The sequence below is a fragment of the Doryrhamphus excisus genome, linkage group LG5 (assembly GCF_037039965.1).
Source record: "Doryrhamphus excisus strain RoL-2023G ecotype Guam linkage group LG5, RoL_Dexc_Guam_v1.1, whole genome shotgun sequence".
NCBI lineage: Eukaryota > Metazoa > Chordata > Actinopteri > Syngnathiformes > Syngnathidae > Doryrhamphus > Doryrhamphus excisus.
The window spans coordinates 11,701,374-11,807,541 of NC_136361.1; the positions used below are offsets into that span (position 1 = coordinate 11,701,374).

Consider the following 106,168-nt stretch of genomic DNA (forward strand, 5'->3'; position numbering starts at 1 on the left):
CGGCGAGACGCGCAGGAAAGACAGCCTTGGTTGACACATAAAACAAACATGAGATACCTCCTGGGAGAGGAGAGGCTGGAAAATGTAGATAGACACTTTGGAGCGGGAGGAGGAGGAGGAGGAGGAGGAAGCTGAAGAGGAGGGGAGGGGACGAGCGAGGCCAGAGAATGCAGGGGGAGAGAGAGGGAAGCGCGAGCCAGAGAAACAGATCCTCGTGCAGACACAGAACACACACACACACACACACACACACGCCTGAGGAGTGTATGAGCCATGCTGGACACACACACACACAAACACATACACTGACCGGGAGTGAAGCAGAGGAGCGATGGAGGGCAGCATCTTCTTCGGTGAGTCTTTTCCTCTCATGTTTGATTTGTCAGGTGACACACACGTACATTAGAAGGTGTGCACGCGCGCGCGCGTGTGTAAGGCAGCATGTTGTCACACCTCCACGAATAAAAAGATGAGTGCTTCCTCGGCAAAAAGTAGCAAAGACAGAACAAGCGCGCGCCAAGTGTGTGATGTTCCGGTCCCACAGGTGACCCACTTGAGTTCGCTTTCATTGTGAGCCAAATTAAGATCCATACGATCCCGGTGCCACTTGATCCCAAGGAAGCTTCCGGACTCATTCATTGTTATGGAGGAGGCAGCCTCCTCGTCAAGAGCTCTTCTCGCGGATTACAAAACGGCATTGCATATGAGAACCCCTGGTTCAATTCCTCACGGGGTGACCTTCTTCATGAAAGTAATCCCAGGGATTAAAGGCATCTGGGGCGGATGGAAGAAAGGAGGGGAAAGGTCCGATGGATGGATGGTGTGGAACCTCTTAACAGAAATCCACGTGCTTGTTGTTTTTAAACATTCACATTTTTAAATTCACGACTTCGGACTGTACTATTAACCCTTTTAACGCTTTTGATTTTTTAAATTTTAAACCATACCCTCATTTAAAAATATATACAATATATTTTCACATGGGCGGCACAAGGGTCTAGTGGTTAGCATGCAGACCTCACATCTAGGAGACCAGGGTTCAATTCCACCCTCGGGCATCTCTGCATGCGTGGGTTTTCTCCGGGTACTCCGGTTTCCTCCCACATTCCAAAAACATGCTAGGTTAATTGGCGACTCCAAATTGTCCATAGGTATGAATGTGAGTGTGAATGGTTGTTTGTGTATATGTGCCCTGTGATTGGCTGGCGACAGTCCAGGGTGTACCCCGCCTCTCGCCCAAAAACAGCAGATAGGCTCCAGCACCCCCCGCGCACCCCCTGTGAGGAAAAAGCGGTAGAAAATGAATGAATGAATGAAAAATATATACAATATATTTTCATATTTTTATAGTGGAAATACAAAACGTAACACACAAGTATCAGGAAAGTTCATTCTTTCTCCACTAGGGGTCACATGAATGACTTTAAATTCTAAATTCATTCAGTTTCTCTAACATTATACTTCACTCCTTCCCCTAAATCCTCATGAGAACACATAGAGGTCATATATTACATCGATAAGCTGTCTATAAGTAGTACAGTAAGAGGCCATGTTTGAACAGAAAACAAGAGCTTCCCTCTGCACGGTCTACGCTCCTGCCAAATATGCGCTGTGCAAACAAATCCACCTTTTTTATGCGACAATACTCGTGTATTTTTTGTGTCATTTTACCAAGCAAAGCTAAAAATGAAGCTACATAACCCTTCTTGGAGATGATAGCAAGACAGTATAGATCAGTGTTTCCCAACCTTTATTGAGCCAAGGCACGTAGTTGTATAAACACAAGTTCATCATGTACCTGCTGCCTACATTATTTGTACTGTACTAACCTCACTAAGGTCGGGGTTATGCTGGAGCCTATCCCAGCTGCCTTCAAGTGAGGGTACACCCCGGACGGGTCAGCAGCCAACCATTCACACTCGTATTGGAAATTTTTACCATTAAGATTTTGAAACCATTTTTCTACAGGACAGACTGGCAATGGCAATAATCTGTTCCAGGGTCAAACTGTGGACGCTTCACTAAGTGTTAATGGTATAAAATGCTAAGTGGGGTCTGCTTGCTAGATATAATTTCAAACTCTGAAGTTCTGTGCTATTTTAGAGGTGGATTTTCAGAGACGTGTGACATTTAGTGAGTGTCCCTTTCAAGGTGACTTCTTTAAATGTGCTGGAAGATACAGCAACATTTGTTCTTTCATCTTATTTCATGTTGTGAATATAGAAAAGTGGTGCTCATGACTCCCGAGCTGAGCCTGCAGAGCCAGGAGGCAGCGTGGCTGCATTGTCTGTTGTTGCGAGCCTGCCCGGATCAATCTTTTTAACTTATCTGCATCATGCAGAGTGAAACAAGCGCACTTAAAATCTCCCTCAGCCTTTATGGCTCCTGAGTGCACCCGTTTGCTAACTTGACGGCTTCTCAATTATTCATGCAACAGTTTGTCCTGCAGTTTTAACTGGAACGTCAGCTTCCCGCTGCTTAAAAAAGAGAGGGAGTGGATCGTAAACATGTGGTGAGGATGTTCAAGAGGCCGTGCAATGGTCTTTCTGTCTCACACACACACACACACACGACAAACACACTCAAAGGGCCGGAGAAACTGCACTGGGTGTGCGCCTGGCTTTGCGGTATGCATAAAGCGTCTTTTCGGCTAACCTCAGATTACAGAGTGCATGAGGAGTGACTGTAGGAGGCCTGCTCGCAGGCGTTTATTAGCGATCCTCTCGCAGCGTCAGTATGCTAATCTGAGGACGCGGCCAAGCGCTCGTTGGCGGGACTGGAACACACGGTTTGTTGCCCGGAACACATCACCAGGGAGGTGATTCTGGAGCCACCTGAACTGGCTACCCTCAATTTGAACATTTAGTTTTTGCGTCAGACCTTGTGGAACAAATAAATAACCAAAACTGTGGTACTGCTGTATGTCCACGTTGAAAGATGCCATTAATCGTGTTTTTTTTTCGTTTTTGTTTTTTTTTGTAACAATGCACCCTTCATGCATCTTGCAAGGTACTTTGATGGGTTTGTACTTATTTAAGCAATGTGATGCCAAGTCAACTGTACAACTTCAAAACTGAGGATTATGTTTAAAATGTTTAATAATAAAATAAATCACAAGACGATGCACAAGCCTGGTTCTGCGAGGATGAGAAGAGACACTGGACAGAAAAACGTTTACATTTCACTAAGTCATAAAGCAATGCAGGTACATATTGAAATGTTTATTGTCCCACACATTGAAGCTAAACGATATTATTATCAACATAAGCCAATAATGTCACAATAATATATAATAATAATAATAACTCATAAAGCAGTATTTTATTTTCCATATTTAAATTTTCACATTTCACTTTGTAAAATTGTGGAATTTCCATTTATGATATGTACTTTCTCACAGGCAATTCGTCCTGTCTGTCAAACATTTGGAGCATTTCTTGAAATGCTGGCTTTTTAACTGTATTAAAAATCAGCATCTCATGAATGTGAGTGTGAATGGTTGTTTGTCTATATGTGCCCTGTGATTGGCTGGCGACCAGTCCAGGGTGTATCCCGCCTCTCGCCCGAAGACAGCTGGGATAGGCTCCAGCACCCCTGCGAACCCTCGTGGGGATAAGTGGTAGAAAATGAATTAAGGAATGAATGATTTGCATAGTGAGTACTGACTGTCAGAACGAAGGCTCTGCATCTCGATGTATACTAGCGGGGTCTTAAAAGTTTCCACCCTTTGAATGTAAGGTCTTTAGAATGTAAAAATAAATGAATGCAGCTCTCTAAAAATGTCGTAAAATGTATTAAATACGATTTCGTCAGTTTCATTTTTGAATTGTTTTGATTTTTGAGGATGCTATCACATAATGATAGAACAGTTGGAATGGATGGAGCACAAGCAGTTAGTGAGCTAGGCACGCACCGTGGTGTGTTTATATGCTTTGCAACTAATTTGCCTTCTTGCCTTTGTACTTTGCCTATTTTTTCCCTTGAATTGCATTCATTATGGTCTGAGGGTTGTGGACTTAACCAGGTTCTACTGTCCCAGGTTTCGTTCAGGTGAAACAAGCAGTGGTGCGATTGTTCTGCAAGTAGGGAAATTGTTCAGGTACTTCGTCCATCCATCCATTCCTATACCGCTATAGCCTTATTTGGCTCGTGGGGTATGCTGGAGCCTATCCCAGCTGGACTGGTTGTGTTCAGGTACTATATGTGAAAATGTTGTCCAATCTTGTGTACCATAGCAAAAATGCTAGTGTAAATGTTAAGTAGTGAACTAAAAGTATGAAGTCAGCTTTAAAGCATTGAGATGGTCGTGTATATAAAATAATAGTAAGCGAGCCCAGACAGAAACGCTCACTGCGCTGGGGCTGTAATTGTTGTCAGCAGTAGAACTATCAGCAGAACTGGGCTCATAATAACAATAATTGGATTCCTATTTGCTGAGGGAATAGCGGCCGTGCAGCTTGTGTCCACACAGGCTATTTGGACTCTCGGGCTGAGCTTGGACGCTCGGGCTAAGCTTCAGGTCTACGGAACTGAGGCCTACGGCACTAAAGAGACGAGAGCGCCGCCAGGTGATTCATTATTAATGGCCCTCGGCGTCCTCCAGACATCATTTTTACTCACTCTCGACACACCGCTGAGCCCAGATAAGTGAATGTTGAAGGGCAAGGTAGAGGACGGCCGCGGTCCAGAGACGTCCAATGAGATGCCGGTGCTGCTTTTGCTCTGCTTTTGCTCACACGGTGACATGTAGATGTTGGTGCCACTTGGTTAAATGCCAGCTCAAACACACAATAATAGAATAATATCAGCTGACGGGCCTCCTCTGTCGCGCTAATTTCATCAGTTTAACTTTATTTGAGGCCCTGAAACACAACATCTTTTCAAACTTGATGTAATGTTTTAATTTATTTTGAACATGCTTGGCCATCCACTCGGCCATCTCTTGGCATCTCTGTGTGGAAAAAAAAAATAGGGTCACACATTGACACCCCTTTCTTCTCTCCACTGTTGCCAACTTATCAGTGAGAAAAGTAGCTATTGGCTGTAATAGAAGTTGGTACATGATGTCATCGAGGAATTTGCATATGAATTTGTGAGATTCCACCCTCGGCCATCTCTGTGTGGAGTTTGCATGTTCTCCCTGTGCATGCGTGGGTTTTCTCCGGGTACTCCGGTTTCCTCCCACATTCCAAAAACATGCTAGGTTGGCGACTCCAAATTGTCCATAGGTATGAATTTGAGTGTGAATGGTTGTTTGTCTATATGTGCCCTGTGATTGGCTGGTGACCAGTCCAGGGTGTACCCCGCCTCTCGCCCGAAGACAGCTGGGATAGGCTCCAGCACCCCCTGTGACCCTCGTGAGGATAAGCGGTAGAAAATGAATGAATGAATGAATGACAATATATTGCAGTGTACTAATTTAATTTCTACTGCATTGCACTCATCTGCACTCTGTGTATTCTAACGACCTCGCCCCCTATCCATTGACACAAAGACTGTATGACTGACAAAATGGCTCACTCCATTCATGCCGTTGTTCTATGGAACAAACACGCCAAGGTGCTGAAATCAATACAAAGAGTGAACTCTCTTCTTGCCTGTTTGGTGGCAGGAGACAAGAAAAACAGACACATGCTCATGGCAATATATCAAAACCAGCAAAATGATTGAGTTCATTTTATTTATTCATTCATTCATTTTCTACCGCTTTTTCCTCACAAGGGTCGCGGGGGGTGCTGGAGTCTATCCCAGCTATCTTTGGGCGAGAGGCAGGGTACACCCTGGACTGGTGGCCAGCCAATCACAGGGCACATATAGACAAACAACCATTCACACTCACATTCATACCTATGGACAATTTGGAGTCACCAATTAACCTAGCATGTTTTTGGAATGTGGGAGGAAACCGGAGTACCCGGAGAAAACCCACGCATGCACGGGGAGAACATGCAAACTCCACACAGAGATGTCCGAGGGTGGAATTGAACCCTGGTCTCCTAGCTGTGAGGTCTGCGCGCTAACCACTAGACCGCCGTGCCGCCTATTTTAATTTATTGTGTGATAAATTAATTTGTTTGTTATATTTCCCGGCCTCGTGCTGCTATTTTTAGAATGTACCACGGGCCAATACATAAACAGCCATGAGCTGCTAATGGCCCCGAGGTTGCACTTTGGACACCCCCAATAGAGTACTTATTTTCCATATTTACTTTGACATACATAGATATCTCACTGCCTCTCAATGGATTGGTTTTATCCACTTCATGTAGTAGTATGAGGGGGCGGCCATCTGACAGACATATCCTGATATCCTGAGCCCAAATAAATATGAATGTTTTTTTCCCCCTGCCTCATTTTTGCCCCCTAGAGATTGAATGCCACCCTGGGCGATTGCCCATGTAGCCCATAACTACAATCTATTCTGAGTGCATAATAAATGTTATGTTTACTTGTTTTGGCATCCCGACGTTTGTGGACACGTTGCAGAAGTTCAGCTATGTGCTCGCTGTCTGTGGCCGGGGATAAAAATATGACGTTATAATTTACATGGCAAATATTTGACAAGCTCAGCAGCTTCATAAATGTCACATTTAGCACACAAGCAGGCTTTCTCTCCTGTTTCTATTTGTCACGTCCTTATTTGCCTGCCACATCTTTCAATGGCGTTTATAAGCCCCTGGAGGAGAAAGTAGACTTTTTATTTTCATTTTATTACAGTTTTGGGTCTCCTGAACCTCGCGGGCGTCATGCAAATTTCCTACTTGTCAACTCTTTTCTTCTGCCCACCTGAGTCCTCGGAGCCCAAAAGTAGAAGCTGCTGCCTCCGTGTGCACATGAACTCAAATATTTACACCTCCAGCGATGCAGAGTGTGCGTGTTTGTGACAGCGTCTTGTGGGGATGTTTTCCTCCTGTCCTACATCTCCTTGGTGTGAGCATCATTGGGGTGATCGGGGTTGAGATCAAATGTCAGGCTGGTTCCCCCCGAGTTTGGCATGTAATTAAACGCAGACATGGAGAATGTTCTTCCACCAATGATGAGATGATGACAATACGGTGAAACTGCACATTTCGGAGTTATTATTGAAGGCATCCTAAGGCACACCTGTGCAATGATCATTCTTGACATGCCACACCTGTATTAATCTGGCAGTTATTATGAGGGTTTTGTTAGGTTCCACTGCAGACCTGATTTGAGCCTGTTACCAAAAACAATGTGCACAGCCACAGAAAATGGCTGGTCATCCAATGCCATGAACGCCATCATTTTCCTGGTAGTGATCCATAGTCGTCCATAGCTATCTTGCAGCTTGAATAGTGCTCCCTCACTATATCGCTGCTTTACAAAAAATAATAAAGAAATGACTTTAGTCTATTATTAGTCAAAAATATTGAAAGACAATATTGAAAGACTGGTTACTGAGCCTGCAGAGCCGAGCCGCCATGCCATGGCTGAGGGAGTGAAAAAAGGTTTTCCTCCCATTCCGTGTGGAAGTGGTAAGTTCATGTCATCTTTATCCTTCTTCCCTACGCTGTTTGACACTAGATGTGTAACAATTCGCTTTAATAACGATTCGATTTGAATCAGGATTTATGGTTGCTGATACGATATTGTTTAGAATGATACGATCCAAAACGATTTAATTATTTTAAAATTGATTCAATAACTTTTTAGCAAAACATTAAACCAGTGTCACTGTGAAATAAATACCTGGATATTGCACAGTGCAGATGAAAGATGAAGTTTCCTCGTTTTTTTGTAAGGGAATCAGCTGTGTACATGAAGAAATGTGCTTTCTGCTGCACTGGCCCCCGAACTTCCAACTTAACATCAACGAGCATCCTGAAACCCTCAGTTACAGGTGATTGGCTCAGCATTCCGCTGAGGAATTCTGCTCCGGCTAGATTTAGCTGATTTAGCCTTAACTTGATTTGCTCGCTGTCCGTCTGTTAGTGGCTGATTTTCAGAACTTTGTGGCGGTAGATAAGATTAGTTGGTAAGATCGGTTTCATATATAAGGATCAGGTGATCGCTCATACCCCAAAACTAAGCAAATCTGACGTCGTTTTGCTCCATCAGCTATTCTGAACTTTCCTCTACTATTTCCTCCTGACCTAGTGTTTCTCAGGTCGCATCTTTCCAGGCTTGCTCAAGGATGCCATTTGACTGGTTAACACAGCTCTGTGACTAGAGACAGGATACGACAGGATACAGTATGTACCACAGTCATTCATAGTGGCTTCTTTTAAAACCTAACCTTGATCCTCATGTCTTATCTAACTCCAGACCAAAAGACATTTTTCTCCAAGATGCTAGAGGAAGCAGTTACCAAACAGTTACAGGATTTCCTACAAAACAATCAGCAATTTGAGGACTTTCAATCAAGATTTAGGATGCACTGTGGCCCAGAAACAGCAATCGTAAAAGTTACAAACGACCCCCTCATTGCCTTAGACGAAGGCCTGGTTTCAGTACTAGTTTTATTACATCTTACAGCGGCACTCGGCACGATCATCAGATTTTGATACAGAGATTAGAACTTGCCCTCGGCATTGAAGGAACCGTATTAAACTGGTTACTCGTCAGATGGCCTGCAGTTTGGATCCATAAAGAATCTACTCAAGTGAAGCTTCTCTGACCACCAGGCTGGATTATTGTAACTCCCTGTTAATAAGGTTGCCCAGAGATATCTTCCTGCACAAGTCTTAACCAGAACCAGAGAAACAGCTCATATTTTTTAAGAACTAGCCTCACTGCACTGGTTACCTGTCAAATTTGTGAAGAAATGATTTTCGGTCAGTGGCTCTTTTTTTACTGGCACTTGGCACATGCCAAAAATGTAATTGAGCAGGAAAACAAACAAAAAAAGAACAGCAAAAATGCAAAAATCTGCAGTAATTGTACAAAATAAAGTCAAAATATTAAAAGAAAGTTGTCACGTAACGTGAGGTAAAATAAAGCTGTTATAATGTTGTAATAAAAAAAAATAAAATATTTGGAGAAATAAACAAAATGAAGAATAATGTAATTATTGTAAAATGCGTCAATATACTATGGAAATACAGTCAAAATAATACAGAAATAATGACCTAAGAAATCTGACGAGAAGATCGTTGAAATATTAGGTAAATGAAAAAAAATCTACTGCAAAAATTGACATTTAGCTGTTATTATTTCTTGAAATACATGTTCCTTTGCATCCTGTCCTTTTTCAGTATGTGGCCGCTGGTGGAAAACGTTTTGACACCCCTGCACTGCACCAGTATATAGAGCTTCTAATGCCCTATCAACCCAGCAAAACACTGCACTCACAGAATTTACATTTACTTGCCACTCCTGTCATATTTAGAAGTAGCACAGGTAGAGCCTTCAGTTATCAGGCTCCTCTGTTAGGGAACTATCTCCCTGACACCCGTTTTTCACAGTTTATGTAAAGCATATACTGTAATTAGAACTGACCCCTTTCTCCTGATATGCTGATACTATTTGTGACTACATAGAACCTGGTAAAATATGGAATGTTTTTTTTTGCACTTTAGCTATATACTTCAGTTGCTGCACCTGAAATATTATGAGTGGCCAGTAAAAATCACCAGCAGGTGGTTGCCTACTGCCACAGTGGTTAATTATGTTGTTTGAGCTAGCGGTAATTAGGAGACCCCACAAGACACTTGCTTTGGTAGGCCACGCTTGGCAGTCGTATTTACTAATACAGGCGTCCCTAGCCACATTGTTGTTTGAACATCGCGCCCTCCCTCTATAAAAATTAATTCATAAATGCCTAAATTAATAATTTTCAAGCAAGATAAATGAGTGAAAATACATATGTAGGGCATTTAAAAGTCGCGATATGAAGTAATACATTATCTGTGACTTGTGATGTAGAGTTGATGGTTAGCAGTGTAGAGAGTGGCTGACAGCAGCTCCTCTGTGAATGTTCTCTGTTTATTAATAAAGCAGTGGAAGGTCATGGTGAGTCTCTCCTTAACCACAAACCCGCGGTAGTACAGTGGTACTCTACACCAGTGTCTTAGTGTCAGTAATGTTAAGATATAATAAGACAGTCATTATCCATCCATTTTTATCAGTATGATCTTGTATGGTCTAAACCTACATCGGGCAACTAAAGAAGGGGGTTGTCGCTGCTTTCGCGGATGCCCCCGAAGGGTACGTTCCCTTCATCCAATGCCATCCAGTGACACATCAGTGAAAGTTCATCTGCTTTTGTTCACTTCATCCCTGGCGTAAGTCCGCGCTCTTTCTGCTATCACAGTTGGGTTTGTCAATAAAGCAACAAAAGAGCCACACTGTGAAATGTGCGTCATCTTCCTCAAAGGGCAGCAGCGTGTTTACCACACTCTTACATCACCTAGCCAAGGCTCAGTAAGCGCTGGGGATCTGACAACTCCAAAATTAATTTATTTCCCATCTGTGCCTGATAAACAGCTTTAGCTTTAACGCTGTAGTGCTGTTGCGTTGTCCTGGGTTATGCTCCACGGTGCGCAAACATGCATTGAAGGCAGGAGACAGGACTGAAGGCAACGGTGGATGGAAGCATATGTTGCTCCACAGTCTCCTCTGAGCTTCCGGCAGGAATGTAGACTTCACAGATGTGCAAGTTACCCACCATGCAATGGGGCACTAATAGCCCTGACATCCCCCCTTCCTCATCACAGATGCGTTTCCATATTAACCTGCCGACAATCTGGACGCTCCTCTCCAGCCTCCACAGAGGACACCATGTCCATCGTTAAAAGAGTCATCATCCTGCAGCACTTTTGCATCAGACGTCTTCAGATCTGGCCCGGCCCCAGAGACGTCATTAGGGGTCTGTAGAAGGATCTTATCTGTTTTACTGGGAACGGTCGCGTCTCCACTTGTAACTGCACTGATAAACTGCCATCGGTCCGAATTGCACTGTCCTCAATGGACTCCTGGCAATGATTTCCTGTTCATTTTTTGCACACTCTTGTTTCTTGTTTCCATATGATTCGGTTTTTGACACAAACCTTGGCAAAATGTTGTCTGGGTTATTGTGTTGAACAATCCCTCGCTTATTGAGGTTAATTTAATTCAACACCCGGCCGTGATAAGTGATCTTTTGCAAAGTGGGATTCGAGCATAGAAAACGTCTTAACTACCTTCTAAATATGTTTATTTCACATTAGAGCCCTGTAGACATGAAATAACACCCCTTTAGTCACCTTTACATTCCTTACCCAATATAGTCGACATAATAAGAGAAAACATTTAAAACATAAATAAGACTCATGTGCTTATGTGTGTTGCTGTAAATGTGTTCCGGTGCTACAGGAGCTGAGTGCGGGACGGACAGGAAGTAGGGACTTCAGAGTTGAGTTTTATCCTGGCATAGGTTACGGAAACAACAGAGACTAGGGATTATTGTGCCTGTTGTGAGATCATTCAAACCTGAAAACCTAAAAATCTGCAATCCAGTCTGGTGCTTGTGTGTCTCATTTAATTTTACAGTAACATTACAAACAGCGAGTGTAGAATTCTACATATTATCACAATGTCATGTCATGGACAGCTGTTTGGTGATCCAAGCACAGTTCCACGCCGGATTCTCAAATATTCACCCAAATGCTGATTCAGTTAGCACTTGCTGTTAGGGGAGACAGTTGATCAGATGCTGCATTGATGGTAAACATGGCCGGACAGCTGGAATGTACCGTGTGTGTTGGGACACGTTGGGCATGTCACCGCTGTCCTGCAGTTCCTTGCAACGTTTTCTCTTGTCATTCCTCACATAGCAGAGTTATTCCCAAGGGAATTCTCGAGCATTTCATTCTAAGATTGAAAGCCCCCTAATTAGACGTGGTGTAATTAACCCCGCCAGTCATCGCTCTTTGTTTGTTTGTTGGCGAGCAGGATGACTCCCAAACAAATTCACTTTATAGAGAGATGGTGCATAGTAGTAGTAAGATGTACCAGAATTAAGTCCTAATTTTGTATTATACAGTATAATAAAATATGGCATAATTCACAGAAACCACTTCTCTAAGTCACTGGGGGTGCACGGTGAGGTGCCGAGGGGGTGTGAGAGGCAGGTCAATGCTGGCAAGTCAGATGCTGGTGCCAGCAAGTCACACAGTGGTTTGTGAAACCAGTGAAACCAGTGAAACCATGGTTAGTGTCATTCATTAACCCATTCCAGAAGGTCAGACAGACATTAACCAGAGGAATTTTTCCCAAGAAAAATAATAAATCCAATTCATAAGTACCGAGTTTCGGGTGTACTACAGTTTCTCAATAGTCTTTCAAATAACATAATGTAAAACATAAAACATTTATTTTCCCATGGGAGGTGAGTGTATGGCAGTAAATAATTGAGAATCGCTGACCTAAACGTAACAGTCTGGGGCTCTCTCTGGAGAACTGCCATATATATTTTTAATAATACCATACACTTGTGGTTGATGATTGCATAAACCCACCAAAATGTCATTTCAGTGTGTCCAGTATGTCACAAATGTTAGCTTATCATATTCAACGTCTCACAATGTTTATGTACATTCGTCCCACATAGTTTGAACATCGCTACCCATTGCGATTTTTCAAAAGTTAATTAATTAATAAATGAACGCTGGTGTCTGGGTGTTTGCTGGGATGGGCTCCAGCATACCCTCTCCACCCTAATGAGGACAAACGGCATAGAAAACAGATGGACGAATGGATCATCACCGTTTTATTAGAGCAGGTTTTATTAGTCCACAGATATTGAAAGACATGTCACGATTGGGCTTCACCCCTTTGTGACAGCTCTTAGTTTTCCTCTTTTCCTCAGTTCCTAGTTCATGCCCTTATTTTTTATTTACTTCCTGTGTTGCTCTGTTCTGTTTTCAGTTGCTTTCCATTATCTCCCGCATCTGTTTCCCATTTTCTGTGATGTCTACTTAGTTCAGGTGCGCGGTCCTTTTGTTGTTGGGTCATTGTCGTTTTTATGTTGGTTGCAATAAATACATTTTTACCTGCAATTGGGTCCTCATCTCTGGATCCTGGGGTCGCATCGCAAAGCTCTCAAGCCCGAACGTGACAAGACAAGTTATATGTAAAAATCTGGTCACTAGGATTGATGAGACAGTAGATTACATTACTTTTACACTGCATGTGTGTGGAGGTGGTACATTTTTGACTTCTTATGTTGTCCTTCTTTCCACTTTGTTTAAATCACACAGCTTGGAGACCCGGGTTCGATTCCCCACTTGCGCATCTCTGTGTGGAGTTTGCATGTTTACTCCGGTTTCCTCCCACATTCCAAAAACATGCTAGGTTAATTGGTGACTCCAAATTGTCCATAGGTATGAATGTGAGTGTGAATGGTTGTTTGTCTATATGTGCCCTGTGATTGGCTGGCGACCAGTCCAGCATGTACGCCGCCTCCCACCCGAAGACAGCTGAGACAGGCTCCAGTATGCCAGTGACCCTGATGAGAATTTGTGGTATAGAAAATGGATGGATGGATATATGTTTATTTGCAACTTTTTTCTAATTTGCCAGTATAAAATGCATGTACCGGTTAACATTTGCTGTTGAAAATAACCCAAAATATTGCTAGCCGTGAGTCTCGCTAATCTCAGGTGGCGCTGTTTTCTTCCACCTGGCTATAGCTTGGCTTCTGCATCGAATGCCTCACCTTTTGGTCATATGAATATACATTTTCTGTCCCTCATTTCCGCTGCATACCTTGCGGGCAAACTGCATGTACAGGTACACCCCCAGTATAAACAGTGCTCTTACTAAATTGTGCATGTGTGTGACATTTTACCCTTTAATTAGGTTAGTTGTAGTTGTGGAAAACCGTCATCACATATTTTACGCTGTGTCACGTCGTCCCAACCAAACGTGTCCCTGGCACAAGCGTGCGGCGTTGTTGCGGGCTGACGTCAACATTGGCACGCTGCACGCTCGCCACTGAAGGCTGAGCTCTTCTGGACGAGCCACCGCATGAGTCGCTGCATGCGGCCGCCTGGCAGCATATGGCGGCGCTGTCAGTTCCCTCTTCTCTCGCCTGTCGTCTTTACGACATCTTCTGTTATTTACTCCTTCCCCGGGCAGAGACACTGAAACGCCGCCGCCCTGGTTTTATTCCTTCTCTAATTCATTTGATGTCCTGTAGAGTCATGTTGGCAAAAAAAACTAAAATCCTCCCTCTGGTTTTCATTACAGCTCAAATGGCTCCTTTAATTCCTTAAAACTTCTGGAAGGCCTCAAAGGTTTTATCTGCTTTTTCTTCTTTAATACTGGCACCGTCCCCCCGCATGTCATGCTGTTTCCAATTAGTGATTTATAAAACATTCAGCTGGCATGACCCGCACTGTGAATGCGGTCTACCATCTGATAGGACACAGGTGGTCACTTCAGGCCATGTCCACATGAGTATATTTCAAATTGTATATTTTTCTATTCTATTTGGCCTTTGCTCCGCACGCAAGCTTGGCTTTACGTTGCTGAAAACTGACTTTTTGGAAAACCACAGCTAGGATAAAGACAAAACTGACTTTATTGACAGGAAAATGTGATTTTTATTGGCTTTCCTCGTTTGCATGATGTCACTATGTGCGCCTTTATCTTCTCACAGGACACACACTTATCTTCTTGCTTAATTTCGAAGCTTCAACCTTAAAATTCAGGTGGAACTCTGCGTCATTGCCTATCGTGTTTATCCCGTTTTCTGCATTCTCTTTTGTTTTTGTTGTTCGTTGGCAATTTCACTACTGTGTTTTTGTGCAATGACAATAAAGGGAGTCTATCTATCTATCTATCTATCTATCTATCTATCTATCTATCTATCTATCTATCTATCTATCTATCTATCTATCTATCTATCTATCTATCTATCTATCTATCTATCTATCTATCTATTTATCTATCTATCTATGTTGACAGGCAGAAATGACCTTACACTCAGGGGTTGTAGCGCCATCTGTTGCCTTGGCATGAGATATTGATGTGTTTTCATGGTGTGAAGAGCAATTTTATGAACCCTGCATTGGTTATATTCATTTTTTCAGTGCAACAATGACTCATACCCTGGTCATATTTGGAGCTGAACAGATTTCCTTGCTATTGAAAGAGGAAAGTATGAAATGACACATAAGCGTGGCAAAAAACGGCAGGACATTTTTGTGATACAATACAGATACAATATTTGAAATACAAAATCATTTATTTACTATAATATTCATTCATTCATTCATATTCTACCGCTTATCCTCCCGAGGGTTGCGTGCGTGCTGGAGCCAATCCCAGCTGTCTTGGGGCAAGAGGGGGGTACACCCTGGACAGGTTTTGGGATAAAACATACACAGAACACAGTTGCACTCAAGGTGTGTATTAATAACACGCAAGATGTGTGCCATATTGTAAGCTAACCGGAAAATACGCAAATTGATACAAAGCATTTGCATACATTTTTGTCATGAACCAATTAACCTAGCATGTCTTTTGGAATGTGGGAGCTCTATGCCTTGAAATGAGCAGAATGCTGCAAAAGATGACTTTTTACTTGTTATTTTTCACGATTACCTTATAACACAACATCGTCCAGTCTTTTCTCTTGTGTCTCTTTTATGCCACATTTGGCCTGAATAGTCATATTGTTGTGTTTAACAGTTCCTTGGTGGGAGGAGCTTCCTGTGGAGGTGGAAGTGACCTATCCGTGATACATACACTTGTGTTTCTTGGTGACTATTGGAATGTGTAAACATCAGCTCAGCGTGTTGATGGAGTGCTTGCTTTCTGATTAAAACTGGCCTGGAAAGCGGTTAATTGTTAATAAACGAGTCACATTCAAAGAATTGTGTTTGCAAGACCATGGGAGTGGGATTTATTCCGGAGGGGGGGGGGGGCTTATAGTCTGTGTTCGAGAAAACACACGGTGCCAAGTCCTTCATGTAGAACAGATGTTTGGAGCAGAACTTTGCATATGTAAGGAATAAACAAAACACACATATGTAATAAAAACACGTATTAGCAAGTCCACTGGAATTGAATAGGACTGTTGATTGGCTGCAAATGAAAGGAACAGAGTGTGAAAGGAACAGAGCAAAAAGTCCAACATAACAGTGAGCAAGACGGGTGGGCGGGGCTAATCGGACAACAGTGTACAATGTATTCACTAGGTCTGAGCTGAGTATAAAATAATGTTATATGCTGTGCATACACTTTGATGAAATGGATGAATATTATTTGGATGGATGAATGGTTGAATATTATAATGTTATTTACTGACCTCCATGAATATACTGTATATCAGTGGTTCCCAAAGTGGGGTACCCCTCAGGGTACGTCTATTGCCATAAGAGGTATGTGAATAAAAATGAAAAACAATTAGCGCCTAACACTCAAAATTATGAGTGTACCTGAATGCCCCAAAGTGCGAGGCGCACTGTCCATGCAGAATAAAAAATGTGAAAGGGATGTGGGGGGTATATTCATGGTTAGTGTACTACGTTGGGGTAAGAAATGTAACATCCTAACCAAAGCAGGCAGCCAAACCCTTCAGATTTTTACAAAGATGCATATTTTCCCCATTCGGGGGTTAAAAAAGTACTTTAGCATTGCGAAGGGAGCCACAACAAAATGACTGAAGAACCACACGCAGTTCTAGAGGGGTTGCTGACCCCTGCCCCTAAACCATGATGTTGAACAATCTTTACTCTTCATATGACAGTTGTTTTGAGGCTACCATGGGGCTACTCTTCAGAGAAGATGCAAAGAGGAGAACAAATTGCAAAGTCAAACAAATTACACCAAGGGTGCCCTAATTTATGCACCTGCTTACTTTTGTTTAAATAAATATTGCACAATTTCTGTAAATCCTATAAACCTCATTTCACTTCTCATCTATCACTGTTCGTCTGCTATATGATATATTTAACTGAAACTTCTGTGTAAAAATATATTATACAGCAGAAATGACCTACATTTTCATGACACCTGTCTTTGGTTTTGGGGAACTTAAAAATCCCAAACTTGTCTTTGGACTATCTATTACAGGGGTGGGCAAACTTTTTCAGCATGCGAGCTACTTTTAAAATGACCGAGTCAAAATGATCTACCCACTACAAAAATGCAAAACATCTATTTATTTTCAAATGTATTGAGGATTATTTGTACGTACAATGTATGTTGATGTACCTTACATAACCAAATGAGCCAATATTGCAAAACACACATAATTAACTAGTAACATTTTTTGTAATCACCTGAGTTTACTTTGATGACTTGCACTGAATTGAATCAGCCAGGGATGCATAGTCCGGACAGTAGCTGCTGATAGCCAGGTTAGCCAGGCAAACGCACTTCGAAAAAGACATTGTGAAAAAAAAAAGTCCACCTCCCATTCCGTATGGAAGTGATATGTTTTTGCCTTTTTACTTGGTCCAGCTACTTCACTCATTTTAGTGACCATAAACTTTAGCGAGGGCTTAAAATCTGATGCAATTCGCCGACTAGCTTAGCACTTTGCATCGTTGTTTACGCATGAGCGGTGACCTAAAGGTCAAAATTCAGTTGTCATCTGACTGGTTGTCCTGTATGTTAATCAAGTAACGGGGATGGATGATAGGCTGACATCGTAAGTTCTGCTGGACTTAGAGACGTTGTTTGATTTGATTGGTCACCCGAAGGGCAACACTCAGTTGTCATCTGAATGGCTGCCCTGTATATCAATCAAGTGACGGCATTGATGCTGGGATGATATTTTTTTAATGTCACGCCGCGATCGACCAGTACCACCTCCGCGATCGACCGGTAGATCGCGATCGACTTAATGAGCACCCCTGATCTATTAGAGTGTTTACAATGCAATGTTTCTGGATTCTGCTCACCATCATGGCGGCCAAACACGCCTGGTACTCGTTCATGGTACACTACGGAGGTGGATGCAGAGTTGACAGCCTATTAAATTCTAGTGTCCTTGCTTATTAGGACGTGTTTGCATGAAGGCATGAAGTCCAAAGTGTCACAACGGCAAAGAATAATAACGCTCACGGTGATCTTCATCATCACTGCAAGGTGAAGAAAGAGCTAAAAATAAAATCGTTATAATTAACGCTCAAGCGTAAAATTGGTCATCAGTGTGAAAGCATAAAATGAAATATTGAAGACATAAAGCTAATGGACGTGTTGGAATAAACGTATGCAAAGGCATATCTTTCTGCCACATCTCAGCTGCCTAATAAAATGACAGAGAGCCCCACAGTGTGACATAGTGTGGCGAGTCCTTCATAACCGTGTTGTGTTTGGCTTTGTCCCCCCACCCCTGTACCCGCACCCGCAGGTAACAACTGTCACAACGGCCTTGTGCCCGCCAACGCCCGGCCCGCCGTGCCGTCTGTTCACAGCGCACTTGGCATGAAGCATTTTCTTCCTTTTCCCTTGGACAACACCTCAGCAGCCGTCAGACTCTTCCCAGGATTCAACGCGGTGAGTCTCACTTTGTCACATCACGTTGTCCATGCCTTTTAGCAGACCAGTGTTAGCCAAACGTCAGCTACGCTCAGTGGTTGGTTGGAATGGGTCAAAGACAGCGCTTAACTCTCTTTGCGTAATGTTGGTGACAGATAGGGATCCTCTGATCGATAGGTCACCGATCAGTATCGGCTGATTTCTGTGGAAACGCCCATCACCTTTGGCCATTGCAGCCTGTCATGATCCCTTTGTGCAGATTAGTATTTTGCTCTTTACACAAACATCTATGCTATCTTGCTACCTTCACTATACATTGTCTTTGATGTTCATAAAATCTATAAAATCTTGTTGAAGACTAAATCCCCACTGATGTTTACCAATACTTGCACATTATTACATACTACAGTATTAATTGTCCCTGTACCCTAGAAAGCGCCCATGAATGATACGGGAAAAGGCCGAAATGATACTGTGTCAAAGCCCAGGGCAGTGATACTGATAAAATATAGAGTTTAACCATGTCCAGTATCAGCCCCCGTAGCTGTCCACTCTGGTATCGTGCCTGTGAAACAACCAATCAGAGAACAGCACACGAGTGCTTAGTGCCTAGTGCTTCTCCAGTCACCAAAAAACCCAAACTTGATTAATGGAACTTTAATTGTCAGACATTGATAAGATAAGACTGTTGATAAAATATTATTGTTGAAATATTTTTGCAATTGTTGTGTTTACACTGTTTAGATATAATACATGTAATAAACTGAACATTTTCTGGAAACAAAATGGTCTTTTGATTAAATAGTACGTGATAATAAGCTCATGATTAAATAGTATGTGATAATAAGATCATCACATGGTTTGTCTGGTATCAGGTAACCTATAATTATTGCATCCATATACTGTACAGTGCCATCATAGTGCTAAATTCAGCTTATTGGACTCCATGACAACACACTACCAATACACTATTGCGGCACCTTGGAGTCACCCATGTAACTCCCAGTTCACGGCGTCAATGTTCAGAGGCATGCAGCTTGACTCACTTTCACTTTATGTTTTTGTGTAGTTTTGATGTTGACACCGAGCAGATATATAAATATTCTATAAATATTGCAAATTTTATTTAAATATTTAAATTTTATTTTTTCAATTGTTGTGTTTACACTGTTTAGATATAATACATGTATTTAAACTGAACATTTTCTGGAAACAAAATGGTCTTTTGATTAAATAGTACGTGATAATAAGCTCATGATTAAATTAGTATGTGAGACCTTCGGTCTTGGGCTGATACTGACACTTGGGGGCATGATACCTGGCCTGATACCAGACAAACCATGTGATAATCTATAATTATGTAAGACTTGGGTAATTCATTTATTGACTGTACTTTCTGTCAGTCTGTTGGTAAGAGCATTTGGAAAACATAATTTGCTTTAAAATACTGAATAATCACCATGGTAACTACTCATGCCAACAGTGTTTGGCAGGCAAGCTTCTCCAACTGGACATGATTATTTTTTTATTATTTTATGTAATTTTGTTCCCACCGAGTGGAAGCAGGGAGTGTTTGCCATACTACAAAATGTAAGTCATGAACACAACCGTAAGAGCGCACTCGACCAAAGAATGTCAGCGCCGTCATGAGAGGAGAGAGCTGCGTGCAGGAAAGATGGGGGAATATTTCCTTTACAGAAAAAAAAATCATAAAACTCTCAAAAGAGAAAAAGACAAGTGATGAATTTCAGTGGCGATTTACACATTCTGGAGACACACGTGTATGTGTGTGTGTGGCTGGGCTGTACGTGTTGCTCTGAAAACGACTTTCATATTCTGCTGATTTATGTTCAGGCTGGAGGAGCACATTATTCCTCTTAGCAGCATTTGCCTGCCAAGCACGAGTCATCTCCTTGTTAATGCTCACACGTGTTCCCTCTTAGCTGCAAACTCTCCTCACCTGAGAAAGGCTCAGGAAGGAGCTGGGGAGCTGCTTTACCGCAAGGTAGGATTCCTTAATTTGAAATGGACTATTTTCATAGTTGGAGCATAGAAAACCTGTTTACGACGTTCTAAATACATATTTGAACATCATTAGAGCCCTCTACACATACAATAGAACCCCTATAGTCACCTTTACACTCCGATGACCAAATATACAGTACAGGCCAAAAGTTCTGAATCTGAACCCCATTGATGAGTCAAGAATTCCACACCTGTCAAGTGAAAACTGTTTCAGGTGACTACCTCATGAAGCTTATTGAGAGACCACCAAGTGTTTGCAGCGCTATCAAAATAGCAAAAAAGGGTGGCTACTAGAACTGCAGTGATTAAATGAATAGATGAATCAATGATTAATCGATTATACAATTAATCGACAACAATTTTGGTCATTGATTAATCGTTTAATTTCAAAATGTACTGTAAATATCCTAATTTCAGCCTCTTCAATGTGAATATTTTTCAATTTCCGCAGTCATCCATCCATGAAAGCGAACCTGTTATCTTTGTGTTTCAGACAGAACAAGATAGTCACACGTATCAGCTTTGACTTTGGAAAAGAGCAATCGACATTATTGCCTCTTCCTGATATCTTGCAAAGCAAACCACTGCAGGGATGTGTGGTAGAGCGTGCAAAAGAACATTCCCAAGCAAAATACGTGTATACACACAAAACCTAGTGGTAGAACAGTAAAACTACAAATAGCTATGGCTGTGCCTGTCCAGTAAATTATAGCCAATGCCAAACGCAAAGCCTCCCCCTCAAGTTTGTTTATTTGTTATTTCTTGTTTATTCATTGGTGATGCGCATGTAGCTGTCTGTGCCGACGACTCGTTGGTTTGCAGTTGAGTGTTTGAGATGTTTGTCAGTTGATTGTTTATACTTCTCTACTTCAATTTTCGGTGTCCTCTTTCTCACTCTCTTTGCTATGATTTTGGGGAAGGAAAAAGTCAATTCATGCACTTTTTTAATAACAGATTTATTGATGAATCGAAAAAATAATCCGGTTATTAAAATAATCATCAGTTGCAGCCCTTGTGTCAGCTTTGAGGAATCTAAAATATAAGACATATTTACAGTTATTTCACATAGTACAAAATTCCACATGGTTTTATTCGTAGTTTTTAGAATCTACAATCCATCCATCCATCCATTTTCCATACCGCTTATCGTCAAGATCAGTCGTGGGCATACTGGAGCCTATCCCAGCTGTCTTCGGGCGAGAGGCGGGGTACACCCTGGACTGGTCACCAGCCAATCACAGGGCACATATAGACAAACAACCATTCACACTCACATTCATACCTATGGACAATTTGGAGTGGTCAATTAACCTAGCATGTTTTTGGAATGTGGGAGGAAACCGGAGTACCTGGAGAAAACCCACGCATGCACGGGGAGAACATGCTAGCTTCCGGTTTCTGAACAGCACTTCCTGTCGTGTCTATTGTCTCATCAATGTAACACTGACACCTACTGACCAGTGTAGAATACTACATGTCATCGCATTCAGTGGGTCTTCTGAATGCCTTATTTGTATTTTACTTCATTTAGCCATTTTAATGCTTGAAAATGTTTCATTTGGGGCAAAAATTCGTCATATTCGTTAAATGTTTTGATGAAGGCCGTATTCAACCACAAAATAGCATGGCTTATTGATGAATATATTTTTGGAAAACTGCTATAAGAGTGGGCGGCATGACGATTTAGTGGTTAGCGCGCAGACCTCACAGCTAGGAGCCCAGGGTTCAATTCCACCCTCGGCCATCTCTGTGTGGAGTTTGCATGTTCTCCCTGTGCATGCGTGGGTTTTCTCCGGGTACTCCGGTTTCCTCCCACATTCCAAAAACATGCTAGGTTAATTGGTGACTCCAAATTGTCCATAGGTATGAATGTGATTGTGAATGGTTGTTTGTCTATATGTGCCCTGTGATTGGCTGGCCACCAGTCCCAGGTGTACCCCGCCTTTCGCCCGAAGACAGCTGGGATAGGCTCCAGCACCCCCCGCAACCCTCGTGAGGAAAAAGCGGTAGAAAATGAATGAATGAATACTATAAGAGTGAAGCCACAAAATTCTAAGAGCAAATTTGCGAGTTACGACTACATCTTTTTGGTCCAAGAAGGAGCAGGAAGAAGCAAAGTATATCTGATCCGACCTCTTCTCTATGTCTAAATTCATAACTCTTTAATTGTGCAATTCTGAAATGTGGATTTTTGAATCAGTGCACTCCCTCTAGTGTGCTCTTGATTGATTTCCATTTCCAAAGTCATTACGAGGAAATGTGAGGCAGGCTGCGCTTGGAATCAGCACTGTCATCAAAACCTTGTGATCGGCTCCAAAACAAAGAAGCAAAATGGATTTAAAAAAAAAATATACCTATATACAGTACATATATATTTTACATCTTGGTATCTTCCTTTTGAAATATGAGGATGGTTCAATTTCAAAGAAGGTTGGATGTGTTGAGCACAGCTGGAGAACGACGGAGGCGGTGGAAGGAAATGGAGATCAGCCCACAGGGAAGGAAGACGAGAGGTTCAGGAGTTCATCGCTAATTGTGTAACGATACCAAGAACCTTAGTGGCTGATAGGAACTCTCATACATCTTCTTCTTATGCTTAGCTTCCAATTACCTGCTATCGGTACTATGTGGCAGAACCTCATCTGCATACCCTTGCACGTGCTTTTTACAGTAGAACCTCCAGGTTAGAGATGGGTGAGGTTTTTGACTCATCTGCTATAATGGGTTTCTACCAGTCTGGTAGAAAATCTGCAGCAGCAACTTGCATATGTTGAAGGGCGCCAGCCTTCTGAAGAAGTACAGATGTATCTGCCCTATCCTGCATCTCTTGTATGTTGACACTTCAGTTTGTATATCATGCAGATGCATTCCCATGTGTTTGTAGGGATGAACTACCTACATATGGTCCCCTTTAATGGTGTGTCCCGTTTCTCCTGAAGTCCTGGTCTTGGTGGTGTTGAAGTGCAGGTGGTTTGAATCGCACCAGTTCATATAAAGTACTGGATTAATTTTATGTACTCATCCTCCTGTCCATTCAGAGGTCAGAGTTGTACTTAAAGCGGGACGTGTACAGAGTAAACAGAACAGGAGACAGCACAGTTCAGCTGGTATAGGGTATTTAAGGTGGCCAATTGCAAGCTGAGTGCCGTCCAGAAGGCCAAAAAAAGGTCTTTAAAGGCCTCACGTTCTTCTACGCTACAAAATTTCCCATTTGCAATTTGCACAAGAGCATCAAGCATGGGACATTGAACCTTAACAGTCCTGATGTTGCTGGCATGACATGGAACAATGCAGCTTCGGGTTGTGCAGGGGCGTCAAACAGCAACTGGATATCTGGAGATGATGCCTTCATGACTGAAGGCCCTCGTCTGTGTGATAATGACTGGCTTTTTCAACACGACGACACTGCAGTTCAACATACCCGCTTGACAAAGGACTCTTCCAGAGGAAGGAATAACTCTTTTGGAATTATCCAGCATGTTCCCCTCATCTAAATCCAACTTGGAACATTTGCAGATGGGTGACAATGGGAGGTTACAAAAAAGGACATCAGTTCCAGACAGTGTGAAGTCCAGTGTGAAGCTCCACCTGGAGCAACATTTCCATTTACCATGTGGAAACACTGTGGTATCAAGCATACCAAAGAAATTAACAAAAATGCGGTAGCTACTCATTACCGAGTCTTTTTTTCAACATTTTATTTCTTTTTCTGAAAAGCCCATTTCACGTTAATGCTTGTGTGCAATAAATTACTTTCTCAAAAATGTTTTTGTCTTGTTCCCATTTTGAAGCTCTACTTAGAACCTCCTTAAATTCTTGCAATTTTTTCAACTGGTCTTTAAAGTTTAATCAGGAATGTGTGCTTCTTCTTTTCCCACGTCTTTCTTTTAGTGGAAGTTTTTTTTTTTTTGCAACTAAGAGGCATATTTTCTCACAGAATTTGCCCCGGAAATGAAAAGGCAGTGTCGACACACATTAAACACTCCGCCAAGATGATAGCAGCAGTGTTATTATAAAGGATTTAAAGGAAGCGGAGCTTCCCTCTATGCCTGCGCTGGCTTTGCCGCACCTCCGAGACCCCCGCTGCAACAAAGGTGGGTTTATTTGAGGGCGTGATTGCACAGCGAGCAAAGCTCCGCATTGATAAGGATGCTTCTCAAACTTTATTGCAAGTCTGGATTTTAATCGTGTCTTTGCAAAAACAGAGCAAACAGAGAGAAGACTGGCTGTCATGGAGAGAAATAAGAAGACATTTTACTTGAACTTGCTTACATGCCTCACAGAAGCAAGAAACTTTGAAATCATCATTGCAAAAAGGATGCAGTCTTTCCTCCATGAAGTCACCACATGCATCTTATAGAGTCTTGTATCGGATAGTATTATTACGTGTTTTTAATAGAAAATGTACTGAAAATGCACCCTTTTTAAACATACTTCTTTATAGTCAAATCATATGGAGGTTATGTAAATGATGAGTTAGTACTAGAAATATGTGGAACATTCTGTCACTTGGCCAAAGGCACTGTGAGAGGAGAAATCTGATACTGGAACTGGAAATGTTTTGTCATATGTAGCATAACAAGGTTGTTTTTTTCTTTAGGGTGAGGTAGATGTCATGGGGTGTCGCCGGTCTTTGGTTCAGACTCATGGTTGAGCTGAGGGGAAAAAAAGACAGAGAAAAAGAAAGTGAGCCGTGAAGATCTGTCAGGATAAAGTTCCATCTTGCAATGGATGGAGTCATAGAGGAGAGCAGCTCGCATGGAATTGAACCTTTTGGAGTGTAATGAAAGAGAAACTTGAAAAGGGGGCAGCAGCTTTCTGGTTAACACACAAACTTTGTGTGTGTGAGAGTGTGTGTGCGTGCGGCTGAAGGCCTGAAAATAGGATCTGTCTCGCCCGCAGTCGACATTTGTCTTCGAGAAACAATACAAAGTCCATTTCCCCCTGCAGAGTAATCAGGAGTGTGATTTATTGATTGTGCATGCTGACGTGCACGCTGGGAAATTGCTTTGGAGTCCCACGTGCACATGCACGCACACACGAACAGACCTCCATCACAGTCCATTTGGGTGTGGACCCGCCATCACTAAGCGAGTGTTAGTGTTTGTGCTGAATAGTAGATCAGGAGCTTCTCACTCACTTCTGGCTGGTTTCTTATTATGTCATTTATTCAATGACAGTATTTTTAATTTCAACTTTGTTATTTGGGTGATATTTATTCTTAAGAAGAGGATTCAATTATTTGAAACCCCTTTTCATTGTCACTGGCAGAGAGGTATTGGTATTTTATTGATTTTATTTGATTTGATCATTGATGTGATTTGATTTGTCATATTTGTATCTTTACTGAAGACCCTTTTTAGGGCTGCACGGTAGGGAAGTGTTTAGGTTCAACTGCACCATCGGCCATCTCTGTGTAGAGTTTGCATGTTCTCCCAGTGCATGCTTGGGTTTTCTCCGGGTACTCCGGTTTCCTCCCACATTCCAAAAACATGCTAGGTTAATTGGCGACTCCAAATTGTCCATAGGTATGAATGTGAGTGTGAATGGTTGTTTGTCTATATGTGCCCTGTGATTGGCTGGCGACCAGTCCAAATTTGATTTTTTTGTAACAATGCAAACTTCATGCATATTGCAAGGTACTACTTTGATGGGTTTGTACTTATTTAAGCAATGTGATGCCAAATCAACTGTACAACTTCAAAACTGAGGATTGTGTTTAAAATGTTTAATAATAAAATAAATCAGAAGACGATGCACAAGCCTGGTTCTGCGAGAATGAAAAGAGACACTGGACAAAAAAACTTTTCAGTCATAAAACAATGCAGGTACATATTATTATCAACATAGGCCAATAATGTCACAATAATATATAATAATATTAATTTATAATAATATATTTCACTTTGTAAAATTGTGGAATTTCCATTTATGACATGTACTTTCTCACAGGCAATTCATACTGTCTGTCAAACATTTGGAGCATTTCTTGAAATGCTGGCTTTTTAACTGTATTAAAAATCAGCATCTCATGAATGTGAGTGTGAATGGTTGTTTGTCTATATGTGCCCTGTGATTGGCTGGCGACCAGTCCAGGGTGTATCCCGCCTCTCACCCAAAGACAGCTGGGATAGGCTCCAGCACTGCCCGTGACCCTCGTGAGGATAAGCGGTAGAAAATGGCCAAGAAGCAAAGAGGAAACAACATCCTTCTACTTTGCGATGACGTCTTTCATTAATTCAGTAGTTTTTTTTGGTGCCCCATGGTGGGTTATTTGCAGTAATACTGGATGTGTGGATGTTTTTTTCCGGCACCCAATTCCACTGAACGTTACAAAGGCAAAGAGATTAATTTGTTGTGCACAATGTTTGGCTCAGGCGATATACAAAACATTTTGGGGAAAATTTTAGTCAAAAACAGAATCATATGAAAAGTGGGACGTACGAAAACCGACGTTTCTCTGTATTCATGCTAGTTTCGGTTTTGGTTATGTTGACAACTGCTGATATTGATGCCAGTCAGCCAGTTTGACAGGCGTCAACATCCAGGGGGAGTCGGTTTTTATTATATGGTATTTTTCTCCTAGTGGCAGTGGCATATGTGAAAAATCATACACAGGAAGTATGGTATTATAAGTTTGAAATATGGTAATGTTGCTATCATGTTATTCTTCCATCTGGGCCTTGCAGCCCTCCCCGTCCTGATCACGTGGCGCTCATGTGACCATTTTGATGGTTTACAAGACTCACATGTTTTCACTGAATCATCACTGGAGCATTCCTGCCTGATTCCCTAATCCCATCCTTGGCTTTACCAGGGCAGAAAATAGATCCGTCATCCGCCTCCTCCTTTTGTTCTTGACATGAACAGAGGATGGCTCGAAGCAGGAAACGCTGATCAAATGAAAAGAACAAAGCGGTGACTCCACGCCGTTGTTTTCTTCCTCCGAAAACAACCGGTGGAGTCCCTTTCAGTGGCATCTCTCCAGGAAGCTGGCGAGCGCTCATGACAGCAGAGAGCGATCAAAGGTGACATGATGCAAGGGGGGGGGGGGGGGCACCGCCACGCTGCCAGCTGTCTTTGCACCTGTTAGCATCTTGCTGTGCGGCTTCTTAAACCCTCCACCGACCACTGGAGAGAGGCAGTCTTGATGCGCTCTCCCTTGATGATGCTTCCCATTCCTTCTTCCATAGCTCTGCACGGATGATGAAAAGAGGGTTTTTTTTTCCTGGGGGTACTTGGTGGTACTTTTACAGCCAGGTCTAACCCTCCATCACACTCTCTCACAGCTCATTTGGAGAGTTTTTGTCTCATTTATTTAATTTTGACTGAATTTTTGGAAGGCGGCACGGGAGTCTAGTGGTTAGCGCGCAGACCTCACAGCTAGGAGACCAGGGTTCAATTCCCACCCTCGGCCATCTCTGTGTGGAGTTTGCATGTTCTCCCCGTGCATGCGTGGGTTTTCTCCGGGTACTCCGGTTTCCTCCCACATTCCAAAAACATGCTAGGTTAATTGGTGACTCCAAATTGTCCATAGGTATGAATGTGAGTGTGAATGGTTGTTTGTCTATATGTCGCCAGCCTATGATTGGCTGGCGACCAGTCCAGGGTGTACCCCGCCTCTTGCCCGAAGACAGCTGGGATAGGCTCCAGCACCCCCCGCGACCCTCGTGAGGAAAAGCGGTAGAAAATGAATGAATGAATGAATTTTCGGAAAGCAAGTTTGATATCAAACAATCACCACAAACGCTCAGCTCATGTCAATCCATGTCGTAATTTTCCCATTGTCTAGTGTCGCCTGAGCGATGGTTGACTAGCGTCAGTCTTCGTCTACTTATTTATCGGTGGTGGAGATGGACAAAAGTATGTTGGCTTTAATGGTCCAAATGGTCATCCTCAAGATGACTCAAGACCGTGCTCTTCCCATACGTTCATTTTATATGCTGTTTATATTTATATGCCGTTCATCCCAGCTGTCTTCAGACGAGAGGTGGGGTACACCCTGGACTGGTCGCCAGCCAATCACAGGGCACATATAGACAAACAACCATTCACACTCACATTCATACCTATGGACAGTTTGGAGTCACCAATTAACCTAGCATGTTTTTGGAATGTGGGAGGAAACCGGAGTACCCGGAGAAAACCCACGCATGCACGGGGAGAACATGCAAACTCCTCACAGAGATGTCAAGGGTGGAATCAAACTCGGGTCTCCTAACTGTGTGGCCTGGGGTTGTGATCCAGGGTTTGAATCTGCTTTGGGGCATCTCTGTTGCCCCTTTTTCCACTGTTATTGGTTCACATTTTTGGAGCTGGTTCTTTTGTGCTTTGCTTTTCCATTGTCATGACTCCACAATCAGTTTGAATTTTATGGTCTTTTTTGGTTTAACTCAGGCTCAGGCAAATTACCTCCATTGTTATATTGTGATATCGCATTGCAATACAAACAATAAATAGGAAACAATGGATAACGCTATAAAAACATGGAGGAAACCCGTTGTCTCTTGTCCATTTGTAATTTGGACGGTGCCGATGCTATAATGCATCAAATGTTTACATAACAAACCTCAGCAATTAAAGAAAGATTACAGATACCACTAGAATGACTCAGGCAAGAGTGGCAGTGATGGTAGGAGAGTAATGCCTTAATGGCGGAGCTCGACAAAGTTTTATGCCACTGACATCGCCGTGTCAGTTTGCCTTGATGTGTATAATAACACAATGCTGTAGGCATTTTTGTCATGAACCGAAAAACACGCTAACCGAGGCTTATGCTAATTGAGGTTCCACTGTGAATGCATCTTGTCTTCTCATATACGTATTATCATATTAAACCATACCAAAGTATCAAATAATGAGGTTTGCACATTTGGAAGTGAGCCATGAAAGAAGTTCGGGATGGCTCAAAACGCTCGGTTTCAGAGGTCGTTGCAAAACTGTTCTTTTGTGATGTCACAGAGGAGCGGGGTTCCTTATACGATACGCTCTCTGCCCTCCCCAAAGCTCTGTTTTGGTGAACATAAACGTAAAGCCAGAAGCAGCATGCTCTCGCCGGGAAAGGTGCATTAATCTTGGACAGGCTGCACATCCACGGAGGTGGAGAGAACCACAGTGCTCACCGATGTCTGGTAGTCCTGCAAAAAAGGCGCAATGATGACATTTCCACTACTGATGTTGTGCCAAGATTGTCTGCAGTTAGTAAACACGACGCCCTCAGGTCCGGCTTCTGAGCCTACGGTGCAAATCTGGTGATTGTTTCTGAAGACTCTTAATACGAGTGGCTCCGTCTTGCTTGTGACATGAAAGAAAAACACAAGAATAGGTGACAGGTGAAGTTCATTTGTATATCTAAACATATTTATTTTGCTTATTTATTTTTTCCTTCAGCATCTTAAAAATGACGTGAGATGTTGTGGTTTGGGCGGCACGGCGGTTGAGTGGTTAGCGCGCAGACCTCACAGCTAGGAGACCAGGGTTCAATTCCACCCTCAGCCATCTCTGTGTGGAGTTTGCATGTTCTCCCCGTGCATGTGTGGGTTTTCTCCGGGTACTCCGGTTTCCTCCCACATTCCAAAAACATGCTAGGTTAATTGGCGACTCCAAATTGTCCATAGGTATGAATGTGAGTGTGAATGGTTGTTTGTCTATATGTGCCCTGTGATTGGCTGGCGACCAGCGGTAGAAAATGAATGAATGAATGAATGTTGTGGTTTGGTTTGTGTGTTTGGTAGGAGTGGGACTGAGGCATGAGGGGAGGAGTTCAGGTCATGAGTGTTGCACCAAGGTGTCAAGAGAGCAGGAATAATAAAAAAAAACCTTTAAGAGCCAATGGAAAGAAAACATACGTGCAAAATAGCGCCAATGTTTTCGTGGAGACCAAACAACAGGCACGAGGTTTCTTTAGCAAGAGAGGGATTGTTTGAACTCCAAAAGATTTACAACCTGTGAGGTTTCCAACCAACAACTTTAGGAATCTGTTGCCCAGGCGACTTGGAGATAAAGTCACAACTCTGCTGATAACTGTAATGGCTTCAAGCTGTCTGCTTGTATTTTATCAGCTTGAGGGAGGAGCAACACATTCTCTCTTTTAGTTAGTTCCACTTTTTTGGTTTTGTCTCTTTTCACTTGAAATGTTTCTATCGTACGTTGCTTTGTTCAACCTGCAAACCAGCACTTCACGCTCAATCTAAGTTTGTTAGGGTTGCTCATCCAGGCTATAAATATTCATCTCCAGCCCCTAAAGATGGCGTCTACATTCACCCGTGACCCAAACCACAAAAATACATCAGGAGTTGCCACAATGTGAACATTTAACCATGAAAGAGCACAAACTCCTGAGTGCAAACTATGTGAAGCATACATAATCAAATTTGTCTGGGCGTGTTACCAATTTCCCTTTGGGAAATGAATAAAGTCTTATTGCTCCACCTCACCTCAATCTTGTATGTGAAACAGTGGGAGCTCTCTCCACTGCACTTACTGTGGTCTGGACGCCATGCATGTGATTATTGGGAGTACAACATCTGTGCTCCTGCATTGTTTCACTGCTCTGCACCACCCAATCCCATTATCCGAAAAGCGAACCCATCCCAGAGGGAGAATTAAGCCCGAGGATAAAGTTGACCGAGGACATCCGAGTGACTGACGGGCTCTTGGACTGAGCTGTCATTTGGAGGCAGCCTGGGGGTCCCTTGGCTCCACTCGCTGTCGTTGTGCTTGTCCACTTCCTGGTCGACTATAAATCATTCATGCTACTCCGCTCTTAGAAAGAGATGCCCCGCAGTTGAAAGAAACGAGGCCGACGGTCAAATCTCAATGACGTGCAACAACTCGCCTCTGAAATGCAGCTGATTATGAAGCGGCATTGAGCTAATGCACAGGCACAGCGCGCTGGCACGTCAGATCCTGTCTTCATCAAAGCAAGTTTAGAAAGACAAAAAAGGCATCTAGGCATTGTTTTATTTTTATTACCTCAAGTTTTTTTACTCTACAATAATTGGCCAGCATTTGAGTCACTGTTTTTACTGAGATTGGGTGTAGTTGCCAGTCAAAATGTCACTCTCTATATATGGAACCTGCCCGTTCGAGAGCGCTAGCCATTGAGTTAGAAGGCTGGACTCAACTTGATGCAGGGCTCTACATTTAAAAACCAAAATGACTTGCCCATAGGGAATCCTTAAGGTGAGAACCACTTGCCCGAACTTGCCCCATGTAAAATGAAAAGACTGCCATAATGATATCATCTCATTTTTGTGGCATCACATGAGAATCTCAAATAAAGATGAAATGATTATCATTTCTTGTGGTTGTTTTCCTCCATAGATCATGACGTTGCATGGAAATCTGGATTGTCAAGAGACTTCTAGGCACTTTGCCTTGATAAATAAAAGTACATTCATGATTGAATAAATATTGTGCTTAAAAAAAATTGTGTAGATGTATGTTAACATGGCATGCCATACTACCTTACACATGGTAGTCGTAGTAAGCAGTGATATTTATAAGTTGTGCACCACAATGAAACATTATTGAATAGTCACATTTGTGTATTATTAAAGTGTTTTTAAATCCAGAAAAAAATGCTCAATGGTCAAACAATAATTTGTGAAGCAAAGGTGAGAAAAATACACAGAGAAATGGAAGCGCTAGATTTTGTAGCTTGTGCAAAATCAGCACTTGGTATTGGATCTAATGGGTGGTGTTTCATTGTGACCACTTCAAATTGTCACAGCAATGTGATTCACTCACCTGTGCCATCAATTGATTTGCTGCCGCTAATAAAATACTTGTTTAGGAGGCACTGGTTCATCACTTTTTGCTGTTTTCCTTCACAAGTTGTTGAAGAATTAGACCATGTTGGCAGGGACGCCATGATAGATGTTTTCCTAGTCAAACCATTGCTGATTGGTTGATCGCCAACAAGAACGGGTGTGGGTAAAACACGGACTGTGGACTACGGACCGCGGTCTAAATAAACGATTCTGATTGGTCCATTTCAAGATTTGCAAGGATTGGTTTGCAAATTACTACCAGAATTACGCAGTCCGTGTTTTACCAACACGGATGTCTAGCATGGCTCTTAATGTGTCAGAGTTTCCAACATACTGTACATGCTGTACCAGTAAATAAGTAAATATGATACATATTTATTTTTAGAACTTGTTTTGAACTTCCAATGTAGGCCATGTCCACAAAAATAATAAATATTTTCAAAACACACACCCCCCCCCAATTCAGTGTACCACACCAGCGGCATTCATGTGCTGTGCAATCAGTCTAGGAGTATTTAAAATGGTGGCATAGCTAGAAACTATGTGTGTGCACATCTATTTCAAGTGAAAGGTCTTCCGAGTTTGGTGTTTATGTGTCTGTGGTAGACAGCATGTTGTCATACTTTATCTAAAGTTCTTAATAGTTGTCTTGCACATTTGGTCCAGTCAGAAACCGAACAAAAGTGGTTGAATGCCTCTGTCATCTACAGCTATGTATTAGAAGTCATCTAATAATTCATCACTAATCTAATTAATTACTATATTCCAGCATTACGATCACCGATATTGAAATGTTATTATGAACTGGTACCAATATCAGCTATCTGGATGTGTCTACAGCCGCCATTGTTCACTACTGCTACACAGGAAGCTAAATAGCTAGTCAATAAGAGTTGTTGTTGCTCACTGTTAGGAAAACACTTCCTCCTTGTGTTTTGCTAAAGAAGTGAAATAAAAGCCAAATTTGTTTACATATTTGAGGATATTTTAAAAAAAAGTAACACAATAATTACTTCCCCTGATAACTAATTACATATGTGAAGGAGTTATTCCATTACTAATTCAATTGCTTTGTTGAAAGCGACAAACACTAAAACACAAACAGTAGAACCAAGGGGGGTTCTACTCTTTTATGGGGCATAAAACGCAGTAATTACTGCCACAAATTTTCCAGTTTTTCCAAATGTATCAATAAATCATCATTTTTTTTAATAATTAGTGTAAAAATATGCATATTAGTGTAAAAATGTGCATATTTCAGCAAATGTTATGTATATTTGTAGGTATATGTATATATAGTATGTATATTTTCCGGTTTTTCAAAATGTATCAATAAATCATCATTTTTTTAAATAATTAGTGTAAAAATATGCATATTTAAGCAAATGTTATGTATATTTGTATGTATATGTATATATATGTATATTTTCCGGTTTTTCAAAATGTATCAATAAATCATCATTTTTAAAAATAATTAGTGTAAAAATATGCATATTTAAGCAAATGTTATGTATATTTGTATGTATATGTATATGTATATTTATATATATTTATACTAAACTTAATTAAACTAAACTCACTTTAGAAACGATTGGAATCATTTCAATAGTTCAGATTTTACAGTAATATAAAAATAGCATTAGAAATTCTATTGCTGAGGTAGACCTATTAGGATTCTTGTTTTGTCTTTGTTGTGTTGTTAACAATCGATATTGTATCAACGTTAGACGTCTGCCTTTCCCTGGCAAGCGTCGCCTTTGAAAAAGCACAATACGCTCACCTTCATTGGACGTAGAAGCCAGGTAGCGTCTTTGAGGGACACAGTGCACGTTTCTTTGTTAACATTCATCATTTGCATGTGGCTCGTGCTTTGTTTCTCGTCCGAGGACATTGATTTTTGGAAATCCAATAGCCGTCCACACAGCTCTTCTCTCATTACTGTGCTAGCAGCCTTGTTTGAGATTCATGATGGAATATTATGGGAAGATAAATCGTTTAATCTTAGTTTTCATTGAACGCTGTCACGGCGAGACACCTCCTATTCCGCGCCCTCCCCCTCTCGAGCCGCATGGTGGCATGATGGATTAGAAATTAGCTTATAAGGGAATTTTTGCAAAAACACAATCGAACTCCATCCACTGGCATTTGGGTGGTCCAACAGATGAGGATTTATAAAGGAGATGACGTTGCCTTGTCTGACGTTGCACTTCTACACTCAGAGGCAAACACTTGAGTACACTCCGTGTCGAGGTACATTTTCTGAAAGCTGCGCTTGCACTTTTTCATCAGAGGTGGGAGGGCAGGAAGACCACGCGTAGTCGCTTTCATGTCCCGAGTGTACAAACCACATGTATTGACGACGTACACATACTAGTTCCTGCTTATGACTCTAGCTAAGAAATAAGAAGTGGTTTTTCAAGACCTGACTCAAATAAACCATTAGACTGATGGGGAGGAGCTCATTGGCCATGTAAAACAGTGAAAAAGCCAAGTGGCTAATTATAAAGTGAAAAACCAAGAGAGGATTAGCTAATTGGAAAAGTGAAATGGGCTAATTAGAAAGTGAAAAGCCAGGAGTTAATTGGATAATTAGAAAGTTAAAAGCTAAGAGCAGATTGGTTACCGTAAAACGGGGTTATAAAGGACGGCGGGGTAATAAGGGACAATTTTCGGGGTAATAAGGGGCAATTTTCGGGAAAATGTTTTAAATGTAATTCTGCATTTTAATGTTAAAGAGGAAGCTGCTTTGTGCTGTTTTTTTAAAGAAGCATATATTCTTGAACGAATCTTTCAAAAAACATTTTCCCGAAAATTGTCTCTTTTTACCCCGCCGTCCCTTACAACCCTGTTTTACAGTACTTGTGATGAATTAGAAAGTGAAATGCCAGGAGTCAAGTGGTTAGTGGAGAAAGTGAAAAGCCGGGAGCTAATTGGCTATTTAGAAATATGAAAAGCCAGGAGTCCATTGACAAACTAGAAAAGTAAAAAGCCAGGGGTTGATTGACCAATTAGAAAGTGAAAAGCCAGGAGCACATTGGCTATTTAGAAACGTGAAAAGCCAGGAGTCCATTGACAAACTAGAAAGTAAAAAGCCAGGGGTTGATCGACTAATTAGAAAGTGAAAAGCCAGGAGCACATTGGCTAATTAGAAAAGTGAAAAACGAGAATTTGCTAGTGGCTCGCTGTAGCGCTGAATTAATGTTCGCTCGGCATGTTGCCATGTTGCTATTATTCGGCACCACAGTGAGCCACCACGCGCCAATCACATAATCTGGCACGAACTGGCACCAACTGGTGCCAGCCCAGCAACTTGGCACGTGCCATTACATTCCAGTGGATTCCAATAGGCGGATTGTTTGCGACATTTGGTTCCACTTGGTGGACACTTGCATCAAGCAAACGGTGCGAAAAAGACTTTAAATATTTTGAAATTTTCTTGCCGCCAAATTAAATTTTTGCCGTTACAGGCCACCACAAGCCAGTTGGGAGGCAGTTTAAGCCACTGCACGCCACTAGGCACCTTATTGGCGACACTAGGCGCCACAGCAAATTGCATTGCTTCGAACTGGCACCAACTGGCACCGGCCTAACGGACTCTTAGCATAAGAGATGTTTTTCCTTTTTCTGAATGCTGGTCTTGTTAGTTTTTGCACCTTGTGTCCGTTGCGCATTCAATATTGATAAAAGCCACAGCATCCATAAGTAGGACAAAGCTATTTCAGGAACAGTCCGGAGGTGCTCTGGTATCTCACTTCTAATAAATTACACCTCTCAGCAGCACCCATAGGCCCCGTGGGGCCGCCCCATCACGTGCACGCCGCCCCGCGGTGAACTCTTCCTGGTAAACATGCTTGTGAGCGGGTCACACAGGCCAGGGTGATATACACACTGGAGAAAGAATCCAAATAAATCTTTAATCACAGCAATGACAGCCTGATGACTGCGTGACAGCCCAGAGCCAACAGAAGTCCACTGTGGCACTTTTGCGGCAGGACCAGGTGTGACTGGAGCTAGCGGTGCTGCACTTCTCTCTTTCATTTGGCTTGGAGAAGGAGATGACCGGCCAAGCGGCCAAATGGCCTGCAGTGGGGGGGTTCAATATATCATCCTGATGGAACATGCTGCTGGGAGAGGGTCAGTGGGGAAGAGCAGAAAGAACATTGGTACCTGCTGGAAAACAAGGATGCAGAATGGAATATAAGGACAGGAATTGAACAGGGCCTCACTTCAATTCAAACAATTCAGCATCTATTTTCACGACCTTCACTCATCATTTTATCATCACAAGTAGCTTTACTTTGACAAGACACACAACCTGCAACACTCCATCATTCAGCTCTATTGAAGCCACAGACACTTACTGCAGTCATAACGTCTCATCAGCGTTCTTATGTTTTGTTTTTTTTTTACTACTAAACCTTTCAGGATAGGTTTATTTGTTAGAGGTCACTGATGTTGGACCCGTTCTCGTTCTTGTGAAAGCAAGCTTTTTGCCCTTTCATACCTGCTGAGTCGTTGTCATGTTCATCATTGAGCTGTAATTATCCATCAGCAAATGGATCCTTTTCATTTTGTCTGTGTCATACCTGGAAGACCTAACCCCTCAGATCTGACTTGCTAATCCAGTGACAGCGGCTCATGATGGACTAAGCACGCGGGTCAGGCACCAAAGGTAATTAGCAGACACCTAACAGCGAGGATTACTTGTGACAGGCAATTCATCCCGCTTTGGCCAATAGAAAGCCAGGCCGGCGGCGCTGAGCAAAGCTCTCGGACCGCACCGCACCTACTCCTCCACTGCATGGATACATATATGAATTTATTTTGTAAATTATCATACTTGTAATGAATGGTAGCCAAGACAGGCGTGTGTCCAAGAAGAGCTTAAATACGTCTTTCAGTCATAGACCCATCTGACTTACTGTATTACTGTATGTGGGGTGTGACCACAAACAATGATAATACTAATTCATTATCCCGGCGGTTATTTGCTTTTGTAGACTCCAGGTGATTGTCAAGAAGCGTTAATTGGAGCATTTACGACAAGTCATCATTTCGGGACTCAGAAAGATGGAAGCTTAAAGAAAAGTTGGGGAACAAACACTTTAACAAAATGTAAATCGCCAATATTTCAGAACAAAAAAAATAAAATTAGCATTTCTGAACTAGTGGTTAGCGCGCAGATCTCAAAGCTAGGAGACCAGGGTTCAATTCCACCCTCGGCCATCTCTGTGTGGAGTTTGCATGTTCTCCCTGTGCATGCATGGGTTTTCCAGTTTCCTCCCACATTCCAAAAACATGCTAGGTTAATTGGCGACTCCAAATTGTCCATAGGTATGAATGTGAGTGTGAATGGTTGTTTGTCTATATGTGCCCTGTGATTGGCTGGTGACCAGTCCAGGGTGTACCCCGCCTCTCGCCCGAAGACAGCTGGGATAGGCTCCAGCACCCCCCGCGACCCTCGTGAGGAAAAAGCGGTAGAAAATGAATGAATGAATGAACACACGTGAGCAAAAAAAATTTTTAATTAACATTTCAGAAAACACAAGAACAGAAAGTCAACATTTCTGAAAAAACAACAAAAATGCAAAACAAATGAACAATTCAGGAAACATTAAAAAAACATTAACAAAACCTGAAATACATGTATATTTCATGAAAACACATTAAGAAAACTTGAAACACATGAACAGAAAGTGAAACAAATTGACATTCATGTTAACAAAAGTCAATTGATGATTTCAAAAAACACATTAACAAAAAGTGAAAGACATTCCCATTTGATAAAACACATTGACATTTAAAGAGATGAAAAATGACTATCACCAACCAGAAAGGAAATATACCGAAGGCCACATTGACAAAAAATAGAGGTCAATAACGGTTAGCTGAAATAGTTGGTTTTAGGCCGCACTGTAGGCGAGTGGTTAGCATGTTGAATGTTGGCCACACAGTCAGGACATCGGGAAGACCGGAGTTCGAATGTCCGCTTGATCCTCTTTATGTAGAGTTTGCATGTTCTCCCAGTGCGTGTCCAAGTTCCAAAAGCATGCAAGTTAGGTTAACTGGTGCCTCGTATGAATGGTTGTTTGTCTATATGTGCCCTGTGATTGGCTGGGGACCAGTCCAGGGTGTACCCCGCCTCTCGCCCGAAGACAGCTGGGATAGGCTCCAGCATGATGAGGATATGCGGTATAGAAAATGATGCACGGAGGCAATAAAACAATTTGAAATGAAAGTAATTTGCAGGCTTCAAGGGTTCAATTTGATTAGCAACTTATAAAAACAAACTTGAATTCTAATAAAGGGGCGACAAAGAAAATTTTGTGATATAGAAAAACAGCTGAGAGCTTATATTGATGAAGTATCATCAATACGTATTTGAATGTTTGCTGTATTAGAATAAAATCGGCGCTGACAAACACTCAAATGATGAAAGTCAATAGCAATAAAGCAAACAGCAGAAATGAAAGATTGGTGGTCAATGTTCAGTTGTTTTAGGCCCAGTAAGACAGATCGATTCCTCAGACACGTGAATTGAACAAAATGTCAAGTAATTGATTCTCTGGCTTTTTGCTGGGTGTTTTAAAGGTGGCTTTTTTTTTTGTATCGTCACGTGCTGTGCCTCAGCTGCTGCCTCCTTCGCAAAGATCACTGTTTGTTTTTGTCCTTCCCATCAGTTGTCTCCTGTAAAAGTCAGACGGTGTCGTTGGCTCCTGGCGGCTCATCACTGTCTCCTCCCGTCACGTATCCCGCGGCATCGGGTGAGCGTCGGACCTTCAGACGGACAGGCCTTCTGTGGGCTGTCGCATGACATCCGCTAAATGAGGCCGCTTAGCTCCATCGCTGTCAGCATGCTGCCATGGTCTCCCCTGATGGCCGCATGTCTGCGAGAATCAGACGCGCCAAAGGAGATGACCTCGGGCGGCGGTGAGGAGAGATTTGATTTAGATTATAAGATGGAAGGAAAAAAGTATCCAAATATTTCCTTCTACCTGCAGGCATACGCCAGACAACCCTGACATCCAATACAAGAGATCCAAGAGCTGTCTCAAAACATCTGCACGTAATAAGATAAATAGAACGCCATTCAGGCGACTCCAAACCTCCCACAAGGTGGGAAAAAAAACTGTATGAACGTGAACATGTATATTTTTAATTTTACACCACTTTCCTTCTGTTCAGTTATGGAACTGTCTACCAATTATGGCATACAATATTTGCATCATATTTTAAGTATTGGCTGAGTAACATTTTAGATTAAACCAGGGCTGTTGAAACGTGTTTCCATGATGGCCAATGAACAATTGTGGGGGAGGGGGGGGGGGGGCATTCATGCATTAGTACATTAAAGATTCTCCAACCAATGCCTTGTGTAGGTCAGTATAGTGAATCCCTGCAAAGATGCTTACTTTTAGTCAAAAAATATAATTAGAATTATTAATTATAATTAATTCTAATATCATTATTAATTAATACTTTTTCCATTTCAAATTTGAATATTAAAATGTTTTATTATTTTTTAAATTTTGTTTTAAAATTATTATTATTATTATTAATTATTAGTTAGTTAATTAGTTAATTATTATTAATTAACATTTATTTTTATTTATTTTAATTAAATCATAAATCATAAATAAAAAAATATTTAGTAAATTTTTCTTAAACAATTTGTTTTTTTTTTTGGGGGGGGGGGGTTAATCCAAAAATACAGTAGGTCATGTTTTTGTCCAGAAAACAGAAACACATTTCCCCTAAATTTCCTAAATACATGATAGTAAAGCATCAATTGTATTGCTTATCTCACTTATTTTTCAATATAATTTGCCAAGGGCCACTAAAACAATACTCAGCAGAGAATAAAACCTTTTAGACACCCAGGACTTACACTAATCAAAATAATCTGGCAAAAATCCAATTATTGTTTTGTCAAATCTTCTTACTTTGGGAAATTATTATTTCTTCACCTACACAGCAATTGGGTGCATTTTCACTTCTTGTGTGTCCTCAAGAAGAACCTTTGCCCTCTGGCCTCCCTGGATGACATATCCAGATTCTTCTGCAGCAATAAAATCAACCATGACTAGGACCCCACCCACCACCTGTTTGACCTGCTGCCCTCTGCAAGACGCTTCAGGTCAACTAAGCCCCAGACAAGCAGACTAACAAACAGTTCCATCCCTTGGGCCAAAAGGACCGCAAACACACCCTTAAATTCCTTCAGTGTGTTTATTTATTTTGAACAAATGGTCTGATCCTAACTTCAGAAAAAAACTGTATAAAATACTCTAGTTTTGTACTATTATTGTCATATTTGAAATGACATACAGTAAGTATGCCCCCATTGTGTTTTCCAGTCCTTACCAAAAATATTCTTCTTAGTGTATTGACACATGTTAAATCAGTGTCAGTAGCATTTTCACACATTCTGACTGCTGGGGATAAAAAAAGGAAGTCCAAAGCCATGACTCTAGTCCTAATGCTTCAATCACAGCTTCACATTTACTTTAGGAATTACTTTTAGGCGTTTTAGCCAGAAAAACCCAAAATGCTTGGAGGTTGAAATATTTTTAATAATGTCCTCTTAACTGCCTGTATTTTTATATAGTACAACCCCCTCTGCAATTTTGTTGTGTCAGACGGTGCGATCAATAACTATTCTAGTCTATTCATAATAATATCCAATCTAAGGCTTTTCTAGAAAAACAGGAGCATCTTCCCTCAGGCTGAAGATACAGAACAATTAAGTTCAGGAGGGCCTGTCTTGGAAAAAGCCATAGCCGCCCTGAATAGTGGGCCCCGCTGATCTCTAGGTCCGACCTGCTACTGTACTGTCACTGTTGCCGTTATTTGTCATGCTGATTGTATGTCATTACTGTTATGGTACAGGATATGCTTTGTTGTCTTTCTAATATTGTCCATGTAAGGTACAGTCATTGACTAGGAATTCCCACCCAATACATCTAATCTAATCTCATCTTCAGGATCTGTTGGGTCAGTGCTCCATTTGGGCCATAACTGCATAATTGAGGTATCACCACCTCAACTGTGGTGAGACCAGCCATGTTGTTTGGTCTAGAGACAGTGCCACTGAGGAAAAGACAGGAAGCAGAACTGGCGGTAGCAGAGATGAGGATGCTCAGGTTCACATTGGGAGTGACCAGGATGGATAGGATCAGGAAGGAGTACATCAGAGGAACATTACATGTTAGAGGCCTTGGAGATAAAGTCAGAGAGGCCAGACTGAGATGGTTGGGACATGTCCAGAGGAGAGATAGTGAATATATTGGTAGAACGCGTAGAGGAAGACCAAAGAGGAGGTTTATGGACGTAATGGAGGAGGACATGAGGGTAGTTGGCGTGAGAGAGACAGATGCAGATGGAGGGGATTGATTTGCTGTGAAGAGAAAAGCCCAAAGAGAAGAAGAAGAAGCATAATAATTGCCGTTACCATATTCATTCATTCATACATTTTCTACCGCTTATCCTCATGAGGGTCTCGGGGGTGCTGGAGCCTATCCCAGCTGTCTTCGGGTTGGAGGAGGGGTACGGCATGGACTCACAGGGCACATATAGACAAACAACCATTCACACTCACATTCATACCTATGGACAATTTGGAGTCACCAATTAACCTAGCATGTTTTTGGAATGTGGGAGGAAACCGGAGTACCCGGTGAAAACCCACGCATGCACGGGGAGAACATGCAAACTCCAGACAGAGATGGCCGAGGGTGGAATCGAACTCTTGTCTCCTAGCTGTGTGGCCTGCATGCTAACCACTTTCCACTGTTACCAAATGTAAAAAAACAATAGCAGTCAAGCAAAGTCAATTGACATTGTAAAGGTTACGTTTTCATTTCATTGTGCAAAATGAAGTGGGTTCCTTCGTTTTATGAAAAGTGCGTATGTAATGTTTTGCACTATCATGCTTGCGAAGACGGAGGTTCATGTTCCAAAGTGATTCTTTGTTTGGGTACTTGATTACACGGAATGATACTTGGGAAAACAAACAATTTTTTTTCGTCTGTACAAAAACTGAGACATATTTTAGTTGAAAAATGGGGCATAAGAAAAAGGAGATACAGTGATCCCTTGTTTATCGGTTTCAGACCCATCCTTGATAAGTGGATTTCCACAAAATAGAATTCCTTGTTTATAAATGGAATATTTTCTTAGAGCATAGTAAAGCTGTGTATGACCTTGTAAATATGCTCCTTTTTTAACATTAGATCCCGCAAGACATGAAATAACAACCCTATAGTCACCTATACAATCATGTTGCCTGATATAGTAGACATAATAACAGAATAATAACAGAAAATAAGTCATTGAAGGCATAAATGAAGAAATGTCCATGTGTTTTTAGGCTACTCCCTGGTTTATGTAGGACAGTGCTTTTCATAAATGGGGCAGGCCACCCGGGGGGGGGGGGGGGGGGGGGGGTCTATTGAGGTGTCAGGGAGGGCGTAAGATCCGGGGGGAACTATATTAATAAAATTTCTTGAAGGTTGGCAGGTTCGATGTGTTTATCCATGCTAGTGCCAGCAACTCATACAGTGGTTTGTACAGATTAATATTACAGCTTTTCAGTAATATTTCAAATCAGGGGTGGCGTGAAAAAAATATTGGGGAGTGACAGAAAATAAGTGAGAACCACTAAGGATGTTGTTTCCCTTGACACAATTCTGCAAAAACAAGTTCTTGTATGTGATTGCAGCTTCTTAGTGTTCCTCCCGCCTGGGGCTGCTTCAAGTCAGGCAGCTCATCGGGTGATTGACAGGTTTGAGCGCCACAGAGCGAGGAGAGAGGCTCCCTTTATCCCCCCTCCCCCAGTGCGATACGAGTGCTGTACACACAGGAAGTGATTAGGCAGATTAGACTGAGTGATGTTGCAGAAAAGCGAGCATGGGATGCTTTGTGACGCGTGCGGGGGTTCAGACGTGATTATGCGAGTACAGCGCTTCATTTGTCCCAGCAGTGGCGGCGGCAGTTTTGTCGCCTGCAGGCGTGTCCCGCGTGCAGCTCAGTGGGTGGCTGATGGCAACCAAAACACTTTCCCCACTCTGCAGATGAGCCCTGAACACATCATGAAGGAATGAAATGGTACATGACTGAATTTAGAGGTAGGCGGCACGGCGGTCGAGTGGTTAGCGTGCAGACCTCACAGCTAGGAGACCAGGGTTCAATTCCACCCTCGGCCATCTCTGTGTGGAGTTTGCATGTTCTCCCCCTGCATGCGTGGGTTTTCTCCGGGTACTCCGGTTTCCTCCCACATTCCAAAAACAGGCCAGGTTAATTGGCGACTCCTTATTGTCCATAAGTGAATGGTTGTTTGTCTATATGTGCCCTGTGATTGGCTGGCCACCAGTCCAGGGTGTACCCCGCCTCTCGCCCGAAGACAGCTGGGATAGGCTCTAGCACCCCCTGCGACCCTTGTGAGGAAAAGCGGCAGAAAATGAATGAATGAATAAAATTTAGAGGGGTGCAGGTTGAAATCCTTCTCTGCATTGTGGGTAAATTAGCACCTCAATCCAGCCAAGAAGAATAAATCCTCTGTTCAATCCTCTAATGACGGATGTTTCCATGAGTCGGTCCTGATGCTGCTGCCGTGTCTCCAGGCCACATGTAAGCACGCTTGAGAGAATGTTTAAAAAAAAAAACCCATTTGGAGGCCAGAGCGTGCTTCTAACAACAGGTCATCCCTTCTGTCATGGCCCAGATGTTTTTAACTGGCGCTACCTTTCCACAGTGCGAGCTCTGCTCTCCCCGCATGCTGAGCTACGTCTGGTTCCGTGCCGCCAACACACCCCGCCAACTCCATGTGTCACACACCTCCACAACTGCTCCCTTTTCAAAGTTTTGGGTGAGAGCTGCAGTTGCGTAATGCCAAAAACCCGTCTTGCTGAATAGAGAGATTTTTCATGCAGTTCACTGGTATTCGCTGTACGGAGACGCAGAACTCCAATCATTTTATGGCACTTTTTAGATGTGGACGCAGATGGATGGCTTAATAGACTGACTGACAGGGTGGAGTGGAGTTCCTCAAGGCTTTGTACTCACGCCCCAGCTGTTCAGCATACATTTCTTTCAAAATGGAATGATGGACATAGCTAGATGGCTAACTATACTGTATATGCGTTAAATATCCTCCTCTGCTGGTAAATAAACAGCAGCTGTCGAAACCATTTGACATCTTGTCTCTTTCCCCAACATGAATATGAACGTGTCCGCCCAGTCAAACCTAATTTCATCGTTTCATCTGTTTGTGGGAACCCTTGCCGACTGCACCTGGACATCATTCAGAATTCATCACGGATGGATATAGGTATGAAACTCGATCAGACATCGCCAGGGAATTCCGAAAGTCTGCAATCAGGCCCGTTAAAGCAGTTACTTCGATCACACTAACAGGTTGCAACCAGCATGCTGTTCACCGAGTTAGCTTGTTTGCATTATCTTGTCATGTGGAAGACACAGAGCGGCTGTTTACATGGAAATTATTTCAGGTCAAGATGGCAAAGTACTTTATCGCGTCTGCAACCTTTTTTTTGCGGCCTACACTTAAAAATATATGAATGAATAAACGTTATTGTTTTGTGGTTGAATACGGCATATTGTTAGTCCAAGAATATTCAGATTTAAAAAAAAATTAACACATCTTTAAACTAAATTAAGCATTTTAAAGCACAAAATAGCTAAAAGCTAAAATAGACGTTGTGATGATATGTAGTATTTTAGTTAAGGATCGACCGATACATATCGGCCGGCCGATATATCGAGCCGTTATTTGCGTTTTTTCCTTGTATTGGTATCGGCCGGGTGGGTTCGCCGATGTATTTTTCCACCACATGAATACAGTCGGGCATGCCCCGGTGGCAGAGGACCCCGCCCCCACTATTTTCACAAGCAGTATCGGGCACAAATATCGGCCCAAGCAAAAATCGGCCATCGGCTGAGGGTGATGGAAAAAAAATAGGCATCGGCATCGGCCCCAAAAAAACCATATCGGTCGATCCCTAATTTTAGTAGTATTATACACAAGCCGCCTCACTTACATATGTCTTAAATGTGTGATTATGTTGACTATACAGGTAATATGGCTTTAATGTTGACTGTAGGGGTGTTATATCATGTCTAGAGAGCTCTAATGTTAAAAACTATACTTAGACATTCTGACACATGTTTTCTGTGCTCGAAGTCTGAAAATATTTCATTTACAAACAAGGAATCCTCTGCACTAATCTGCCATAAACAAGGGATTACTGTAATGGAACACATCTGGTCCACCCCTGCACAAAACCAGGTGCTCCAACCAGGTCCCACCTAATGTGAGTTCAGCGTGCTAGCCATCGAGCCACATGCCCCAGCTGTCAACTCGATGTCCAGCGCAACTCCGAAGACATCTGGCAGTGATGTTTACCAACATATTTTCACACAGCTGCACCAGATGGTATCCGTTACATAAATAGGTCTAGGGTTCTTGTTTGTCAGCACATTGTCCGCACTGTGGTTTGTTCTGTCCTTCTGCATCTCTGCCAGTCTGTGGTCTCCTGGACTGTGACCAGTGTGTATTTTGGGTATTTGGGTCCAACCACAAAGCACTTGTCGATGCGCAACCTGTTATATCTCATTGCACTGTGAAGTCTGATTCACAGAGATCTTCAATTAACCTCCATCCACTATTGTGTCTCCCCTGCTTGTCCTCCAGATGGACCCGGTCCAGAAGGCCGTCCTGCATCACACCCTTGGCCTCCCACCCGCTGCCAAGCGCAAGCACGTCTCCTGCAGTGTCTGCCAGCTGAGATTTAACTCGCAGGTTAGCAATATGACACATAAACTGACATACCAACATAATTCACCCCTTCTCCTACCAAATAAAATTATTATTTGGGTATTCTGCTAATTTCATTCATTCATTCATTCATTTTCTACCGCTTTTCCTCACAAGGGTCGCGGGGGTGCTGGAGCCTATCCCAGCTGTCTTTGGGCGAGAGGCGGGGTACACCCTGGACTGGTGGCCAGCCAATCACAGGGCACATATAGACAAACAACTATTCACACTCACATTCATATGTGAATATATTGGTAGAAGGATGCTGCCAGGTAGGAGGCGTAGAGGAAGACCAAAGAGGAGGTTTATGGATGTAATGGAAGAGGACATGAGGGTAGTTGGTGTGAGAGAGACAGATGCAGATGGAGGGGATTGATTTGCTGTGGCGACCCCTGAAGGGAAAAGCCCATAGAGAAAGAATTGCCGTTACCAAATTCATTCATTCATACATTTTCTACCGCTTATCCTCATGAGGGTCTCAGGGGTGCTGGAGCCTATCCCAGCTGTCTTTGGGTTGGAGGAGGGGTACGCCAGCCAATCACAGGGCACATACAGACAAACAACCATTCACACTCATACTTATGGACAATTTGGAGTCGCCAATTAACCTAGCATGTTTTTGGAATGTGGGAGGAAACCGGAGTACTCGGAGAAAACCCACACATGCACGGGGAGAACATGCAAACTCCACACAGAGATGGCCGAGGGTGGAATTGAACCCTGGTCTCCTAGCTGTGAGGTCTGCGCGCTAACCACTAGACCGCCGTGCCGCCCCCTGCTAATTTCAGAGACTTTTAAAAATAATATAGTTGGTCAAGTACAATCCACAGAACCACTGGGTTTGTGAGAGACCATCAGTCCACATGTGCAAACACACTTTAGCCAGAACATTCTTTGTTACTCATAAAAACTGTGTGTGTGTGTGTGTGTGTGTGTGTGTCAGTGTGTGTGTTTGTGGCTGCTGATGTTGATCAATAAAACATTTGAATAGAATTAGTTGTACATTCGGGCTATACATTTTAAATCAGGCCATATCAATTGCACAAGAAAGTGATGTGTCAGCACAAATGTTCCACGCATGCAACTCTTTGTGTTGAATATTTATTCTCCATTATTATTTTTTAAACAGCTAAGCCAGCGCTTTTCCAACAGACAAGTTTCCTGCAACTTGTAGTGCTGTTCTGTAGCTGGCATGGATGTTGTATTACGGTGTGACTTGTCAACATCTCAACTGCTCTTCTTTCTTTTTCGCAATATATTATTTTAATACTGCATTGTAACAGGCATTGTCTGAGACAGCTTTGAAAAGGGGGGACTGATGTGACCTTTGGCCTTGGGCAATGGTCATTTTTTGATTTGTGGTTGCCGATACAATTCAAGGACAATACTCAAGGACAATTCATTTAAAACGATTCAGTCACTTTAAATTGATTAATTAAATTGATTAAATTGAATAACTTTGTAGCCAAAAATTCAACCAGTGTAATAAATACCTAGAATCTGGACAATGAAGGTGAAGCTTCCTAGATTCATGTTGTTTTTTGTAAATGAATCAGGTATAAATTATTAATAATGCTGACATACTTGGGAATAAATTATTAATCACTACAAAAAGGTTAGTTAAAAATACAAAACAAAATCAGGATGAATAGTATGAATATAGTATTATTATAGCTTCATTCATTCATTCATAACACTTATCCTCACAAGGGTTGTGGGTGTGCTGGAGCCTATCCCAGCTGTCTTTGGGTGAGAGGCGGGGTACACCCTGGACTGGTGGCCAGCCAATCACAGGGCACATATAGACAAACAACCATTCACACTCACATTCATACCTCAACAATTCAACAATTTGGACCCGCCTCTCGCCCAAAGACAGCTGGGATAGGCTCCAGCACCTCCCACGACCCTCGTGAGGAAAAAGCGGTAGAAAAACAATGAATGTACAATTTGGAGTCACCAATTAACCTAGCATGTTTTTGGAATGTGGGAGGAAAACGGAGTACCCGGAGAAAACCCACGCAAATGCAAGCGCCACACAGAGATGGCCGAAAGTGGAATTGAATTCGGGTCTCCTAGCTATGAGGCCTGTACGCTAACCACTAGGCTGCTGTGCAGCCGCACGATGAATTATTTAATTTGTGCAATCCAAACCTGCACTTTGCACCCAAAGCTGAGGGACATTGTGCAAATTCCTCAACAAATGGTATCTTAAATTAGGTGTTGAAACTTCCTCACCTGTATTGGCTGATGGCAGCAATGGCTCTTTGGTTTGTGCTGATAATCCGCCTGAGCAACCATTTGAAAGAATGCTGCAGCAACTAGCAAGAATACACAAATGAGAACACATGTGTTTTGACCTGGACATGCCGCGCTCGATGATGACGAAGGGTCATTGTTACTGGACCGTAGGCCGTATAGATTAGACAGGTGTACAAAACGTCCTTACAGCACTTTGCATATTGTCCCCATAAATGTCAGATAAAGTGACTTTCAAATAAAGACAGATGAGTTAAATTTGAATTAACTGTATTTCACAGGTCCACTACAACTCCCATGAGTTTTTTGTTTTAAAGCCACACATCCATATAAAGTCTACCATGCTTAAATCCAATGCTTTATTTCCTAGTATTAGTTCACTCGATCCATTACCTTTTTAAATATTGTTAGATTAAATTTACAAGTTTATTCTCGAAATTTCCGATTTTTTTTTTCACTGTGGCCCTAATACTCCATCGTATCAGAGTGACTTATAATCCGTGAAATACTTATGATACATCACACAAAAAATACATTTTTCTATTGAATCATTATTTATCATGGATATTTATCCGTATGGTTTCATTTGTGAAACAATGCATTCTGGGTAAATGTACCACCTTGAGCACACACTATCAACTTTGAATTGATTGACATTATTGAGTCAAGCCCAAATCTGCCAATAATGTGTGCGAATCGTAAAGCAGTTAAAGAGCCGCTTTCATCTTGCTGAGTGCTTACACCCAGCAAATGACGGCTTGCTGGTGTCGCCTTGGCAACGTGGGTCCAACACCATAGTTATAGCCAGAGGAGGCGCAAGCAAAACTTTTCTGTATTAAATGAGCTATTATATGATGACAATGTGTTTATTGTCATTGTACCTTTTAAAGGGGAACTGCACTTTTTAAAAAATATTTGCCCATCATTCACAATCCTTATGTAATGGTAATGGTAATGGTTTCATTTCATTTGAACATGCATCAGATTACAATTGAGTGCATCCCATAATCAGTTCACAGTTCCACATGTCCAAAAGGAGTAGGAAGAAGCAAAGCTTATTAAACCCTATCTGGCACTTTTACATTCAGCAACTGTTACATTTGTTCACTTACTGCCTTTCTGATATAATTTTTTGTTATTATTTTGTATCAAGTGAAACATGAACGCATGTTTCTTTCCCTTTTCTGTTCATTACAACACTAGAAAACAAGTTCATTTCAGCTAGCTCACAATGCTGTCATTGGGATACATCTATTTTGTCTATGAAGTGGAAGCATTATGTAAAGCTACGAGAACACACATCTGCAAGTTAGATATTACGTGTGGAGTACCCCAGGGGTCAATACTGGGACCAAAACTGTTCAACTTGTACATCAATGACATCTGACATTAAGTGACATTAAGTCACGAACAAAAATGAGCTCTCATATCACAAATATATTGTACAACATAAGATGGGGAGAAATATTTCAATATTGAACAAAGCAAAATTGGTTCTCAATCAAAAGTCACTCCACACTGTTTATTGCTCTCTGGTTCTATCTGTATCTGTTCACCCATATAAATTATCTGTATCCATATCTGTACTTGGAGTGGGTGGGGCATAGGTGTGGTTGAATCATAAATGGGCAGAATTTAAAGCTGAGCTTAAAGCTGTACATTATTTTAAGTCCAAAATTGATTTGGATTGATGAGAAGTTGCTATATGTGAGTCCTCCATGCGCCACCTTTGACTCCCCCTCATCCTTCACTGCTGGGATGAACATGAAATTAGTGCCAGCGTGGCATTAAGCACTTATCTGTCTCTGCAGCATGCACCAAGACAATGGATGTTCAAAACAAGTTTGACTGAGTGGCATTTTTTGGCTCATTCAAAAAGAATGAGGAGAGAATTCAGCTCTTTAATGACCTTTTCTAAAAAAAAAAGTGATGGATAAATTCCTGACTTGGTATGTAATAAAACCCATTCACACCCTTCAAAGGATTTCATTACTCAGCCAAGATAGATACATGCATGGATGGATAGACCGATAAATGGAGGGATGGGTGGATGAATGGATGTACAGGTAGATAGATGGATGAAAGGACGGATATATGGATGGATGGACAGAGGCATGCAGATGGATGGATAGACCGATAAATGAAAGGATGGGTGGGTGGATAAATGGATGGACAGATTAATGGACGTACAGATAGATAGATGGATGAAAGGACGGATATACGGATGGATGTTCAGATAAATGGATGGGTAGATAAATGGACGGACAGACAAATTGATGGAAAGACAGTCGGCTGATGGATGTGGTGAATGAATGAAAGGCATGATGGATGGATGGATGGATGGATGGATGGATAGATAGATTAACAGATGGAAAGACAAGTAAATGGATGGACAGTCAGATGAAGGGTGGATGAATGAATGGCTTGATGGACAGATAGACAGACAGATGAATGACTGGATGAATTTATGGATAGACAGATGGACACACAGATAATAAGATAAATGGATAGTTGATAGACATGTACATGTAGACATGTACAAATAGATGGATAGACTGATAACTGATACATAGATGGATGAATTAATGGATAGATGGATGGATGGACAGATAGATGAATGAAAGGACGGATATATGGATGGATGGACAGATGGATGGATAGATAAATGAACAGACGGACAGACAAATAGATGGATGGGCAGTCGGCTGATGGGTGGATGAATGAATGGCATGATGGCTGGATGGACGGATGGATGGATGGATTGATAGATCAACAGATGGAAAGGCAAATTTATGGATAGACAGTCAGCTGATGGGTGGACGAATGAATTGCTTGATGGACAGATAGACAGACAGATGAATGAATGGATGAATTTATGGATAGACAGATGGATGGACAGATAATAAGATAAATGATAGATCATACGTAGATAGACATGTACAAATAGATGGATACCTGATAGATGGATGAATTAATGGATAGATGGATGGATGGATGGATGGATGGACAGATGGACGGATGGAAGCATGGACACATAGCTGATGAAGGGCTGGGCGGATAGACAGATGATGGATGGATGTTTTTTGCCAACCTTGGCAGAGGTAACGAATACCTCTCTGACAATGCCAAACAAAAGTGAGGGTTATTAGTTTCGAATTTTGGATACAGCGCTTGTATTGTATTGTGACCTCCAGGCAAAACATGGTGGAAATATTGGTCTCAGGCATTCATTGCTGAAGGCTAATAAAATAATAGTGTGATTTACAAGTGAATAAGTCCACCAGTGGGTGAAAAAAGAAGAAAAATGGCAGCTGAAATGACCCAATAAATCATCCTGTAAGATTTGCTCAAAGCTGGCAGCGAGAAAATCAAATGTTAGCGTTTTTTGGCGGGACTAATTAGCTTTAAGCTGCTTCATTGCCTCCGTGCTCGTCTAGTTTTCATGTTTCATTTCATCCTGGTCCCTGCGCGAGGTGACTCAATCAAGCCTGCTGTTTGTTCTCCTGGCAGAGCCAAGCCCTGGCCCACTACAAGGGGACCAAGCACGCCAAGAAGTTAAAAGCCCTGGACACTCCCAAAAGTAAGCTGAAAGGCTCAGCGGTCGCCAAGGAGACGGGTGGCCAGGAGGCTGCCGCAGGCGTCAACAACTCGCAGGTCGCCGGCAGCGCCGAAAGGAAAGGTTGGTTCAGAATGCTCCACTTTTTTGTTAGCGTTTTAGCTCGGCTGCACACACAACATGTGCTTTGCGAGCAAGTTGAACCAAAAACCGTTGGACTGGATCAGGAGAGGTTTCTGCTGCTGTTCCAAAAACTAGATGTTGAGTTCGTTTACTGGGCATTCAAAAACTTTGAAAAAAACAGAAACTGAGGTCAAACGCTGTTAGGTTTTGGAATGTAACCAGTATTTTTGGAAAAATGTGCCCTTTAAAATCACAAGAACTTAACTTTGAATTGCAGTTGTGCATGACAACCTCAGTTTTACAAGACCAGTGTCAGAGGATGTTTTGCTTTTTCTTTGGCAACACTAATTCAACACGGCAGCCTCTCAAGGATTACATCAATGCTCCTCTATTTTATGACAACACGGACATTCTCATCATTTTCTCCACCTGGTCCAGTCAACCAACAGTGGAACATGCTAGCCATTGAGCTAAAAGCCCGTGTACAGTGCAACTCTTACATAGCCATGTTTACATGAGGAGTTTTTGTCTTTCCGAATGACTTTTCCGAAAACAATGGTATACATGGAAAGGAATATTTCCAATCTCCTGTCTACATGCGTCAATGGGGCATGCCCAGTAAAGCGTAAACACCAACAACACCAAAATCACGTGATACCGACTTCCACGAGTTTTTATTTCACTTTCGTTCGTCCAGTCTTGAAAGTTAGTTTGGATGAAAAACAAACTTTCCGCAGCAGTGCAATGCTGATTACTTGCCTCTGTTTTAAAACCGAACAACGTCTTGAGCTACGTGTTACGTCATATCTGAGCATGCGCTGAAAGAACGCATACGGGATCAATTTAAACAGGAAAAGATCAAATTCAATCTTGCTAATATTTTATAATTAAACTCAGTACATGATTTGTATAGATACATATTTTCTTTTTTAATAAAACTGGACTTGTGAATGACCTATAGAAGGGTTTAGATTCTGTTTCACAGATGGCGCTATTGCACACGAAAGCTGCTTGCCAACCGCCAATAAACAACAGAAGAAGAAAAACACAACAAAGAAGAAGGCACCCTGACAACTTTCCGTTTGAGCGGGTACAAGATACCTCAATCGGATTGGGGAAAGGAATATTCCACCCCAGGGAATCCGATTATATGTTAATTCGGATTGACACTTTTCTTTCGGAATGAGGTGTATACAAAGGTTAAATTTTTTCCGTTTGAACAAATAAACCGAATGCATTTGGAATATTTGGGTCCATGTATACGTGGCTATTGTCAGGGGGTGAGGTTCACCAAGGAACCAGCTGGCATCTGTTACACTTGTCATGTTATGTTAGCATTTACTTAATAGATTTGTTAGCTTAAAACCTGTAAAGTATTCGCAGAAACAAATAGTTCCACTTTAGAATTAACATCAAATAGACAAACTGCCTTTTAGTGTTGTTTAACAATGACAATAAAGTTCCATGTTATTCCTTACTTCAGGATAACTGGCACAGTCCAGCAATGATAAACGTTCACTGGCTCATTATTCAACGTTTATTTACATTTTTATTGCCGGTATAACTTAATACTCATCAAATCGCTACCAGGTGGATGTTTAAATCTAATTATCTCAGCCAGATGTCAAACAAAAAACGACAGCAACAAAACTATTCCTGTGGGAGGTTCAACTTAAAGACAAGCTGCCACTTGGAACATCTGACAGGAATCAGAGAAATTGCTAGAACTCACATTCAAGGTTTGTTCTCATCGACGGGCCAAACGAGAATCCAATCCAAAGTCGCATTCCAATACTCAGACGTAGCATAACTTGTCGCTAATTGCCGTGATTTGTAGATCTAGTGACATCTAGTGACCAAAAAAGGCAGACCTCCTTGTCTTCATCTTTTAGGTCCAAACTAGGAAAAAAACTACAAGCACAATTGTGAAAAAGAGGAATGGATCCCAGTTGGACACTATAGGAAGTTCCTTGCATCACATAGCTGTGTAAACACATCATGTAAACACATCACGCACCAAGCGGCGACCTCTGCAACCTTCAGCAGCACTCCGCCATGGTAGAAGCGTACAAACCATCGGCCATTAATCATCTCAGCGCAGCTCCTGAAAGACACCTGCACATTTCTGCAGCGTATCGCCGTCGTGGTGTATACCCACAATGCATCAGGCCGGGGCGCCGCTTTGTCACCGGTGGCACCTGCTAATGAATATTAATGAACTTAGATGTCAGAGGAATTAATTGTGGAGGCGGGCAAGCGCTAAGTAAAAAGGCTGCAGGGTAAAATGTGTTTTCAAGGCCACTTTCACACTTCTTATTTTTCTATTGTTTTTTTTTATTGTTTGTCATATATTTGAAGTTAGTACTTTTCTTGTACATTAGTGGCATTTGTCACTGCTGTGCTTATCAGTCACTTCGGTAAACCGCAGGTGGGCAAATTGTGCACGCTGTAAAAAGTGAAGTCATCACAAAGCTTTCATTATGATCTATAATGAAAACATTTCATGCATTAATGTCAGCCTGCATTAAGTTTGTCTTCAAAAACTTTTTACAGAAGTAACTTGTGTGATGTCTAAATGGCCAGCTGGACGGTCTGTGTGTGTGTGTGTGTGTGTGTGTGTGTGAGAGAGAGAGAGAGAGATGTGTTTCAGGTGTTCCATCTTTCATTTCCAGTTGAGTGGTGATGAAATGTAGCCTGATGTTTGCTATTAAAGATCACATTGTCACCACAGGCTAAGCACAAGGAGGAGGAGCAAAGGAGGCCAACTCATGTCTGCATTCTCCTGCTGTTCTCCCGTTCTCCCACAACCTCCTTCTCCTGCTTTTTTCTTTCCCCACCCTTCTCCTCCACCGGTATCCTCCTTTTCTTTGGCCTTTTTCCTCATACAGACTACAACCTCCACCTCCAGCTTTCTTCTGCATCACGCCTCCTCCAGCCTCCCTCCTCCCCTTGAATCCTCACACCTCAGTTTACATCTCCTTGCCTCCTCTAGCCTCCTCCTCCTTCGCTTCTTTCTGCCTTCCTTCTCCCCACGCATCTTCTTAAGCTGTTTCCTTCGGCTGTATTCCATTTCCCTTATGTCACTGCCTCTTCTTACCCTTCAGCATCCTCCTACACCTCCTCCAGTCTTTCCTCCTTCTTCTTCAGATTTCAATAGCATGCTCTCTTTGCTCTTCATGCACCCTCACTGTGGAAGCCTTCTTCCTCCTCCTTCCCACCTTGCTTCCTTCTGCATCCCCCAGTCTCTTCTCCTTCTGCCTCCAGTCTCCTCAGTTCTCCTCATGCAGTCTCACTCAGGCTTGCCCATTCTCCTGGAGGTTCCTACTTCTTCGTGCCTCCTCCAACATACAGTACTCCTAAAATTTTACCACCACTAATGTCATCACCCTACAGCCTCACTCCTTCAGTCTCCTTCAACATCCTCCTCCAATCTCCTGTTTTCTCCCTCTTTTAATATCTTTTAATATCATGCTCCTCCTTCCTCTCCATGCACCTCCACTATTGCAACTCCCACAGTCTCTTCTCCTTCTTCCTTCAGCTTCCTCCGGCTTCCTATAATTCTCTCATGTTCCCTGTCTCCTTCACTCTTGCCCTCCCTTGAAGTTCCTACATCTTCTTGCCTCCTCTGGCTTCTTCTGGTACATGTCTACAATATACGTACCTCCTCTAATCTCCTTGCCCTACATCCTCACTCCTCCATGTCTCCATCAATATCCCCCTTACTCTTCTTGCCTCCTCCTCAGGAGCCTGCATCCTCCTTATACCTCCAGCTTCCTTCCTCTTTATGCACCCCCAGTCTTGCAACATCCATCCACATTCTGCCTCCTCCTTCCTCCTTTGCCTCGTTCTGCCCACCCCAGTCATTTCTCCTTCATGCCTCCAGTCTCCTCAGGCCTCTAATCTTCTCATGCAATCTTTCTCCTTTAGTCTTGTTCTTTCTCACTGACGTTCCTGCCTCTTCTTGCCACCTCCAGCTTCTCTTAGCTTCTCTTACTCCTTTACCTGCTCCATCTTACCTACATCCTCCCCCCTCATCCTGCCATTATATCACACAGTCTCCTCAATCCTCCTTCTTGCTACTTTGCGTCCTTCTGCCTCCCCCAGTCTCCTTCAGTCCTGTCTTTTCTCCCTGACCTTTCTGCCTCCTCCAGCTTCCCTCAGCATGGTCCTACAGTGTATCCTCTGTGATCTCCTCACCCTGCATCCTCACTCCTCCACCTCATGCTGCCTCCTTGTAAAGACAGATGCCTGACGATGACAGTGTGATGATGTTGGCTTTTTCTCAAGCTGCCAGCGATCTCATCTGATGAGATTTGGGGTGCGAGCGTGCAAACCACTGAGACGGAGCAACAGAAATTAGCCGTGGATCATTTGCCCTCAGATGAAATTGGGGGAAAAACGGAAATACAAGTGAAAGCAACTTCTGGTGCTGCTGTGGAGTCTTCTTTTCAGTGCAGCTTGCAAACATGAAGGTGCGCTCCTTTAAGGAGCTTATCAATATTCCGACACGATGCCGACTGAGGCTAAAAGAAATTTGACAGCACTTGAGAGCCACGAGGGATTTGTGTCCTTTAAGTAGTGACAGCATGTAATGATTTTAATTAAAAGCTTTTAATCTAACGCTTATTTCGAAAGTTAATCAGATCTCCGGGGAGTCATGGGATTGCGTGAAGGACTAAGTGGAGTGGAAGGATTTGGAAAGGAGCATCAGGAGGGCATCCAGGTGGAAGGGAGGGATGTCCATACTTTTTCGTGGTAGGGAAAAGTGAAAGGATGAGGGTGGATGCTAGTCTTCACCATATTTGTCTACCCTTAACTTTTAACTTTTCTCTGCAGGTTTATCATTCATTCATTCATTCATTCATTCGTTCATTCATTCATTTTCTACCGCTACTTTTTCCTCACGAGGGTCGCGGGGGTGCTGGAGCCTATCCCAGCTGTCTTCGGGCGAGAGGCGGGGTACACCCTGGACTGAACGCCAGCCAATCACAGGGCACATATAGACAAACAACCATTCACACTCACATTCATACCTATGGACAATTTGGAGTCGCCAATTAACCTAGCATGTTTTTGGAATGTGGGAGGAAACCGGAATACCTGGAGAAAACCCACGCATGCACGGGGAGAACATGCAAATTCCACACAGAGATGGCCGAGGGTGGAATTGAACCCTGGTCTCTTAGCTGTGAGGTCTGCGCGCTAACCACTAGACCGCCGTGCCGCCTGCAGGTTTATCAAATATATGTAAATAAAAATGATCTCAGCTTTGTGTAGTAATTTCATTTTAGTGCTAGGAGGTGCCACAGGCTTAAATGAGCTGCTCCATGTGGGACTTGATGTGAGTGACGGGAAGAAAAGAGGACTTGTTTCCAAGGGTCACCATTCCCTTTATTCTCTCCTTTGTCGCCCGTCCCCTCCTTTTAATTACCTTCTCCTCTGGCCTTATCTCTCCTCTCAGCTTGCCCTGTCCTTCGCCAACCTCCACATTTCCCTTTTTCTCCTCTGGTTCCAGAGTGAGCTCACGTTCCCCACTTTCACTTTCATTTAACTTCCTGCTTCCCTTTTCTTCATCCAGCGTGCTCCTCGCCGCGTTTGCTCAGCTCGCAGCGTCACCTCTCTTTCAATCTCTATCTCGCTGCTGTCGGCCGTCCGACGTGAGATGGATGGCAGTCATTACCGCCATTAACGAGAGCCGATTGACTTCCCCAAAGTGGGCCATGCGTAGATACGGAATACTGGAGGCTTCCCCTCAACGTAAACTTTAATCACCTTCAGCTCTAAAGTCTCTTTAATGGTGCTGGCCAACAACCAGGACAAATGACTCAGCATGGAACAAGGTGGAGATAAATATACCGTCACCTTGGAGTTGATTGGCGTCACCTTGGCAAATTTATGACATCATGCAGGGAAAAAGAAACGTGGGGAAAGCCAATCCCTAAACTAACACTCACACTGTACCCCGAACGCATGAAGGTCAAGGAAAATATAATAATAAATACATGATTTAAACAGGGCGGCACGGCGGTCTAGTGGTTAGCGTGCAGACCTCACAGCTAGGGTTCAATTCCACCCTCGGCCATCTCTGTGTGGAGTTTGCATGTTCTCCCCGTGCATGCGTGGGTTTTCTCCGGGTACTCCGGTTTCCTCCCACATTCCAAAAACATGCTAGGTTAATTGGCCACTCCAAATTGTCCATAGGTATGAATGTGAGTGTGAATGGTTGTTTGTCTATATGTGCCCTGTGAATGGCTGGCGACCAGTCCAGGAGACAGCTGGGATAGGCTCCAGCACCCCCGCGACCCTTGTGAGGAAAAGCGGTAGAAAATGAATGAATGATTTAAACAGGAAGAGAACAATTCTTTACTTTTATCCCTGTGGTTGTCTTGCACATTGGAAGGGGCGTTGCAAAGGAGGGCGAGACTTATGAAAAGCAAGGAAGGAAGACCACTTTTTTGCTTAGTTATCACTGTCCCTTTCATAGGAGCAGATCTTTTCACATGTTCCAAGATACCATTGTTATCCTCCATGATGGTCGCTGTTTTTGAACGGCTTGGACCGGGCATGCAGGCAATGCTGGTCTGTGTTTCAATGCTGAATTTTAAATTTTCACTTTCCTTTTCACAGACACAAAGACAAAACAAAAGTGACATCCTCAGTGTAGCAACATGACCATATTATCATCCACTATGCACACGTGACTGTAGTTATTTTTCTTTTTGTAAAGTACAGGTGGTCGTCAGTTACAACATTCCGTGGTTACATACACACTCACATAAATTCATCAAAAACTTGAGATTCACTTGAGAAACTACTGTAGTTACAATGGAAGAATACACTAGACCATTGTTACCTATTATGCTCATTTTTCGTCCCTTTGTATTGCGTTTTGGACTCCTATAGAGCAGCTACACACAATGACCAGCACACAAAGCTTTCTAGTTCTTACAGAATCTGTACCAAAACAGTCCAGTGTGAAATGATGTTTACATATTAAAATATATTTATTTTGATGGTAGGGAATCGGGAACTCCAACCACTTGTGCCTGATGGTGGCTTTCCCTTACGCGGCAGAGAGTGTATCTGCCCTGCAGCCATAGCCATAAGGAAGTCTGCTCCTCTGTGACAAAGTGGCAGTTTTGCAACGCCCTCTGCAACACAGTGTTTTGAGCCATCCCAAACTTCTTTCAGGGGTCACTTTGAAATGAGCATACGTACAGAGAATACAACATTCTAACTACATTTATAGGTCAGGAAAGTGGAAAAAGTATAATATAGGAAAAAATGATTGGAACACGCACGTTGCGAGAATGACAACAAGTTGGTCGATCAACAATCTATTCATTGTGAAAACAAAACAGACATATGTCACCAGAACAACATCAGCAAACTGAGCTCACACAGTCGGGATTTATGTCAGGTTCACAGACAGTTGGAAATCACAACACTGTTTAACACTGTATATAACTGCTAGGGTGCTACAGTGTGCTTGAGCATGTGAAAGAATCTGCAACAGTAATAACTAAGCAGCATAGTTTCTTATAATCTTTTATATGTTATGTTATGCAGGGCTCTACATTAAAAACAAAAATGACTTGCCCATGGGGAATCCTTAAGGTGAGAACCACTTGACCGAACTTGCCCCATGTAAAATGAAAAGACTGCCATAATGATATCATATATCAATATATGCTGATAATTCATCAGATAATAGTACTGATGCATTGTATTTGGAGGAATGTCTGAAACGTATGTTAACATGGCATGCCATACTACCTTACACATGGTAGTCGTAGTAAGCAGTGATATTTATAAGTTGTGCACCACAATGAAACATTACTGAATAGACACATTTGTGTACTAGTAAAGTGTTTTTAATCCAGGAAAAAATGCTCAATTTGTCAAACAATAATTTGTGAAGCAAAGGTGAGAAACATACACAGAGAAATGGAAGCGCTAGATTTTGTAGCTTGTGCAAAATCAGCACTTGGTATTGGATCTAATGGGTGGTGTTTCATTGTGACCACTTCAAATTGTCACAGCAATGTGATTCACTCACCATCATTTGATTTGCTGCCGCTAATAAAATACTTGTTTAGGAGGCACTGGTTCATCACTTTTTGCTGTTTTCCTTCACAAGTTGTTGAAGAATTAGACCATGTCGGCAGCGACGCCATGATAGATGTTTTCCTAGTCAAACCATCGCTACTTGGTTAATCGCAAACAAGAATGTGTCTGGGTAAAACGCGGACTGTGGATTGCGGAAATAAACGATTCTGATTGGTCCATTTCAAGATTTGCAAGGATTGGTTTGCAAATTACCACCGGAATTACGCAGTCCGTGTTTTACCAACACCCAACAAGAACCGCTTTAAAAAAAAAACTCTTAGCAGTATGGCATGCCAAAGTGCACTTGCCCGACGGGAATATCACTGATTAGATTTACTTGCCCCAATTTTGTTTTAACTTGCCTCGGGCCATCGGTACATCGTTATTGTCGAGCCCTGTTATGTCTTTTTCTTATTACTGTTTAATTAATTACTGCATTTAATGTCCTGTATTCTCTGCTCAATATGAGTGACTTGAGTGTTAATTTAAAGCACGTATTCCAACTTACACTAACATTGTGCCGTAGAAATGGAATTCTTCTGTAACCCGTGGACGATGTCTATTAATAAGAGTGCATATGCCGTAATACGAGGACCACCTATAGAAAGTTGCAATACAATATGGACAATATGTTTACAGGAATTTTGGTCCATTTGTGAGTTTAGAGGTCTGGGTTCGAATCTCCATTGGGCATCTCTGTGTGAAGGTTGCATGTTCTCCCCGTGCATGCGTGGGTTTTCTCCAGGTACTCCGGTTTCCTCCCACATTCCAAAAACACTCTAAGTTAATTGGTGATTCCAAATTGTCCATAGGTATGAATGTGAGTGTGAATGGTTGTTTGTCTATATGTGCCCTGTGATTGGCTGGCGACCAGTCCAGGGTGTACGCCGCCTCTTGCCCAAAGGCAGCTGGGATAGGCTCCAGCATGCCTGCGACCCTTGTGAGGATAAGCAGTATAGAAAATGGATGGATGGATATATAGCACCAGAAAGTTATTTCATCCATTGGACTCACCTTTCCTGCAAAATATTCTGTAAGTTATGCATCGTGAGTTGTTATACATATATGTACTTTTAAAAAGTTGTGCTGCAAAGTGCTGTGTGGGAGTAGGTCGGGGGTCAGAGGTTATTCAAGGAAACCTAAATGCGCTTCATTCCGAATGTTAATGATGTTCACAAACACTCAGTGCCCCATTTGCATACATTGGAGCTGCCTCAAAAATGCTGACTTTTGAGAGGCATTTACCCACACAGGTGTACCTAATCAAACGTAGACTTTGCCGTGTCGTTTGGGATAATAGAAATAGCCTCGGCATACTCATGTTTTGATTTTATTTTATATTTTGGTGACTGCAGAGACGTGCATCTTCACTGTCATCGCTCCCTGTATGGATTTCCCCACAGCAGAGTTCATTTAGACCCGTGGATCCTGGAAGGTGTATTGTAGATCACATACACAACTGGTCTGCATATTTGTCAACTAGCCTGAATCGTGACGCTTTTATGAGTTGTTTCCTTTCGTACTTTTGCTGTTTACATTCTTCTAAACAAGTAAAACCCTTCAGGAATGTGACTTTTGACTGCATAGTGTAAATACGGTGGTGTGAAAAATCGTGTGCCCCCTTCCTGAGTTCTTATTTTTTTGCATGTTTGTCACACAGTAAATGTTTCAATACCTCAAACTAATGTAAGTATTCAATGACAATACAACTGAATTGGGTCACCCTTAGCAGCAACAACTGCAATCAAGCGTTGGTGATAACTTGCAATGAGTCTCTTACAGCGCTGTGGAGGAATGTTAGCCCACTCATCTTTGTAGAATTGTTGTCATTCGAGCACATTGGAGGCTTTTCCAGCATGAAGCGTCTTTTTAAGGTCATGCCACAGCATCTCAATAGGATTCAGCTCAGGACTTTGACAAGGCCACTCTAAAGTCTTCATTTGGTTTTTCCTCACCCATTCAGAGGTGGACTTGCTGGTGGGTTTTGGATCATTGTCCTGCTGCACAACCCAAGAAGTTGGTTTCAGTTTGAGGTCACCAACAGATGGCCGGACATTGTTGTAAAAATTGAGATCTTGGCTGTTTTGGTCCAGTGTCTTTCTGATGGTGGAGTCATGAACACTGACCTTAACTGAGGCAAGTGAGGCCTGCAGTTCTTTGGATGTTGTTGTGGGGTCTTTTGTGACCTCTTGGATGACTCGTTGCTGCACTCTTGGGGTCATTTTGGTTGGCCGACCACTCGTGGGAAGGTTCACAGCTGTTCCCTTTTTTTGCCATTTGTGGGTAATGGCTCTCACTGTGGTTTTCTGGAGTCCCAAATCTTGAAATTACTTTATAACCTTTTCAACTTGAATTCAGGTGTGAGTTAGTTATTTCTTGTTTTTGTGCCTATTCTAGGAGGATGTTCTATAGAGGATATTTTAAGGTAAAAGGACTCTGTCTATTGATGTCTCTCCAGAGGGTGTCCCCAGCACAGCGGTGACTCCGGTGTCCCCCGTACTCACACTGCCACATCCCCTTGAGTCCACATCCACCCTCGCGACCCCGACACCTGCAGTCAGTGCCTCGCCACCAGTCCCGGACGCCTCAGAGACTACCTCAGCTGCCGGGATAGACGAGGGGCCGCTACAGCTCCACTCGCCCTCAGAACCAGACCTGGACCCTGACGTAGAAGCTGAGGAGGAGCCAGACCCAGAGACAGAGGAGGAGAAAGCTCGGCGTCTTCTTTACTGCTCGCTGTGCAAGGTGGCGGTCAACTCCGCATCGCAGCTGGAGGCTCACAATAGTGGTGAGAGCTTCTAGAAACATTCATGTGTTTTGCCTCATCATTTATCTTTCTATTCATTAAATACAGTCAAATATGGCATATTTCAGACATAGTTGCTTTCCCCCTTATTGCGGGTCCTGCTCAAAACGGTAAGCATTTCAAGCGTATTTAAATGTGTCACATGATTTTGCTCTCTTCTCCAATTGGTCAGTGGCGGTGGGTGCAAAATGTACACCAAAAAAAGGTTGGTGTCGCTACTGGAGTAAAAAAGGTAGTTTGTCGCTAATTTTAATGATTGAATGACACGGACAAGCGAGTAGGCAAAGAAATAAACAAGTGTACTTCGGCCGTCGGGAGCAACACAGTGAAAAGAGCGTGAATGAAGACATGCTAATCGCTAGCATGCTAAACCGACACGGAAGTCATCGCTTTTGTCTGTTTTTATTTGAATAATTTTATTTTTCTGCTTATGTGTTGATCAGGATTATAGTCAGAATAAATATTAAAATTTAGGCTCACAAAAAATCGAACTTATAAAGCATTTAATTAACAACTTATTTATTGCCTCTTATGACATTTATAGCAATTGTTTTAAATAAATGAAGTCAATCGTGCCAAACGAGTATCATTTGGAATCAATCGTGAAATCATTTGCCCCCAAACATGGATATTTGTATTAACAAAAACTTTCATCATAAAGTCGCTAAATTCTTTTATTGACTTTACTTCCTGACCAGCTATTTCCTGCTCACATCCTGCAGGTACCAAGCACAAGACCATGTTGGAGGCCCGCAGTGGGGTTGGCTCCATCAAGTCCTTCCCACGGGCTGGAGTCAAAGGCAAACTGGCGCCGCCGTCCAAAACGTCGACAGGCCTACAGAACAAAACTTTTTACTGTGAGACGTGCGACGTGCACGTCAACTCCGAGACACAGCTGAAGCAGGTGAGAGTAAAAACTAACGTCATGATAACATAATGATATCAAGTAAAAGTATAAAGTAAAGACCCAGTGCGAGCACGAACAGGTAGCGCCAAATGTATTTGTGGCGGGCTACCACAGCGGAATGAATGTATGGGAAAGACTGAGTATGATTGACAGCGGCTGCTGTTGTGACTAATGTTGTGATGCAGGGAGAGTTGCCATGGTGACGCTCTCCTTGCATCATTATCAGACAGCTCATCAGAAACACAGGAAAAAAGGAATCTTTCTACATCAGGTGAAGAAACATGAAACGTTGCCGCGGCAACAAGCCAACAGCAACACAAACACGACTTTGACATCGCTCATTTGAGTCCGGCGGGTGTGACAACATGTCAAATTAAAGGATAGTGAATTTGTTTGAGTAAACTTTCCGGGATATGGAATACTTTCTTTGACGAGCTTTGTGTCGATGGAAGTGATGGCTGGCCAACGCAGAGCCGGCGATGCTTTTCAAAACCGGTCATTAGCGTTCTCTTTCTGGCAGCTGTGCATCATTACATCGCTTACATTTTTTGCATGAAATCATTCACCCGGCAGTGCATTAGAGGAGCTCTCCATTTACTAACACGTGCACATTAAGTAAGCAACACTGCACTTGAATGTGAAGTTATTACACATACAAACACACACAGACACCCACTCTCACTGGCCACTCCATTAGACACACACTCTAATGACACCCACTACAAGGGCTGTAAGAGGTGTGTTCATTAAACAATATGCTTATTATTGTGCTTGGACAATTCTTGGAGGAATGGATCTCATTGGATTGTGTACCTAATGTTGTGTAGCCACAATTCAGGTTAGCACGCTGAAAACAGTGGAACCTCACTCCAAGCGTACGGCCTGGTATTTCGGGTTAACGGTGAAAAAGTATATGTACATATATTTAATAGTCTGTGTGAGCCCAACTGTGTTCTTCACTCATTCGCTACCCAAAGACGTACTTATATGTTTTTTTTTCAACCCAACCACTCACTCCCATAGATGTAGTTATATGTTTTTTGTTTTATTGAGTGAAAGACACAAAGAGGTGATGATACAACTCCACAGTAGAAGGGAGCATGTTTGGTGTAGTTTTAAGCCAAAAACAACACCACAAGGTGTTAGAAGTGCAATTTATAATGTCACGTTCGGGCAAGATCGTGTAGTGTAGCGTACCAAAGACGTACTTATATGTTTTTTTTTCCAACCCAACCACTCACTCCCAAAGATGTAGTTATATGTTTTTTGTTTTATTGAGTGAAAGACACAAAGAGGTGATGATACAACTCCACAGTAGATTGGAGCATGTTTGGTGCAGTTTTAAGCCAAAAAAAACCACCACAAAGTGTTAGAAGTGCAATTTATAATGTCACGTTCGGGCAAGGTCGTGTAGTGTAGTGACTCCAGGATGCAGAGATGAGGGCCCAATTGCAGGTAAAAATGTATTTATTGTAGATGCTATGCACCAGCACCACTCACTAGCATGTCCAACATAAAAACGACAATGACCCAACAACTAAAGGAGTGCGCACCTGAACTAAATGGGCATCACAGAAAATGGGAAACAGGTGCGGGAGATAATGGCAAGCAACGGAAAACAAAACAGAGGAACACAGGAAGTGAATTCAAAATAAGGGCATGAACCAGGAACAGAGGAAAAGAGGAAAACTAAGAGAGCTGTCATGAGGGGGGTGAAGCCCAATCGTGACATTATAAGTATCTCTTCCATTGAAATATGCAGCACAGCAACCAGCAGGCGAGAAGACTAAGAGATTAAGCGTTGAGGGGAAATCTGAACATATGTGAAAATTGTAAATAGTTGATTTGTAAAAATAATTGTTGTTTAGACATTTAAATATACCATATTTTCTGGTCGCTCCGGAGTATAAGTTGCACAAGACCAAAAATGCATAATTAGGTAGAAAAAAACATACATAAGTTGGACTGTAGTATAAGTCGCATATTTTGCGGGTAATTTATTTTCCAAACTACTTGACCAAAACCGACATTACGTCCTCTTGGAAGGCAAGTTCTAACAATAAAAGAATAGAGAACAGGCTGAATAGGTGTAAGATATGCTAACACAATGCTTATTCAGCTACACAAAAAATAAACATGAACAGAAAAGGTGTGCAGTGTTTATGTAACATAAACACTTTTTTCATTGATAAGTCAGGCTGGAGTCGCAGGAACAGCCAACCTATGAAAAAAAGTGTGACTTATAGTCCGGAAAATACGGTATATGGCTAAATTTGGGTCAAAGTAAAAGTGATTCTTTAAAAAATTAGTTAATCTTTTCCCAAAAAGCCATTTTTGCCTCCCTTTTTTTGTTGGGAACATATAATTTGCTGAAACTTACCAATGTTCTACTGCAACCATTCACACTCACATTCATACCTATGGACAATTTGGAGTCTGTTCTTTTAACCCATTAATTTGTTTTTATATAAACTATATAAACTAGAATAGTAAAACAATAAAAACATGTTTTCTATTCATATTTTTTGGCTTTCTGGAATGCATGAGGTGGATTTTCATGATTTTTGGAACAAATGAATAACGCTAACCAAGGTTCTACTGTAATAATTTGCTTATTTGCAGTGGCCTGCTACAAACAGATTAGGCGCTCCCTTAGCTCATCCGGTCTGCCAGAAAATAAGAAGATGGAGCAGGAGGGATCTTGGTGATTTTGAGGCCTATTGATAAAAAACAACGGCGGTCTAGTGGATAGCGCGCAGACCTCACAGCTAGGAGACCAGGGTTCAATTCCACCCTCGGCCATCTCTGTGTGGAGTTTGCATGTTCTCTCCGTGCATGCGTGGGTTTTCTCCGGGTACTCCGGTTTCCTCCCACATTCCAAAAACATGCTAGGTTAATTGGTGACTCCAAATTGTCCATAGGTATGAATGTGAGTGTGAATGGTTGTTTGTCTATATGTGCCCTGTGATTGGCTGGCCACCAGTCCAGGGTGTACCCCGCCTCTCGCGCGAAGACAGCTGGGATAGGCTCCAGCACCCCCGCAACCCTTGTGAGGAAAAAGCGGTAGAAAATGAACGAATGAATGAACAAGCAGCAGGTGCTGCTGTGGGCCCCTCCCACATTGGACGGAACTCACTAGTGGGTCCGTCTTGTGAGTTTAAAAACGAAGCAACCAAATTTATATCTCTAAACATATTCGTTTTGCTTTTCATGTCGTTTGCTCTCTTTTTGATGTTATTCTCCTCGCCTGTAGCGTCCATCACAATTACACGCACATGCGTCTTTGCCAATTATGCAAATTAGATGACAACATCATTTCATCTGCCATATTCGGGCTTTTCATGGGTGCATACATGTTGCCATCTGCTTATGAGCAATAAACAGTGGAGTCAGATTAGCGCCCTTGCCATCCCTTATAGATCCTTTATTTATTGAAAAAGGGTGTGAAGCTCAAGTTATTGTTTCTCAGGCTTCCATTCAGGAGGCATCTTTTTTATCTCCTCTGCTGTGCTTTAACATTCACGCCCAGCCTAAGAAGACACACACCATTTTGTAGCCAAAGTGAAGTTCAATAAGTCTCTGCTAATAGAGGCGTTACATCTCTTGTACTAAACCATGCCTCTGTGTTTGGGTCATCACTTCAGGTTTCAAATCTCGTTTTCCTATCGCCACCCGTTATTCTGTCACTGTGTGTGTGTGTGTGTGTGTGCGTATAAGGGGTAGAGTGGGAGGGGTGATTTTATGTGTAAGTCTGCTCTGGCTTTTGTCTGGGCTCACTCTGAGATTTATCACTGGGAAAAAGAGAAGCTCTGTATGAATTTTTCATGTCAGGACTTCCCGATATAAGCAGTCAAACAGTAGAAGTCGTCTGCGAGCGCCTCGGAGATTGAACAGTCTCGGTTCAGACAATAGGAAAAAGAATCAGTTCCGAGGTGCAATGTTTGAAGGCACACTTTAACTTACTGGAGTGTCACTCAAGTGTAAAAGGAAGAGAAGCAGTGTTAAGTATAATTAAGTCACATAACAACAACAGCTATATTGTTTGGCAGTAACTAATGTACGTCTAGAAAGATGATGAGTTCATTTGATTGTACTAATATTAACGATAATTATGTAGTAACATGCAGTGGTGCCTTGGTTTACATCATTAATCTGTCTGGAAGGCTCAAACCAAAACCAAAGCGGATTCCAAACAAAGCAATTTTTCCCATAGACAATAATTGAAAGTGGCTGCACTGTGACCGAGTGGGTAGCGTGCAGGCCAAATAGTTAGTTCAATTCCCCCTTGGCATTGTGGGCATGCGTGGGTTTTTTCCAGGGACTCCGGTTTCCTCCCACATTCCAAAAACATGCTAGGTTAATTGGCGACTCTAAATTGTCCATAGGTATGAATGTGAGTGTGAATGGTTGTTTGTCTATATGTGCCCTGTGATTGGCTGGCTACCAGTCCAGGGTGTACCCCGCCTCTCACCCGAAGACGGCTGGGATAGGCTCCAGTATGTCCGCGACCCTCGTGAGGATAAGAGGTAGAAAATGAATGAATGAATGAATGAGTAATTGAAACTAAACAAAAACCAGGGCAAACCATGGCACAACGTGCTAACCAGGCCGGATGTTAACCAAGGCACCACTATACATTCTTCCCTTCTCCACTCTGTCCCAGCGATCGCCCTCCCCCGGCATGTTTGCTTTCCTATATTAGTAACATTTTAGTGTGAATAGTCAAGACATTTTCTCCACAACCTGCCATTTTAGCTTGTATTGATGTGTCTCCTTGGAGACAAGTGTTATTACATTGTACATCTCATTATTCTCAAAGAACTTGTCTTCCCTGTCATTTATTTTGGAGCCAACAGCAGAAGTTTTTAAATGTTTCTGATAGGGGACAGTGGAAATCCATCCAGATACAACAAAATATGAACAACAAAGTCACTTTTTAGAGCATAATTATACTTTTACATGCAGAAAACAATACCAAACCATTCTAAATTACAAATGAGAGGGGGGAGGGTCATTTTTCTACCTTGGAATGAGTTATTTGTTGAAATCAACAGGGTTTCTTACCTTCTTTATCAAGTCTCATTTTTGGTTATTTAGTAGCAGGCGCTCGCAATAAAAGCAAATAAATGCAGTTTGTAGGGTGCTTTGTTTTGGATGCAGTTCAGGGACTAGTTTAAGACATTGTACCTAAACCAAGAAAACATTTTGGTTGAAAACTGAATCATATGAAAACTGGGTTTGACTGTATTAGGTAGAGTATATGGTAACCCACCTTATGTCTCTAAATCTTTCAAACGCTGGATATGATTTGGCGATCAACTCTGTAACAGATGCTCATAAAAGACATTGTAAGTATTTTTTTGTTTTATCAGTTTTGCAGGTGCCCACAAAGACGTCACGTAAGGGGAACAGAGCCTCGTGCTCTCTGAAAGTTGTGTTTTTCTCCTGACAGATGATAACGTTGATGGTTTTTGACCCAGCGCTAATCAGGGACCCTGGTGATTATTTGCTTCTGTAGACCAGTGTTTTTCAACCTTTTTTGAGCCACGGCATGTTTTTTACGTTGGAAAAATTTTGCGGCACACCAATAACCAACATTATTTGCTTCTTTCAGTTTTTTCCTGATTACGGACTCGCCACAGCAGATCCTTTTGATCCGCATACTAATGTAACCAACAATATTACAAAATGTCGCCACTACCTCTCACGTGCATCACTAAGTCTATTAGAGGAACGAGGCAATCAGCTACGTGTTGCCACACGGACGAATATTGCATTGCTCTGCCAGTCTTTACACCAATGACACGCGACAATGACATAATATTTGCAGAACATTATTAATACATGTTAATTAAAAAAAGTGATATTGAATAATTCCTCACGTCACACTTGGCGATTTCTCAGCACAGTTGTTGAAAATCACTGCTGTAGACGACGGACCCGGTTTTCACCCGGTTTCAATTGGTGCATTTTCAGTTGAAAAAAAATTACACTTCATCAGCAGCGAATGTGACGTTTTGTTCTGTCATCAGCACATCAGCAGTCGTCGTCACAAAGACAGAGCCGCAGGGAAACCAGCCAAGCCCAAATACAGCCCCTACAGCAAACCACAGAAAGGAGCCACCAAGCAGACGGTGAGTCTGAAAGCACGTAACAGTCGCTTCTTCTCAGGAAGAACTATAAGACTTTTGTCACTGCAAAGTTTGCTATTGCTGCTTACTTCTTATATATATTCCTATTCCACATCATCTTGCTTTTCGTCACAAAATGTTCTTGACATTGACCCGGATTTATCACGGGTGTCTGAGACACAATGCAGCGTCTGCTTAAGTGGTGCTTGTGCGTTAAGAACAGAATGGAGTTTTATGATTGAAATTTCATAAAAGGAGCACACACGCCTCCCTTGTGACCTTCCCGCAGGTTCATCATAACAAATCCACTCAGGTGTCGTGTTTATCTACAAATGTACAAAGCCCTTTGCATACCTGTAGTTGTACAAGTACAACAGTACCGTCGTCTATCGCTATATCATACAGGTTTGAATATCGCCTTCTCACTGTATGCTGGTTAAAAAAAATAAAAATAAATAAATAATTGCTGTTACGTTGTTGACTATGGCCTATTAGTAGTCAAAAATATTGAAAGACGAGTAACAGTATATATAGTATTGTGGTCATTAGGCATCAGCAATGTAATGAGACTTTAAATTACATGCCATGGCTGAGATAGAGTGAAAAAAAGGTTCTCCTCTCATTCTGTGTGGAAGTGGTACGTTTTTGGCTTCTTTGTCCTTTGTCCCCACTCTATTTGAAACAATTTCATAAGTTTAGAATAACTACATTGGAGATGCTAACTAGTTAGCTTACTAGCATAGCAACCGCCTGTTATGTCCCTGCAGAAATCCTGGAGCCTGCATGATGTAGGCTGAAGTGACTATTGGGGTGTTACTTCATGTCTACAGGACTCTAATAATGGTATAACAAAATGTATTTAGAAAGTCATAAACCGGTTTTCTATGCTATAACTACACAAATATTCAATTTAGCTGAAATTTATCAGGTGTGGAACCAATTAACCACGATAAACGAGGGATGACTGTACCTCACTTATTAATTTGTTCCAAAAGGTCAGACAGAACCTTTCTTGCATTCATTCGTTTTCTACCGCTTATCCTCACAAAGGTCGCTGGGGTGCTGGAGCCTATCCCAGCTGTCTTCGGGTGAGAGGCGGGGTACACCCTGCACTGGTGGCCAGCCAATCACAGGGCACATATAGACAAACAACCATTCACACTCACATTCATACCTATGGACAATTTGCAGTTGCCAATTAACCTAGCATGTTTTTGGAATGTAGGAGGAAACCCCACGCATTCACGGGGAGAAATGCAAACTCCACACAGAGATGGCCGAGGGTGGAATTGAACTCGGGTCTCCTAGCTGTGAGGCCTGCACACTAACCACTAGACCACCATGCAGCCAAATCAAATAAATGTTTCTGATAGGGGACAGTGGAAATCCATCCAGATACAACAAAATGGGAACAAAAAAGTCACTTTAGAGTATAATTATACTTTTACATGCAGAAAACAATACCAGACCATTCTAAATTACAAATGAGAGGGGGGGAGGGTCATTTTTCTACCTTGGAAATGAGTTATTTGTTGAAATCAACAGGGTTTGTCACCTTCTTTATCAAGTCTCATTTTTGGTTATTTAGTAGCAGGCGCTCGCAATAAAAGCAAATAAATGCAGTTTGTAGGGTGCTTTGTTTTGTGGAAGGATGCAGTTCAGGGACTAGTTTAAGACATTGTACCTAAACCAAGAAAACATTTTGGTTGAAAACTGAATCATATGAAAACTGGGTTTGACTGTATTAGGTAGAGTATATGGTAACCCACCTTATGTTTCTAAATCTTTCAAACGCTGGATATGATTTGGCGATCAACTCTGTAACAGATGCTCATAAAAGACATTGACAAGTATTTTTTTGTTTTATCAGTTTTGCAGGTGCCCACAAAGACGTCACGTAAGGGGAACGGAGCCTCGTGCTCTCTGAAAGTGGTGTTTGGGAGTCGGGTGTAGTTGTGTAGGCGAAATGGCTTTTTTCTGAAACCCATCATTGACCGAGTTAACGGAGAGGAGCTTCTCTGATGTGCGGCACCCCCACCCCCCCATCGCCCGAGTCGGTGATTGATAACCCGTGACATCGTCTGGCATCCCGATTCCGCAAGAGCTCTGCGTTTTCATCACGGATACAGAAGATTAGGCCGGATAACTTTGGTCACCTTTTCACCCTATTAGCTTGCTGCGCTGCATCGCCAACGACAACCTCAAATAACACCACCGCCTGCTGCTATCTGCAGACATGAAGACCATCGGAAACAATACCAGATGCTAAAGTTGTAATATTATGATAAATAACACTGTTAAATATACAATTGCAATAAAAATTGCATTAGTGCGCATAAACCCCCCCTCAATGGCAAGGTTGTGCTTTGCAAATGTGTGACCTGGAGGCCGTGAGCTCCACCCAGGAGGAACTTTCCACAGCTGGAAAGCGGTGCAGCGAGGTACAGTCAGGTGACAAATGGAAAGAAAAAGTCCATGTTGGTGTCTGCTCAGCATCGTCATGCTTTCTTGGAAGGCTTTCTCGAAAAAGTCTCTGGAAGCGTCAACGTCATTCTTCCAAAATACATTTCCTCTTTGTAAGCCTTGGCCATTCGTGGTTGAACAATCAAAAGTGTGCTGACCGGGATTCATTCAAATCATCAGTTTACTTGGTGTTTGTTCATAGACCTCTTCAAATGATCTCAACTGGCACACTTGTGTACTGACCTGTCAGTGCTTAGGTGATTGCAGTGCACTGTTCATTACCCAAATGGCCAAAAACTGTCAGTTCGTAGTTCTGAGAAGTAGGCACTGACCACCCTCAATAGTCGCCATCTTGGCTACGTAGCAGAAGGGGCAGTACTACCTACAAAACCCATCCAAACTTAAAAATGAGAAAAGTAGGACGTAAACACTGCAATTTCATTTCCAGACAGCGCTACGCTATCAAAACTCAAACACTCTGGAATTAAGTACACAGTATACTCAATCATATGTACTCATTTATATATTACGTATTGTACCCTTCTTAGATGACCTTTTCTATTTGTTACTACTAATGAGAGAAGTAGGACGTAAACATTGCAATTTCATTTCCAGACAGCGCTACACTATCAAAACTCAAACACTCTGGAATTAAGTACACAGTATACTCAATCATATGTACTCATTTATATATTACGTATTGTACCCTTCCTAGATTACCTTTTCTATTTGTTAGTACTAATGAGAGAAGTAGGACGTAAACATTGCAATTTCATTTCCAGACAGCGCTACACTATCAAAACTCAAACACTCTGGAATTAAGTACACAGTACACTCAATCATATGTACTCATTTATATATTACGTATTGTACCCTTCCTAGATTACCTTTTCTACTTGTTACTACTAGTACTCAAATACCTTTGTTTGGAAAATTGTTCTGTTAATACATGAAAAAAATCCATGAACAATAATCATAATAATAATGTAGAAATATACACGCAATGACGAAAAATATTTCTAATAATTATTGTTAAACAAATCTGCTTTTAGTGCCTCGTATAGGCCAGTTGACCCCCCCACCGACCATGTTTTGTCCTCCAGCAGATAAAGCTGACCTTGGGGAAAGAGCGTCAGTGCCCGCCCCTCGCCGCCCACATGCTACCCGCCCACTTGGCAGCGATGGCGGCCGCCATCAACAACACCTTCACACATCGCACCGCCGGCCACGGCGCCAACAGCGCCACAGCTCCCACCCTCTTCCAGACGCAGCCCCTCCCCGCCGCCTTGCTCCGCCCCGCTCCCGGGCCTGTCAGGACCTCCCACCCTCAAGTCCTCTTTGCCCCCTACTGACCCCCCTCCTCCTCCCACCAGCACTCCAACCAGTCTATGCATTCAGGGTTCATGCCGTGATTGACACCTGTCGCCACTCCCGACGAGGCTACATGAACAGCTAAGACGCGACCGCGCCTCTCTGACGAAGGGGAAGGGGCCCGAAGACCGCGGATGCACATTTGACGGCAATAATGTAAACCACATGTGAACTATGCAGACTTCATGATGATGTTCGTGTCACTCTCTTCGTGTTTGCACTTCAGCCTCTGTTGACGTGCACGGAAGACACTAGATGGTGTTTGATGGTGACAGTGTGTGTTGTTTTTCTATTTGTCCTTACGCGTGTGTGTGTGTGTGTGTTTGAGTGAACGTTCCATCCATGCGCCAGGCATCCTTGTCGACACGTCTGAGACCACATGACGGACCACCCATGCTTCTGTGTTCCATGTCTATGTGTCAAAGGTGAAGCATTTGACGGAAATAAAAGAGTCCTACTTTGGTAAAAGTGCTGCAGTTACTGTAGGTTCTTCAAGTGAGTGACAAGCCTCAGGTAGGAAACGCGGAGTTGAAAATGGTGTATGATATATACATCTCCAATACACGAGTCAAGTGTCCACGTAATAAAATTTCATATTGTGGCACGCACAAGTCCGTATGCACAGGACACTATGCAGACATAAATACTTTGAGCTATGCAAAAATTCACATCTTACAATGAACACTATACTCATCACACAGCAACTTAACATTAGGTATGAGTTTAAAAAGAAAAAGAACAATTCAAAGTTTTCCTCTAATGCATTTTGTCAAGCAAGGCATTTCATTGGAGGACAAGCGGCATCGAAAATGGATGGCTGGTGAGGCAATGTTGCCTCTGTCCACTAGAGAGAGTCAGAGGAGCCTGGATCCCAGAGGGAGGCTGACGTCATCGCAGCGCCGTAGTGAATGTGTTGCTCAGATGCAAGGAATTATGGGAAAACTAATAGTTATTATGTTACACTTGTATTAGTACTTGCATATTTAAGTATACTTTTTGAGTGTTAAGTGATGTGATGAGTTTAGTGTTCTTTGTTAGATGACACAGTGAGCCAGACTGTTATATATTATTATATATTATATATATTATATTATATATATTGTTATATATAATGACCTCCTGATATTTCCAGCGGGTTGACAAGCTTGATGTAGCTTGAGCAGCTACCATTTCCTCACTGACTCGCGAGCCACATGATTGTAAATCATAAGGTTCAAAGTTTTGAAAAAAAGCAGCAGCTTATACGCTGGAATTTACAGTAAATTTGAACAAACTGATACTTTAACATCAACAGAAATGGGGTGCAGTTTTTAAACATGCAGGAAAATGTTTGAATGCATTGATGAAAACTTTGGGCACATCCATCTTTTTTTCCCATCATATGACTCACAGATCCCTCATTTCTAGCTTGGCTCGCAAGCCCCGCCGCTCTCTCCCCCATGTGACACACTGCCACCCCCCCAGGTGCCGTGATGACAAACATCTGGAAGGGGGATGCTCCCGCCATGACGCCTCTTCCCCACATTGTCAGCGCTGCCAGGTAGAACGTGTTGTGTAATGGACTTCACCCAAGAAGATTTTATTTAGGTCAGATTGGTCTGAGTTGTGACTCAGACCTGATGAAATTGGCCCCCCAAAAAATTTAACAAGCTCGTTTTTTTTACTATGTTGACTGTCTGGTAATTACTGTCACTCTTTCCTCATTGGTCTTTGTCGTCTTTTCCGTGTGTGAGTCTGTGTCGCTGAATCCTTTTCCACGCGTGCACCTAAATAGGACTTCCTTTGGAGAAATGGAGGGAGTTTTAGGTCACCGGACTTCATTATGAGTGTAACCTTTTGCCACATGTTTGTGAAACATTCGTGATTAGTAACCAGAAACATGTGCAACCGGGGAAAAAACAAATGCTCTGATGATGAACTTTGACCTAAATGCTAAGACTGATAACACAAAAAAACTAGAAAAATTGTCGCAGAAATTTGAAATGGTCCTGTTGCCAAACCCCATCCATCGGAAAACGGGAATGCTCACAATGCTAATAGCTAACATGTTAGCACCTACCAAGATAGCACCAAGTACTGAAAGGTATTAGTCACATCTATTGTGATTTCACGTCATATAGGAAAATATATAGTATTTCAATGGGTGAAATGGCTACGATGCTAACAGTTAGCATGCTATTTGGTAACACCTAGCTAGATAAGGGTCTGTTCCGAAAGTGCAAAGATAGTTGTATGGCATTCTTACATCATGCCATGTAAATATTAGCATTTTGACATGAGTAAAATAGCTAACATACAAACAGTTATGCTAACACCTAGCTAGCTAAGGGTCTGTTCGGAAAGTGCAAAGATAGTTGTATAGCATTCTTACGTCATGCCATGTAAATATTAGCATTTTGACATGAGTAAAATAGCTAACATACAAACAGTTATGCTAACACCTAGCTAGCTAAGGGTCTGCTCGGAAAGTGCAAAGATAGTTGTATAGGGTCTGTTTCGAAAGTGCAAAGATAGTTGTATGGCATTCTTACGTCATGCCATGTAAATATTAGCATTTTGACATGTGTAAAATAGCTAACATACAAACAGTTATGCTAACACCTAGCTAGCTAAGGGTCTGTTCCGAAAGTGCAAAGATAGTTGTATGGCATTCTTACATCATGCCATGTAAATATTAGCATTTTGACATGAGTAAAATAGCTAACATACAAACAGTTATGCTAACACCTAGCTAGCTAAGGGTCTGTTCCGAAAGTGCAAAGATAGTTGTATGGCATTCTTACGTCATGCCATGTAAATATTAGCATTTTGACATGAGTAAAATAGCTAACATACAAACAGTTATGCTAACACCTAGCTAGCTAAGGGTCTGTTCCGAAAGTGCAAAGATAATTGTATGGCATTCTTACGTCATGCCTTGTAAATATTAGCATTTTGACATGAGTAAAATAGCTAACATACAAACAGTTATGCTAACACTTAGCTAGCTAAGGGTCTGTTCGGAAAGTGCAAAGATAGTTGTATAGGGTCTGTTCCGAAAGTGCAAAGATAGTTGTATGGCATTCTTACGTCATGCCATGTAAATATTAGCATTTTGACATGAGTAAAATAGCTAACATACAAACAGTTATGCTAACACTTAGCCAGCTAAGGGTCTGTTCGGAAAGTGCAAAGATAGTTGTATGGCATTCTTACGTCATGCCATGTAAATATTAGCATTTTGACATGAGTAAAATAGCTAACATACAAACAGTTATGCTAACACCTAGCTAGCTAAGGGTCTGTTCCGAAAGTGCAAAGATAGTTGTATGGCATTCTTACGTCATGCCATGTAAATATTAGCATTTTGACATGAGTAAAATAGCTAACATACAAACAGTTATGCTAACACTTAGCTAGCTAAGGGTCTGTTCCGAAAGTGCAAAGATAGTTGTATGGCATTCTTACGTCATGCCATGTAAATATTAGCATTTTGACATGAGTAAAATAGCTAACATACAAACAGTTATGCTAACACTTAGCTAGCTAAGGGTCTGTTCGGAAAGTGCAAAGATAGTTGTATGGCATTCTTACGTCATGCCATGTAAATATTAGCATTTTGACATGAGTAAAATAGCTAACATACAAACAGTTATGCTAACACCTAGCTAGCTAAGGGTCTGTTCCGAAAGTGCAAAGATAGTTGTATGGCATTCTTACGTCATGCCATGTAAATATTAGCATTTTGACATGAGTAAAATAGCTAACATACAAACAGTTATGCTAACACTTAGCTAGCTAAGGGTCTGTTCCGAAAGTGCAAAGATAGTTGTATGGCATTCTTACGTCATGCCATGTAAATATTAGCATTTTGACATGAGTAAAATAGCTAACATGCAAACAGTTATGCTAACACCTAGCAAGTGTTGAAATTGCTGCAGCAGTTAATCATGCAGATGAGGAACACCCGTCCCGTAGTTGCTCACATAAAATGCAGCTGCTTTTACGGTCATGTGTGGGTTGATGCTCTTGTGCGTTTGTGTGTTCAACTTTTGACTCCCGAGCTATTTTAGGCTCTCAGCTTTGTTCTCCTGAGAACGTCACAATGAGAGCAAAACCTTTGGAGTCACTCAAATTGCAAACAAAACCTCTCTGTGGTTTAAAACTCAATTCACTTCAGAGTTTTAACACAGGCCTTCTGTCCGGTGCCCAAGAGCACAATTCTAAAATGCTGAGTGTCTCAAAATGTTTGCTAGAAGCCAAAGTGTCATCAGTGCTAATGGATAGACACACAGGACATTTTACTCAAGTACAAGTTCGGGTCTAAAATTCATTCATTTTCTACCGCTTTTCCTCACGAGGGTCGCGTGGGGTGCTGGAGCCTATCCCAGCTGTCTTTGGCTGAGAGGCCAGCCAATCACAGGGCACATATAGACAAACAACCATTCACACTCACATTCATACCTATGGACAATTTGGAGTGGCCAATTAACCTAGCATGTTTTTGGAATGTGGGAGGAAACCGGAGTACCCGGAGAAAACCCACGCATGCACGGGGAGAACATGCAAACTCCACACAGAGATGGCCGAGGGTGGATTTGAACCCTGGTCTCCTAGCTGTGAGGTCTGCACGCTAACCACTAGACCGCCGTGCCGCCCCGGGTCTAAAATTATTAAGTAAAAAACTGCATAGAAAATGGACGGGTGGGAAAGTTAAAATGCGATGTAAACAAGTAAAGAAGACTAACCCAACACAAAAACTATCCGCATCTCGGCTCTATCCATAACCAAAAGCCAAGTCCCGATCACCCTAACCCTAATCTTGACTGAGCCCACACCATTACCATAACACTCATTCATAACCCAAACCCCAAACTCTAACCCTATTCACACAGAAACGTTTTCAGGCAAAGTATTTTATCCTTTCATCCATGCGCTATTTTTTGAAAACGGTTATTAGAGTGGGAAAAACCCCAACAACGTTTCCGACCTGTTGCCGTCACATGACCAGAAGTGATTTTGACGACAAGCCAACATAAATATTAATATTTTGAAGGACATGACTCATCCCAGTTGACATTCTCATGATATTTTGTTGACTTATATTCCGTGTCTTGTAAAAGTAACTCCCCTCCGTCTTCATTCTCGATGATCCATGCCTTGAAAACAGAAAGACGACAAACTTATGCACATGCCTTCGTTCTTCTATAGTTTGGAGTGTCATGTGGTTCCAAACTGTCACAAAAAAATCCCAGGAACATTCCCGTGTGGACAGAGCCTAAAGATAACTTAAACCTATCTGTAATGAAAACCCTAGCCCCGACCGGCTAACCCTTTAACCTAAAGCTAACCCGAATTCTGACTCGGGCCTATCCATTACCAAAACCCTAACCCTAACTGTGCCCGATTCATAACCTCAACTGTAACCCTTAACCCCAACTCTAATCCTAAAGTTAGCCCTAAGCCTGACTGTAACAAAAAGCCTAGTCCCAACCACGACTCTACCCCCATACCATAAAGCTAACCCTAATCCTGATTCAGCCCCATCCATACCCTACCCCTAACTTCAATTCTAACCCTAACTGCCCCATCCCTTAGGGTGAGGAGCTCAGGCGTCCGGGAGGGGCTCAGAGTAGAGCCGCTTCTCCTTCACATCAAGAGGAGTCAGTTGAGGTGGCTCGGGCATCTAGTCCGGATGCCTCCCGGACGCCTCCCTGGTGAGGTGTTCCGGGCATGCCCAGTTGGGAAAAGGCCCCGGGGCAGACTTAGGACACGCTGGAGGGATTATGTCTCACAGCTGGCCTGGGAACACCTTGGTGTCCTCCCGGTGGAGCTGGAGGAGGTGGCCGGGGACCAGGAAGTCTGGGCTTCCCTACTAAGACTGCTGCCCCCGCGACCCGGACCCGGATAAGTGGAGGAAAATGGATGGATGGATGGATTGCCTCATCCCATCTATAACCAAAGCCACAACTGCCCTGTCAGAACCCCTGATCAGGGTGGAGGTCTCCATGACTCCTAACACCAACCCCATTCAAAACCCTAAAACCTAAACTTAACTCTAGCCCTACCGGACCAAAACCCTAATCCTAGACCCTAACTCAAACACCTGTAACCAAAAAAACAACCCTTTCTCCAAATCCAAGATATTATTCAGATGTCATTATGGGATGGCGGATGGCATAAAAACCAAAGTGGTGAGTGGAACATCTCTGGTGGATAAGGCGCATACAAACAACACGCATCTGTTTGTTTGCATCAACACAATCAGGTGTGCTTCCAAGCTTCGTCTTTTTCACTTTCCTTCCAATTTCTTGATTGGCTATTGTTTGTTCTACACCGACAATCACCGTATCGGAATTGAAGGTTTAACATTTATGATATACGACTGGAAAAAAAAACATCTAAACTCATCTTTAATAGCCATCAGTAAGTAGGCTTTTGCTGCCTTTGGTTGGGGGGGGTGATGTTTGTACCGGTGTAAAAGATATTATTATTATTTATATTATTATATACGTATTATATATTATATAGGGGCCGCACGGCGGTCTAGTGGTTAGCGCACAGACCTCACAGCTAGGAGACTAGGGTTCAATTCCACCCTCGGCCATCTCTGTGTGGAGTTTGCATGTTCTCCCCGTGCATGTGTGGGTTTTCTCCGGGTACTCCGGTTTCCTCCCACATTCCAAAAACATGCTAGGTTAATTGGTGACTCCAAATTGTCCATAGGTATGAATGTGAGTGTGAATGGTTGTTTGTCTATATGTGCCCTGTGATTGGCTGGCCACCAGTCCAGGGTGTACCTCGCCTCTTGCCCAAAAGACAGCTGGGATAGGCTCCAGCACCCCCGCGACCCTCGTGAGGAAAAAGCGGTAGAAAATGAATGAATGAATATATTATATATTATATATTATATATTATATATTATATATTATATATTATATATTATATATTATATATTATATATTATATATTATATATTATATATTATATATTATATATTATATATTATATTATATTATTTCTTGCTATAAAAACAGCAGAGAACAATGAAGATCTCCAGAAAGCAGACAGAAGACTTGGGTACGTTCTTATTGTCTCAGATAGAAATGGGAGACAGACAGTCTGTAAAGTCATCCAAACCATCATATAGGATCATATAGGATCATATAGGATGCTGCTACTAAATCAAAATGTGCCAGCAGAAGACATCTTAAATGTGTGGATGAGTGAGTCATGAGGTGGAGGTGTAACGGCCAGATTCCAATCTCCTAATAGAACCTTCCGGAAGCTCATCTGATCTCTTCCTTGCTTGCCAGCACACATTTTTTACTGCCACCAACACCAACAACAGTGAGTGGGAGATATTATTCACTTAAGAAGCATTTCCCATAAAAATGGACTTTCCTTTATCCATGGCTGATTGCTCAGCTTCCTGGTAAACTCTCAATTTACCAGTTCATCTACGTTCATACCCTCGCCTACGGTCATGAGGTTTGAGTAGTGATCAAAAGGACAACATTCCCAGTTAAAAGAATCTGGGAGAAACTCGGGAGTAGAGCTACTGGGCTTGGAGATCTGGTCAGGATGCCGCACGGACACCCCCCCAGGGAGCCGTCAGAGCAGGAGGAGGCCTCAGGGACAACCCAGGATGAATTTCAGTCCCCTCCCTATTACAAAATGCCTGCCTCAACAGGGGTGTTGCCAGGAATTCTGGGCCTCATTCAATGAAAACGCTCATCGGGCCCTCCATTATTCTGCTATGTGCTGTCAATCATTATTGTGGCAATCAGCACGGTGTCAGAATGGGCTGACTTGCTGCTCTGTGCCTCACCACAGCGATGCGCATCCTTGGTAGAATTTTCCTTAAAATGTCAATACGGGTTGCTCATAGATATTAAAATGAAGAAAATATTTAAAAGGTTTTAATATACCAAATACAACAGCTCAATGGGAAAGTATACATTGTGTCATGTTTGTCTTGGTGAAGGTGATGCGGTGGTATGATGCACTTGGTAGGAGTCACAAGGTCTATTTGGAGGTGTTTCACAGCAGTGACCTTCACAAGTAGCTGCACCCTATCGCCGTGGTAACCGCTTCCTCTGCCCAGCCTTGAGCCTGCAGCTTGCGTCAGCGCCCGAGTACAAAGTTTGCCATACTGCCCAACTCTCCTCCCTCCGGGGAGCACAGAGCAAGAGTTGTTTCTCGAATGACGATGGCGCCATGCCACTGGCTGTGTCGTTCATGTTGACCTCCTCAAGGTCAAAGCCTGTGTGGTCGTGTCATATACGAGCACTCAAGAGTTTATGACACGTGTAACATTTATTCCATTATAGATCAGATTTTATGTTATAATGAAATGCCACTTGTGTAATAAATCAATGGAGTTGATGTTTGGATTGCCTGTGGAGGTCACGGTGCACTACTGCCTCCACGCGGCCACCAATGGGACTGCAACACATGACTTCCAGAGCCAGAAAAAAAAAGCGTAGAAGAAGCTTCTTTATTGAATTTATTAAGTTGTAGGTGATCAGTCCATCATCATAGTCATGTTTTTTTTCATGGTTAAAATCCACTTTGCCGTGACGGAGCTGAGAGTTAGCAAGTCACAACAAGCACTCGCTCATATAAAATGAAGACATGATGATCAACACTGTGCAATGCAATTAAAAGTTCCTTTTCAACGACACCAGAGGGTTTTTTTTTTTGTTTTGTTAATAACACTACACAGAGCTAATACGAAAAAAAGACCACCACAGCGTTATGCTTTGACCAGTTTTGGAGACAAGAAGAGAATATGAAATAAAAACAAAAAGCAACAAGGACCCTTTAGGACTGTACAATTGTTCGGAATCTCTTGGCGAGCTCGCCGGCAGCCACACAAGCCTTGTGGTCGTTTGTGGTGTTGACTGTCCAAAATCCAAAGCCATGTCTCTTGTTCCCAGACAAAGACGTTGCATCTTCTCTTCATCAGCGATGACATCCAAAAACAAGACCCCCCCCCCTTCCCCATGAAGCTAATGAGCCGCAGGGTGACGATGCTGACGAAGGTTGCTGCGGCAGGACACAACAGGAAGCATCTCACCGAGGTCTCAAATGAATTTCCAAAAGAAGAAGCAGCAGCTCAACCAGGCCGGGACATCGCAGGAAAAGACCGCTTTTGTTGGGATTAGTTAGTGAAAGGGTGCCCGCTCGCATCCATGTGCGACTAACGGGGCCCCGCCCTTATGCTGGCAGGCTGGTCTTTTGAAGGTGGGCGGTTAGTTTTCGTCAGGCGTTGTAGTGATAACATGCATCCGTTATACTGAGATACTCTTCTTAAAAAAGTAAAAAAAAAAAAAAAAAGAGGAACATTAACCAAAAAAAGAGGTTTAGAAATGCAGCTATACAAAGTCTTTTGCTATTCCAGGAGGGAGGGGTGAAGACCAAGGTTTGACGTCAGGAAGCTGAGGAGCCCGATGTGTGTGTGTGTGTGTTTGTATATGTTTGTGTGTGTGTTTGGGGGGGTGGTCTTAGTTACTGCAGCATTTGCGGCTGTTGGCTTGAGCCGTCTCCGTCAGGTCCACGCCCCGGTTCCGCCCGCTGCCGGCACCGGCTGCTTGTGGCTCATTCTTGGGGAGCTTCTTGGCTGCGATGACACCACACAGTGAGCTCACCTGTCAGGAGGAGGTCGTGCATTCTCGTCCCCGCACAACTTAATAAAAGGTAGCAAGACCTGGCCACAATGTATCCCACCACAAGTTCTGTGGTTTTTCCCACATTAGTTGCAACATACAAGCGGCCAAAAGCACAGTATGGGTGGAGTTGCCCCCCCTAGTGGGGAGGTTGGTAAATTACACTTTCATCAAGCTTTTAGCAAAGAAACATGCTAGAAAAGCATGAAAATAGCAAGGTGCCACGCTGACATGTTAAGTACTGTGTCAGGTGAAGTGTTTTAGAGGAAACACTTACCAATGGCCATGAATATCTCGTTGACGTTCATGGAGGTCTTTGCTGACGTCTCCATGAAGAGCAGACTGTTGTCGTCGGCGTACGACTGTGCGTCCTGTTCACATGAAAACATCATCAGCTTCATTTCATTAAAAAACATCAGCGTCACCTCTCTAATTGGCTGGTAGACGTGCGATGTGTGACCAGACAACTAACAAATCCACCTTTTAGAATCTACACTCCCTGAACACTTCATTAGGTATACCTGCAGGCCCTTCTTAAAGGGAAGGTATGAGGTGAAGAAAAACAGTACACATCCTCTAGTATTTTGTACTTGAAAAATAATGAGGGTGGGATGTGGGTGGAAGGGAGGAGGCTGAGCGACGACCCGGGGGAGGGGGGTTGTTCCCAGGTCCGGAACTTACTACGCCTGACCACCCCCAACCACCTCCAGGCACTACTTTGCTCATGATCAGACTTGACCACCCTGTCGCTGGCCGCCTTTGATGAGGACGTCTAGTGAAAGGCCGAAACACCCACTGATTCTAAGGTACACTACTGATGACGTGTCCCAGAATTCAACTCCTTCCCATGGCTGAGATAAAGTTCAGATGGCTCCTTTAACTACCATATTTTGGTACAAAGGACATTTTCCATCAAGTCCTGTCTGTTTACAAACACGACTCGTCTTTGTGGATGCAGTGGAAAGAAATGGACCAACCTGGAAGTCGAGCGCTCGCTTGTTGGCCAGGTCAGCTTTGTTCCCTGCCAGGGCGATGACGATGTTTGGGCTGGCTTGTCTCTGGAGCTCCTTCACCCAGTTCTTTGCTCGTACAAATGACTCCTGCACATGGGAAGACCATATGACTATTTGGGAGGACGATCAGCCAGGATGCCAGGTCAAAGGTCATCAAATCCTCCTCAGTTTTGTTTTGTTTTTTCCCCACTTCCACAACACTTCTTACAGAAAAAGTCTCAGTCTCAACAAGTGGTGGTAAGAGAAGAATATAAATAAGAAGTTTTCAAAAGCATTCAGAGCAATAAGACTCCAACATAGACTACACCAACTGACTCTTTCATATTATTAAAACTGCTTCATTTCTTTTCTGAAGTGTCCCGGTACCAACATTGAATGTAGGCCGATACAGATAGCAATCCGATACTAGCACAACACATGTATACTTTTATTACAGTATTTCTAGTGTGGAATGTTACAAAAGGCTTGAACAAGAGATATTACAAAGTATGAGAAAAGCAGCCCCATTTCCTTCTTTAATAGTTTCATCCACAATGTAGTGTCAGATAGGCATACTGTACTCACCACCAATGGGGTCTGGTCCTCTTTTCTGTTATCACTACTGACCAGGGTTGGGCATCATTCAACAATTTGAACAAATCAGGTTCTGATACCAAATACTCGTTTCGTTTTTGGTTCCTAATGATTCCCGATTCCAATGCTTTTAAGAGGCAGAGTCATAGAAGTCTGCATGGTTTAACTGAGGGTGCAAACCCGAGTTCATTTGGGATGATGGTAAAAGTCTGAACTTCCTCTTGATTTATTTTTTTTTTTAAATGATATGAACTTTTTATGGGCTGCACGGCGGTCGAGCGATTAGCGCGCAGACCTCACAGCTAGGAGACCAGAGTTCAATTCCACCCTCTGCCATCTCTGTGTGGAGTTTGCATGTTCTCCCCGTGCATGTGTGGGTTTTCTCCGGGTACTCCGGTTTCCTCCCACATTCCAAAATCATGCTAGGTTAATTGGCGACTCCAAATTGTCCATAGGTATGAATGTGAGTGTGAATGGTTGTTTGTCTATATGTGCCCTGTGATTGGCTGGCAACCAGTCCAGGGTGTACTCCGCCTCTTGCCCGAAGACAGCTGGGATAGGCTCCAGCTCCGTCCACGACCCTCGTGAGGATACGCGGTAGAAAATGAATGAACTTCAGCTTCACTATGAATTGATCATTGATCTATTTTCATTTTATTGTGTTTCCCGTGTAACGCTTCTTCAAATATCCGATAAGTTTAGACGGTTCCGTGTCATCAAGAGAAACTTGTGAATGATGTAATCACTTTGCTTATTAAACTCACCCACTTCTTGATTTTACAGTCATTAAAAATGTGTTAGGACTGAACATAACATGGCACCTAAAGAGGATAGTAAGCGCCCATCACTAGGTACTCTCCATTTAAGGCAATTTTGACTACAACATCCACAAACAGTGCATCCGGAAAGTATTCACAGCGCTTCACTTTTTCTACATTTTGTCATGTTACAGCCTCATTCCAAACTGAATTAAATTAATCTCTTACCTCAAAATTCTACACAAAATACTCCATTATGACAGTGTGAAAAAAGTTTTTTTTGACATGTTTTGAATTTATTAAAAATAGAAGACAAAAAAATCACATTTACATAAGTATTCACAGCCTTTGCCATGAAGCTCAAACTTGAGCTCAGGTGCATCTTTTTTCCACTGATCATCCTTGAGATCTTTCTACAGCTTAATTGGAGTCCACCTGCAGTAAATTCAGTTGATTGGACATGATTTGGAAATATAATAACTGTCTATATAAGGTCCCACAGTTGACTGTGCATGTCAGAGCACAAACACCAAGCATGAAGTCAAAAGAACTGTCTGTAGACCTGCGAGACAGGATTGTCTTGAGGCACAAATCTGGGGAAGGATACAGAAAAATTTCTGCTGCTTTGAAGGTCCCAATGAGCACAGTGGCCTCCATTATTCGTAAATGGAAGACGTTTGGAACCACCAGGACTCTTCCTAGAGCTGGCCGGCCTTCTAAACTGAGCGATCGGGGAAGAAGGGCCTTAGTCAGGGAGGTGACCAAGGCCCCGATGGTCACTCTGTCAGAGCTCCAGCGTTCCTCTGTGGAGAGAGGAGAGCCTTCCAGAAGGACAACCATCTCTGCAGCAATCCACCAATCAGGCCTGTATGGTAGAGTGGCCAGACGAAAGCCACTCCTTAGTAAAAGGAACATGGCAGCCCGTCTAGAATTTGCCAAAAAGCACCTGAATGACTCTCAGACCATGAGAAACAAAATTATCTGGTCTGATGAGACAAAGATTGAACTCTTTGGTGTGAATGCCAGGCGCCATGTTTGGAGGAAACCATATTGGCATGGTGCTCATCACCAGGCCAATACCATCCCTACAGTGAAGCATGGTGGTGGCAGCATCATGCTGTGGGGATGTTTTTCAGCAGCAGGAACTGGCAGACTAGTCAGGATAGAAGGAAAAATGAATGCAGCAATATATAGAGATATCCTGGATGAAAACCTGCTCCAGAGCGCTCTTGACCTCAGTAGACTGGTCATGTACCTTGACCATATAGACAGTAGACATTAGCACACAGCCAGATCTCAAAAGATTGGCTTCAGAACCACTCCGTGAATGTCCTGGAGTGGCCCAGCCAGAGTCCAGACTTGAATCCGATCGAACATCTCTGGAGAGATCTGAAAATGGCTGTGCAGACGTCTCCCATCCAACCTGATGGAGCTTGAGACTTATTGCAAAGAAGAATGGGCAAAACTGCCTAAAGATAGGTGTGCTAAACTTGTGGGATCATATTCAAAAAGACTTGAGGCTGTAATTGCTGTCAAAGGTGGATCAACAAAGTGTGAATACTTATGTAAATGTGATTTATTTGTTTTCTATTTTTAATAAATTCAAAACATGTCAAAAAAACCTTTTTTCACATTGTCATAATGGAGTATTTTGTGTAGAATTTTGAGGTAAGGTAAGAGAACATGACAAAATGTAGAAAAAGTGAAGCGCTGTGAATACTTTCCGGATGCACTGTACTTATAGTGCACTACACAAGTGCACGGACCGACACATTCGTGTTAACAGTAGATCACTTCTTTTTACACTGGAATAACAGACATACGACCTCACCTCATTGGTAATGTCATAGACCACAATGGCGGCCTGAGCGCCTCGGTAGTACATGGGAGCCAGACTGTGGTAGCGCTCCTGGCCAGCTGTGTCCCAAATTTCAAATTTGACCGTCGTGTCATCCAAACATACCGTCTGGGTCAGGAAAGCAGCTGTGGTGGACACAGAGCAGGTCAAAGGTCAATCATTGCTGTCCTTTAACTACTGGGGAGCATTGTTGAAAACTGTTGAATAAGTGCCCCCAGCATGGGGAGGCGGTGTGGCCATGACATGAACTCAAATTGTTTCAATCATCCAGTGGAATATTTATATTATTCTTTATATATTCATTCAGTCAAGGTCCAAACCTCCAATCGTGCTCTCCTGGAATTCGTGAAACTGGCCCTTGACGAAGCGGAGCACCAGACTGGACTTCCCCACCGCTGACTCCCCGAGCAGAACCAGCTTAAACTGGCAGATCTTGTTGCCGCCGTTGGGCCCATTGGGTCGGGTAGCTCCGCCTCTACTTGCCATGTCACTTTCTCCGGACGCTTCCTTTCGGATGCTGGGGAACACACAAAAAAATGACCTTGAATAACCTGCTCACTTTTGATCAACATGCCTGAGCTGTATTAAATGTAACGATATATGGAGTTTGTACAAGTTTACACCCTGTTTCCCTTACATTTAATTATTTGTGGGAGGCCGCCACAGGAGAGCAAAATAAGAAAATGTAGCAGGAGGGGGATCAGTGTTGCCAGCTATTTAGCCAGTCTTCAGATAAGCTTTCAAAAAAAGTGGCTGGTGACAAATCTAGTGAAGAGACATGAAAGCATGACATGAAGGCACATATCGCTCTTCTCAACGCACAGGGTGTGCTGCTCTGGGCCCTTCTGAAAAGAACTTGCAGGCTGCTCAGTCTTGTTTGTGACATAAAAAACAGAAAAAAGCGGAAGAGTACGTTTTTTACTCATGTTTTTTGCAAATGCTTTAAGGCCAATTATGGCAGTGTGAAACACTGCTCCTGCATCATATTAAGAGCTGCTTCAAATACTTTTATTTTTTTGTTTTTTTTATGTATTAGCGGGTCAAACTATCGTGAAAGCACAAAAGTTAAAAGGCTATTTTAACATTTTAACATAAAGGTTATTTTAACATCATTCTCTGGGGAAACCACCTACAAACTTTGTGTCAAGACTATGCAAAAAGAAATAAGGCCAACAATTTTAGTATATTAGTCTCTGAATTCATTAATAACATTGTTATGCTGAAGTGAACCAGTAATAAATAAAATACTTCTTACCATTAATGTGACTTCTAGTGCTGCATGGTTGTTCACCATAATCCTTATCTTTCTTTATTTTTGTCATCTTCTTCAAAAGGGCTTGCTCTGCAGAATTTGAGGTTTGTTTACTTCTTGACCTCCCAATGTCCCGGCTAGGCTACTGCATTAATCAGTTTAATCAAGTTTTGGTGACTGACCCGAAAAATATTGGAAGGACAGCTAACATTGGCTCTGGCCACCTGCACTGTCTTTTACTTTGCAATGTCAGCAAAAAAAGTAACTAAATTTAATCGTATCTTCGTATTTGACCGACACAGAGTATGATGGTTAAGAATGTTAAAATGTGACTTAGTACATTAGCTGTACACTTTGGAAGCATTTTAAGATGGCCACAGTTTGACACTGGAACAGGCGAAATTCTATTTACATGCTATACCTCAATAGATTGCGTTTGACGTCTGGGGTAGTTTTGAAGGTAATTTGCTGTCATAAAACATTTTATCAGTAAGCTGATATTTTGGTGTGAAGAGAAAGAACATCCTTATGAGTTGTAATGTAATGCTTCACACGGACTCATGAGTCACCGCCAGAGTTTTGTATTCCGGGTCACACAACAAAAAGGCAAACAGTGGTTACTTGACAGACTAAACAAATAAGGTGTGTCGGCCATAGCAATAATCACCACGCATTAATGTTCTCATTTATAGCCTCGAATTCATATTGTAAAGTTCCTGAACTATGATGCACATATTAAAAGTCAGAAACATAATTTATGACAGCCACGTAGTCATATATAACACTTAATTATGATGTAACATTGCAGTAAGGCGTAAGAGATAACAGTTGCGGTTCTACCTCAAAAACGAAATTTTAAGCAACCTGTCGTCCTGTTATTGTTTTTTAGCATGAACTAGTAGCGTGCTAGCGTCAGCGGCGCAGCTAACTAAAGTTCGTAATGTCTTCCCCAAGACAAATCTTTCACAGCCATCAAGTCTGCTACACATTGTGTCGTATCAACTGGACACACAGACATAACCCACGTGTGTAGTTTGCGTGTTTAAATGTTGCTTTAGCAAACATATCTAATGTGGTGTAAGTTATGTGTTTGGGTGTGTACACACGGCTAGTGACAGATAGCTGACGTTAGCTGTGCTAGCCGCTACTGGCTAGCTGTCACTACGAACTGGTCAACTCATTAGTGGTGGAAAATGGTCACAAGGCTTTACTGGAGTCAGTGTTTTTCACCCGAACATGACAAATGACGCAAACTCGCCAGTCGGAGTCGCCCAAGTCATCACGCCAGCGAGTTACCCCGGCCCTTCCAGTGTCGACGGCGGCTAGCGCTAACAAGCTAGCCCGCTAAAGAGGCGCTGCGCTGGGGGCGGCTGGTTTCGGGAGGAGCCCCCTCCGCTTAGCCCACCTGCTAGCTAACGGCGGCTAATGCTGGCTACTCACCCAGCCAAGAGACGAAGCCGTTGAATGTGATCAAAATGTCCTCCCCAAAAAACAACCACTTGAGGCTGTCTAATGTGCGCTGCGGCCGGGCGAGCTAGTGAAACATCCGGTTGTTCTCCAGCAGGCTCCGCCACTTGTCTCAACTTCCCGGTTGGCTTTGTAGCACGATGATGACAGATCGTATGACAATCCTACGTCTGGCCGAGCCCCGCCAATCATAACACACAGTTCACATTTGCTTTATCTAATAAAATAAATGTCTTTTAACAGTGCATGCTACGCGACAATACACCTACAAACCAACAACGAAAAAAATATAACAATATAAGATAGTAAAAATGTAACTCGGCTGTTCGTACATCATGAAAAAAAAAATTGTGGGGTAAAATTTTGGTCAATTTTCCCAATATATTTATAATGTTTATTTTATTATTGTTATATCCTCTCATCTTTTCAGTACTAAAGTATTCCCAACACAAAACTGTCGGCGTTTGCAATGGACACGTTGCTAGGCAACGACAAACTGTTAGCAAGCTAGGCCTCACATTTCCTCCTCAGGGAATATTTTTTAACATACAGTATACATTGTATGAAATATTTTTTAAAGGACTTTCTAGGTGAATACATCAGACGGAATGAATCTGACAGACAGACTGACGCAACTACCGAGTGTAAGTTCAATTTAGCACAATTTGTACCTTTGATAATGAACACTGAATGCTGACTTTATATTAAATACAATAGATACCTTGATATTATTAGAAACACAATAAAGACTATGTGCACCTTTGGGTTCCAGGCTGGAAAGAAAGTCCCCATAGGGGACAGCGCTGAGTCTTGTCTTCGAGAAGTAAAAAGGGTAAGTTTTAGTGCATAACTTTGTATTTTAGAGAGGAGTCATCTGAGGGATTCACAGCTAAGATGTGACATTGTAAACATTAATATGGTCTAAATATGCCAATATACTGTTTTGAGTCCATTTCTGTGTTTCGGTGGCTCATCTGTCTGTTTTTAAAAGACTTCACAGCACCGCCAAGTGTTTTAACCGCATGTTTGACACCCACGGTCCAGCCAGCTCTGCATTCTGAGCTCAAACCTGCATTCACAGATTCCCGGCAACTTAGAGTTGAGGAACAAGCTAAAAGCCTGAGCTGTCGACTCATTATCCAGCCCCGCTCTTTAAGGCGTCAGGGAGCGAGGGTTACCAACGTACTTACACCGTACTACACAGCGGGCGTTTGTTACACTTGCCTCAGATCAACTCTGTTTTCCCCTCTTGCCCGAGCTGCATCACTCAACAAAGTTAGGTGCTCAACGAAAACTCAACGTTCACTGACTCACAGGGACTCAAAGGAAGACTAAAATTTTATTAACTCACGAGTGCTTGATGAAGATTCAAGTTTTAGTGACTCACGGGGGCTCAACAAAGACTTGACTTTCACTGACTCACAGATGTCCGAGAAAGACTACAGTTCCACTGACTCACAGGGGCTCAACAAAGGCTTGGATTTCACTGACTCCCATAGGCTCAACAATGACTTTGACTGACTCACGGGTGTTCGGAAAAAAAGAGTCAAGTTCCAGTGACTTTGACTGACTCAGTTGCTTGATAAAGACTTGAGTGAAACTCATCTATCCATCTTCTACGCCGCTTATCCTCACTCGCGGGGATATGTAGTAGATGCTGGAGCTGACTTTGGGTGAGAGGCGAGATACACTGTGGACTGGTCGCCAGTCAATCTCAGGACACATATTGATAAGATAAGATAAGATAAGATATGCATTTATTCGTCTCATAGTGGGGAAATTTGCATTGCACAGCAGCAAGAGTACAGAATCAGTTAAGCAGTACAAAATACACAATATAGAAAAATAAACAATATAAACAACCCAAGTATTAACAAAATCAACAGTTTTTCCCAGAGTTATATACAATACAGTATGTAGATAATATGAAACGAGATGAGATATATGACCAGTCTACACACTGAGACCTTGCTAGTGAGTTAATATGAGGCATCATGGAAATACTTCACATAAAACTTAGTATATTGCATTTAGAGCCCTTATTATTGCACATGGAGGATGATCAGATATTGCACAGTGAATGGGGTCTGGAGTAACTATACTGACTATAAAAGCAAGTATTACACAGATGTACATAGTGGTGTAGAAGTCTATTGGGAGCAGTGCTGGTTGTACAGCCTGACAGCTGCAGGAAGAAAGGAGATGTATTATATATTCGTGATGTATTATAATAGATGTATTGATACACATCTATTGACACCTATGGGCAGTTTATAGTCTGGGATTTAGAGCATATTAACCTATTATGCATGTTTTTCAAATGTGAGAGGAACTCAGAGTACCCGGAGAAAATCCATGCCTGGAGAGAACATGCAAACTCCACACAGAGATGCCCACCGGACTCATCAAACTCAGATCTTCCAGATCTCCTGACTGTGTGACCAATATGCTAACCACTAGTCCACCGTGGGGCCATCCGTGAAACTTGGCTGGTAGTCTCTATAAATAAAACTGACGTAAAACGCCCAGGGTACTTACTGAAAACCTTTGAGGTGTACCAGCTCAGGGCTGGTATACCTGAAGCCACCGTGTTGGACTTTTTGGTATTATAGGTTCTTAGACAATCACAATGTATCACACTGATGAGGATAAGTACTGTTGTAATCCGTGAAATGTAAATATGTTCCAAATAGAACTTGACTGTAAAATCCTATGCAATAACAATCAAAACAATACAATAAAGTAAGTTTATTTGCCGCCATCTTTATTTTCCCAGGCCCCGACCCCGCCCACAATTAGGAAATACCACAACAGTAACCGACCCGGGCCTGGCGTGATCCGAGTGCACCACGGGAAGGCCAATGACCCCAGAATCGCAGACACACTTGTCCACGGCATATGCAACAAGTCTTCCCTGACGGTGAGCAAGATTCTCACCATAGAATATCCGTTATCCGTTAATTAATGCTGTTTTTTTGGTCCAACAGGCAGGAGCCTCCCTCAACCCGCCCCCAAGCAGCAAGTTCCAGCAGACGTTACAGGAGTTCAGCGAGGCCGTATATGCCTCCCAAAGGAAGGCGCCGCTGGGGCGGATACCCGACCAACGCTCTAGACTACCCGCCTGGTACAACAACCAAACCACGTTTGGAGTTAGAACTGTAAGAGGTGCGTATCGCGCCAAGTGAAACCTTCGCTATTCTGCTTACTCTCAATCCCTCATTCTTTGCCTCTTTTTTTTGAGCAGATTTGGACGCCTGGGATGTTATTTATCCTCCTAAAACAGTCGAGGAGTTGGACAGGGAGGATCAGGAGGCACACAAGTTTTATGTCCAGAGTCACAACAACTATTTTGTTGGTGAGAACATGTTTACATAACCTGACAGTAGCATTTATGTACAACTACTGTGTTCATACTGAGAGCTGGTTTCACCCTCTCATATGGGTGTCCAAACTCTTTCCATCGGAATTTGTTTATGTAGCAATTTAGAATCTAATGAACAGTCAGATTTTTCTATACAGATCTTGTAATGGATCTCATTGGATTGTGTACCTGCGATCTTGTCTATTGTATTCCAGGCGAGCAAGTAGACAGGAAGTACACAGTGGGCCACTACAATAAAGACAGCCGCTTCGGGAACCCAACGCCTCATTTCAGCGACGGACGCTATGTTAGCAGATGTCTACACTGGCTGGGCGAGACCAAGTGAGCCAGGACTTGATTTGAGTTGCACCTAATAGTCTAGACCTTAAATTAGCCTACGCTGAACCAGGCCCAGTTCTAGTAGTGTTGTCAGACCATATGGTTGCCTAGCAGCGATTGTTGCCAGGAGACACAGCTGACAGATCTTCCATTCATTTGGAGCCAATCAATTATAATTTATCAAAGATAATTGAATGCAGTCCCAAGCAAATGGTCATTAATGCACAGTCATCCATAACAAAACAAATGCTATCCAAATCGGAATCCTATGAAAACTGGAGTGTACAATATTTGACTGTATTATGATGCGGCGTATTGTTATAGTGATTGTCTTACATTGTTGTTTTCCTGAAGTTTCTACAATCCAAATCCTGACTGCAGTGAAAGGCTGCATTCACAACGGTGAGTGATTTTTTTATGATGTATTGTAAAACTCACTTTTAAATAAAGTTTACATGAACTTGTCATTATCCCAGGAAAGGAAGTAGCTTAAAGGTGCCACCAAACCACGCCTTTGGAATTAACATACCTCATGATGAATTCGGTGAGTTGTCTTATCCCAACATCTGAGCCGAGACGATGCGATGGTGACACTTTCCGTATTTCCTCCTTAGGCGTTGCAGAATTAATCCACTGCACACAGCCAGGCAAGAACGTCCAAGCAGAGCGACAGAGTAGACTGTCTGGTGCAGTGCGACACCACCTCAAGATGATCAACTTACAGAACTTCTCGTCCCTGCTGGAGGCCTTCAGGCACTATGACAAGGTACATGTGGACACACCATGGGAATGGCATTCTGGATGGTTTCAGAAAGACCTTCATGACCCATTTCAATCATGGCAGTCAACACTGACAAGAAGCATGTTTGTCCCCAGAAAGGCAAGGGGTACATTGACAAGGAGGACCTTAAGGAAGTGTGCCACAACTTTGAGCTGGACGTGAGCGAGTCGGTCCTGGACGACCTAGTTCAATTCTGCGACACCAATCAAAACGGGTTCATCGACTTTCTGGAGTTTGCCAACTTCCTCACTTGGAAGGACAAGATGCCTCTAAACAGAGAAGAGCAAAATCTGATCATGCACGGTGAGCTTTGGCTTTTCTCGAATGTTCTTGCAAAATAACAATTCTAGTCCTCTTCTGTCTTGTCCAGCCCCTACCCAGACCAGCTCAGATGGTGACTCGGCTTCCAGTGCTTTGTTAAAACATGGAGACCTAAAGCCTTTCAAGAGGGGCAGTTCAAAGAAGAAAGTGAGGACGCTCCGACGACCGGAATCTCCCTCAGACCGCTTCATTACTTCCTCCTCCTTCATCGGGGCTGCCATTGGGAAACCGTTGTCATCAAGTAATTGGTGATTGGGGGTTAGTACGCAACAGTCTGTTGAGGATGTCACATTCCTTTGTCTTTCTCGGTAGACGCTCGCACCTTCGGGATCCCGTCGGTCCGCACAGATATTCCAGCCCCACGCAACAGGAGAGTCAACGACAACATTAACTACGGCGATTTGACTGCAGCAATAGATTTGCTGCTGCCATCAGTGAATGGCCGCCACGGCGTCTACCAAGACGACTTCTTCTGTCCACGCTCCAAGAAAGAGGTAGGCCCTGTTGACTCATTACCGACCCCGCACTGTTTTCAGCGCTACATTTTGATGTGTAATGATAATTGGGGATTATCCGATCATCACCTTACCTCTAGATGTTCTACGACATCATCAGCTGGCTTAAAAGATGATTCGTTGTAGTAAGTGGGGAAATGTGTCACACGGAAATGCAACGTTCATCTTTATCATTCCAACTACGGATAAACTAACTCAGCAGTTAAATGCCTATAACAGCAAAAGTTATCCGTTCACTTGTAGCAGCTAGTTCTACACGTTCATTTGTGAAACTATTATTTCAGAGTCTGCCTCACATAATGAAAAGTTGAACTGAAAATAAGATCAAAAGTGACATTTATCCCCACAGTATTGTCGTATGGCTACATATTCTTTTGCCGTGTGCGCCTAACTAGTTCTCTTTTTCTGTAGTTTTAATAATTATAGCAAAAATTATGCAATGCAAAAAGAACTGACACAGTTCTGGTGTAATTTTGTTTCGCTTAAAGAGGTTTTGGTTTCTAAGTTTCCACCCTGCCATTCACAGATTGCAGAGATCTTCAGGAATGTGGGTGTGAACATTTCCGAGGAGACGTTTGGGGAGGCCTGGAAGCTGGCGTCAGCCAAGCATCCCGAGGGGGACGTCTGTGTCGAGGCTTTCCGAAGGGTCCTAAAGGAGATAAAAGCTTTATAACCAGAACATTTTGTTTTTACTGGCCTATCAGGCAACGTTTGAGTGGAAAAGTATATTTTGTTACTAAATGTGACATATTTATGTGTCATGATTTTTCCATAAAATCATTTTAAAAATTGCTAAACCTTTATTTGTCCTGGAAATGCAAGCAAAGTGATAATTTCACATCTGTTCTGTGACAATATCAGGTTGGATTTCGAAGCAGTCTGAGCTGTAATTGTATTAAAGAGACAAAACAATTCATTTATGGCTCCTTGAAGCTGCCATCAGTTTCGCTAAGTGGAATAATGAAGGGTTTTGGCAGGCGGCCTTGACTCCCGCACGCAGTTTAGCAACTAATAACGATAATAATAAATAAAATAAGAGGAGATGTTGGCGTATTCTTTGTGTTCTTAGTCTTTAAAAGGGAACGACGCAGCGGGGTGACAAATTCTTTAACGTACATCATCGTGTTTCTAAGCTAACGGCGCTACGAGTAATCTCATTAGGATGCCACTGGAGTGCACACACACACACACACACACACACAAAGAAAATAAGAATTAATCCTGTCACGCGTGAATTACAACGCTCTTGATTGTCAACATAAGCGACTCAAGGGTGTTGACAGAATGAGTCGACACGTCGCTTTCATGTTGCTGACATGTCTGACACTTTCCTATGACTACATTCTTGTGCACTTTCTTGTTGTGTTCTTCTTACAACACAAATGTGTCACGGTCCAACATGTCAAAGCAGGCAACAAGCCGTTCAGACTCGAAATAACAAGTCTCTACATTGTCAATTCTGCAGCGCTTACGTATGTGCCTTTCTGAGCAGCATACATTCATCCATGTAGGGCGGCCTAACACAAATAAATATGGCACTAACTGTCTGCCCTCGCTAATAAACTCAGTATAACGCACATTGTCTACCAGTGAATACCAGTACTCTTTTTCAAAACTAGTAGAGACTTTTGGCAACGGAAGCATGTATTGCTGTTCTCAAGGAGCACTGGGTGGGGCCCCTCCTCCGTCTAAAAGCACTCCCAGGCCGGCTCCGCCTTGCTTGAAAAAAATAAACAGACAAAGAAGAGCCTTTAAGGGGAACTGCACTTTTGAAGGAATATTGCCCATCGTTCACAATCCTTATGTGAAACATGATCACATAAAGTATGTTTTATTTATTTTATTTATTTTTATTTTTATATAAGAAAAAAAGTTAATATGAGCTAGCTAACAATGCACATGATGGGAAATACGTATTCTGACACAAAAGCCCTCACACAAAAAACTCAAAAAATGCCAACAGTGTTACATTTACATAACGGACTTCTATATTAACCAAGCTACAGCAATATTGTTATTGTGGCATCTAACACAAAAAATGATATCCGGCGGACTAACACAAGCAAGCGGTTTGTGTCAGCGTCGCTTACAGATGGAAGCGTGGATACCAAGCTCTCTGATTCGCTACGAAGACTCAAGAAAATGTTCGTTTGCTTTCAGCAGTTTTCACCTGAGGACTGGAGAACACGTCTTGTGCTGGAAGACACAGCCACCCCAAGGAGACCAGACAATGTAAGTGTTCTCGCTGTTGTTGACAGGAGTAGAAAACGTGTTTACTCTCCTCCTGATTTCTTACTTTTGCTCCCTAATGCAAATATCTGGTTGCGTTACACTTAGCAGCAGCAACTGCAATCAAGTGTTAGCGATAACTTGAAATGAGTCTCTTACAGCGCTGTGGAGGCATTTTTCTTGCAGAATTGTAATTCAGTCATACTGGAGGGTTTTCCAGCATGAAGCATCTTTTTAGGGTCATGCTACAACATCTCAATAGGATTCTGGTCAGGACTTTGACTAGGCCACTCCAAAATCTTCATTTGGTTTTTCTTCAGCCATTCAGAGGTAGACATGCTGGTGTGTTTTGGATCATTGTTGGTTTCAGCCTAAGGTCACGGACAGATGGCCTGAAGGACATTCTCCTTCAGGATTTTTTGGTAGACAGCTGAATTCATGGTTCCATTTAGTCTTCCAGGTCCTGAAGCAGCTAAACAGCCACAGACCATCACACTACCACCACCATATTTTACTGTTGCTATGATGTTCTTTTTCTGAAATGCGACGTTACTTTTATGCCAGAAGTACTCTTTCCAAAAAGTTCAACTTGTCTCTCATCAGACCACAGAGTATTATTCCAAAGGTCTTGGGGATCATCAAGATGTTTTTTGGGCAAAATTGAGACAACCTTTATGTTCTTTTTGTTCAGCAGTGGTTTTGGTCCAGTGTCCTTTCTGTGGTGGAGTCATGAAGACTGACTTTAACTAAGACAAGTGAACCCTGCAGTTCTTTGGATGTTGTTGTGGGGTCTTTTGTGACCTCTTGGATGAGTCATTGCTGCTAGTTTAATTAAAAGCAGCATATTGTGTTCAGTTGTGTTGTCATTGACTAATATTTAAATTTGTTTGAATTGTTTGTGTTAATTGTTGTCCCGCTACTGCATATGTATGTATGGCCAATAAAAACAAACTAAGGCACGAAAATAGCCTCACTTTGGACACACCTGTTTTAAAGTCCTACCAGAGGATTATGTGGTTTTGGGTCCAGATTTCGAGTCCTCTGCCTGCTTTTAGTTTGATAATATTCCGTTACTCAGATTGACTTGAGTTCCAGGTCCAGTGCCAAACTGTGGTTACGGTCCAGTCCGAAGATGCGATGCCTGTTAACTCCCGATGGAACCTGAAAGTTAAAACAAAAAGTCAAGCATCACATTAATGAATACAGTCGAGCTCTACAGCATGACTGTGTCTGGCGCCACCCCTTTCTGGTACCCTACCACCGTGCTTGGCCAAAAACTGGTCCTTTGGTACCGTTCCCCAGTTTTCATAATGTAAACAATTGTCTAACTTTGAGAAAACTCTTCTGTTGTGAAGCGGCAACTTGTCCTCTTGTCTGACCTTGAAAGTAATGTAAGATATTCCAATCCTTCCCATCCTAGCTTGGCGTGTTAGTAGAAAAGAAGTCGTATTAAAAGGTGCCTCATAAATTGACAACGTACTCATAGACGGCTGTTGCTATTTTCTTCTGTGGGACGCCATCTCTGCTTGGGGACACTTGAAATATTCTGCTGCCTTCAGGGTCATCAGGGCTTTCATGTGAGGACAGGTGCCAAAGTCTCATGACGATGTTGCAGAACTTTCTACCTGCAGAACAAAGAGCAGGAATTTTGAATTTTGATGAAGTCTGCAGTACGAAGCTTCCAGACCAAACTCACCATGAGCATCAAATACCACAGATACGTCTTCTGGGTGGATAAACAAAATATCTTCCAAGCGGATGGACAGATGCTGCCTCTGACACTCTGAGAGAGGCTGGCACTTCTCTTCAATGTACCTGATCATCTGGAATGACAACACATGGACGGAATGACAAGTAAAACTACTTTCTAGTAGACGTATTGAGTATTATTATGGTATTATGGTCAATAGTTTTACCTCAGTGGACACAACCCCATTCAGTTGAAAGTATTTGCCTTTGGACATCAAGCTGGATATGTGGACCACTGCCTGGGACACAAACATCACTGTTTCAACCTCTCACTGTCACTCAAAAACACTGAACACCATTTATTACAGCTGTTCTTAGTACTTGGATACTAACCTATTTATATTAAAAATTGTATAATGCAACAGCAGAGTTCAACCATAAGAATTAACGTGTTTATCTGGAAAGTAACGACAATTATCTTCATAAATAATACCTGCTTCACTCCTCTTTCAAAGTCCTCGGAGTTGACGTCCAGGTCGAAGTAGAGCTCAATGAAGAAGAAGATCACTTTACACCGGATCCAAGTGAGCGGGTCCGGGATTCCGACAACCGAAATGTCTGGCTGCCGACCGGGGCTCTCTCCTCCCGGGTTCTCAGCTCCCCCTTGCGAACAGAACATACGCTGATTCTGACCCCAGAATACGACCCTCTTCCCGGCGTGCGCTACCAGCTCTCGCCGGCAGGATGCCCACCGGCACAACCTCGTGACCCCGGGTTGATAAAGCCCGCTCCTACAGACGCGGATACTGGCTGAGCAGGCCGTGAGCTCCAGGTAGGCTGCGAGGCGGCTGCTGCGCAGCATGACGGCGTAGGGGACGCGGCGTCTGACCAGCTTTACATCCACCTTTGACAGCATCACACAGAGTAACCATTTTTTCCCCACAATGCTTTGGGGTTTGCTCACGTCACTGATGCTTTCAAATACTGTTGGACATCGGACAACCAAGTCATGTTGCTTTAAGAATCATGAAACATTTCTCGTGTAAAAATGTAAACAAACGGTTTTGTGTGGGAATAAATATTATATGTATACATTTATATTATTCCTACTCTCATTTTATACTGTTGTATTCATACAATTAACAAATACATTTGCTTACTGAAAGGACTTTTCCCAAATTTTCCCACGTCCTTACTTCATCAATCCGGCAGAGAGCGCCATTTAGCTATATTTCCGTTAACCATTTATGGTTAAAAAAACACACTGAAGTTTATTACGTTGTTTTTTTACTCTAAACACAAACCCCCCCACACACAATGTGGGCCAGGTTCACTTTTCTGCACCGCTGCAACAACTAATTGTATGAAAGTCTGAAAATAGTGAAAAAAATAATTAGGAAAATATATGTTAGCCACGCCCCCATTCCGGGTTTTAATGTATCAACAATTAGCATTTTTTTTACTCATTTGTGAGACATTGGAGTATTGGTACAGGGTATTGAATGAAAATATGGATCACAATCATATTGTTTAATAGTTACAATACAAAAAGTGCTGAGGGGACAATATATTTTTGAAGAAATATTAATGTTTATTATTATTACTATTATTAATCTGAGCAGCAGCATGAAGATCTACGTGGTCTATAATACACAAATAATTTGTGCTGTGTTACAGAATTAAAAACAAGATCATGCAATAAATGTCATTTGTGACAGGTTACAATAAAAGGCTCAATCACACCAACATTGGTTCAAATATGAATCACGCAATATTGATTCAATAATAACAAAAACATTATTAAAGAATGTAGTGCTTTCATTTTGACATACAATTATGAACACATATAAAATAATACAATTATGTACGAGTCAATTTGTGTTGCCACTGATAAATCATTACAGTATTTTATGATCTATGGTAAGACCTTAGAAGCATAAGTATGACATACGTATATGTGTGGAACCAATGTGTGATATTGGAATGCAGACTAAATTTACAAGTCAATATACAATTTCACACTTAATGTCAATTCATATCAGGGGAAAAATGTGTAGGTTGAGTCCCAGAGAAGTGAAGTGACTGATTTTTATTTTTATTTGTATATGCTATAAGAGATCAAATATTTTGCCTTTTAAGGTTAATGATATGTTTATTATTGTGGTTATAGTTTGCAGTGGTTTTTATCAGCAGTGCAGATATTCCAACCACTCTAATAACAATGCTTTGAAATATATGCTTTTCAATAATAATATAGCTGAAATCCATATGATCAAATATGAGATAATGATGATTAACTGATTTAATATTCAAATATATTTGTCATCTTCACAGTGAAAATATTTTATGATCTGACATCTTTGAGTTAAGTTTGAGCTAATGAGAGAAATTAGCAAGTAATAGTGGACGTCCCTTGTAGCCCTCTACTCACAAATTATTTTCACACTTGTTTTTTTTATCTGCACATAAATTAAAAAAATCTGTCGAAATTTATTATTCATCTGAGATGTGATTAATATGCAAAATTATGCAAATTAAGATGCAATTAGGCTCCAATTCTCCAGTGGAATTTTCCATTATAATTTAATACAAAGTAACAGAGTAATTGGTGTCACGTGTAATTACGCTTAGCAGAGCGCGCTCGCTGGGATGCAAATGATGGAGCGCTCATCGCGGAAACGGACCTCGGCCCAACTCAGCCTGTCCGAGGAAGCTCAGACTGCTTGGAGTGGATGCTGAGTTTCAGGTGTTTTATTGAAATTAACAGCGCCGCACCCCCTCCCCGGTCCTTGTGATCACTGTTTGATCACAGAACATGTCCCAAGATGGACACGCTACGCTGGGCAAGTGGAACTTCACGTAGAGTGGGCTTATTTCCTGGGAGGCCAAACTGTCTCATGTCCTGACTTTGCACACACATGAAAACACACACACACGTATCAAACACACACACACACACACAGAGTGCTATCTGTTTCGCTCGCCATCACCACAGCGAACAAAGACGTCCTCCCTCGGCCGTCCTCGCCGCCTCCACTCTCCTGGCTGCGCTCTCTCAAAGAACATAATCCCTCAACAAAATGGAGGCACAAAGAAAACTTGAGCTCAATCCTATAAAGGCGCGGACACGCCACACAATGCGTCCTCCCACCCGTTTCCCCGTATCCTCGTCCCCCGGGATGCCTTAGGCACCCCACTCGCCTGCCGTAAAATGCCCCGTGGCACAGATCAGGATTTATCCAACACCCTCCCCTCTTTTTTTCATCCTCCATCCATCCTTCCCTTCACGATTAGCTCCTCACACCTCAGTCCCGCCCTCCCCACCATCAATCCCCCCACCCCATACCTCCACATGGATGGAGCACACCTGGATGGCCTTCATGTTTGTTTGCTTTGCTGCTTTAAACCATTGAGTTTATATGACTTAGTTGAGTATTGAGTAACTAGGATTATGAGTGTGTCTGTGTGTTACGAGTGAGTGAGTTGTATAAGTGAGTTATTTGATCTATGTGAGTGAGTGAGTGAGTGAGTGAGTGAGTTGACTTATGACTTAGTATGTTCGGATAAATACATACAGTGAGTTAGTTCGCTTACATTAGTCAGTTACATGAGTGAGTGAAGGAGTTGTGCTACAAGTGAGTTAGTTGAGTACTGAGTGGGTTGTGTTATGAGTGACTGAGTCAAATAAGTGAATGAGTTACATGAGGGAGTCAATAAGTGAGGCACTTGTTACAAGTGAGTCAGTCAGCTGAGTGATATGTGTGAGTTAGTTGAGTACAGAGAGAGCTGTGCCATGAGTGTGTGCGCATATGGGTGAATGAGTTACAGTATATAAGTGAGTTACATAAGTTGTATAAGTTACCCTGTTTGTGATTTACATGAGTCAGTGAGTTCAGTTATATGAGTGAGTAACTTGAGTTATACAGTTTGAGTGTGTTCGCGATATAGCGATATAGCGATATAGCGATATAGCGATATAGCGATATAGCGCAGGAATGCTTTTGGAAACCAAGCAAGATGCCTGGATTAGTGTGCTTCTGTGTTCAATGTAACTGTCAGGAACAGATGACGTGTCTCACAAGGTGGTCTACGTGGTGCATGACGCACATGGTGGCCTCTGATGTGAAGTTCAGTCCTGCGCATTTAAAGGTAATGAGAGGCATTCATTTGATTGGTTAATCTTACACTCGGCTGTGTTAAACCCTCTCACACCTTCTCTCCTCCTTCTTTGCTACTTGTGCCGGTGGGAGGGACGGAGGCGTTGGTGCGCTGCAAAGTGCGCTGTCGACACCTCGTTGGCACCTGCCCTGCCCTGCGCCGCACCTGGTCTAATAAAATTAGAGCTCAATGAGTTATGCTATATGAGTGACTTAGTTGAGTTGAGTACAGAGTGAGTTGTGCCGACAGTGTGTGTGTTATGAGTCAGTGAGTTGAGTTTATGAGTGAGTGAGTTCAGTCATATGATAGTAAGTTGAGTATTGAGAGAATTGAATTATGAGTCTTTCTGTCACGAGTGAGTGAGTTAAACAGTTTGTGATTTATGAGTCAGCGAGTTGAGTTTATGAGTGAGTGAATTGCCTTAAATGACTGAGTAAGTTGAATATTGAGTGAGTAAGCATGAGTGTGTGTCTTACGAGTGAGTGCGTTGTATAAGTGAGTTGAATTATATGAGTGAGGTGTGTGATATGAAGGAATGAGTTGAGTTCATGAGTGAGTGAGTTGAGTACTAAGTGAGTCATGCAATGACTGTGTGTGTTATGAATGAAGGAGGTGAGTTACCAGTGAGCGGGTGTGTTGAAGTATATGAGGGAGCCAGTTATATGAGTGAGTGAGTTGGGTTATATGAATAAATGGGCTGAGTTAGTTTAATATATGAGTGAGTTGATTTTATTTGTGAACGGGTGAGTTAAGTTCTGAGTGAGTTAGTGAGTTTTGAGTGAGTTGAGTTATGAGTTTGTGTATTGTGAGTGAGTGAGTTGATTTACAGTATATGGCAGACAGTCATATGTTTGTTGATTTTATGAATGAGTGATATGAGGTATATGAGTGATTTAGTTGAGTATTGAGTGAGTTGAGTTATGAGTGTGTGTTGAGTTATATGAGTGAGTGGCTGAGCTGAGTTATATAAGTGAGTGAGTTATGAGTGTTATATGAGTGAGTGACTGAGTTACCCTAAAAAGAAAGTGAATTAGTTGAGTTATATGAATCATCCAGGACTGAAATCGTACAATACTGATCACATGGATCAATTATACCAATGTATTCCAATGTATTTATGGTGAGTGCTACTGGGCAGGGGTGACGTATAAAGGGCAAAAGTCAGGACAATTGCAATGTCCCTTTATTGTTGGGGGCCCGAAAACCAGTAATTACTAATTACATTTTTTAAAATGGGATCCAGAATTACTGGGTGTACCCCTGCTGCTGATATAGTATGATATGAAAAAAGGAACCATAGAATTGAGACAAAAACAAAATTTGCTTTCTTTTTGTCAGTGATGAAATTTCTATCCAGATAAAAGCCCACTCAGCAAACCTGGTAATAAAACCTGGTGTCTGCCACCGTTCAATAAATTCTCAATATTCCGAGGTTTATTTGCTTAGCCCTGTGACTGTCGTGCACATATAAGTGAGTGTTGTCCATATAGCTGCGTTAGCTGCCTGATTATCTCGTTGTGAGGCTAAAAAACTCACCATACAAGTGTTTGTTCTTCATATGTCATATCAATTTAAAGCATAGATAGTTTTGGGGGCATGTGTTGGCTGGTTGTTTTTATTTTGGCTCTCCTGCGCACTGTAAAGGACTGTGGGAAGAGGACATTGCCCAAGACTACACTCCACGCAGGGATCACTGTGGGCTGCAGTGGTACGAGCTGCAGGTGATAGGCGTTGAAAGGCATTTATCGGCATATGGCGATCACATGATTTTTCACAGAAATCGTCCAAATACTGGTAGCCAATAGATTGGTCTATAGTATGTGTTAGTGAATTTGTACAGTCATATAACTGATATGAGTTAAAGTTGTATGAAAGTGAGTTAGTTGAATGACCTTGTCTGATTGACTAACTTACAGTATATGAGTTAATTGAGTTTGTCAATGTCACAAGAGGCAATGTCTTGGATAGCACTCGCTACAACCAATGCCAAGTTAGTCTTTCAGATGGGTGCAGCACCAAATGAAATGGAATGGCAGTTTTAGTTCAATTGTATGTTTTAATTTGGGTTAGGAGATGTAAAAACAGAGTCAAAAAGCAAAGATGGTGTTGAGGTTAGTTGATGTAGGTCATTGTCAGTTGGGTGTTATTTCAAAGGTACACCTGCGTGGGTGTGTTGTGTTCAGGGTCGCCCCCACCAGGAGGAAATGAGATGGACGAGCGTTGTTTGTGGTTAAGTCATCCAGTTTCCCGCCTCGCCTTTAGAACCTCCTTCAGAACCAAGGGAGGGTGCCAAGACAGGCCCCTCCCCATCTTTGCTGATTACATCAAGGCAAGGCGTGATAACGTCGCCAAAGTAGGCCGCCTGCGCTCGCCGCCAGAGGAAGAGGAAGCACCAGCGCACCTCCACCTGT

At 42.4% G+C, this 106,168-nt stretch overlaps 4 protein-coding genes across 5 annotated transcripts; 2 read left to right on the forward strand and 2 right to left on the reverse strand.

Annotated features, from left to right (window-relative positions):
- The first annotated feature begins 221 nt into the window (after positions 1 to 221).
- znf385d (zinc finger protein 385D) lies at positions 222 to 74,463 on the forward strand. Of its 2 annotated transcripts, none has more exons than XM_058053388.2 (8): positions 222 to 353; positions 18,308 to 18,453; positions 45,946 to 46,053; positions 51,838 to 52,006; positions 62,574 to 62,903; positions 63,644 to 63,825; positions 69,861 to 69,962; positions 73,526 to 74,463. In XM_058053388.2, exons 1-8 carry the CDS (start codon positions 332 to 334, stop codon positions 73,772 to 73,774), a joined length of 1,308 nt encoding a protein of 435 aa, XP_057909371.2. In that variant the 5' UTR covers positions 222 to 331; the 3' UTR covers positions 73,775 to 74,463. The 2 variants fall into 2 exon arrangements, with proteins under 2 accessions (XP_057909371.2, XP_057909372.2); XM_058053389.2 differs by having other exon boundaries at positions 73,529 to 74,463.
- A 7,795-nt stretch (positions 74,464 to 82,258) lies between these two features.
- Positions 82,259 to 90,508, reverse strand: rab5ab (RAB5A, member RAS oncogene family, b). Its single transcript, XM_058053661.2, has 6 exons — positions 90,338 to 90,508; positions 87,966 to 88,162; positions 87,619 to 87,770; positions 84,421 to 84,543; positions 83,721 to 83,814; positions 82,259 to 83,397 (listed from the first exon to the last, which is right to left on the reverse strand). The coding sequence occupies exons 2-6, from the start codon at positions 88,129 to 88,131 to the stop codon at positions 83,282 to 83,284; spliced, it is 651 nt and encodes a 216-aa protein (XP_057909644.1). The 5' UTR covers positions 88,132 to 88,162; positions 90,338 to 90,508; the 3' UTR covers positions 82,259 to 83,281.
- A 245-nt stretch (positions 90,509 to 90,753) lies between these two features.
- On the forward strand, positions 90,754 to 96,675 carry efhb (EF-hand domain family, member B). The gene is made up of 13 exons (XM_058053659.2): positions 90,754 to 91,008; positions 91,137 to 91,196; positions 93,141 to 93,284; positions 93,352 to 93,529; positions 93,609 to 93,719; positions 93,941 to 94,067; positions 94,419 to 94,466; positions 94,541 to 94,608; positions 94,679 to 94,830; positions 94,941 to 95,148; positions 95,216 to 95,407; positions 95,479 to 95,660; positions 96,208 to 96,675. The coding sequence occupies exons 1-13, from the start codon at positions 90,973 to 90,975 to the stop codon at positions 96,352 to 96,354; spliced, it is 1,653 nt and encodes a 550-aa protein (XP_057909642.2). The 5' UTR covers positions 90,754 to 90,972; the 3' UTR covers positions 96,355 to 96,675.
- Positions 96,676 to 97,496: 821 nt separating this feature from the next.
- On the reverse strand, positions 97,497 to 100,530 carry LOC131105501 (m-AAA protease-interacting protein 1, mitochondrial). The gene is made up of 5 exons (XM_058053660.2): positions 100,093 to 100,530; positions 99,827 to 99,898; positions 99,607 to 99,733; positions 99,391 to 99,535; positions 97,497 to 99,071 (listed from the first exon to the last, which is right to left on the reverse strand). The coding sequence occupies exons 1-5, from the start codon at positions 100,513 to 100,515 to the stop codon at positions 98,981 to 98,983; spliced, it is 858 nt and encodes a 285-aa protein (XP_057909643.2). The 5' UTR covers positions 100,516 to 100,530; the 3' UTR covers positions 97,497 to 98,980.
- Positions 100,531 to 106,168: the final 5,638 nt, after the last annotated feature.

Coding starts and splice junctions, on each gene's coding strand:
- znf385d (XM_058053388.2), top strand. CDS start 332: ATGGAGGGCAGCATCTTCTTCG. Junction 46,054..51,837: donor AGCTGAGATTTAACTCGCAG/GTTAGCAATATG, acceptor TTCTCCTGGCAG/AGCCAAGCCCTGGCCCACTA. Junction 52,007..62,573: donor CGGCAGCGCCGAAAGGAAAG/GTTGGTTCAGAA, acceptor ATGTCTCTCCAG/AGGGTGTCCCCAGCACAGCG.
- rab5ab (XM_058053661.2), bottom strand. CDS start 88,131: ATGGCAAGTAGAGGCGGAGCTACCCGACCCAATGGGCCCAACGGCGGC. Junction 87,771..87,965: donor CCAGGAGAGCACGATTGGAG/GTTTGGACCTTG, acceptor TGTCCACCACAG/CTGCTTTCCTGACCCAGACG. Junction 83,815..84,420: donor AGCGAGCGCTCGACTTCCAG/GTTGGTCCATTT, acceptor TCATGTGAACAG/GACGCACAGTCGTACGCCGA.
- efhb (XM_058053659.2), top strand. CDS start 90,973: ATGAATCTGACAGACAGACTGACGCAACTACCGAGT. Junction 91,197..93,140: donor GTCTTCGAGAAGTAAAAAGG/GTAAGTTTTAGT, acceptor TTATTTTCCCAG/GCCCCGACCCCGCCCACAAT. Junction 93,720..93,940: donor TCACAACAACTATTTTGTTG/GTGAGAACATGT, acceptor ATTGTATTCCAG/GCGAGCAAGTAGACAGGAAG.
- LOC131105501 (XM_058053660.2), bottom strand. CDS start 100,515: ATGCTGTCAAAGGTGGATGTAAAGCTGGTCAGACGCCGCGTCCCCTAC. Junction 99,899..100,092: donor TTGAAAGAGGAGTGAAGCAG/GTATTATTTATG, acceptor TTTGTGTCCCAG/GCAGTGGTCCACATATCCAG. Junction 99,072..99,390: donor ATAGCAACAGCCGTCTATGA/GTACGTTGTCAA, acceptor TTTAACTTTCAG/GTTCCATCGGGAGTTAACAG.